This window comes from Pomacea canaliculata, linkage group LG1 (assembly GCF_003073045.1).
Source record: "Pomacea canaliculata isolate SZHN2017 linkage group LG1, ASM307304v1, whole genome shotgun sequence".
NCBI classification, from domain to species: Eukaryota; Metazoa; Mollusca; class Gastropoda; order Architaenioglossa; family Ampullariidae; genus Pomacea; species Pomacea canaliculata.
Genome location: NC_037590.1, coordinates 19683461 through 19805356, shown reverse-complemented (window position 1 = coordinate 19805356; position 121896 = coordinate 19683461). Strand labels below are relative to the sequence as shown.

General features: G+C 39.9%; 2 protein-coding genes across 2 annotated transcripts; both read left to right on the top strand.

Moving 5' to 3' along the window:
• The first annotated feature begins 2691 nt into the window (after positions 1 to 2691).
• LOC112562170 (DNA-dependent protein kinase catalytic subunit-like) lies at positions 2692 to 72005 on the top strand. Its single transcript, XM_025235242.1, has 88 exons — positions 2692 to 2840; positions 3845 to 3921; positions 4520 to 4612; positions 4825 to 4899; positions 5900 to 6008; positions 6244 to 6356; positions 6724 to 6823; positions 7127 to 7278; positions 9930 to 10022; positions 11062 to 11121; positions 11347 to 11442; positions 11759 to 11841; positions 12071 to 12155; positions 12550 to 12718; positions 12874 to 13034; positions 13325 to 13453; positions 13708 to 13832; positions 13969 to 14052; positions 14746 to 14821; positions 15014 to 15133; positions 15568 to 15687; positions 16029 to 16185; positions 17265 to 17383; positions 18151 to 18343; positions 18723 to 18934; positions 19373 to 20059; positions 20621 to 20849; positions 21826 to 21973; positions 23353 to 23431; positions 23629 to 23751; positions 24412 to 24506; positions 24770 to 24947; positions 27345 to 27452; positions 27726 to 27970; positions 28097 to 28229; positions 28681 to 28773; positions 29079 to 29134; positions 29377 to 29479; positions 31851 to 31981; positions 32134 to 32341; positions 32587 to 32765; positions 33061 to 33229; positions 33479 to 33544; positions 34807 to 34980; positions 35371 to 35439; positions 35881 to 36006; positions 36289 to 36414; positions 36528 to 36671; positions 37583 to 37734; positions 38217 to 38348; positions 39246 to 39470; positions 40491 to 40640; positions 41166 to 41339; positions 41927 to 42016; positions 42859 to 43069; positions 43417 to 43579; positions 43886 to 44125; positions 46255 to 46370; positions 46991 to 47122; positions 47740 to 47919; positions 48101 to 48188; positions 48511 to 48634; positions 48926 to 49064; positions 54399 to 54584; positions 55089 to 55217; positions 55894 to 55992; positions 57800 to 57908; positions 58158 to 58269; positions 58754 to 58931; positions 59367 to 59511; positions 59770 to 59957; positions 60172 to 60328; positions 60958 to 61124; positions 61472 to 61594; positions 63021 to 63109; positions 63498 to 63591; positions 64035 to 64220; positions 64481 to 64549; positions 64687 to 64831; positions 65226 to 65293; positions 66218 to 66438; positions 66859 to 66954; positions 67407 to 67565; positions 68684 to 68885; positions 69070 to 69258; positions 69575 to 69617; positions 69785 to 69875; positions 70626 to 72005. The coding sequence occupies exons 1-88, from the start codon at positions 2708 to 2710 to the stop codon at positions 70828 to 70830; spliced, it is 12369 nt and encodes a 4122-aa protein (XP_025091027.1). The 5' UTR covers positions 2692 to 2707; the 3' UTR covers positions 70831 to 72005.
• An 865-nt stretch (positions 72006 to 72870) lies between these two features.
• On the top strand, positions 72871 to 82976 carry LOC112562176 (zinc transporter ZIP11-like). The gene is made up of 9 exons (XM_025235256.1): positions 72871 to 73053; positions 73769 to 73807; positions 74791 to 74958; positions 75179 to 75278; positions 76272 to 76484; positions 77097 to 77166; positions 77417 to 77515; positions 77970 to 78128; positions 82396 to 82976. Exons 1-9 carry the CDS (start codon positions 72946 to 72948, stop codon positions 82472 to 82474), a joined length of 1035 nt encoding a protein of 344 aa, XP_025091041.1. The 5' UTR covers positions 72871 to 72945; the 3' UTR covers positions 82475 to 82976.
• Positions 82977 to 121896: the final 38920 nt, after the last annotated feature.

The following is a 121896-nucleotide window of genomic DNA, read 5'->3' as shown; positions in this document are numbered from 1 at the left end:
ACTGGACTTAATGTTTTCTGATGTGACAGACGAGACGTCCATCTCACTATTCGCCGAGGATATCCAGAAATGACACCTAAGCCCAGGCCAGTTTAGCAAACAGTGTCCTATATTCATTTGTCTGTTCGAATTCGTTTACTAGAATCAGCTGAATAAATTAAACAGTAATGGAATTCTCTTCTTCCGTCGAAAGGTTATCAGACTGACCAGTGGCTTCATTTTCTAGTGCCCTTCACCGTATGATACATGGGAAGGTCGAACCAGGAGATAGGAGAAAGCTGCTAATCAAACCCAAGATCGTCAGAAGACTGCTTTTTTTCTGGTTCATTTTACTTCGATTGGGCTATTATATGCGAGCGCGTGCATGTATTTGAGGAGAGGGAGTAAGGGACAGACGACCGACTGACCAACAACAGCTCGTGAGAATGAAGAGAATTAAAGAGAAAACATGCGTGGCTCAGTATATTTCCTGATACGCATGTACATACACTTCAGCGAACGTGTGCATTCATTATTTTAATTCCCATCACCCAGGAGACATTGAGTCCAGATTCAGCTGCTAGATCGCACCTTCTCGCATGTACACTTTCCGCTGTCAGCATGTTTGGTACATTCTAGAACAACGGCTTACAAACCATCCCCGCGCCTTCCTTGCATCCTGGCCGCCCGCGTGCCGTCGAGAAGACACGCTTAAGACACAAGCAATATGCGTGCTGCATATCGAGGTGGATCTGTAGACTCACTATAGCGAAACTAAAGCTGAGCAGCAGGAAGCAAGACGACAGTACTCTGGGATGGACTTAGTGTCTCTATGACAACGTCTCATTTCATATTACTTCCGTCTGTCCACGTCTATGACCTCCATGGCGGTGGCACTGATCTTTTAATCATTAAGGTGGTGTGGTGGTAAAACACTCATGTCTCCACGGCCGTTAGAATCTGAAGGTCTGAAGGTCCTGGGTTAAGATCTCCTGTCTCATGGTGTATGACACCTGTTCACACAGGGCTGCCGCAGGTTTTCTGCGAGCATTCCATATTTCCTCTCCTTTTCCTCTCCACGAAGTCACCATTCGATAGGAGCATTTTCATATCAAATAGACCAATTTCTTCTCCATTGGCTGATTGAGAAAGTCTAGTAAAGCATTCAGTCGCTGTTACTGAAAGAATCTTTGATTCATATCCCTGCACACCCACACTTCTTTCTGGACGTCAGGGTTAGCGTTCACTCCTTCTCATCCTGGTATCTCCATATAGTGTGATATCGCCAGTAGGTAGGAAAGTGTACTTAATTACCGTTAAATAAGCCATGCAATCATCTCTTTATTACTAATTTGATGATGCTGTTCTCACAGGCTTTCCGATATAAACATTAAGATTCATAGCACGCAAATAAACATCTTTTAAAGAGTCTATACCTGGCCAAGCGCAAAAATACCCCTGGAGGACCATTGGACTACTGCTGCATTCGGGCATGGCTTTATTCCCAGATGAATGTTAATTATGGGTTGAGGTATATGCTACGATACGTATAAAAGGAAATATATAGTTATATATATTGCATAAGATTGCTTCTCTAAATTATAGCGATCCTACTCGTGTCCATTCTGAATGTAAAATACGCACGATCGGTCGTTTGTACAATAGTATCGATCGATCGAGTGCCACGCATATTTTAATTTGATACGCTTGACTTGACTTAAGATACTCGAATGTCAGAATGTGGAACGTACATCTAAAGCTGCAGCAGGAGTGTTTCTGCTCGTGCGTCTTCTGATCATTTTTTTTTTCAAAAGGCGCTACGATGATCATGTCATTCTTCGTGTCGATAATCGCATTTATTCATAGAATAGACCCTTTCAAATAAAATCTGGAATACTTCAATCAGGGTCGAGTGTGCTGTGGAATAGCAGATCGATCCCTCTCCAATCAAGCAATTATACAACCTCCCTCAACTGCTTTCAAAGCCAATTGCTAAAATACATATGTAGAAGTCAGGATAAATATAATATATTTAAGTGACTATACATCCCACCGCGCTATACTCGGGTACCTATGCCATCTACCGTTCCTCTTTCTCACGGTCAGCCACATCAACCTCTGACTGCCGCGACACTCAGTTTAATTCTCTCATTCAGCCGGTGTCCCGGCCGTTGGTGGCAAAGCAAACAAAACAAACTGTGTTCGCACGGCCGAGTGTACCGGTCTTTCGATTAACCCCTCACCTGTGAGGTGGTGACTGCGGTACCTAACTTCGCCCACGACCCCGGGGCCGTGACCGTGTCCATCGATCAAGGCGGCCTGTCGTCAGTTTTCCCTCCCGATCGGCGATCACTCGTCACCCACCTATTGTTTTAACTTGCTCCCACGCCGTCCGTCATAGTTTCACTGAAACGGCCAGCGACCACCCTCCCATCGCCGGCCCTCACCCTCCCTGGATGCCTGTGTCTGCGTGCCATCCTCCGTCCCACCTCCATCCGATGTCCCACACCAACCACACTACCATATAATTAGTACTTAATTACATAGCTTATTCTTCCCCCGAAAACTGCGAGGGCTAATTGAAAAAGCGTAAATTTGTTCACTTTATCCCTCGTTAACAAAGAATTTTCATTCTCTCTCTCGCACACCAACATGTACGTCAACGCGCGTGACTCGGAAAATAGCTTGCAGAGTTGCCGTTCCTCGCAAGTGTTATTTTGAGGAGGAGATGGCGGCAACATTGGAGGAGACGTTGCGCTCTCTTCATGATCAGTCAGGAGCGTCTGCATATAATCTGGCAAATGGGCTAATTGCAGATATCAGACAGATATGTTTACATGAAATATCAGAGAAAGACAGAGGCAAGAGTTGATTCAGCACCTAATTATTTCTTTTACGTACTTTCAATTTCGTTAGGACTGGTCATGGACAATAATAATAGTGGATGGGGCAGTCGTTGGACCTATACCAGCAAGTAGTTATAAACTAAGGTTTTCTAGCAGTATCGTTTATAGATAAACAAGGGGTGGTTTGTTATTTTTTTTGGGGGGGTTTCGCTTGTTCCTTGTGTGTGAGGAACTGGATGTAGGCATGTATATGTGTGTGTGTTTTGCTTTGTGTTTTCCATGCTTGGTGGGTGTATCACATTTGTTTAGCCTGTATGGTAATAGCGCGATATAAAATTTTTATTCAGTAATAAATATTATTATTTAGAATGACAAGGTGTAAACTTATTTAGATGACAGCTTAAAGTGCATTCATACACACACCCACAAAAGTTCATATGTAAGCACACATAACTGGAATACTTACACTTTCATTCTTTTGTGAATATGTACTTTCCTACTCATGCATAGATGCAGACGTTTTCACAGTATTGAATGTACATGTAAAATATGGTTAATTGGGATTTTTTTTAGTCAATATATGACAAAAGCTGTAACCAGTGTCCACACACTTAATCATTAAATTAATGCCTTTTATTGAGTGTTCTAGTGTATAGCTTGCTGTGCATGAAACTTGAGAATCATATAAAATAGGTAGAGGCAATTACATGAGTGATGCAAGCATATGCAGAAAATGATAGTGATGAAATGAAATCATATGTATGAGTAGATATATGTGTACTTTCTTGTGCACACTATGATGCTGAGTCCATGTAAAAGGAGTTTTTGTACAGTAATTTGATCAACTGAAGAATTTGTAGAACAATAGTTGTTGTAACAGACTAGACCTGGTGCTAAGATGATAGATTTATCTAATGTGTTATTAGTTGATAACTAAGATTTGCATTTTGTGGTTGTTTTTATAACTTCCCCCTTTTAATAATAAAAGACTATAAAAATGATATTCTTTAAAATTTCAGATTATTGTTGCTCAGCTTTGTTTGACAAAGATATAGGCATAATTGCCTTTTTGCAGAAAGTTGCTGCAAAAGATGAGGTAATCTTTTATAAAAATGGTTTAATTAAAACTGTTGTTGTTATCTACAGGCTTTTGGCATGTGAAGATGGCACTTGTATTTATTATTTCTTTAGTAAGAGTGAGATTAGAATTTTAATTACTTTTTGATTTTGACATGTGACTATCGCTTGAACAAAGATTTGTATATTTGGAACATTTAGTCTTATTAAATAAAAACTATTCAAAGCTGAATAGTAGAGAAACTGAAGACAAAATATATTTGTACATAATTTATGAATCATTTGAATAATTTGTTGCATATTACTACTTTTTAAAAAAGTAAAGGTGACCATACTGTTGTTGGAGTGTGAGGTGTTAGAGATCCCAGTTATCTCAAGGCGAAGGTTTTGTAATGGTAATGCTTTTCTCCTCTCCCTCATTGCCTCACCTTGCCAACTTTCAAGGAGTCAGTAATTATTTCAAATAGGGGGCAGTACTCATCACATTAATCGAACTACCTACTCCTCACACTTTAAGATTCAGACATCATTGTTCTTACCTCTAGGCTATCTACTTCCTCAAATTACTTCTTAAAAGGTATGCCAAGAGAATAAAGAAATAAAGTTTTCTGTTTCAGTTTCAAAGCACCAAAACAAATCTACTTGACTTCATTGGTGACTTTTTGCAGAAAGTTGGGAAAAAACTCTTACCATATGCAATAGACATCAAGGTAAGCTTGTTAACGCTCGGCTGTAGCAGAATACTTTTTCTATATGTGTGTATATATATATTTAGCATCTGTTGGTCTCTCTGCATATATTAAGAAATGTGAATTAAAAGGAATTTTTTTTTTTCAGTTTTTGGTATATACTCTTAAGGGAAACAAGTGGATTATAAAAATAAACATTTTCTCACTAGGATGGAGGTTGTTTAATGTTACAGGAAGCATGTGTATCAGCATTCAGCAGAGACAAATATGCCAAGGTGAAGAATTCTGCTCTTGGTGTTTTGGTAAAAGTGAGTATAATTTTGAACTTTGTCATAGTTTCAGGCCATAAAATATTGTGTTGCTAATTGTGTATGATGTCATTTTTTGTGTACATTATTTTGTAAGGATGCTAAAACCATTTTCCTATTGGGGATCAGTCTGTGTATTCTTGTCCAATATTTATATACTCCCTTTGGATCAGTTTAGAGGTGTGTAATGCCTGTGATTATACTAGACCTATTCATTCATTCTGTAAATATGGACTGTTTGATCTTTACTAGTTGTCAGGAAAGAGTGGGAAGAACACAGCAGCTGACAAGGCTTGCCACAGAGGCCTTTCTTGAGTGGATGTTATGTTTTTATACAGTATTTGCATTCTAGTAACCCAAGCATGTAAAGTTAAAAAAAATCGCCCACAAAGCTTGAAATGTAAAAAAAGACCATTTACATCAAAAAGTATATAAAAAATATAATTCAATATGTTTATTAGAAAAAAGAGGAAGAATTCAAGTAGTACTGATGTTCATGTTGTCATTTTAGCTTTTTATCATGGACATCGATGCAAAATTCAGCATCTGATAATTATCTTTAACATGAAACACGGGGGTGAGCAGTCTAATTTTCTAATATTTTCAAATAAGCATGTGACAAGGTGTTTAATATAGCTGTTACGGGAAAAGTTTGTAGCAAAGTAATCCCTGAAGAGTATGAAGGATTCTTACCTTATTCTCTTATTCAATCTTGCGCAGTAGTGGTGAGCGTTCGTGGCTGCATCTAGCCAGGTACCTTTGATGGTGATGGTAGGCCAGCTTAATTGATGGTCAGCTAATACCAGTGAAAGGGTGAATGATGATGATAGCAATAGCTGCATTCTAGCAAGCCAGACACTCCATGCAAATATGAAAAGGCTTGACATACACAGTTGATAATGAATATTATGCAGCTGTTTGACCAACGTAGTTGATGATGATAACGTTCAACATTGTTGCTATGAAATATCTCAGAACTGAAGGTGAGAATAATTGGCAGGTTTTGGAGCTGACAGTTGGCTCACCAATACGAGAAGAAATGAAGATTGACAATCTGGTTGAAAAGTTATTTAGGGAGCTCACTAAAACCTCCAAGCTTGTCCCAACAGGTATGCATAAACTTAGTTGAACTTTACTTTTTCCACCACTTTGCTAGCATAGTCTAATAATAATAACCATTGCTGCTTTTAACATGAACTTCCTGATCTGGGTGCAAAGTTTTCATAACAAAATCGTACGATGCCTACAAGCTCAAACATTTGATAAAACCTGACTTTTGAAACTGCACTTTGTTGTGATATTTATACCATAGTCCATCAGTTGGTGCTGATGCTTGTTTTCCAGTGAAAGGAAACATTTATTTTCTGCTGGGTGTCATTGCTGAAGTATACCCAGAAGACATTACCCAAGATTCAGATCGTCTTGTTGGCTTGTATGTCAGTGCACTGAAGGCAGAGGTATGGTCATAACTGTAATGTTCCACCATGTTACAGTCCTGAGTCCTATAGATATATCCCCAAGCAGTCATTCCTGCGGGAATCACCTAAATTCATCCCCCTTTTCCTATAAATCTACACTGAAATATATTCAGACGTTAAACCTGTTGTACTTTATTTGTCACCACAAGTACCATGATTTCTGCTTACCTTGTATATTTTAAGTTAGTTTTGTCCTATCTCCTTTATTTAAAAAATAATGTTGACCATAGGATTTTTTTCTTTCATTTAAAGATGAATCACACCATCGCATCCTTTTGTTTCAAATGACAATTTAAAGTCATTGACTTTGAGAACTGGTTTTATGTGTTGTGTGCTTGCTTTACAGATGACATCAAAGACAAAGAAACCTGAGTTTCCTGTCATAGTAGGCTGCTTGCAAGGTTTGACAGCCTACCTAGTAAACTTCACTCAGTCATCAGATGAAGGTAAAAATCAAACAGATGGTAAGAGTGCCTTATGCTCTGATTAATGCCCTTTTATAATATTAGGAGAGAGTTTATTATTTCATATTATCTTCCTATTGCTCTATTCTAGAAATGTCCGCCTGTTTACCTGTGATGTTTGTCCTACAGATCATCAATTCGTAGTATCGCATAATGCAGTCATCCTGACCACTCATGCAGTGTTCATGTCTGTTAACATGAAACATGTTTATTTCACTTGTAGTAAACATGCATTTTTTCCCCTTATACTCATTAATTTTTATTTTATTACTTATTAACTTGCAGGGTCTTCACATTCTTATGAAATCTTCAACTATGCAAGAATGGCGATAGATCATAAAGTAGAGTTTTCCAAATACGATGTTCCAAAGGCAGGACTCCAACTGTTTGCTCGGCATGCAGGCCAGTTCAGCCAGTTTTTGGTGGATGACTATGAAGTAAGCCAGTTTATTAATATGATCTTTCTGAATATATGAATTGGAATAATTTCTTCTGCCATCATTGCTTAAAAATTGTCTATTTTAAATTCCTTTTTTTTTTTAAATTGAGGCCCAAATGATGGAGCAACTTAGTGGACAATGCCCTTGGTAACTTTACAACCTGTAAAAGAAATTTGCATGAATAAACCTGGTCTACTTTAAAATGAGGTTGTAGTTGTGTAGATACTTTATTGTTTTAAAAAAATAAAAAAATTTAACAGTGCAGATTGTTGAAGTTCAGTTCTGAGTGCAGTAAAACCTCTTTATTAAGACATTCCCAATTATGACTCCTCTTTGTTATGACCCAATCATTTTTCATGGACATATTTTGCTATATAAACGTCTGTTACGACTTCTTCCCCAACCTGATTTACAACTTACAGTTTATGTACTGTTATGAATTTTTTTTGGAAACGTTGCATGTTGGAAACAAGTACATTTTAAAATGTGTTGCTTCTGGCAGGCCACTTACTCTGTATGATGATTTTCTGCAGAAATCATGTAAAACAAGTAAATTTTGAAAGGGACTGCTTGTTTTGAGGGTCACCTGTCATTTTGACCCAAACCATATTTGTCCAGTCATAGCTACCATATTATCACAGCACTGAAAGTTGAGTCCATCCAGACTCAAGAGACAAATTGATCTCCAATGACAGGAGTAGCTACTATTGTCAAATATTATAAACAGAGCCATACATTGTTTGAACAAGTTCTGCTGCTATCATACTCAGTAAAAATGGCCGCTTTGCAGTACACATGTAAACAAAGACAAATCACACAATGGTGCATAACGTGATTTTTTTTTAAATTTTTTTTTTTGTTAAAAGTCTTTGTTGTCATTGTTCTTCAGTTCAGAGGTTTGTATTAAATATATCTACAAACAGTTGGTTTAAAATCTCACAATGGCACATTAATTCAATTTCCTCTTAAATAATTTTTTTTAAAAGCCTTTGTCGTCATTATTCTTTAGATGGAGGTTCTGTGTTTATGCAGAGGGGTTTATGTGAAACAAGTGTAACTCCTTGTGCAGTCATTAACGTTGGCCTAGTTGATTTGACTTTTGGTGTTGGTACGATGCGGTCTTATATGAGATGATATTGTAATGGTGACTCAGATGGGAGGTTGATATAGCTGGGATGTTATGGTTTTTGGTTGAAATGACCGCCCACATCTCTCTTTTTCTCGATCATTGTCGTTTTCTTACATATGTACATCAGTCGATTATCATCCCTCTTACCTAGTGACTTCCCTATAAATCTTTAGTACAGCCTAGCAGCAGCAGAATAAGTGATCAAGTGAAAATAACAAAAAAAAATTACGATATAGTTTTTAAAAGTATTATTCCAGTATTTCCTACTGCAACCTCTCTAAGTTATGACCCAATTTTAGTGGATTTTTGGCATCTTTGGAGTCTTAATAGGTAGTGTGCCCACTATTATGGAGTTCATGCAGTTATAGCCCCTGTTCATCCATCATGAGGGGAGATTGGTTTGCATTTTCTGGTCTGATTGGCATGTTGGCATACTCTGGAAAGATGAAAATGGTTAAAAAAAATACAGAGGCCACACTGTGTGAGTCAGAACAGTGGTGGCATGATTGTAGGTGGGAAGATTTCTCTTCCATTGATTTCCACCAGATCAGGCTGTGACAAATGTGTGGAAGGTGTGGGTAAGACTGGTGTTGAAGAAGTTTGTTTACACACAAAACAGTTGCTCTTGTTCTGCACACTTAACGGGAGGAAGTGGCCCCAAGAAGCCATAGATGACAGTACCTTCATTGTTTGCAGTCAAACAGTTGGTGGTAAGTATAATTCACTTAGCAATAAATGCTGCAGCTTAGCGCCCCACTGCTTCAACAAGATAATCACCACACCAGCAGGAAATCTCCCGACAGACCCCTCTCAGCCACCCTGCAGTCCAGCATAGATCTTGCCGGCATGGCACAGTTCCACCTGACTCAATGCCCCCAGGTGCCCCCTATAAATGTGCTCAGTAGCATGTGAAAATGTTTGAGAATGTTCCACCTCTTTGAACATAGGTACCGTGAGACTTGGTATGAATAGGGCAAACATTTGCAAGGCTGGGACATTTGCCCATTGCGCTATACCCCACATCCAACAAAGCATCCAAAGTCTCCACGGATGGCTATGGCGTGTCTGCAGGTTCAGAATTTGGGGGAGCTTTTCCACAGGAATCTTCCTCACCTGTTGACCATCAAACTTGACAGAAAAGATGCTCTCATGGTCTGTCCCCTATGCCAGCTGTCCATTGCATCTGACCTGTAATTAGGGCCCATCTAATATCCCTCATCCCACACTGGACACGGTTAGGGCTCAACACACTACCACCAGCTACCCACTACACACTGGACTTTAGTGTAGATGGTTGTGACATGTGACAGAGACAGAGATGAAGGTCACATGTGTGCATAATTCTTTGAACATAGTCATTTAAGTAATTAAGACGCAAATTCTTATTTGAAGAGAAGGAGAGAAGGGCATAGTTGTGCCACATTTTGAACAAAGTATGTGAGCATTTAATTTTCATGGTTGGTTTAATGTGGGTAGGGATGTTTCCTGTTTTTATGACTAGTCATGAAATGTATTTCAGAACATGTACACAAAGCTGCAAGCTTGGAGTAAACACCAAAACAGGGATGTGCTTCATCATGGTGTGGCAGCTATGGATGCTTTCCTTCGACAAGTACTGAAGCATTTTTTTCTCTTTCCATCTCTTTTTTTTTTTTTGGTTTGTTTTAGGGACCTAAAAGATGCTAATACAGTTGTGGTAGTAGACCATTTTTGAGTGGTTCATTTTTGGAGTTGTGACGTGCTGGGGGCAGCAGGCTCTGATATTGTTGTTAATACTTAAAAGTTGGTTATTTATGAGGGATGTTCCACTTCTGCCTGGACTTCAGTATTTTGCATGCTTTTAGTGAGTGCAGATCATGAAGACTTGATAGAGGCATTCTTCAGGGTGTTTTCACTTTTAAAAAATTTTTTTTCCTCTCCTAGTTTTCCCAGAATGGAGAGAAGTAAGTTGATGCACACTCCATCAAGTAATCCATCCATGCTGTCAGCATTTTGCATCACTTTCAGTGTGGCTTGTAGGCTGTTGACATTTTGCAGAAGTTGAAAGAAACTTTTGATGATGATCCATCTAAAAACACTGTCACAGACTGGTTTCAACGATTTGGCAGTGGTAATTTCAGCTGTGATAATGAACATCATTAGGAACTAATTGCTGGAAGGAGGGAACAGCTGAAGTTGATGTCAGAATCAGGATTTTGTTTTTTTTTTCAAAAATGAATCCATAGGGCCAAAAAATGTGCTGCAAAAAGTGGCAGCTATGTTGAAAAAGTTTAAAAAGAGTTAAAGAATAAGAGAAAAATATAAAAAAAATTCTCAGGATTCATTTTATTGCTAAGTCGGGGCATAAGTGGAGCATCACTCATATGCAAACCAAGAACTATTCATAAGGTGAAATTCATAAATTTCAGCTAATACATTGGACATTGTAATCTGGGCTTTTCTAACAAGATCAGTTTAGATGTATAGGAAAGACACCTATAATTTGATGTAGCAGGTTGATTCACTGGAAAGCATTTATAAATTACCAGGAAGAAAACTTTTAGAGAATTTTTTCTGCCACAGGTCTTGTCATTTGCAGGAATTCTTAACATGAACCATTTAACCTACAGCTCATTGTTGCATCATTTCAACAATAGAAAAATGTTTTGCAGATTGCTGAGGCTATAACTGAAAAAGCAAAAAGGGGGATAAAAGAAGGTGGAATTTTCAAAGTAAGAAACTTCTGTTTCGTTAGTATTACACAAACAAACGGCTTTAAACTGTTAGTTTCATTGCATATATGCACCCAGCTAACATGTTTTTATTAATCAGCAGACATTTGTATCATTTATCACATGAAATAAGTAATAGATCCGGTTGTAAAGTACATAAGAAATTACAGGAACACACCTTAACATGTACAACAAATTAATCTTGTCCATTATGACTGTTTCTAGTTCTTTGTGCAAGTGTTTCAAACTACAATGCAGAATTCTTCAGCCAGCTCCAAAGAAGTTTCCATGGCAGTGAGAGGATATGGTCTTTTTGCTGCTGTAGGTACACATGAAAAGATTTATAATATTCATGTGTGTGTACATGCATGGACATTTTATCATGTTTGTTTTTGAGATAAAGAGATGCAGATGCTTATCTGTTAGTGTATTTCATATGCATAATATGAAAAAAACCATAAGAATAGTAACAAGAACATCTGAAAATTATCTTGAATATTTTTCCATTTTAATTTAATCTTTTGTTGAAAATAAAATTCCTTAGTTGATTCACAAAGTAATACGTGAAAAATAATCAGTCAACTTAGGATGGATCATTCAGTGCAGTAATCATGAGCATGGAAATGTGTTTTCTTAGCCTTGCAGTATATTTTTGGAACCTGCAGATGTCACATTCATGTTCAGTGAGATGATCACAAAATGTGAACAAGAATTCCTCAGGTTTGTCATTCAAAAGAATGATAATTAATACTAGTAAAATTAAGCTTTTATTTTATTTGAAAAAGATTATTAACCCTTATTTTAAGAACCATTATTGATTTAATTTTCTTTGAAAGCCTTGATATAACTCTGATGAATTCCCTATAGAAACGATTTATAATTTTTGCATGCTGTTACTCATGTTACTGTCACTTATACCTTTATAGAAGTCGTGTTTAATGATGTTCAGAACAAATGAACCTGTACATGAAAAGCTGTCGTCACTTCCTGACTATCTCCATGCTCTGGCCAGCATCATCAAAGTGGTAACAAAGGTAAAATAAGACACATTCAGAAATTTTAGGATCAAAGTTGTAACTAAGGTAAACAAACTTTAATACCAAAAGTGGTAACTAAGATAAACAATAGAAATTTTAACGTCATCAAGGTAGTAACTAAGGTAAACAACAGAAAGCTTGACATGATTGATGTAGTAGATTTTAGATGTAGGTGATTGATTGTAGATGCAATGGTAACATAGTTGAAATATGCATCAAAATACAGTGGCTGCACTGTATATAGCTGCTATCACTGTCGTTTTTGTCATCTTTGTAACTGTTATTAAATAATTATGTACATAAACATGTGTGCATTAATATTTTATTTGTTATGATATTCAGTGGAATTTGTCTTTTATCATCTTTAATGTATTCTTTGGTCATGTGAAAGGTTTCGGAAGTGTATGCCTTGACTCTGGAACGCTTATTGGTCTTACTGTTGGAAAACATTCCTACCATCTACCGCGGATTTCACTTCACCTGTCTCAAAGGAATCTTGCATCTTCTTATTGTTCTGCAAAGCAAAGGCAGTACTTTTAACAAGGTTCTTTCGGGGTTTGGTTAGTACAGTTATCTGTCTTTACAAGGATTTTAAAATATAAGAGACCATCATTCTTTGATTGGACATTTCAAAAAGAATATATTTTGCCCATTTAAAATGTCTCAAACAATTCTTTTGTTATTGATTCTACTTGGGAAAATGTTTTCATTTCAGTATACCAGGGATTAATTCGTACATGCTCACATCCAGTTGTAATGGGTGCTGATGAAAACCAAGAGATTTCCACTGCAGAAACTGATCTAACAGTAAAACAGATTACTTACAAAGATTACTTGGAGGTGTGGTCTGGTCTTTTGGAAAGTGGGAAAATCAAGGTACTCTCAATATACTGCATCTTCATAATATTTTTTATATTCAATACTTTTTTCTTTTCTGCCTGTGGCATGCAGTTCCACTCTGTTCACTTATCCTTTTTAAATATTGTTGCAGCAGTCCTATTAGAATCACTGGATAATTTATTTTGGGAATACTATAATAAAAGTACTCGATGAATTCATAAGATGTTGATTTTGTCTCTGGCCTAAAGTTTTTGTAGTTTAAATGCAAGATATGACTTTGCTTGTCTATGTTGTTTAAGATCATAAAATAGATCTTATTATTATAGGACCTTATCCAAGATGGCATTGGATTTGCTGAGCGTGATCAACTGACACATGCTGTTTACAATGAACTGATGCAAGCCATCCTGAAAGTAATTTCAAAGCTGGACTTAACATCTACTACCCAAAGAGAGGTAAGATTTCTGATGGCAAAACCTAAAGTATTCTTAACTTACTGTCAGTAGCGAACCTTTTTTTCAGCTTGTGCTTCCAGTCAGCTTCAACAAATATTAGTGTTTCTTAGAAACATGTCAAAGTGCTTGGGATGGATTCTTTTTAATTCAGCTGCTGACAAAAATGAGTAATTTAAATGGCTTCACCTTAATAGCAGGAGAAATCAAACAGCAACAGTCAGTGAACTTTTTTGATTTGCAATTTTCTGTTTTAGAGTGAAACTTCTGGCACAGAGGAGGAAAAAAGTGACATCACTCAATCAGGTGACCCAGTTCATGAAATAGAAGCAAATCGACCAATGGACTTCCAGGTCCTTATCAACCTGGTGGACTTCAGCAGGTTAAAAAATGTTTTAATGTCTTTTCGCTCATTTTATGTTTATAAAACTGACCTTTTTTATTTCTTACTCATTTTAGCAGAAGTCTTACTGATCTTAATCTGTGGCCATTTTTTTGTGTGTGTTTTTTTTTTGCAGAGATTTGCTTGTGCCTAAACACTTCCAGTATTTTGAAAAGTGGGTGTTCACTTTTACTCACACAGTTGTTGTTCAGTCTACAGAGTAAGTCTTGTGCATATTTTTGCATCAACTTTTTCTCTGTACTTTATTGAAAATTTATGTTGATAGATACATTGAACTATAGAACTGCCACAAAGCTGTTATCTCTAAGCTAAGATACAACTTTATTATCCCAGTGACCAGTTATTAGCGCCTGTATAAGGAAACATAAATTAGAACCACACAGCACAACATCAACAATACCATCACACATTCATATCTGCCACACCAGACCCCAGTACAAATACAGTTCAGACCTGCATATGAAAGTTTGTTCACTCGTGGAAGCATTTAAAAGTCACAGGGCTGAAACAACAAAGAACAGCCTTAGTCCGTTGGTCATGCATTCAGGCACACAGAATCAGTGGTCTGGTGGAAGCTGATGGAATTCTAATAGGACATGGCTAGTTTATTTTATAAACATCATTTTATTATGTAATGTGTTAAAAGACATATTCAGAAAATTTTTATTGGAGATGTAGCAGAAACTGTTAAACATTTATTCATTCCTTCTTCTCGTGTATTGATTTATTATTTATTTATAGAGTTACCAGTTTAAGCAGATCTCCAAACACGAAAATTTAGCTTTCTTTCTATGAAAAAATAATAAAATATTAAAGGTATTTTTTTTTATTTTTTTTTTACTTCACCATGAGTGGGTTGTTCCTTTTTCTTAAGTTATCTGCTTTATTACAGGTTTCCCCTAGTGAGTGGATTTTACAAACTCTTAGCTGTAACCATGAAAATAGCAAACAAGTTGGAGTACTTCAAGGTATTGTTAAGGCTGTTGTTTCTGATATTTACTACAGCATGTGTGTGTGTGGATGCAATTGCAGACATACACCTATGTAACTCTCTGGGAGAGTAAGAGAGAGATGTCTTGTTTTTTAAAAAAAACTTCACATTTGATGTTAAACAGTCTTGCATCTGTGAAGAGGTAATTGATTTGACATTTCTCCAACAGGACATTGCTGTGGAGAATTCTTTTAAGAAAGAAGAGCAAATGGATGTGGATGAAACTGGGATAGATGGTCAGACCGAAAAACATCTCACATACATACTGATCAAGAAGTTCTCTGAGGAGGTAATTATAAAAAGTCCTAATCACTTTTATTGTTAAAAAATCTTACTTTTTAAATAAACTTTGCTAACTTTCATATCTAGAATGCATTGTTTGTGAAAAGATACACTGTAGATCTTTCAGTTAAAGGTAAGAGCACTGTTGAGCTTGCAGAATATTGCTGAAATGAGCTTTCTAGAAAATTACACTTTTGTTTTCTTATGTTTCAAAACATAAGATTCATTGATTTTCCTCATTTTCATGTTTTAAAGCCTTAAATTTATTTTCTTTAATTTTTCATGTTTTTGGCTTACTGCAGAGAATTTGAACTGAATCAGACTTGCTCACTTTTCATTGCAGGAGGTTTCGTAATGTTTCACTTGAGATATATTGTTTAGATAATGTGGGTGTAACTTTGATGAATGGCTTAACTAAACTTTACAAAATTTGTGCTGCAGGTGTTGGTGAGAATGAAGAAGTTTCATGATGACCTACTAGCATCCTGCCTAACGCTTATCCTAACTTTACCAAAAGAAATCATTGCCCAGCAGATGTCTAAAATAGTGCCTGCAATACAGGTATAAAACATGTATGATTATTTTAGAATACCTTTCAATGAGTGTAAAGGTTTTATTTATTTATGTATTAACCTATCCTCCAAGAATATGATCCATGTAAACTGATTTCATATATATAAATAAATAATGACTGAGTCCATATGGAAAGAAGCAGAGGAAATACACTCATCTAAATGCATGTTTTAAAAGGATTTATTGAATGTGCTTTTCATCTAATAACAGTTTAACACTTTCTATACATTTACACCCTCAAATGTGAACAAGATTTTGATGAAGATCATAGCTATAGCTCAATTGCGTGGATACACCTGTATTGCATAAGCTAACTTGTTTTTCTCCAGCTGACATTCTCTGTGGGCTTGAGCTACCTGCCTTTAGCAGAAGTGGGACTTGATTCTTTAGTGTGGTGGTCACAAGTGTTGCCTCCTGAAGTCCTGGCCCCACACTATGCCAACATCCTGCCTTGTTTGGATAGCTACTTAAAGACTGTAGACACAGGTACAGTACTTTGCTGAGTTTTTGATTACAGTAAGTCAAAATAAACAAGTGAGATTCAAAAAGAAGTCATTGCAACAAAATTTGCTGTGAAATTTGCTTTAATAGTGATTCATTGTTTGGTTCTTGGATTGTGTTTTAAAATTTTCGCAGATAGATGGCTAGCTTATACATTTTCCTTTGTAGAACAGCCATTTGACTGAATTTTTGCTGAATGGCTAGTTGATAGATTTATGAGTGTTTGTGTCTCTAAAATGTTGAATAGACAGTTTGATGACTGCTTCTTCAGTTGTTGGTTGTTTATGAATGCCCCTGTATGATGTATGTGTTTGTGCATTTTTACTAAATAATCTTTGCTAGAATGTTAAAGCCGTACCTTTTATATTTAATTTGGTTTCTTTATTTCTGAGTATTGATGTAGTTACCTCATTCATTCCATTTTGTACCATGTCTTTATGAGAATTAAGTTGTCATCACACTACTGGGTTTTTTAAGAAAGCATTTAGAAACTGAAGAACGTGTGTTTCAATTTCAGCAAACTGCTGATTGCAAAGCCATTCCTGACACAGCAGAGGGGATATTTGCTAGTTTATAATTATAAACTTTGACAGAAGAGATTTTTATTATCTGCATGTTTATTAAGGTTTAAATGACCCCCTTCTTGTGTATGTGTGTGAAAGATGAATATACATTCATAGATCTATCTGCACATATAAAAAAGTCAATCATACCAAATACTTATCACGCTGCTTTAAATAAGGTGACCAGACGTTTCGGGGGCGAAAGCGGGACACGTGCCGATGATGGTGTCGTCACTGTCAAAGAACGCCGAAAAAAGTGATTTTTAAAGACAACCGGGACATTTGATGGACTTGCCAGAAAGCCAGAAAGTGGGACATTGGGCGTCCAGCCCGATGAGCAGGCGGGACATGAGGTCAAAAGCGGGACTGTCCAGCCTAAAGCAGGACGTCTGGTCACCTTACTTTAAACAAAATTCTAAAACAAGAGTGCTAGATGTTAAAAAAAAAGGACATAAAAGTGAAAGAATGATCGTTTATGAAAATATTGATGTGTAACTTTAGGAGCAGAAGATGTCAGTGTGGAAACACTGGTCACTGTGTCCTCATCTAAGTCAAAGTATCGAGGGAAAAAATTGCCAGTCCGCTTGGTTAAGGAACGCAAGCCTGTAGATTTAGACAAGGTTAGTGCTTTTTCCATTATCGGTACAATAGTCACTTTTGTCCAGCCTTGCCCGTAAAGATGCTTCTTCCATCGTCACAATCAAGTTTCTAAGCAGAGGTGGTATACTAAAAACACTAGAATTTGCATCATTAGTATGGAGTGTTTGCAGAAATATAGTTTAGGTTATGAGGTTTTTTAAAAAGTTCCTAGATGAAGTAGAACAGTCTGGATTTTTAAAATGAAATATTTTATAAGGGCTTTAAAAAGTAGAGTAGATCAGATTAAAATTTACATGTAGAGTAACATAATCAAGCTGCATACATTTTTAACATATATTGTACAATCTGTCAACAAAGAAGTCTTTACCTTAGGAACATATCCATTTAAACATTGCACACATGCACACTGGGGAGAGGGGAGAGAGAAAGTATAAATAAGCACTTAGAAGCTAGAAATGCAGTGGTCAGGTATTTTACATAGTTTCTCTGAAAATTCCAAAAATGCAGAAATATAACTAAGCATTAAGACCATGCTCCTTAAAAGTGTATGTGCTATATAAATTTACATTATTTATTATTATTGTAGCGTCGTCTTGTTTCTATTCACTCCCAGTGGAGCATTACTGTAACTGATAGTTGCTTAATTGTCTAAGCATGCCAAATCACTGAAAGTATAGTGATCATAGTTTCTAAATTTTTTTTCAAATACATTTTCCAGAGGGAAAAGTATTTATAAGAAGTTGTGTACAAGCAACTAGTAATCCAAGTTGTTTTATGGGATGTGCAGGGATACGAAAGTCAGCTTTCAGTAGTCAAGCAAAAAATTGTGACATACCTTGGGTCACTTGGTGGTAGCATGAACTTTGCCCTTCTTGCTAGAAGGGAGGAAGAAATTAGCAGGCGTGCCATTGCTTGGGACACAGAGCAGCATTTGCGTTTTGACATTCCTTTCTTTGACATGAAGCCTAGCATCTACTTTGGTAAGTTTGAAAATAGGCATCACCTATATTGAAAGCTAAATTTATGTTGACCTTATATGGAACATTCTGCTTTCAACCACTCGGCTGTTTCATGTTCATTATTTTCTTATCCATAAATCTTTAGCTTTCTTTTCAGTCCAGAATTTTATTTATAATAATGGCATTTCTTTGCTAATATTATCTTGAGCATTATCTATTTTGATTTCTGTTGCCATATTTTGTCCTGTTCCTTTTGTTACCTTACCTTCTTTTCCCAGTTTTGTCAACCATTCTGTGCATCATTATCAATCTTTCTTTTTCTTTTGCTAGAGTAGTTTATGTACTTAACAATCTGTTCACCTAGAATAAAAATAGTATTACCAAATTTTTTTTTATGTAGATCCCTTCTTACCTCATGTGGTTGAACTAGCCACTCAGTCCAGCAACCGTCAGACTAAAGTAAGTGCTTGTGAATTGCTGCACTCGCTAATCCTGTACACACTTGGGCGCAGTGCACAACAGCCAGGCGAGATACAGAAAAGAAACCCTATGGACAGCCTCTATCGTAAACTGTTTCCAGCCCTTTTGTCTCTTTCCTGTGATGTTGAACAGGTGAGGCAAAGAGAAAGAAGTTGTAATTTTCGGTTTCTCTGTGTGCATATTTTATGTATGTGTGTGTATGGGATATGACTGTGCATGTGTGTGCATGGAAAAGACCAGACATGCATGTGTGTGTGTGTTAATGTTATGTGCCTGGTCAAAGTTGTGCCTCTTTTTAAGACCATGGTGTTTGAAGACTAAATAAGACATGTGATCTTACCCATCAATGTTTTGGTTGCAGAATGCAGTTGTAAAATGAAATTATTTTGTTTTAAAGCTTTAAAAGCATTCATCCTTCTATCTTCGTTTTTGCAAATTTTGTCAGGGTAATTTTTTGCATTGGATGGTCAGTTTTAGGAAACACTTATTAGATGTGTAAAATGTTAAGCTGCTTCAAAATGCTTTTAACCCAGGTGTTGTTTCAACAAAACAAAAACTGTTGTGTTTCAGGTGTGTCGTCAGCTATTTGAACCTTTGGTGAAGCAGCTGATTCACTGGTTCACAGGAAACAAGATGGCAGAAAGCCCAGAGTCGATGGCTTTGTTAGATTCCATCTTTGATGGCCTTGTGCAGCAGGACAACACCATGCTTCGCGATTTTGCAGCTCAGTGTCTACGTGAATTTCTAATTTGGTCCATCAAACAAACTTCAAAAAAGGCTATGGAGACAAATCCCAGAAATGTGACATCTATTCTGAAAAGGATGCAGAGTTTCGCCCTTCATCCAAGTGCCTTTAAAAGACTGGGTGCTGCACTAGCTTTTAATAATATATACATGGTGTTTCGAGAAGAGCAGTCGTTGGTGGACCGCTTCACTTTCCAGATTCTGGTGTTGTTTGTAGAGAGCCTGGGCATTGCGCACCAAGATGAGGCTTCGCTTGGCACACAGGAGCAGTGCAAAAAGGCCCTGGAACATGTGGAAAAGATTGTTTGCAAGAGAGTAGATATCTTGAGGAAACCATCACCTCACAGAAAGGAACCTAGTGAGTGGAGCAAACAAACACTTGACATTGCCGTGCGGTGGCTGGTGCGGCAATGTGGACGTCCACAGACTGAGTGCCGACATGCCTGCATGCAGCTTATGTACAAGTTAGCTCCCTTGATCCCAGGCATCAGTTCACCATTTGATTATTTCAAGGTGTCGAGAATTGTCTGTATGAATTTTAAAATCAGAGCATTTTTCTAAATATTGGTGTTTTGGGTGTGTCTCTTTTATTCTAAAATGATATTTTAACAATGGAGTTGCAATGCTTAAGACGTTTCTTTAAACAAAAAATTTATAACTTTCAAAAAGTATATTTCTCGTCTGTTTTCGCAGTCTCACACCAGAGATCAGCCTCAAATGCTTCTATCAGATAGCTACGGTGTGAGGCTTAAAATGCTATAACATTTGAAAAAGACAAAAGCAGTAATCAGCTCAAAATTGATGCTGTAAATGGCAATGTATTTAGGAACAATGAGCAGTGATAGTACAATTATGTGTTACCACATTTGGTTACGGAGAAACATATATGAATTATCATTTCAACACAATTCAGCTGTGTTTAAAGCTGCTTAGTCTTAATTTACAAACTTGTAGCTGTGTGTGAAGGGGTGTGTGTGCGAGAGCATGTCTGCATGTGATCGTGTGTGCACATGTCTTTGTTAAGAATGTTAATTTTTTTTTTTTTTAGAACAGAACTGTTTTATATTTATGCAGGCTGCCCTGGACATTCAAAATGCTTCATACTTTGTGGTGAGATTTGAGGGTGGTGGCCAAGTAGGGGACAGAGGTGGCCTGTGTGGCCACCCTACACCAAGCAAGGTGGCTGAGAACTTTTCTCTAAAGGCAGTCCTATCATGGTTTGATATGCTGCTGGCTGTTTTGGACTGTTACTGCTGGGTATTTGGTGAAGGGCTTTTGTCACCAGCCAAAATGTTTGAAAGTTGTAAGATTTTTTTCTTTTCTTCTTTGATCTTTTTCCGCTCTCTCAAATATGCCATCTTATGATAATAAATAATACTAAATATTGTAGAATGGCATTGGTACATGATCTCTGTAAAATGTAACTCAAAAGAATATAAGAACAAATTAATCCATAACCAAATGTAAGATCAGATAACTCCTACGAGAACTGTGTTTAACAGGCAAATTTCTCAGTTATTTACTGTTCTAGAGCCTCTCATTGGTTTTTTTAATCTAATTTTGACTTTGGTGCAAGATATAGAAGTACAGAATAATAGGGAAAATTTTGAGCTTTTTTAAAAAGAAAGATTAGCTGAGATGTTGTAACAAATTCTGTTTAAATCAAAGCATTGGGTTTTTTTTTCTTCTTTCTTTCCTTTTCAACATTACTTATGACCGCAGGAGCTGCTCAGTATTCAAAATTGTACACTGTAGAGTCCCCTCCCTTGCAAAGAAGGACCTCAGAAGAAAGCAAGGTGATTTCCCTTGAATGTTAATGTAGTGTACCCCTCTATCAGCTGATATCCAGCGCTATACTATGGCTGCATGCACTTGGACCTGCTATTGCATTGCTGTTTTTAACTTACCCTGCCTCTAAAGTGTTTCAGTTGAGGGCGATTAATTGTATAGCTTGAGTCATGGATCTTTGTTTGCTTAGATTTCTGAATGATAATTTCCTCCCTTTCCTCCCTGTGTTCTCCTTGCTGCCTTGACTTTTCAGAATTAAACTTGTTATCAGCTAAAGGTACACTGGGTGAGTGCTCAAGGGAAGTCATCGGCCAAAGGGCATTTTCTCCATCTGCTTTTAGTGAGGGAGGGAATTCTATGGACATTTTTATTGGAGTAGAGCAACTCCCATGGCCATATCATCAGGTAAGTAAAAAAGAACAAGAATTTCCTTAAATTTGTTTGAAGAAGTGTGTGAACATCCAACAACATGTTACTATATCATTTTTCAGCTGGATTTAAGGGCACTCGTGTCTTTAGCAGCTTGCAGTATTTTGTGACAGAGATGGCATTGGGTGATTTGTCTGTGGCTGCAAAGCAATTCCAAAGGAAAGCAGAAGCTGTTTTCTTCACCCCAAAAGAAAAGGATGACTACAACAAGTTAATATACTTTAATATTCTATGTTTCATTTCATTTCTACTTTTTAGTAAAGGGTTGTTATGTAGGATGTATGCTTATCTCCCCTTCTGCAGTCCTCTAGAACAGTGGTTCTCAAAGTTTTCTGGACCACGGACCACTTTACTTAAGTAAAAGCTATGGCGGACCACCATGGCCTAAGTAAAAAATATGGCGGGCCACCAAGGCCTAAAAATCAGTCTGTACTATGAATTTCAAATTTAAATTGCCGCATTTGTTTCAAAACTAAATGTCCTTTTGTAAAAGTAGCATAGTAATAAGATGACATAAAACTACGTATACCTCGTTCTTTGTAATTAAAATGTTAATGCGAGGAATGCATAACTTTAAACATCACTTTGCTGACATCTGACGACTGTCAGCCGCGTACCACCTGACTTATGGTCCGCGGACCACACTTTGAGAACCACTGCTCTAGAAGGAAATGGGAAATTGGGCTAAAGTGATAGATTCTTAAGTTCTGAATCATTTGTGCTGAAATTGTTGCAAAACAATTGTTCATTTTCCGTTGAGTCTACAGCACACCTGTCATGCAGTATAAGTAGATCACCATGTTCCTTTGAGTGATGTCATGAAAGCCATCAGGCACAAGAGCATGTATTTAAGTTGTTGGGCCAATGGTCAGAGTGTGTCAAAGGAGAATCACATTGCAAAACTGAATAAATGTCCTGTTTCAATTTCACCAGAGGCAGAATTTTCACAGATTCTTACACTCAAATGATGTCAGTACTAACCCCCACTCACTTGTTGCTCTGAGATATGCAGCCAAGCTGTGACTTTCTGCAGATTGCAAGTTTTCTATACTCACAGATTGCAAGTTTTAAGCCAGAGTGATGCTGGCCAGTTGGAAAAACTGCTAACAGTGTTCCGACATCACTCTACATTTTCTTGTCAAATGTGGCCCCTTACCTCGTGCATTAGGTTTGGTTTTATTCATGAAAGGTAACATACATGGCAGTCTTCATGAATATGCCTGAAGCTGTGTCTCAGATGAAATTATAAGTTTATGATTTCTTTGCAGCTCAACATTTTAATCAGACATGACTTCAAGTGTCAGTCTCTATCATTTAAGCCCAACGATAGTTCCCTTTCCTGTCCCTTTAATCTTTGTTCCTTTGTTCATCATATGTGTGAATGATCTATTAATTGTGAAAAAAAAATAGATGTGGAAAATCATTCAGAGATTATTATATTGCCTAGAAAATATGATTGCAGTAAGAATGTAAGTTAAGACATATTATTTACTTTTTGATCGGGAATCTGCCTTAGGAATCTGAGAAAAGAAATCTGAATTAAAAAATCATCTGGAATGAATTTTTGCAGTAAAACATGTTGTTTACAGGGTCAAGTGCACTGTGCTCATCAGAATGTGGAACTTTTTGACTGTACTGATTGCCAGGTATCCTTCAGAAGCCTTCAAGGTTTGGTCAAATTCCATATTTTGATTCTGCTTTTTGTTTGCATAGCAAAAATATTTTGAAAGTTACAAATCAGAATAATCTTGTTAAGTTACATTGGGGTTCTTCATGCCGTCCGTTTGAGAGAGGTAGTAAATATTATAAGGATGAAGGATTCTTTTGCTGTTTTTCACTTTAAGATTATATGAGTGACTGTGCAGGTGATTCCTCAGACGCTGTTTTGTGACGACTTGTGGAGGCTTTGTATTCGCTGTGTGGTTCAACCTAGCAGTGTGGGCTTCAACATGGGTGACATTGAGATCATCACAAAGCTTCCACACGAGGTGTGTGTTCTGATGTGAAGAACAGTTTATAGAACATCTAATAGGTTCCTCATCTGCATAACACTTGCTTAGTTTTTGAGTTTCACCTAGATGCCATAATTTGATCCATCTGGGGCTGGCTGTTGTTGCTAGAAAGTGAGATGCCCGATGAAAGCAACCATCTTTCAGGTCTCTGCTCCTCTGCCCTAAAACCTACCTAAAATGTCATTGATACTGTGATGTAGACTATTAGGAGGTGTTTCATTGCTACAGTGTAATAAAGGTGAAAAAATTTCTCATAAAATGGTATCAGAATTGTAACATTTTAACATTAACTTAAAAGCTTAACATGACATTCATGCAGCAAACTGAACAATAGTTACAATCGCAATACCTCTCAGGTAAGGTACAGCTACTGCTGATTCCAACAAATACACAGCTTGGAATGCTATCATGGCTTGCTGGTGAGAAATGTTCCTGTAAAACATTTTCAGTTTTAAACCTTCCATATGCTAAAAATGACTTTTTACAGTTCAGCTTGGCCATTACAAGTAGCCAGTTCAATATTTTTACAAGTTTTACAAGACTCTTTTATGATATGACAAGGAGTTTTTTTCTTTTGACCGTACACATTATTACCAAAATATGCATTGAAGATAAGTTTGATATGAAACATTACAGATGATGCAGGTGTTAAAAGTGCTATCAAAACAACTGCCGTTGCCAGAAAGGAAAGAGCTGGTGAAAATTTTGGAGCAGGAGCTGAAGGGAAAGGGGTAAGCAGGATGAAGCATACACAGAAAACATGAGGTGATGAAGCACTTCTTCATGCAGTCTTTAAAAGGGCAAAAGATGTTCTTTGTTAAAAAAAAAAATCTGTGCAGGGAAATTTTGGCATAATATATTGCCAAGAAATATAATATCTTAATCTAAAGGCTGAAGAATCAAGCTTAGAAGATTGCGAAGCACTTTAGTTGTATCACAGTCAAATATCAGGCCTAAGTTCATAATTTAGGGCTTGCGGTAACTTTTGTTGCAGAGACTTGTTTGGCCAAATTCCAATTTCCCTGACTAGCAGCAGCATAGACTACACCAACCTCCAACAGACTGTTGAAGGATATTGTCAGCTGCATGATGTGAGAATATTACTGGAAGTTTTAGGTAAACACGGACAACCAGAGAAGCTTGCGGAACTGTTATTTGACAGTGTTTTGAAGGTAAGCTGTAGTGAATATATTATGACAGTCTCTGATTTCACTGGTCAGCAAATTTTTACAAATGTCATGCTACTGAAATAAAATTAGTAATTTCTTATAAATTATTACACGCTTAACAAAAATATGACAAAATGCAAAATTGGCTCTTTTTTGTTTTGGATTTTTTGTAATCGGCAATAATTATTGTGTATATCACGAAAGGCATGCTAATAATAATTGACCGATGGTTGATACCTGTGAAAAATCAAGTCATAGGCTACGTCTTAGATTTCTTTGCCTGTCTCCAGTACATCTGTTCAGGAGCATCTCTTTGGGAGTGTCCAGTAGTAGTCAGCCAGCATGGTAGTGGAAATGTTCCCTAGGATCTTTTTTCCATTGTTGCGATATCTTGGTGTAGATGTTCACCATGTTCATCACTAATCATACCACAGTTTTCAGGAAAGAAATCCAGATGGGAATGAAGGAAGTGGATCTTTAGAAACATATTGCAGCCAAGTTTCTTATACTGCTTCAGCATATCTTCTACTAGACCCTTGTAGTTTTCTGCCCTAACATTCTTGAGAAAGTTTGTACACACTAGGTGAAAAGCATTCAATTCTTGTTTTGCAGCACCCTGCAAACAAGTTGTTGAACCAGTCATCTTTGAAGAACTCCCAAATCTGAGGACCCACAAAAACTCTCTCTTTAATCTTTGCCTCACTGAGCCAAGGGAATTTTTCATGCAGATATCAGAAAGCTGCTGGTCTGGTCCATGGGTTTCACGAAGTTCTTCATCCAACCTAGTTTGATATGAAGGGGTGGTATAGCAGGATTTTGTGACCCTTGGCCAGAGCTGGGTGCTGGATATTGTTCTCTCCAACTGCTACATTTTGTCTGCTAGTCCATTCCTCCCACAAGTAATGTAATTTCCTTGCTCAGCTATCACACTTGCAAAAGAAACTCGTATTTTGTATATCCCTGATGCAGTCACGTTGAAAGGGCAACTATCTTAAAATCACCACAGAGATGCTAGATGTACTTATTATGCTCAGTCGAATTTAGTAGCTGCTTTAAGTTATTATATATCTCTTTCATGCGGACATCATGCACTAGTGGAATAGATGGAAGACAGTTTCTATTTTACAAAAGCACTGACTTAAGACTCAGTTTTGAAGAGTTTACAAATAGTCTTCATTCTTGTGGGTCATGAGTGATTTCTAAGGCATTCATGAGGTCTTCATTATAGGAACAGAATACCAGATTACCCCCATTTCTGAAGAAAGGCTCCAACTGCTGGTGGCATTTTTGATATGAAGTAATTGTGACATCTTCTTCTAGAAGATTCCATTGTTGGAATCTTGAACCTAACAATTCTGCCTTGTTCTTGGATAAGTCTAAATCACGAACCAGGTCATTTAGTTCTTCCTGTGTTATTCTGCATAGGATTGATAATACACCATAGCAAAAATCTGAATCACTGCATGCTGACTGACCAGGAGAAGAACAGGTCGGCTCACCCTTGTCGTCATCAGCTGAATCAAGACAATATTCTGCTGTAGGTTCTGGAATAAGAAGTCCCTCACCATGTGAAATAGGTCTCAATGCAGACAGAATATTGGGGTAGACTATTCTCGACTTCTTTTGCTTCATTATCCTGCTGGAAAGAGGAGGAACCAAACAGGAGTAAGTCATTTATTTAGGTGGCGGCTTGGCTCTCTCCACACCATGGAGACTATGAATAGCATTGATAAGTAAAGATGATATGCCTTCTTCACTTGAGAAATGATACTTTTCTTCTGGTTGGCAAATGTCTCATCCCCACAAATATAGCGGATATTGCCCACGGTATTAATGCACTTTTGAGGCGTTAATGTTCTGTATTGTAAATAGATGGATAAAATAATAACTGTTTTATGTAACAGTATCTTAAACTGTATCCCATGAAGTCTGAAATATTTTAAATGCTTAACCTTTCTGACTGGTCTTTATATAGTACACTGCTGACATCAGCTTATTTCAGCAGCCACCTGGCAGTAGCTCTGTATTGCATCAGAAGATAGTGCAATAAACTCTGGATGTTGTGTGCATGATGGTATTATGCAATGTGATGAAATACTACATTATTCTAGGCTTATTTAGGATGTTGTTACAGTTCTACTGGATAAATTTATACAGTGAAACATAGAAAATGAACTATATCAAATATCTTCAAAACAAGAGCAAATGAAAATGTTTCATGGTCATATTCATGTTCAGCACACCAAGATACTACAGATTAGGAACTTTTTAAATTAGTCATAATTTCAGTGTTGATCAGTGTTTTCTTATATCAACACATCTGGCTTTCTGTTTTTGTAATTTGAAATACCATTTTTACAGTTCTTTGATTAAGGAAAAAAATGCATTGTCTCTATGTAGGGTATCACGGAAAAAAAGGATGGCAAGGATAAAACGGTATCACTGAGTCCTGCAGCTCACAGATTCGCATCTCAGCTGCTTAAGCTTGCTTTTCAACTGGGTCTTCCGGTAAATAATTTTGTTTTAATGAGAATTATGTTGTAATAAGCATTTACTTGATGCAAATTTAGCTGTGATAAAATATGTGAACTATCTAACAGTTATCTCACTGATAAAATAATTAGTTTAAAATATTCAGAACTAATATTTAATTTTTCAAGAATATAAAATGTCCAATTGCTTACTTGCACTTACATGTGTTTGCTTATATGATGACTAGGTTAAAATACACTTCTTTTTGAAAAGTACATACATTTTCAAGTTAGCAAATGTTTTTCACAGGCAGAAAAACTTGTGGAGGGAATACTGGACATTCGCATAATTCAAGGACTCTCCTTGGGAATAGAGTACATGCTAGGAGACCATTTCTTCACCCTCTTCAAGACTCCTATCTCATCTCATGTTGCAGCAAGCAGTGATGTAGTTTCCCTGCTAATGAACAAAGCTACTGTAGACCCACACCGTGTTTGCAATGTCTTGGTAGCTATGTTGGAAAATGTTGCCCAAGATAGAAGAATTCGCAAAAGGTAAGAGACTACAGATAAATGCTGTCAGCTGCAATGGCTGTTAGGTTTATTGATACCTTCAGTTCAAGATAAAGCGTGTGTTGTGGGAAAGCAGCATGTTTGTGAGAATTGTGTCTGTTTTTTCAGCAATGGCCCCAGAATAGTAGATATGGTGGCTTCAAAATGGCACCACCTAGAGTCGTGGTGGCAAGCAGGTTCATCAGATTTGCAAGGACTGGCAGTGTTACTACTGACCAAACTCCTGCTTGTTGACAGCAAGGTTAGACTCGTTTTTCAATTATTACTGGTATATTGTGAATAGACAGCAATAAATAAAAGTACTGACGATGGATAAAAGAAGAGCAATAAAATACAAATATAGAAAACGCAAAGAGGAATCGTGTAACAAGAACTGAGGGTATCGTGATTCTGCAGAGGAAGATGAGTAGGGAAGTTTCAAGATGGACTAGCATTTTGTGGGCTATTGGTAGGAGTAATGCTTGAGGATTGAGGAGCAAGTGTTTAAGAGTGCATGATTAAAGAATTCAGTGGTGGGTAGGTGGCATATGTGGAAGGGGAGAGAGTTTCACTGTTTTTGCACAGTAACTAAAAATTTTGTGACCATATGTTGTTCTGGTGACAGGAATGGTTAGGATACACATAGTTGTTTGTGGAAACTCTTCTAGTTGCACTTCAGAATAAAATAAGCCAAATAATTTTTTTTCTTTCAGGCTGTCCTTAATGTAGAAAAAAGCCACTTTACTACTGTCTTTACCAGTTACTGCACTATACTGGCAGAGAAAAAGACAAATCTGGCTTTCAAGGTGAACTGCTTTTGTGCAGATTTTACTGACATCAGTAGATTTTTAAGTAAAAAAATTATCATGTTAACTGAGCCTTTTTAAAATTATACCGTTTTTAGAATTATTACATCATTGCTTGGTGTGTTTGAGAACATTGACATAAAAGAACATGACGCCTGCATTGTGTGGCTTGGAATCATTGTTTCCTGTGATTCAGCTATGATGAATCCACTGTTGTTATAAGTTGAATCAAGATGCAATTTAAATTTTTGCGCAGTTGCTTAGAATGTGCGTTGTTGAAAGAAGTCTTCACATTTTTGTTTCAGAATCGAGCATTAGATGTTCTGCCATTTTTTGCAGCAGTACCTGATGCTAAGTTAAAGTAAGGAGGAATACATTTTGATAAGATTGAAGGGTGTTTCTTTCAGCAATGGCATACAGTACATTCTTCAGCTAAAGGAGTTCATTTCACTGAGAACACATTTCCTTACATCTGTGCCACCGTGCATAGTTTCCCCCAATTTTGTTATTTGTTCATTAAATAATGACACAAATTGTTTATTCATCATTGATATTTGTACATTGCTTCTTTTATTGATTGTGTTTTATTGGTATGATTGTCAGAGATGTCTTAGACGGGCTTGTGGCAGACAACTTTCCACTAAGGAGCTCAGAACTTACAAAGGGGACTCCACGCTTTGTTGATTACATCAGTGCTATTGATAAGGTGAGCATATTATGAAGAAGAATCCTCATATTTAAAACTGAAGTGCAAGTTAAGTTATTCCTTTGGTGTAGTGAATGGGTGTTACTAAATTACACCCATTTGTACATCCTTTAAACAACAGCAAAACAATTTTTTTTTGGCTGTCCAGGTCATGACTGTAGTCTTGAATATTTAATTCAAAGAGAAGGAGCAATCTGTTCCCAAAATAAGCCCAAATTTAGGTAAGCTTAAACAGGAGCACGGGTAATAATAAAAATGTGAAAAATGTGAGCTTGATAGTATCCTATATGTGAGAGTGGGCCTACTATAGAATTACAGTAAATTAAAGACAAAAATCTTAAAATCAGTAGCATTATACGCATCTCAAGAGTGCAGTAAAATAAACATCATGCACAGAACACATCAAGTAATTTAGACTGGCAGCAAAGGAGCATGCAGTAATATGCATTGTCTGCTACTGCTGTCCACTTTTCTTGTGGATGTATTTTTTACAGAAGTACTGGCATGATATTTTTTCTTTTGAGTTGTAACATGTTTTTTTTTAAGTAAATCTCTCAGAAAAATAGTTATTTTGTGAAAGAAAGGTCACTTCTGGTGAAATTTCCATTTATTAATTGTTAAGTTGATCTAGCGGTTAAAATTGAGGGAGTGAATTATGGGAGAGGGGCAGACATTCCTTCGTCATATGAGGAAGTCACTTTTTTTCTTTTCGTATTTTTTTTTAAATAATACTGGTTAAAATTTGTTTAATTTCAATAGTTTTACAGTTGATAAAAGTGCACGCGTTATCTGAAATGTTATTACAACACTTATAAAAAATGATTCATTTTGTGCAATTTGTATCACATACATAAATGGTTCCAATTTTTTTTAACTTAAAACTTTATTTAGGGGTGCACCAGCAAATTTGTGAACATTTATCAAACAATATAGGAATAACTGTCACACACACTTAAAAATGACAGGTAAAAAAGAGCACTTTTAAAAACAAAACAAAAAAAATTACTTCTTTGATTGACTGTTATGGCGTTTGCATATGTTCTTCCTAGAAAATTCTCAAGGGACAAGGTTAGGCATTTGTTACCAACTAAAGTTAAATGCTTTTTTCTCAGAATATTTTGATGACAATTTATTTCCTAGTAGCCACAGATGTTGTTTAGATCTTGCACATTTAGTGACGAGCCAAAACAAAACCGAAAGAGGTCAAACCCATAATTTGGGAAGGATGTCACATGCATACATAATTATCCAAAATTGTCCATACATTACATTCAGACACCTTTGTTTTACTCTCTTGATCTATGATCACTGCAATATGAAAATAAAGGTCAGGTCTCTGGCCTGAGACCCAACACAAGACATAGCAGCAGCTGGGATGGGTGTCATGAATTGTGTTGAATCTTTCTGAAGCATGGGGGGGGGGTCGTCATCTACATGGACAGTGTGCAATCGTGCCTGGGGTAAGAACCTGTAACTCAGATATTACAATGTGGTGCAGTTCTGCTGTGCTTAAGTTACACTCAGCCCTCACTGAACATTTTGTTTCAGTGTGAGACTAATCTCACATATTTTCCATTATTTACTAATAACACACTTTTCTACAAAATTGGAATATGCTATTAAAAGTTAACAAATTTTCATCACATGAACCATGCATAATCATGATTCTCATTCATCTCTAGGCCTAAGTAACAACATAAAAATACATAAACCAAATATGATTCTTTTCATGGTCTTGGTTAGATGAGGTTACAGTAGGCATGATTTAGGCATGGTCAGAGGCGGCCTTTGGGAGTGGCAAATTGGGCAACATCCCCAGGCCCCGTGCCTGAGGGGGGGCCTTGCGATAGGGCATTCTTGTTGTATGGTATATAACCTACACTTTCGGCTCTTGGCCCTGCATATGACACTCGCCCAGGGCCTTGTGTGCTGCTAAGGATGCCTCTAATGGTGGTACACATCTCAAGCACAATGATTGACCTTTTAATTCTCACCCAGTGCAGAATTTTTCCCATTCTTGTGCTTAGTAAATACACTGGTCACTTGGGTTTGACATGGACTGATGGATGACATTTGACAATTAAACTGCGCAGATCTTCAGACATTTGCACTTCAAGCAGGGTTGAAACAATGAAACTTTGCATAACCTGGTCAGACCATATCCTTGTACTGGAAATCTGTTTTTTGTTTTGGGTGGAGCTTGTCCTAATAGCTAGTAGGACTGTCACAGATTTGCTTATTCCACAGTTTTTCTTAAGATTGTTCAGTAATTTAGTCATGAAATAATAAAATATATTTAGAGGTTTGGAAGAAATAGGAAATGATTTAATTAAATATTAAGTATAATGGATATTTGAAACATTCTCCCCAGTTGCTGTCTGCTTTGGAATTGTCATCGAGTTTAGTGCTTTTGGAACTGCTCATCAGCATCTTCTGCCGAGAGGAGGGTCGACATGTTCATGAAGATGCCATTCAGCAATCATTGAATACATTCACTGCAAGGTGAGAGAAAATGAAATCGAAATTTAAGGCATAATAAAAATATTCCTTACTCTCATTATCATCATTGTAGTGTTGTTTTCGTCATAATTTTATTTTTACTACTGCTGTTGTTCTTGAAGAGAAAAAGCATTTTTTGGTTATAACTGCTCCAGATTGCCGGCAGAGAAGCAAAAGGATGCATTGGATGTTCCTTACAAAATAGTCTTTTGTGAAAGTGGCTTTCAAGACATGATTCGACGGACAACACTGGAGCGGGTCTGCTTGCCAATACTGCGTTGTGTTCACAAGGCTGCCTTGATAGAATTTTTTTTGGACCACATCTTGGATCTCATGAGGATTGTTGAACAGAATCTGGCCAAAGTAAGTCTAAGCACTTCAAGCAAATTGAGCCAGTTATCGTTTAATGGGGTGTTATACAGAAGGAAGGTAATTGTGTAGACTGTCAAAGATAGGTTTAAACTGATACAGCACAGTAGGTCTGGTAACGCATATCATACAAGTCATATGGCTGTTCTTAGAGGATTTGTAACTTATGGTTTCTTCCCAGGCATTATATTAGTGTTTTGCATAATCTTCGAACGTTTTTTTCTCCTGCTGTGGTATAGGGTCCTGAGAGCATTCTAAAGACGCAGCTGACCAGCAAAGTATGCTGCTTTCAGCTGCTTGAAGTCATGTATAGCCGCCTTTCCAGGGAGGAAGTCAATTCACTCAGTTCTGAAATCAACAAGAAAGTTTGCTTTGGGAAACCTGAGACTGGCAAAGAGATGACACAGAAAATCATAAAGTACACTTGGCTGCTTTATGCTTTTGGGGATCAAACTGTGTTTTGACTGTTATCATGCAAACCTCATGCTTTTAAACATACATAAACAAGATACAAAGATACTTGTTAAATTAATGGACTTATGTGATAACAAATAATTAAGTTTTGACTCTTTACTATATCTTCATGTTGCATGCCCATGATATGAAAATAAAAGGCCTTGGAAAAAACATATAAAGAAGTAATTAACTATCCTTGTGATTTTGTAGCTAACTTTTTGATATTTTTCATAGAAGCCCGGTGTTTTTGTTCACAGGGCTGCAAATAACGCGAAGAGTGAAGATACTCGAGGGGATTTCATGGTGACAGAACTCCGCCGACAGTACCACTGCTATAGCTATAATTTGCTGATAGCAATCATTTGCTGTGTGCAGAATGAACACAAATTCTACAAAGGGTTTCTTTTTCAAGACAATACAAGCAAGGTACTTTTCATACTGAATAAAGTGTGTGTGAGGGTGGGTGGACTGGTGCATATATGTGTGAATTTGTATGTGCTTAATGTAAATTTTGTTCCTGTTTCTTTCCTAGTGAGATCATTAGAATTATACCCTGAGATGTATGCACATGGGTTTAAATGTGTGTCTTAATGCAGTACAGATATGTTCAGATCATCAGTTACTGCTAACATATAGTTAGTGCAAATCTCTCAGTCTTGTTTGTACATGTTTCAGGGTCAGTTTTTGTTGGAAAACATTGTTGATAGAGATCAGAAGTACGAATTCCCACTTGAACTGGAGGTAAAGTTATGAAATTAGCTTATTGAGCACATTCCTGTGGAAAAAATTTAAATGTTTAAGCACATTTCATGAAATATAGAAAACTGATGTATCTGGTTCATGTTATGATGAATTCTTATTAAACTTTATAAAAGGATTTACTGCCATGGTAAAAGAATGCTATAAAGGAATCATTGTCCATATTTTAGTAGCAGGAAAAAGATTAATTTGTAACAACTTTTTACTCATTAAAAGTATCAACAATCCCTAACAGTCTTGCCACTTGAATAAATCTCTTTGTTTAATGTGGAATACAGATTTAATTCATATTGTCAGGGTTGGCTCATCACAGACAAATGCCATGACCTACAGTTTTGACAGCCTGCCTGTGGTAGAGGCACAAAGACCTTATATAAACAAACTCATGAGCATGAATTGATGAACACGAATATCATTTGTATTGTCTGAATGTGTGCGAGTGACATAAATTAGGTTTTTGATGAAAAGGGGAAAAAACCCACAATACATCAGGGAAAAAAGAGAGAGGTAGAACAAAAACTTTGAGGTTCTTGGCTCTATGAGCATTTGCTCCATAAATGACATATGTTTAATATCAGTTGGTTAGAGCATGACCATCCCCAGTGATGATAAGTGTGTTAGATGTCAGTTAATTAGAAAACATCCATCCCTAATAATGACATTCAGTGTGTTTGATATCAGTTAATTGGAGTATGCCTGTTCTCATTGATGGCTCTTCATTGTGGATTTTAATCTTTTATGGACACTCAGGACACTAACAGCCTCTCTGACAGATGAAAATATCAGTAGACATATTGGGTATTACTTTCTTGGGTATTACTGGATTTGGGTTTAAAGTTTGTGCGTGTAGCTAAAGAAATAGTTGTTTTCAAATTTCTTTTAGTTTAAACAACATAGTAAAACCTCTTATGAGTCTGCTTATTCAAAACTTTTGAGGAGTTGGGATGGACAGAATACATAATGTCTGGCTGATTATGGTCATGATGCTTATCATGAATTATTTCTTCTCACAAGAAGTATATGTCTGCTTATCTGACTTATCTTAATACCTCTGTGTACAAAATGGTACCTGGTGTCATAAATATATTGTTAGTGTAGCAGTGAGATATATGGTGTTAATTGCAGATTACCAATAATTCTCAAACTTTTCTGTCAGAGCATATTTTTAATAGGTTAGATAACAGTGTTTACTTGATCTCGATATTAATTATTGTATTCTCTTGGTTTTTCATAAACCCTCATAGTCTCAGTTTGAAAGGAAGAAGAAGTTTGTGGCCATCAGGAGTGAAATGCAGGAAAAACAATCAGACAAAGATGGAGCTATCTCATCATATCATCTGGCCTCTCAGTATTTGACAGAGAGCAGCTTGAGTGAAGACCTGAGCAAATATGAGTTCACAGTTTCTGGATCTGCTCAAGTGAGTTTTATTTTCCTTGGTGTTTTATGAAGAACACTTGACGTTGGATTAAGTCTGAATTCTTAAAGTCAAGTTGTAACACAAATCACATTTGCTCCTGTAATTTTCAAATTGATGCAGCCAGGCTAAATACTCTTTGGTGTTTGACTTTATCAGATGACAGTGGTATATAAGAGAAGATGTAATTCTAAGTTCTTTTGATGTAAATTAAAAGAAATATTGGAAGAACTTTAGTGAAATGAATAAAAGTGGCTTATGGAAACTTGGATTTTAAGGCAAAACTTGATAAAATAGCGCTTAAATGAATGTCATAAAAGGTTTTTCTTCTATTAACATAACTGTAATTTTTTGGTTTAGTAATTTAATGATCTCTGTATTGTTTGTTCATAGAATACATCTGGCATTCCAAAAACAAAAGCAAGTCTTCGCAAAAACTCAAGTTATGGAGGGGATAATAAAGTGAGGTCTTTTCACTGATAGATTTATTTTAATCTGCTAGTTCTGTAGAGGGTATCAAGATCCAGGATATTGAGGCATTCCTAATTTTAATATTAGTATTTGAAGACAATGAATCCTTAACTCTTATTTAGAAAAGCAGATTTACTTGTTTTTTGCAGAGAAACATGGTTTTTGCATCATCAAGCTTTTATAAGAGCATATTCAGTAAAATGCTGATGTTTTCTCCAGAATTCATCTGTACAGAATGGTTACATGAAGACTAATTCTTACCATAATCTTTCTGTGATTTCTGTTGACTAGGAATCCAATGCATGTGCAGTGATCTCTGATACAAAATCTATACAGTCCAGGCAATCAGTCAGATTGGACAAAAAAGATGTTCTGATTTTTAATTATATGAACTGTTATAGCTGTAATGATTTTCTTGTACTTGAAACACAGGTGAGACTGGATGGTGATTATGTGGAGCTTGAAATGGATGCTCTGAATTCCCATGAGTGTATGGCTCCTCTTGTAGCTTTACTTAAACATATTCATAAAAACAACATATTCCCAGCTGCCCAGTCAGTAAGTTCACTTTCTTTGTAAACTGTATTTGTTTTGAAAACCTGAGTTGACTGACTGGCATTTGTTTAAAATTATTAGTCTTATTTCTTTGGTGTAATGTTCTTAATGTCAGCAAGGGGAGAGATGAGAAGGGGTTAGGGGTTATGTTGGAGTGTAGGAGGTTTACATGCATGCATAAAGATGTGATGTTTATTTTAAGGAAGAGTTGAGGCAGGTACATTTTATCAGTTTCACACTGAGCATTTATTGACAGTTTTAATTGTAAACTTTCTATAACTGCAGGATGCTTCAAGTCAAGACATGCCTCAGTGGATGGTATTTCTGCATGACAAGATGACAAAAAACACAGGCTCAGATACTCTGAACATCCGGTTATTCATTGCAAAACTGATCATCAACACATCTGAGGTATGTTTCAGTGACAAGTTCATTAAATTGTAGTTATTAAATTCATATTTCCTTGCATGTGTTCTCTGTAGAAATTGTTGTTTGCTAATTTTGTCACCATTATGTTGTTTCAGATTTTTCAGCCATTTGCCAGGCTTTGGTTGCGTCCTCTTTGTCAGTTGATTTTGTCAACTAGCCTTTGTGACAATGGAATCAACTACTTTATTATGGATCTTTTGGTCACCATGTTGTCATGGCACAGTACAGCCGTCCCGCAGGTGTCTTTCGCTTTAGCCATATTGAGTAGTTGATAACTAAACATTAATTGATGGAAGCATAACAGAAGTGACCCAGAGTATTTTAGATCCAGAGCAGGAAGAGTGAGTGAGAAAGTAACAGATATGTATCCAAGGTTAACAATTGTTTTATGCACATGTTATTTCTTCCTTGACCTTACCTGATGACATGACCATAAGAAGTAATAGACAATGTTTGCTCTCTAATCATTGATAGTTAGCAGCACCTAGTGTCAAGAGTGCTCCGCTGGTCAGGTGGACAGCAGCCCTCAAACAGCTATAAAAATGCGACAACACAGCCAATACACCAGTTTTTGTTTTTTTGATGGATACAGTGGTGTTCATCATATTTTTTGAAGTTTTCCTTTTAGCTATTTTTTATGCCAACTGCCTGTCTGTGCACTGTGTTCAGCCTCTATGATGCACGCTGCATTACTTTCCTGTCTGTTCACTGTGTTCATCCTGTGAGTCTTAACTCTTACCAAAGAAGAAACACATTTTTTAAAAATTCTTTTTCTTGGGGACTTACCAGATGACATAATATTGAGGCCCTCGTTGTTTGCTGTACATTTGCTGTGCTTTTGCCTTTATTGCTTTCTGAGGGCTGTTACATGCATGAGTAGTGGAACATGTCACCTCAGATACTTTAGATAGAGCGCAAATGCAGCCTATTATCTCCTGATTTGTCATGTCTCAAAGAAAGAGGATTTACAATAAAAAATTTTACTTAGGTATAGAAGGAAATTCATAAAAAATCATAAATCTGTCAGTGGAGAATCTGTGATAAGCTGATCTGTGTGGAGTAATATTTTTTATCAGAATCAAATCTTAATGTAATGAAATTAGTGAACTGAAACTAGTATTTATACTGTTTTTATGTTTTCATATGCCAGAATTCCTCCACTGAGAGAGCTATGGCATCACGCCTTGTGGAGTTTCTGGTACGCAATGTGCATCACGAGACCCGAGCCATTTTTAGAAACAACCTGGAGATGCTCAAAACACTTCTTGAATGTTGGAAAGACTGCATTGAAATCCCATATCAGTGAGTATTTGTTTTTTTACATGAGTGCTTTAAGCAACCTTTCTTTCAATTTTTTTTTTTAAACCACCTAGTGATAGCAGACTCATTCTGTCATTACAACATCTATAGACAAATGTATTTTCTCACAGATTAATTGCATTTTCCAGACTGAAGCATTTTGTGAAAAGAAAATTGTTTTAAATTCTTGCACAAATGAAACACTATTATATAGGTACTAACATGCAAAGTACTCAATAATACCTGGATGAACAATCACTAAAGCATGTATATCAGCCATGAACATGTGGAATATAGAATTTTGTGGCTGCGTTATTGATGGACAGCATATCTTACTAAAAGACAACAGTATAAACCTGAAACAGAATTTAAAACCAAATAAATTGATAGAATCTGCTAAAGAATGGAGGAACTCTTTCCCCCCCTTTTTTTTGCCTTAAAAGTATACCCTGTAATTAAGTAAAAGAGAACTGTTTTACTACCAGGGAAGTCTATAATCAGTTGAAGATGCCAGATCCATCATCCAAAAGCAGCCTAATTGGTATCCAGGTGCTGGGAGTCATCATGACCTGCAATTATGCTCCTTATGGACCATCTGCATCTGTTGATAGAAACAGGTATGTGATGTTACTGTACAGGATTTCAGGATCTGTTTAGCTTAACAACTGCATAGTATTCTCATTTCCCTTTACTGGGATAGTTATTACAGAAAGAAGATAATACTTGACACATCAATATGGCTGTGAAGACTTTTCATCTTTTTCAGAAATTTATTACCAGAGATATATTATACACAATATAACCACAAATCAGTATTCTGTAATGAGTTTACAGATTTAAAATTCAAGAGAGTCACCAATTTTTTTTTCAGTTGAGGTTGCTATATTTTCAGTTTCTATGATATTAGCTGCCATATCCTGAGTATTCAAAAAGTATTGTAAACATGGTTTCATACAGCATATGGTGCTGTATACTCTGCTTTTTCTTTGCTAAATGCTTTTTTGTATACTATGCTAACAGCAAGATAACTTAAACAAGCTGGTGATCCCCTCTCAAAAATTTCCTCCCAACATCCCTACTTTTAATTTGGGTTGAGTGTTTGTTTAAAAAAACACCTGCTTTATTGGCTTTTGCTGTTGACTTCATAGCTGTGTAGGGTCATTCTCTCTTACTGTTAGGAAGTCAGCTTTTGATGGTGAGAGAGCAGTTGTAGCCTAGTATCTTATATGGTCATGTCATCTGGTAAGTCTTAAAGAAAGAAAATTTAGAATTAATGTTCCATTTCCCTATGTGACAATCAGTTTGTTTTCTGTGGAAAGATTTCTTGAAATTTGAGTTGATAAAACTTTGTAGACTTAAGAAAACTGACGACAGTGATGGTCACTGAGTTAAGCTATGGATGACCTAGCATGATACTACTAGAAGATTATCAGGCTGTCACTAGATGAAGGTATAGATAGATGAATCAGAGTTTGTTGTTGCCTTTGAGGTCCATACATACTTTTGTCCCACAGATACTTTACCACACTGGCATCATCCATGACAAACAGTTCCAAGATGATCTTTGCTGCTGCTGCAGAGGTGGTGGGTATGGTGTTTGCATATTTGGCAGACAAAGAAAATGAGACAGATGGACAATTTCACAGTCATGTTGAGTCTGTACTTGGTAAAGTCGCTCCACATAACTTCCTTGTTTGTGTCCATTGCATACATCGGCACTACCCGCCTATGGCTGACAGGTGAGTCTGACTGTGATCCTTTCCTAATATTCAGATGATAACTGTGACTGGATAATGAAAAGATATATATTAACACTTGATGCTTAAAGGCTGAACATCTACCCTATGATTGGAATAAATGGTTTGACCCAAGGGAGGAAATGAGGACTGTTAGGGACACACCTTGATGCACACAAGCACACACAGTGTCCACATGGGTTCTTTCTCATTACAATTCACAAGACCTGTCATAGGCTTCATGTTTCTATTTTAGAGTTCAATTATTTTCGTCATTGAATGAAAGAGCTTCACATTCATACAAGATATTTGCATTCCTACAAGATATTTGCATAAAGTCAATCTCCAATAATCATATAAATTGTTAGCAAAATAGACACACTTAAACACATTAGTCCATGGAAATTTTTAATGCAACTCACTCCTTCAATAGATATTAGCTATAGTCTTTTGCTTATATATATATAGATCATCTGTCAATGTTAAATTTTCTAGACCTGTGTCCCAATACAAACAAGAGATCAAAATTAAGTACACCTATGTTTGAAGAGACTCCACTCCATGTCCATACACACATATATACACTTCCTTGAATTCTCTTCCTCGATGATATATTAAACCATGCACACTATAATCCTGTGGTAGATACACATCGTTATTACTTTTAGTACTCCTTTACTGCTGGTGGTGGTTGTACAGACATGACAGACAATGATAATACTCCTTTACTTCTGTGGCCAGTGCCATTCACATGGGCAAACACTTGGGTATCCTCAGTTGACAGGGCGATCTTCACTCTGTGATCACTTTACTTCCTCCTCTGTAATTCCTGAAACACTTATGCCTCAGTAATTATACCAGTCGGACACTAAAATGAATGTGAAGTCTACTGTTTGTTGAAATGAAAACAATTTTTCCAATTCCAAAAATTCTAACCAAAATTAAGGATTCCAAATTGAATAATTGAATAATAGTTGCCTTCTTGAAATGTGATTTGGATTTTTTTTCCCAATGCCTCCACAGGTTTTTGAATAAACTTCTGTTTATGTTGCCTGGTCTTCATGGAGAGTTCCGAGTGCAGTGTCTAGAAGTCATAATGGGTTGTATTGAGCAGCTGGACGATGCCTTTCGGGAGCTGCAAAGTAAAGGCCTACTTAACTTTCTCACTCAAAGGTGCGTATCTGATAATTTTAACTTGGCACGAATTAGGGAGATAAGACAACTAATATTTCTGTAGGCAACCCCATTGTAAGAGGATTTAGTAAAAGGCATTTAAAAGGGTTTTATCTTTTATCTAATTCAGTCGTATTCAGGAATTAACTTTGGAGATTATTGGAAAATGGTGACTTGTAGGCTTTAGTGGACTTAAAGCAAGTCACATGCTGACAGTTTATAAATAAATATCTTGCAGAAGCTGGAAAATTTATACCACATATTCAAAAAGAATGCTGATCTGTGGACAGGAACTACAATTTTCGTTATGAGTTATAGGGACAGTCATTTTGTTACATCCCCCAGCCAACCTTCGCCCAAAACAGATATAGCTTTTGTGTAAAATGGTGGAATATTGTTGTAGCAATATATATATAAAGCAGTTATGTGAGTATAACTCTTGCAGACTGATCTGTGCATAAGCCTCTGTGGGTTAAAATGAAGCTAGTTCATTAGAATTATAATCTCGTCCTTACTGTTGATCAGAGATGAAGACACCCAGATTGTGGCGCTGGGGATTGTGAATGCCATGGTGCCAAAGTTATCAGCCACAGAACTTCAGACATTTTTGCCAGCCATCACTGGGTTCAGCAATCACCCTAGTGTTACTTGCCGGCAGATAATGATGAAGATCTTGATGTGGACTTACGACAACTACAGGTATTGTGTACATGAAAACCAGTTTCTGTTGCACAAAACAAAATTCAGCTTGAGCAAAGAATGCTATGCCATGAACTCCACAAGTGAGCAGAATCTGTTCCACTTGTTTGTGTTATTTTAACCAAAAATAATTTTAAAGGATTTGTTAAGATGCAATTTTAAATCATAGTTATTATGTGTAAGGGTCTGTTCATGTTTGCTGTAGGACCAATGGCTTGGATGAGGGTTTAAAAAACTTGCATGCCTAAGGCCATGTTTGACTTATTTCTCAATAACACTTTTAATATCTTGAAATCTATTTGTGTATGTGGCAAAAGGCGTGCGAGTGAAATATGTGCATCCATACATGCAAGTATGAGTTTATATTTTCAAAAACTATAATGGCTCAGGCAAAAATGAGACCGCCCCACACCATAAAATAAACAGTAAAGAGACATCTGCAGTATTGAAAGTAGCAGAGATCATCACATCTTATATTTGATACAGTTAAGAATTTTCAGAGCTGAGGTCTTCTTTTTCCATGTAGAAGTGGGATACTTTTCGGTCCCTTTAATAAAGCCTATATGAGTAAGTACATCTGTTGACAGAGACAATGAAAGTAAAGAAGGACAAGAGATCATGAAAGTAACCCAGGAATCATTGCTTCAAGGTCTTTGTGATGATAACCTTCACTGCAGGTAAGTCTTTCATTACCTGCCACCCTATAATTCTTTAATCTTTTGTATTGGACTTATTATGTTCTGTACCCTCTGTTTTGTTTTGGCAGCAAACTCTGCTGATTAAGTTTGGAGGCTGATCGCCAGAACTTGATGTCTAGTTGGGGTGATGGTTATTTGGGGGCAAGATTTGTTCTATGCCAGTGGTTCTCAAAGTGTGGTCAACAAGCTTAAGTCAGGTGGTCTGTGGCTGACAGTAATTATATGTCAGCACTAAAGTAATGTTTAATTTACCAGATATGCTAATTATTCCAGTATTGATTTCACGCTAGTTTAATTTTATCGATGCTTGTTCGCATAAAATGCTCACTTACCAAGTCTTTATGTCACACCGTGAGCATTGTGTAATTTAACCGCATCATCCGTTACCCCTTAGTAATGCAGTGCATTTATTTTAAATTTGTGTGTGTTCCTTGCAAAGTATGTAATTTTATGTAAACTTATTACTATACTACTGTCACAAAAATACATTTAGTTTTGAATTGTAATGAAACAAATGCGGCAACTTAAATTTGAAATTCATGGTACAGTGATTTTGGTGGTCTGCCATATTTTTTACTTTAGTAAAGTGGTCTGTGGTCCGAAATACTTAGGGGACAGGACTGTAGAAAGTGTTGTGTTGGTCTTCATGGGCACAGAGCTGAAGTTTTATGCCAGTCCTCTAGAAGGGGCTAGTCTTCAGCATCTGTTCATGGAGGTTGCTGGAGGTTATCTGTGTGTGGACTGCTTCTGGAATTTTTAATATAGAACTGTGTACTTATATAGCCATATAAATTTTGTTTTCTTTTTCTTTTTTGGCCCAGACTTACAATGCAGAATTTTTGGAGCAGTGAGTCCCGACTACCTGATGGTACAGTTGATCGCATGATTTCTATTTTGGAGGCCATGTATACTCCAGGAAGTGAATGCAACTATCTGAGTTATGCCACAAACCTTCTGCTAGAGATGACATCAAAAAGTCCCGACTATGATCGTCAGATTTTTGAACACCCTTTGTCAGAATGCACTTTTAGGGTCAGTGCAGCATAATTTTTCACTATTGACTGTGAAATAAGACTGCCTATAAACTCTTTTGTTTGGTTTTATAGGTGAAATTTTTTTCCATTACATGCTCATTTTCGCGTGTTAGTAGCTAGTCCTGTAAAGAAAAAAAAGACTGAATTTTCACATATTCCAACAGCAATTACAAGTACAAAGACTCATGCTTGTACACACAAACACACATGTTCATAAATGAGAAGATTTATACTTTTTAAAAAATACAATAATATGAGGGAGGGACAAGGTCTTAGTGAAGTGCATCTCAAACATCAGAAAAAACTGACTTTTCTGTCTGAAGGTTTATTTGTTTTTTTATCCAGGACTACTCTGTACAGTCATCATGGAGGCAGAGGCATGCAGTAATGACTCCACTATTTGCTGTCACCCAAGGCAGTGAGACCATGGAGGATGTGGAGGATAGTCTGAGGGGAGGAGTACGTGCCACGGTGGATGTTGAACAGTTTACAGCCACCATGGAAACAGGTTTACTTTTGTTTTGTTTTTTTTTGTTTTTTTTTTTAATGACAAATATTTTACTCATCCAACGTATCTATACATCCACTTGGTCATTTTGTCAGCATGTCATTCATGCAAGCATGAAAATAAAAAGAGTCAGTAGTAAGTGAAGAAGTTAAGAGAGAATTAAAAAATTGGAATCTTTGTTTGTTTAGTTCTTTCTCTTGATATTTTTTCAGATCTCTTTTTCCTCTGTTTTTTTTTTCACCTTAGCTTTCTTGGTAAGGATTGTTCTCAGGAGGCATTCCCATTAAATCTTTTTTTTTTCTTTAGGATCAAATGCTCCATTCAATTGGCTGACACAAAGCAGTCTGGATACATTTGCTGATGCCAGCCTGATGGAGACAAACTCTTTAAGCTCCCTGCTGTTCACAGTGGGCTCTTCCAGTAAGGGTGCAGATTCAAAGACTCGTGTTGCCACAAGACATCATCACACAGGAACAGGCAGTAACTTTGGAAAACAGATGGCCAGAACTGAACGCACAGGAAATTCTGCAGGGCCCAAGAATGACAGTTGGTCTTTTTTGGTTTTTATTTTGTAAATTCTAGCTTGTCATCCGTGGCGTTATCAGGTAATATTTTCTGTCAGTTATTAACTTTAGGAATGGAGCCTTGACATTTGCTATATTAGGTGGACATGCAATAAATTTACTGATTTCCAAAGTTAAAAAATCATTAAAAATGAGCTAAAACTGATATGAAAACAAACATAAACTAAAATTCAAAATGTGCAGAACCCAACTGTTCTTACCCACAATATGTGGCAAATATTGATGACTCAATTTTGAGATTCTACAATGACTACCAGATGACATGATCATAGAAAATACATAGCTACTTTTGCCTTTTAACCATGGGAAATTCTCTTCCCTGATTGCAAGAGCCCTTTGCCTGCTGGTGCCACTGCCTTGACACCTGGTATGAAAGCACTTGATATGTTAATACAAAACTTTAGTATTCCCACCAGTATGTTGACATGGTTACCTGTGGTGAAGACATCTAGTCTTTGGCTTAGTACCACTTGTTTCAGGCAGTTTGGATGCTCCTGAGTTTGAACCTGCTTTTTTTTGCTTGTGGTCATGGATTTTCCTAAAGGGAAGGCTGCTTTATCTTGACCTTGCTGGTTTGACATAAAACATTAATTTCTCTCCCCCCACCACCACCTCCATGGATTTTTCTTGTCCCAGCTGTGGTAAGGCCAAGTATCCAAAAACAGTCTCTGGTGTGCTTTCCATGCTTGTTGTAGCTCAGCTGTGCAGTTTGAGCTAGCTGTCTAATCAGGAATGGGATTGGTTTGTGAAGGTAAAACAATTTTTTCTTTCTTTAGCTTCTTTGCCTGAGCCTGTGCATGCACTTAAAATTTATCTGAAGCATATTTCTTAGATATTTAGGCCCAGTTGACTCCAGCTCTTCTTTCCTCTAAGGGAAGATGCTGAAAGAATTTGATCTAAGACTGTCTCTTCCTGAACAAAACATATGTTGAAAGAAACTTCTGAAGACTTATCCCTAAAATGTTCTCTCAGTCTAAAATCAAGCCTTTGATGTGCAAGCCATACATCTAGTCTGGGCTTTCAAAGGAATCTGGCCCTTGCCAATATTATGTCAGCTGTCTGGGGAAACTCAGATTCAACTTTTGGCAGGTTTTTTGTGTCTTCATATTAGGCTTCTCTTCATTTGGCCTACCCTATAGCTGGAGCCCATTATGCTGTAGTCAGAAGGAGCTCCACAGCTGGGTTGGATCCACCTCGTGATGGAGAATAAATATAAAGAAGCATAATTTGCAAGCGGCTCTATGCTCCTCAAGGAAAAACAAAGAATAAACAAAAGTATAATTTTTTAAAGTACATTTTGTTTCTTGGAGCCTGGTGACATGACAGATGACATGATGGGAATTCCCCCACTCCTGCCCGCTAGTCTTTACTATCAAATTGTGGGGAAAAGACTGGCAGAATACCTATCTTGTGCTTCTGTAGCAAGCGTCAAGGGAGATAAACTGCATTTCAACTTCCAGCCGGTAGGAAAGCTTTTGTAATCAGGGGAGATAGTTTACTGTCATGGTACTGTCATCCAGTAAGTCTTAAAGAAAAAGAATTTACTTCAGAAATTATATTATCTTGCTCAGGACTAATAAATTGTACAACAAAAGGAACTACTGCATTCAAGAGCCAAATCAGATTATTTTGTAGTTGTAGTTTTTGTACTTTTTTCTTTTGAAAGAAAACGATCTTAAAAAAAATAAGGAAATAATTCCTAGTTCTTAGTCCAAATGAATTTAAATTGCTTCCGAAAACTATAGTTTGAAAATAATGTTTTATATAAAGATGTTTAAAGTAAGTTTCATAAAAAAAGTAACAATCAGCTCAAAACAGATTCTGTAAATACTGAAGTGATCACATAAAGATAATGGTATGCTAAGATTGTTAATTGTACATGTCTTGGTGTAAACCTGTTGCTCCTTTCGCATCCCAACAGCCATTTCAGATTCCAAAGAAAACCTGTGTTCTGTTGCACATGGATGAACATTTAAAAAAGCATATGTTTTTAATGTGGTGTGTTTACGTGGATTTTTTTTATGGGCTTTTTGGATCAGATATATGTATTCATATAGCTGTAAAAAACTGACCATGTCTTTTCACCACCAGATAACACACCTGATGAAGATAATGTGTGGAAACTGCGGAGGCGTTTTTTGAAGGACAGATCTACAGCTAGTAAATACTTTGCTCGAAGAGAGATCAAAGAAAAGAGCAAGAGAGAGGTAAGTACCATCAAATAACCATTACAATATTGGCTTGTACAAAATAGGACATTTCATAGTATAGTAAACTCGTTTTTCTGCATGGAATGGATACTAGTTTCTCAGTATCTATTCGCATCAAGGAATAGTTCTTGTGTTACTTTGTTGTCATCTGAACTCTTGATTAGGATGCTTGTTACTGAATTGTAACAGAAGTAAGGATTATTTTTCTCTGCTTACTTACCAACAGAATTTAGTGAGAATTTGTATATCTCTGAAAAAGACATGTATTCCTGTCCACCTGTGACTGAAAAATGTATGTGGCAAGAGATATGTATCATTATTGCCTATGACTAAGTAATGTAATGTTGCAAGAGATGTTTATCCCTGTCATCTTTGACCAAGTAATGCTATGTGGTGACATAAGAGGAAGAAAGTAGGATGCAGCACACAAAGTGGAAACAGTCTGTGCATGTCTTGAAGTTAATAACATAATATGACTTCATTCCTTTCAGTTTCTTTGATAATAATGCATACTTTAAAGAGTTGTTTATCCATGCATCATTAAGTAATATTTTTAGAAATTAAAGAATTATAAATACTTGCATTCAAAATTCAGAAGTAGAATTCTCCTGTTCCAGGAAAGGCTGAAACAGCAGCGCTTGAGGCGAGAAAATCAGGTAACTCTCTACCGAAGGTATCGCATTGGTGATCTTCCAGACATCCAGATCAAATATTCGTACATCATTGCTCCACTGCAAGCTCTTGCACATGTAAGTTGAACCTGTTTTGTCTCAGGTCCTAGTCAGACCTGAAAGGACACAATCTGTCTGTCCAGTATAGAACTTTAGGCTGACATTTGTTTTCATTTGTTTTCATTTGTTGACACCATTTTCAATGTTTCCTTTTTAACTGAAAATGCCATGAAAAGCATGCAACAATTCATGTCAGATGAATAATAAAAAATAATAAGTTGCTAGAATCAGGAAAGTACTTCTGTCACTTAAATCTAGTTATCATAAGTTTATATTTTGCGTAGTTTCATACGAAAATCTGATGGCACCTAACACTTTGTCACCTTTATATTCTATGATGGGAGGTGTTATTTGACAGTTGCATTCTTTTCAATATAAAACGACCTCCTATACATCATGATGCTTGAACTAGTTTTCATTTTCGTTGCTGAAAAAAGGAGAGATTACTATGCCTAAATGTTTTATAAAAAATTTGCCTGACCAGAAGATTATATTTTTTAGACTCTAGATTTTGTGCAGGGTAAGAATGTTTGGACTTGGGAACCTGGTTAGGGGATGTACTGTTGGGATGAATATGTGTTAGACAACAAAGGTTTACTCCTTGCTTTTTTTTTTTTTTTTTTCACTTTTGCCAGCGAGACAACACAATAGCCAAGTTGCTGTTTGGAGCTGTTTTCAAAGCCATTTATCAGGAGATGGATAAAGTAAAGACTGACCAAGAGATGGAAGAGACAAAGGAGAAGATCAGTGACAGTTTGGGGCGAATGTTATCAACATCCATTCACTACTTTACACCCTTCATGGGCTGTGTTATGGTATGCAGTGGAAGCTAGGAAAGTCTCTGACATAATTCATATTTTTAAAACTATGATTTGTAAACTTGTTTTTAAGTAGTGTACAAGATACATGTTGTGAATGTTGATGATGTATGATTTAGTCTTGTGTAGTTACTATGATGAGTTTTTTCCCCTTCCCTGATCTTGTGCTGTTACTCAGGATATTCTTCACACCCTGCGGTCAAGTCTGAAAGTTGAAGTTAGTGAGCTGAGCATAGCAGCCAAGATCAGCAATCTGCAACCCCTTGGTAATTTCTTACTCTTTCTACTTTTCTGCTGCACACTGCTAGAGATATCAACTTAGTGAAGGTAGTAGAGCCTGCTGAACCCTGAAAGCATCTAGTTGACATATCATGGCAGGGCATAAATAAGAGGAAAAAAAATGAAAGAATGAACTCAAGTGACAATTCAGCCAACATAAATAAATAAGAAGAAAATTTTACAAAAATCCAAAGATAATATAGATGATGCTGCATAGCTTTGAGTAAAGAATAATAAGTAGGTCCCTTTCTGCCAGTAAAGCTTTTTCTGCGTAAACATCATTGCTTCACTTTCTTATGGCAATTGCAGGCATTGAAGTCATTGAGGAGCGGCTTATTACAGAAGATTCAGGTGGTGCACGCCCATCGAAGCGCAGTCGATATGATGTGACACCTGTCACCAAAGATGATATGCAATGGATAGAATTAGCAAAGTGAGATTGTCAAAAATGTACATTGATTTCACTACCCCATATTTTATTATGACATCAATGACAGTAATATATTTGTAACAAAATTTATAAAGTGACTTATAACTTACTGGATGTTTAAACACTTTCTTCCCATCATAGTTAACTTCTTCCTATCACAAGGGTAAGGTGAAAACAGCCTGTAATTCATTGTTGAAGGACAGCACAAAGGTAAAGATAAAAGATGTAGCTGATTGTGTTGGTGAGACAAAGAGGATTGGCTGGTTAATAATGAGCATTGCTTTCCATTGACAGGCTGTACAAGTCTTTGGGAGAGTTTGATGTGCTGCATGGTATTTTTAGTGGCATGCTCAAGACCAAGGAAGTCACCCAGCTTGCCTTAATAGAAGAATCTCATAGTGAATACAAAGCAGCCATAGCTCTCTATAATAAGGTTTGTTGTTTCATTTGAAATTTGTAAACAAAGATAGTTGCATGAAAATTTTGGTGTCTGTGTCTTCTAATTAATTTAACAGGAAGCCATTCCTGTCTAGTAGGTTTTTGGATTTTGGATAGTAGATTGCCACCTTAATAAACCTGCCTTTTTTGCAGATTTGAAGAATGGGTAGGAATCATAGAAGAATAAATTTGTTGTAGAAAATTTTACACTTTTTTCAGAAGTACAGTACCACCTCACTAAGACCTTCCTTTAATCATTCCCTCTAAAATTTGACCCAAAGCATTTTAACAACTAAGTCACATATTATGCCAAATCACTGTGGTCCTCGTCTATGTGCCCGGCCCAGACTTCAACCTTGCAGCTGAGCACATTGCAGACACATATAATCGAGCGACAACAAGATCAGTTGATCAGCCTGTGTTTTTGCTCGGTGACTTCAACCGCTGTGATGTCTGTAAGCTGCTTCCCTGTCTCCATCAATACGTCACGTGTCCCACCCGCCTCGACAGAACGCTAGACAGGTGTTTCGGTAATGTGCCGGCCGCTTATGTTTCCAAGTGCCGGCCGCCGCTGGGCAGATCGGACCACAACATTGTTCATCTGCTACCCACATACAGACAGCTCCTTAAACGTGAAAAGCCGACAACACTATGTATTAGGACCTGGACAAATGAAGCAACTGAGCTGCTCAGAGACTGCCTAGAGGTCACTGACTGGGATCTGTTCTTCACTACCTGTGGAGACGACCTGGACTGTCTGGCAGACACAATCACCTCTTACATCACCTTCTGTGAAGAGTCTGTCATCCCTACCAAGCAGATCTGCAGCTATCCAAATAACAAACCATGGCTAGGTAAAGGACTGAAGCACTGTCTCAATGAAAAGAAGATAGCTTTTATGCAAGGAGACAAACAGAAAGTGAAAGAAAAGGAGAAGGAGTTCAGGGCAAAGGCAAGAACGGCTAGAGTGGAATACAGAAAGAAGGTAGAAAAGCTATTAATTGAGGGCAACGCAAGAGATGCTTGGAAGGGCCTGGACACCATGATGGGTAGAGAACGCAAGACACAGAGAGTAAAGTGTGATGACCCAGTGTCATTTGTTAATGAGCTCAACACTTTCTACGCGCGGTTTGATGTGAGAGACTTCAGCAATGAAGCAGAAAATATCTGTTCTTCACTGTCGGCAGCCACTGTCACCATCTGTGAGGGAGATGTTGTCAGAATTCTCTCTCATGTGAACCCACGTAAAGCTCCTGGACCTGACCACGTGAGAGGCAAAGTACTCAAAGAGTGTGCTAGTCAGCTGAGTGGTGTTTTTACCAGACTTTTTCAGCTCTCCCTTGACTCTCATAGTGTCCCCCGCGTGTGGAGAACATCCACAATAATACCAGTGCCAAAGAAGCCTCATGCTACCAACTTGAAAGACTTTCGACCTGTGGCTCTCACGTCTGTTGTGGCCAAGTGTTTGGAGAGAGTTGTGGGAAGATTGTTAATCCCCACCATGGCTGATCGCCTGGATCCTTTGCAGTTTGCCTACAAGCCACGCAGGGGGGTGTCTGATGCAACTCTCACGCTTTTAAATACTATCCTACAACACTTGGACACTTCTGGCACCTATGTTCGGGTCCTGTTCATGGACTTTTCCAGCGCCTTCAACACGGTCCAGCCACACCTTCTTGTACAGCGCCTACTAGACCTGGATGTCAACACTGGCCTAGTTCTATGGATCAGATCATTCCTGAAGGACCGACCACAGAGGGTGGGTTTCAGAGTTCCACCGACAGGTACTATAGGGTCCAGCAGCTCGTCTGACGGAGTTTATTTGTCAGTGGATGGAATGATTCTGTCAGATGAGCAGATCCTCAACACGGGTACCCCTCAGGGATGTGTGCTTTCCCCCATCCTGTTCTCTGTATATACAAATGGGATTAGTATTAACAGTGCTATTCTCAAACTTGTTAAATATGCAGATGACATGGCCCTTGTGGGCTGCCTGAAAGACGAGCAGTCCCTGTCACAGTACCTGGCCTGTGTGGGGGAGCTGGAGGAGTGGTTTGACCGCAGCTTTCTGGATCTGAACGTTGACAAAACGGAGGAGATGGCCTTTGGAAGAGCCTACGAAGGAAGAGATGGCACAACCCCTCTCTCCCCACCACTCCAAATCAAGGGACAGCAGGTTCAGAGGGCTGCTGTGTTTAGGTACCTTGGTACAGTGATCGACGGGAGGCTCTCATTTAGTGATCACGTGAACCAAGTGTACAAAAAGGCCCAGCAACGGCTGTACCTTCTGAGGAGACTTCGCAGCTTCGACGTCAGCTCTGGGGTGCTGGAGACTGTGTACAGGTCTCTTGTTGAGAGCATCCTCTCATTCAACATTGCTGCCTGGTATGGTCACCTACTAGTCAAAGACAAGGCAAGGCTGGCCAGAATCATCCACCAGGCAAATAAAATTATTGGTCAAGCACAGCTGCCACTTTCTGACTTGTACCTTCATGCAGTCAGAAGGATGGCACATAACATCATTTCGGACCTGAAACACCCTCTCCACACCAGCTTCCAGCTGTTGCCCTCAGGCAGGCGCTATAAGGTACCACGCATAAGGAAAGCTGCCTACCAGAGGTCCTTCGTGCCAGCAGCCATCACCATCCTAAATAAAGGCACAAGGACTCAGGAGGAATCAAACAGAGACTGAAGAAGAGTGAGTGCTGACATCTGTTGTCAGCCATCACCTCGTGTGTCATTCTTGTCAATGACATTTTCTGGACGCAGCCGCGGTAAAGTTGAAGAAAAATGAACAATTAGTAAAATAAACAACTGATCAATGCTTACGTGTCATCTACGGTGTCACCGATCACCGCAACTAAAAAATATATCCATGGTATTCATATTGCCATGGCATAGCGTCGCACGAACTGTTTCATCCTACACTTTGTGCGAGTTTGCTGCCTGTCTCGCGGTAAGTCGCTGCGATCTGCACGGTTCGGACACGATAGGGACTGTCATTTCTGGTACTGTCATCTGACACCACAGACACTGTTACTTCTGGCACCACAGGCATTGTCACAAGAGTTCTGTGGTGATGGTTTGGAAGAGTAGCATACCACCCTGGCGTTTCCTCTTCACTGTCGTCATCCTGAAGGTATGGCGCCTCCCGCAGTTGAATGTCCTTTATCTTGGAGTATACCAAATGATCGTCTAGGTACACAAGAAGGACTGAAATTAAAAAGTTCGGCATGGTGGTCTGCATTAACCTCTGGAAAGTGGCTGGTGTGGACGTCAGACCCATTGGCATCCTGGAACGGGCGTGTTGCCAGCGGCCCTAGCCAGTCCTTTTGTTGACAATGTCTTCTCAAGATGAGCTTCATGCACGGCTGCCTGTACTGCCTGCGCCACATCTGCGGTAGAGTCCATTATCCGATCAAGAACGTTCTTCCTAGTAGAAGCGACACGCGCCTCCTGCGCTCACTTGTGACCACATCGACCAGGTCCTTGACACCAGGATAGAAACGTCCTCAGACGCTGGCCGTAAACATGTCCACCACCACTCCTGAGTTTGTTTTAGCTGTAAGTCCTGTATGTGCCCTCGTGCCCACTCGTCAGTGACCGTCGTTACCTCACTGCCGGTGTCGAGCAACGCCATCACTCTAATGCCATAAATGACAACCTCCGCCGTCGGACACTTTCCAGTCAGGCCAGCTACACTTTATTTCCCTGTCATCCTGTTACGGAAAACGGGGGCAGTCACTTTCCCTGACCGGTCGGGCTGCAGTCCTCCGAGATGGTGTCAATCGCCGCCACTTCGACGCTCTGCGCCGCCTTCTACCTCGCCTGCTTAAATTCTGGAGCTTCGCGGCGTATTCGTCAACCACCTCATCACGTTGCTGTGGCACTGAATTTTTTTCTTTCCGTTCGCCGTACGCCTCCACTAGGACACCCAAGATCTTTCTCGGCGTATCTCTTGCGTCATGCGGAAGCATCATAACTCGACGTCTGGCAGGTCCCTCCAGCGAGCTCAAGATGTAACCACGAGCCGCATTCTGACACATCGGGTTTAGGGCGAGAGCTAACTCGACCTCTGTTTCAATCTCGTCGACACTCGTTGGTCCACCGGCAAACTACTGAAAGCGGACTAACTAGTATGCTCGTAGAGCCTCTGCCCACCCAACGGATAGCATCATGGTCCTCTCTATGTACTAATCTTCTGTCGTGGGCTTCTGCCCGTGATGAACAAATGTTTTTTTTTTTGTTAAGCAGTGCTTTTAGGCCCTTGGTCACCCAAGGTTTGTTGTTAGGATAAACATACACTGCTTTGATGGACTGGTGCAATCAACACTATTTTACTCCTCACTTTTACTTCTAACTGTGTGTTAAATGTCTGTATGGGTATGTGAGCAAAGACAAATTTCTGTCCTCCTGGGCAGACAATAAAGTCTGTTTTGATTTGATTTTGATTTTGATATATTTGAATTATCAGCACGTTTTCTTGCATAAGCCTGAAGCCTGTTTCTTGCTTCACAGCAATAATTTTGGCAGCTTCAGCCACCCATCAACATCAATTATTGGAGTCTTTTTTTTATAGTTTTTGTCGCTTATATTTTACTACAGAAAACCATTCTTTGTGCTGCTTTTAGTGGGTTTTTTTTAATTTGACATCTTTTATTGCAGAACAAATAACAATTATTAGTAAAAGCATTTAGCATAGATGTAGCACTCTAGTAGTGTACTAAGTTATGTCTTTGTTTGTAGAGGGTAGGGGTTGAACAGCTCCCAGGACTGTCCCTTTCTCATGCTGGTTGCATTCGTAATAGCCAGCCTTGAACTGCCCCTCATGTGGCTGCTGGCAACTGGACCTGTTGTTACACCAGAAGTTATGAAGTTGCCTGAGACACTTGGGGAGACCATAACCAGACAGGGTGACCAGGGGAGCTGGGAAAGGTCATGACGAGACCATGGGAAAAGGGGTGGATGGTTCTGGAATGTTCGACAGAAAATAGAATAAGTAGCGTAGCTTGAGGGTTGAAGGGGACTTTTTGATTTGGAAGTGAGAGTGGAGAGACGGCAGGCCAGGCTCCAAGTGAAACTGAAAAAAATCTACAGTTGTGCGCAATTTCGATCTTTGTTGTGTTCTTTTATGACTAGCCCACCCCTACATAGCCATCAGGGACTGATGTGTTGGTTACATAGATATTCAGTTTTTAAATACAACATTTTAGAGGTTTATTTTCATGATTTAATTTTCCTGCTAAGACCCTCTCAGTTACAACAAGAACTTGGTAGATTTTCGCAAGTCATAATAAGGAGGTTCAACACTATCAAAAATCGTTTTCAGGCATTAGAAAGTGCAGACCATGACCCAAGACCTTTGGAAGCAGAGATTGACCTGTGGGATGAAAGCCGCATGGAGTGTCTGAACCGCTTGACTGAATGGACAAAGTTAGAGATGGTGACCACAGATGCACTGAGTCAGGAAGGAGAAATATCACTTGCATCTGTCTGGGATGACACATATTACATGGTAAACATGACTTTCTTAAAAACACCATCATTTAAAAAAATAAATAAATAAAAGACTAGAGAAGTTTCGTACTGTGTTTTCATACCCAAGGAGACAAGTAGTCTGACCTGTTCTGTCACTAAAATAACATGTGATGTTAACGTATATATGCAGGTGGTAATACAAGAGGAGATACAGAGTATTTTATGATATCTCACTTCAACAGTAGCAGCAATTTAATTTAATTAATTTAAGTAATATTTGTACAGGACTAATGATGTATTGAAATTAAATACTGAATATTCAAACTAGAGTTTACATTGTAAAATTTTCCAATTTTCTGAAACATTGTTTATCTGTTCATCATATGTCCCAAGAAAACATCTAGGCATAGTAATCTCTTTTTTTCAGCAACCAAAATGATATAAAATGTTCCCTTGTTAATATGGTTTTATGTATGAGGTTTATATATTGTGCTGAAGCATGATGGCTTTGTTCATGACTGTAAGTGTGATGTGTGTGTAGGAAACATATTTGCCATACCTGATACGCAGTAAACTGAAATTACTCCTCCATGGAGATGAGAAGCAGCAGTCATTGCTATCCTTTATTGATGACTCCATGAAGAACCCACAACACAGAGCACATCTTGAGGTTTGAACTGTCTTCAGGATTTATTATAACTTCTAAATTTTGTTATAAACTGATACTTATGTTTGCAGCATTTCATCCAAGTCTCCAACATTGTGTGCTGCAAAGAAAGTCAGAAACCCTAAAGTTTCAAGAAGGCATTGTTGAAAGTGTATCATTAGGTTTGCATAAAGAGTCCACCTCAGTGTTCAGGAGAAATGTTTCAGTTTTGGGTCCTTAACTCTGAAGCAGTCATACTTGTTGTCATTACTAACTTCAACTTTCAGCCATCAGCAGCTGACATCGTACCAAAGAAATGAAAGTTAATGTTCCAAGAATCTGGCACAGACATTCCAATGGATCAAACAATTGTGCTTGTTTTGTAAAAGAGCTAAATCTCAAAGAGATTTTGCATGAATAATAAAAAAAATCTTGCTTGATTTTTAAGGGAATTTCTTTTCTCTTAAACTCTATTTACAATGAATAAATAATTAGTCTTACTATGACAAATCAAAAATCCTTTTTTGATAAAAAGTACTGGAAGTATATTCACTGTGCTGATGCCTTTTTGACATGTAAGCAGCTGTGTGTGTGAGATAGAGCGAGAGTGAGAAGAGAGAGATTGAGAACAGAATACTACCTAGTTAGCTGAGCCAAAAATGTACATGTGGGGATGATATATTCATGCTGTTGCCAACAGAGTCGATATTGTGAGGACCTAGCACTTATGTATGTGTGGCAGAAGAACTTTGACCTCGCTCGACACTATGCGAGACTTGCTGTGCAGAGCTTTTTCCAGGTACCTAGTGTGCTTGCTGGTGTGTTTTTGGGGGATATGTTTTATGGGTCATGGTGAACTTGTGGGCTGTGCATATGTATCTATGTAAGCAGTTGGTAGATTTTTCTGCTTAAAAATGCTTTTAACATTTACAATTTTTTGAACACTTAATCTTCATATCAAATTAGCTAGTGTTCATCAAGTGTGTTAATTTCACTGTCACCTCTCTCAACATATTCATTCAGGACAATTCCCCATTCTTTTGACAAAGAACAGAATGATTGCCTTAGGCTGCCCAGGTCATGTATATTAGCTGAGACAGGATAAAATCAAATGCCATTAGATATGAACAATTTCTTCCTACAGTCAAGTGACACTAGAAATTCACTATTTATCTTACTGCATTAATCCTTTAGCAAGGCATCAAACACTCTGCATCAAACTTATATGACCAAAATTGTTAACGCATCAAATAATTCAAGTAACTAATATCACCTACATGAGAAAGCAATTTTCAAACAACAAAATATGTTATTCAGTCACTCATGGTTATTTTTGATATCTTTTCACTATTCTTACTAAATAAAGTTCCATCAAAGTCCTATGAGCTTCAGTCCAAATGTAACTGGGGGAACACTGTGTACAGATTACAAATACTAATGGTTTGATTGAGTTCAACATGTGTTGTGATGCACCAATGAATATTTGACATGGAGGCACCAAAAGACAGTCACAAGGTAATCCGCATCCCAGTATACGAAGATCAGGGATGCATATATCCCATGGGACACAAAACATCCCACACTAATTGATAGAGATGAAGAGCCCTAGCACAAATTCATCAGATGTAAAGATAAGTGTCCTGGGGTGGTAACACTTGGTAAGGTAAAATGCAGGGTATGGATATGCAATCCCTCCCTCATCAGCTCTGCAGATGCCAGAAAGGTCATACAAAGATCATGGGATCCACTGGTTGACATGGGGGTGCCCAACATGCATCGCCAAGGTCATAAGTGAGTGATTAGTGCGTTGCAGGTGAAACTGTCAAGTACTGTACACGCCATGAAGATTGTATCAAGAGCAAAATGTGTTCCCCAGGGTAAATCTGTAACTCATAGATAAAAGTGCCTGTCTTTTCCTCCTACTAACTCACTCATCACTCTCTCATTACGTAATTACTTCAAATGAAAAAGAATTACCTTGTTCATCCCTCACATTTTCAGGGGAAAAAAAATTACAGTGTCTTTATTTGCATCATAGCCCCAAACAATCAACAGCCTTACAGAAGGCCAATATCAAACTGCTTTACACGATATGAGCACTAAAATTTCACATAATATAGAAACCAACAGTTTTACCTCATCTGGGTGAGGGTACCGATATGTATTTAACAGAGCCTGCAGTGGAAATTTTCTTCTTTCTCAATGACTGGAACTTCAAGCCATCAGTTAGTGAACAGTTCACCCGGTCTCGCAGGTGAACATTATGCTGACACATTCTGGTACATTCTTTAACCTTCAATCTACTAACATACTGTATTCAGTGTCTAGCTTGCATTCACCTCTTAGGGGTTAAAATTACTTGTGTCATGGCCGCACAGACTGGTCTGTGACATTCACCAAATAACAGAAAATGAGAAAGTTGCCATAAGTTGGTCATTCTTATTTAAAACTCTGTTGGTTCATTAACTTTTTTCACACAGTTCGCACCTGCTAATATGAATATCTTCATAGCTACAGCTCAATTGTATCAATATATCCAAAATGAACAGGTGGAGCTTGATGTGACTCTCATATATTTTTGTTTTCTTTGCTCTGGACTTTGCCAGGACTGGAGCAGCACAGACAGTCTCATGACAGCCAGCAGAACACACTGTCTACAGCGCCTGCAGCCTCTTTTGGAGCTACAAGAGTTTCTTGATTTCGTGGCAGATAAAAGTGTGTACATGTTTGTTTGTGTACTCGTTATTTATGTTCTTGACTATAAACCTGTTGAGGACCTTTTATCTCATTTCATCATAATTGATGATTTGCTTTAGTTTGTTTGTTCATGAGAGACAGCCCCTACTCTGGTCTGTGCTTTCAGTGCATGTAGAGTAAAACAGGTCTTGCTAGAGGTTTACTTAGCCGTCACATGAGTAACACTCTGTTTCCCGCTGCAATTTATGGATATATTAATGTCTTCAGATAACTTCACCTCCTTTGAGCCCAGTCACCAGCTGATTGCAAGATGGGAGCAGCGCTATCCTCATGTACAGCTGGACTTGGTGGACATCTGGGATGATGTTGTGACCAACAGGTTTGTTGTCATGTTGAAGGCAGGACTTCTTGGTTATTCATTTTGTCTTTGTCTACATTTCCAAACTTAAGACCACCCATTCAACCCACATTCACAGAGTTTGTCGTTGGTTGAGCATTGTAATATCCATTCATTTGCCATTCTTCTACAAAACAGTTAATTATTGACTTTAAATCTAAGCAATCAGTTAGATCTTAGATTGATTTATGTATTTTGTATTCTCCTAATGCAGTGGTTCTTAACCTTGTTTGAGGTACCGAACCCACAAGTTTCATATGCACATTCACCAAACCCTTCTTTAGTGTCATCACGAATTGTGGGTGTGTCTTGACCTCCGTGGCGGAGGCTCCGCCGAACCCCTGAGACCGACTCACCGAACCCCTAGGGTTCGATTGAACCCCGGTTAAGAACCACTGTCCTAATGTATCCTATGTGTATTCTCTTTCAAACTGAACTGTATCTCTTATATTTTATTTGCCTGCAGGAATGTTTATATGGACAAGATCAGAGATCAGATGTTGTCCTCAAACTTGATGGAAGAGGATCATGACAGCAGTATTTTTGAGGACATCAAGCTTAGGCAGCAACTGAAGCTAGCACACAGCTGCCAGGAGCAAAATAACTTCAACCTCACCCTGCGTATACTTAAGGAAACATATTCTGTAAGAGTTCATTAAATAACAGGGGTTTTTTTTGCAATTTAATACAAGAAAGGAATTTTTAAAACAAAATTTAAAAAACAGAAATTTGGTTTATGTGGAAAATACAGTCAAAGAAACACTGGACAGGTTTGACAGTCTTGTAAAACAAATGCTAAGAATTGTGTAGGTTTCTCTTGTAAAAGTATGAAGATTCTGTGTAAATCTTATTTTTGCAAGGGCTGCAAAGCTTTATGTAAAGGGTATGATGACTTGTTAAATTGTACAGAAGTCCATACAGTATAAGGCATTTTTTGTGGTTGCAGGGTGGCAATAGCATAATAGAAAGTGCTTAATGGATGAAATAGTTTGAAAAGAGTTGAAAAAGTCAAATTAATTTTTTAAGACATTTGTTAATAATTTTTTTGGGGGGGATGTGGGTATTTTTAATGGTTGAAGAAATGCAAGCGAGAAAAGAGCGAACTCCTTGTAGTGGAGTGGAGTCATCTTTATGCTACTACACACCAGAAGAAAGCACTCAGCTGCAGTGGCATTTGGAGTAAAGACATGCTTTACAATGTCCTCAGCACGTTGGATCCACTCTGTGAGTATGTGCATGTGATTGTGTGTTTGACAGTGAGTGTGCATGATGTGGGGAGGGGGAGAGCATGCAGGTATGGAGTTGCATGCACCTGTTTCTTTTTTTCCAGATTTTTTTAAGCTTGACTTGTCTTTTCTTAACTAACATCAATGGCAAGTGAACTTTATGAACTATATTATTTTGATAGTTTATACTTTGTAAACACTACATTCTTTTATTTATTTATTTTGCAAGATGATCATTTTTGCCTTTAAATGACAGCAAAAGTGGCAGAAAGCAAAATGTTGAGAGAGAAACCAGCACTAGGCATGCGGCACATGATTCTAGAGAGCCGGACATTTGATGCTGTTGTGACCGGTCTTATGAGCGTGGGAAATCTGGAAGAACTGGGTGACAAAACCTGTGAAAAACTACAGCAATATACAAAATCACCTCTCAACAAAGGAGATGTGTGTGGTTTTCTTATTTTTCTCTGGTTTTTTTGTGTGTAGTGCAGCATACATGCGTGGAGTGTTTATTAGTATTAATATAGTTTATTAGTATACAGTTATACATCAGTTTTGGTCTACAAGTATCTTACAAGGGCAAACAAAACATGGCAATTTTTTTCACCACCTCTTTTTAGTTGGCTGTTAATTGGTGGTCTATACTTTTTTGCTTCAGCTTATTAAAGAACTTATTCATCATGGTTATGAGTCCTTGCGAAAAGTCATCTCAGAAGTACCCGAAGACAGCTCCCGAGATGCAGTGTGTTTACAACAGGATGTACAGTTGGCTTTGGCCAAATATTGTGATAAATATCTGCGACTGGCAGAGGAAAGTGAGTACTATTCAAGAGTCAAGTTCCTGAACTTTGCACCTAGTTTAACATAATCACATTCACCATTTTCCATTTTTGTCTTTCTGCAATTTCCTCTTCATTATACTCCATGCTCATATCAAAACCTACTTTAATCAGAATCCTTGGTATCTTTGCACGTATCCACCACCTAGTAGTACTGTTGTTTGTTTTTTCTTAGTTCATGTGTTATTTGTTTTCCTGTCCCTTGTATGCTGTCCATGTATGTATTTTACAAATTTTGCATTTATTATTATTTATTATAAAGTACTTGTTATCAGAATTTAGTCTTTAGAAAAATAAGTTTTGCTATGTTTTTTTTTCTTTTTTGTTGTTCATCTGTTTACTGCTGAATTCTGAAGTCCAGATTGTGACAGTTAGCTGATTATAGATACTATTTTGTTTATTATTTATGTTTTTATGTTGGCTGGAAGGCATGATATTTTATCTTTTTATGGAATAATTTTCTATCAATATGCAATTTTCACTTTACTGTATATAAATACATGCTTTTCAATCCTCTGTAACAGGTCGATGTCCTGAACACTACGGGTTAGTATTTTATGTGGTAGTAATTGCAGAAGCTAATTAGTTTGTTGCTGTATTAACAGATGATGGCCTCGTAGCTTCAGAAAGCATGGAGGTATTTCCAGCTACTGCAGTGAAGTGTTTGCTGGATGCGATGCGAGCTGGTTCAGCTGAGGCCCTGGAGCGTTTCCCCAGACTGCTACATATAATTGAGCACTATCCTGACACCACAGATATGTTCTTGAAGAAGGTAGTGTATTGTGACTGTCTCGAGAACTGCTGTTTTGGGTGTTTTTTTAATTGTTTGTTTGTTTTCATAAATCTGAAGCATCCATCAGGCCAAGTCATCCAACATTTTGACACAGAGTCTGATTTTTAACTTTTCTGATGAAGCAAGACTTGTGCCCTGTGACATAGATTCCATTTGTATGTAACATCTCACTTCTATATTTTAATTTTTTATAGTATATAATTTGTTTTTTGTTGTTTTTTTATGTCTACAAAAAGAAAATTTTCCAAAATACTTACTTGAAAACTAGAAAAGGAGGAATGCAAGAAGAGTGGATATTGAAAATTAAGATGATTTATTTCATTCAGTCTGAGACTATACCTAGCTGGATGTTCATCCTGTGGATCAGTCAGATGATGGCACTGTTGGACAAACACCAAGCACACGCTGTACGACCAATCATACTGCGTATTGCCACTGAATACCCACAAGTAAGTGGCAGTTGTTCAGTCTGGTGGTCTGTGGTCTTAGCCATAATCATGATCTTGACAGAAGACAGAATAATAGAAAAGTACTGCAGTGAACATCACATATGTTCATATATAAACATAGGAGAAACATATTCACCTGTTTTGAGTAAAGGATTCTTTCTTGTTGTAAAAGGTGGCAGACATTATCATCAATCTTAAGTTGTTTTTTGAAATGTTAATAATTTAATATTATTGTTTTTAGAAAAGGGGAATTCTTAGCAGTAAATTAAAAGTGGCTATATGGAAGTATACAAATGAATGTGGTTAATACATATTAGTATCTAGGCCTTCTTTTCTCCATTAGGCTAAGTTTTTCCTGTGCATCCGAAGACCTAACTGCCAAGGTCAAGAAGCCAGTATTTTGCATTATTGATACATTATGATAACAAGATAGGCAATCTTTCTGTGAATGTGTTTACCCAGTTATTTGATGTGCAAGTCAGACCAATCTTATGTTATGGAGCAGAAGTGTGGGGCTTCAGTGGAAATGTTTGTATAGAAATTGAAAAGTGCACACATATGCTATGAAAAGAATTTTTGGGTATGGGTACGTAAAATCCTAACATGATGATATACGGTGATTTTGGAAGATACCCACTTTTCATTAACATATACATAACTTGTGTAAGATATTGGATAAAAATAACAAAGATGGAGAAGCATAGACTTCTATGGAGAGCTTACAAAGTGTTAGAATGACTAGACAATAATGGGAAGCAAAACTGGGTATCTGAGATCAGGCTGATTCTTTTCAGGTATAGTTTTGGACATGTTTGTCTAAATCAAGGTTTGGAAGCAGTTATCAATTTTATTTAATGTTTTAAACAAAGGATAATTGATTGTCACTGGCAAGAATGGAATTATATCATCAATAGCAGTGACAGATTTTGTGTTTTGTAAGTCAGTTAAATCTGTGACACACAGGGAAATGTATTTCAATTTAGATATTAATAGATTCACTAGAAATGGACTGGTGTGACTTCAATTTAGAATTTCAGACATTATGTCACATGCCTTAAGATATTCTGACAATAAGTAATAAGTAAGACATGCCCTATTTGTCACATCAATGAAGAGATTGAGTTTCATTTTATATTATGTTTTCTATGTGTGATAGATGTCAGAAAAGTTTCATTCCAAAAATGTATGACATTAGACTGAATAACTTTCAACTACTGATGCTGATGTCAACAAAAAAATGAAATAATACTTCCTAACCTTGCCAAGTTTTTATATTTAGCGACAAAGAAAAGAAATGCTACTCTGTGCTAAAGATATTTTTCATCTATTGTATATTATATATATTTTTCCCATAGTATGTTGTTATGTGCTAATGTTTTTGAATGGGTCCAAAGGCCTAAATCTTCATTTTTATCTTTGCCATTAGGCCATAGTCTACCCATTCCACATTAGTCAAGAAAGCTTCACTTTTGGGTCTACTGCTGAAGACAGAAGGAACAAACAAGGCATTGAAGAGTGAGGCATCAGTTTTGTTTGGTTTTACCTCTTAACCCTTAATATTTCAGCATTAAGAAGGAGCTAAATTTTTGTGTGTGTTAAGGGAGAGTCATTTTAAAATGTTGTCCTTATAAACATTCAGAATTTCACATAATGATGGTCAAAGTGTATTTTCAATAAATAGTTCATAAATTTTATGCAACAGTATTTTCTTCATTTTTTTTAAAATGTTAATCTATTGGAATAAAAAACAGCTTAAGCAGTAAGAGAGTCTTTCAGTGCCAAAATCTCTTTGCTGCTACTCTGGGTTATGACCGTTACTTCCACTCTTTTTGTTCACAAAATCAGAATTCAGGGAAATTAATTTCTTCTGTTAGAGTCTAGTCTTTTTTTCTAATGTCTGTAGGTTGGATGCCTTGTTGTCAGAAGAAAGAGTACCTCTTGTCAGGACATTTATATCAGCTCTGGAGCAGTTTAGCCAGCCGGTTCAGATGTTTCAGGTAATTTACTATCAAAAAATTTTTTTTTAGGAGCAAAGTAAGAGTCTGTAGTGATTGTAGAGCCTGCATATTGTTAAGTCTTTTAGTCATGGCGGGCTGAATTTATAATATTAGTATGGTTGTGTGGGTGTCATAGTATTCTGGATGTGCCATTCCCAGCGTCTGTATGGAGTTTATAAGTCTGAAAAAGCAAAGAACCGTTTTCCAGATCTGGACATTTTGCTAAAAAAGTGTGAAAAGTTAAAGAGTGTTTTTTAGAAAGAAGTACAGTGCACTTGAAAGGTTTCTACAAATGAAAAATTATAATTCATCAAGCCCACAAAAAAAAAAAAAAATTTCAATCAAAATGAACTCAATGGTAGCATCAGCCTAATTTACATACAGACGACTCTGATAGGGCAACATTGTTTACTCCACCAATGACCAATATATTATTATTTCAGGACTGGTCAAGAGACATAACAAAGATACTTGAGAAAAGGCCAGCAGCTGAGATCAAGAAGAAGTATAAAGAGATATACGATATGTTGTTGGAAATGCCACACAAAGGAGAGCAGAGTGGAACTCAGGCACAGCAGACATCATTTGGTGCTGTGAGCATGGGAGAATTCCATCGCAGGTTTGCAGAGGTAGGTAAATGTAACAGTTTGATTTACAGATCCTTGTCTTTGTACATAAATTTGCTTGGAGTTATTCTTCTTGGTCACAGCCATAGCTAAAATATCCTGTTTCTAGATGTATCTCACTCTTGACTAACATTAGGAATCATACTAATATTTTTAGTTGATTCAGCTAGTGGCAGATATGAAGTATAGAAGAACTACATGTGGGACAAATCCAGAAGCATATCATCGTGACAGTGGCTAGACTTCCACTTTCTCTTTTGCAGGTTTTCAAGAATGAGTTTGACAATCACTTTGGAGTAGATGGCTCAAAGCTTGTAACCATGACAGCAAAGGTAAGCTTTTATTTTCAGTTGTTTTTTGGGTTGTTTTTTTTTGTTATTTTTTAACCCTCTAATCTGGATGAAGATACTTTGCATTATTTGGTAAAAAAATTTCTTGCATCATTAAGATCTATCTGAATGTTTATTAGGAATTCAGTGGCATTTTGAGGAACCTTCAAGCTCAGTTTGAAAAACACAAGGCAGATCTGACACCTCCTACCAACATTGGCAAATACTGTTCATGGATGGCTAACTTTAATCCTAACCATGAGAGTCGAGAGCTTGAGATACCAGGTATGTGCATGCTGACTGTGCGTAATGAAGGTATATGCTTACATGTGCAGAAGATGGTGGATAAAGTGAGACACCATTATTGAGTGTTCAGTCCTGCATGATAAACGAGACACAGAAGTGACTGAATCTTATTTAGACCTGTCCTTTTCATTCATATGGCTTGTAGAAAAAAAGATAGAGGTGGAGTACCATACTGGCACTTGTTGTCATCATGTGATCTTTAGTTGCTGCCTGTTGATGCAGGTCAAAATTATACAGCAAAGGCCTCAGGTGCATTGTGTTAAAGTGTGTTGAGATTTTAAATTAGGAGGACAAGAAAACGTTTGAAAGTTTTTACCCTTCATTGATATGATTTATAGAGACTTGTTTGTAAATTGTAACAAATGTTTTTCAGGGCAGTATGATGGTCTGAGGAAACCTATGCCAGAGTATCATGTGAAAGTTGCAGGTTTTGATGAAAGGGTAGGATTTTATCTTATTTTTTTTGTCCTGATCAGTGCTACAAAGGACTCAACAAGCTAGTCTCTGTCAGTCTCTCGGAACAATGTTTCAACTATGAAACTATATTTTGGCATACCGTTACTAAGAACAGAAAATAATCTGTGAGCTTTAGGATGGCACTCACTATCTTATCCAAATTCAATTACATGTACCTGATACCTTGGATATTGTTAGCTTTTTAGAGGAATGAGTCTAGAGATTTCAGCCAACTGATCCACAATGTAACTTTTGTTTCCTTTGTAAATGGTAATGTGTCCCATAACCTAGGGGCATTGAATGCGAATGGTCCACTGTATCTATTCTGTGGCATATGGATGGCGGAAACCCAATGTTTCCTTCTCCCTCATTCACCTGCATTAATATAATCTGCAGGCTGAAAAGTTTTAAAAGTCTTGAAAAGTTTGGGGAAAAAACAGGAAACTGTTTCTTATACCAGGAAAAGTTGTGGAATTTTGACATTTAAGTCTGGAAAAACTTAATGAGTGCAGTGTAATGCATATGGGCAGTTTCCACATATGAACAAAAACAATTCATTATCCAATTATCACAGAACTTTAGGTAAAATTACCAAATCCACTTATTGGGAAAACAGCATATACTCTGGGGTACTCTGAGCTTTGTTGCACAGCATGCCTTTTCCATTTGACCAAACTGTTGAGTATCCAGTGCCTTAAAAAAGGATTGTGAAAGGTCAAGCAGCAAGGGAGAAAAGAGGGGCATTTCCAGCACAAAAGCTGGCCCCGAGATAACTCTGGTCTGTAACACCTCACTTCCCAGTGACTAAAAGATTATGGGATGATCTTTATAGAGATGTATATATAAACACCAACTCATTGTGTTGGTATTTTTCATCTCTTGCCATTTCCTTGTCTTTAATTTCTGAAGGTTTTAGTGATGTCATCACTTCGCAGACCTAAGCGTATCACAATACGTGGCAATGATGAAAAAGATTACCACTACCTCGTAAAAGGTGGCGAAGACTTGAGACAGGATCAGCGCATTGAACAACTGTTTGTTCTTATGAATAAAGTCTTGGAGAAGGACCCAGTCTGCAAAGCTCGCAGGCTAGTTTTGAAGACATACCAGGTTATTCCCATGAATACAAGGTATTTATTATTTGTCGTTTGTTGTGTGCATGAATTTAGATATTAAACGTATCCTGATATTTGTCATATCATCATGTAAACCCCAGTGGGAAATAACTGCAAGTCAAGGGGATAAAAAGTAGGCCTGGAATAGCTTACTCTTTTATTTGCAAACTGTCTCGGAAATACCCTTGTGTTTTAAGGAACTCTTACACTTCATACGTTTAAGAGATAGTTCGTAGATGGTCACATGCATCATGATGTGGCTAGCTGTCTTTGCAGACAGACAGGTGTGGGCTGTGAACTTTAATAAAACTGTTTAAGATAAACATAATTTTTTATAGACAAGGCTCAGTGTTGATGAGTGATTATCCTCCACCTTGAATTTTCAGACTTAAGAATGTGAACTGAAAGTATGTTGGTTACTTTTTGCCTTTCTAGGGTAGGCCTGATAGAATGGATGAGCAACACCATCCCACTGAAGGAGTTTCTATTGAATGCTATGACTGAGAAAGAGAGAACTGCATATTTTGGAGAGTGAGAATCACTTTTTTAATCTAGTTTGTGGGCATTCTTTGCTGAAGAGCTTAAAAATGATTTGTGAGTTTCCAAGAATCTTTCCATGACATTAAGAGAAAACCTACTAAATGCTTTTGTTGAAGACATTGCTTAAATGTGTTGATGGTGTCCTCTTTGTGATGGATGACAGTTACTGGAAGGTGAAGAATTCTGACAGAAATTAAAGACAATCGCTTCTGTTGTAATCTCATGTAAGAAATTGTCATCGCACAAGGAAATTTCATCCCGGGCTGTGCCATAGGTATCTACTTGCATGTAGGACCAACATATTTGTTAGTTTGGCCATATAGCTTCTAAACACTACTGTATGAATGAACTGTGATTATATGAATTATGAGTTACCAATACTAAGAGAAAGTATCAAGTTGACTTGAGTGTGTGGAGTGCTTCCTTTGTTGCATGTTTTTCAGGAATGGCCCATCTCAACTCCATTACAAGTGGTTGCCAAAGTTACCAAAGAAGACTGATTGGGGACTAATTTATGGCCAAGTTTATCAGAATTATAGCAAGACTGAAACAATGAAGGAGTTTAGAATTAAAGAAAGCAAAGTTCCTTGGGATCTCTCCAGGTGAGGATTATTTCTTGTTACTTTTTTTTTGTCTGCTTTTAAAGACTGTAATTTGTAAGTGCAGACAATTTTTTAACCATCTATAAAATGCTTGGGGTTTTCAGACCACCAGTTAAGAAATTTTGGTACTTTTCAGACCATTAGTTAAACTTGGGTTTTGGTTTTTTTTTTTTTTGAAGACCATCCCCCATCTTCCATTGTAAACACATTGGGAGTTTTATCAACAGTTTCAGAAAAAATACACAGCATACGCTCATCTTGATTTCTGTTGTCTAGAAACTGCTTTATTAGTGTCATGCTTTATGCATATAAATCTGTGTTGCTAACATTAGATAACCATAATAAAGATTTTATCAGTTTTCATGTGGCTGGCTTATTATTAACTGTCTTGTGTGATGAGACCTCTGAACTAAACTCTATTCCTTTTTCAGACACCTGAGACATCACAGATCACTTATGTTTTCAAAACCCTTTTTCTTATTTTCTTGATGTGGTTTGTAGCTCTCATATAAGAACTATGTAGCAGAACCTATAACTTTGGGTTTTAGACTTTTTAATACTAGTTTTGAGACACAATAGTTACAATATGTAGACAGTTTGGTTCTAGACCAAACTATCTGAAGCTTGACATGCTTCTGTCTTCATTTCCTTGTGGGTATGGAGGTGCTAGCAATGTTGAATCGATGGCTCTGTGCATACTCTAGGAGTCTTAAGCCTCTGTTATTGCTTTACTCTAGGCCATCTTTTCCTGCTATTCTTGCCTATGTTGGTAAGCATCTGAGTCAGTCTTTGCATTCCAGTCACTAAGCACCACTAGAATGCTTTCTACTTGACAATAGTATTTTTGAACCACTTCGTTTTCATTCCTTGAAGTTGGAGCATAAACCTCAGTGATGGCAATATTGTGAGACCTGGAAGAGATAGAGATGAAAATAAGCCTGCTTTATGACCCAGGCATGACATTATGCCATCGTGGGCAGAAGTGAAGGGTGCACACAATTTATACATTTGTGATTTTGAGTTTGAATAATACATTGAAGTAAAAAAAAAATGACAGTTTATCTTCATTTTTTCTCCTTTGGGGTTCTTTACATTCACCCTGCACATTTTCGTTTCAGGCGAGCATTACAGCACTTGAGCACATCACCTGAGGCATTCCATTTCTTGCGATGTGAAATGCTGACATCACATGCTGTACTGTGTATTTGTCATTATCTCCTGGGTATTGGTGACCGCCATCTCTCAAACTTCATGGTCAATGGTAGGACTGGGCATATGGTTGGCATTGACTTTGGTCATGCTTTTGGATCTGCTACACAGGTTTGTGCAAATTATTTACTTTTTCAACTTAACTTTGGTTCTGATTTTTATGAGTTTTGAGTTGTTTTTTCATTAAAGCTACAATAGTTCTTAACTTTTAGGCTGCTTGTTCTTCCCATCCTAATATTTTCCACAGCTAGAACTATCAAAAGAGTTTCTAATTGTTACTTGTTTTTTGCTGCAGTTTATTCCAGTACCAGAACTGATGGTCTTTAGACTGACACGTCAGATAGTCAATCTGGGTCTGCCCTTCAAGGTGAAAGGACTTCTGGAAAATACGATGATTCATGTGCTTCATGCACTGAGGCAGAACCATGACCTCCTGCTTTCCACAATGGATGTCTTTGTCAAGGAGGTGTCTCTTGACTGGCTGGTATGTGCACTTCTTAGAATGCTTAAATTATGTTTTTAAAAGTAACTTTGTAAGTAAAAGAATGTTCACAGCTGGGGTTATCTTTAGGATAAAATAGCATATTAAAATATTCTTTTTCGTTTATTTCAAAGTCTGTAGAAACACTTTCAATATATTTATATCATCTGCTAAATCATTATTATGTGTGTATTTTTTGCTTAATAAAGGACAAAAAAGAAATTTCTTCCATGTTTGAAATAGCTATTTTTCATAGCTGTCATATAGTTCTTTTATGTTCGTCATACAAACTTTTAACATGAAAACCATTCTTTGCCAGCAATTTGCAGAAAGGCAGATGAGAGGAGGAATGGGACCGAAAGGTATTTAAATTTAAAATCTTCATTCCAAAACTATTACTCTGTATATTTTACATACAACCATAGACTTGTAACTTTTTTGGGATGACTGATAGATGGACACACAGAGTTGAAATGTGTATGCCTTGGTGACAGACAAACATAGAATGACATTGTGTATGCCTTGGCAGATGCAGATGAAGACATGAGGTGGTATCCAAAACAAAAAATTGAAACAGCTGCCCGCAAGCTTAAGGGGGATAACCCATCCTACATCACTAGGTAATGGTTTTTTTTTTTAAATTTATTTTGAATGAAACTTTACTTCTTTTTATATCGTTGGCAAACAATTGTCCACAAAAATAAAACATGAATAAGCAGCAAACTGATTGCAAAATGTATCTGTGAAGGTTTATACCTAATATATCATTCATAATACTATATAGAACACTTCACCTTACAGACCAGAAGTTTAAAATTTATAAATGTCAGCTGGCAGAATATGTAACATATCAGAACTATGACTTAAGTTAAAGATAAAGTATCTTGTGTTTTATTTCATAATTTCAGATGAAGCATTTAGCACTACTTAGTTTTGAGGCATTTGTCATTTTAATTTAGTTCATTAGTCAGCAAAGTGCTTCTTCTTTAAAATTCTGAAGCATTTTTAATCTTGCAACATCTTTCTGCAGTTAGGGGGAAAAGTCATAAGCTTGACAAAAGTGTTATAAATATTACTTCTACTGGTTGAGATTTATGCAATGGAATGCAAAGTTATTTACATGTGAATTGTTACAAATTTTCGCCTGTCTGAAGGCTTTGTCATACAGTTTTTGTATATTTATGAAGACAATCAATGTATAATTTGTTTTATCCTTTACCCATTTTTCATTGAATAGAATTTGAATTTTTAAGAAATGAGTGTTACAACACTATCTCAATACATGCACTATTGTCTTGTGGAATTTGCATTTTATGGCCTTTTTACGTTGCTCTGGTAGTTAAGATTAATAAAAGTCTTTTGTCCAACAGAGATGAACTGAGAATTGGCCACTTGAGGAATCAAGCACTGAAAGATTTTGAGAAGGTTGCTCTTGGCGATGTACAGGACAACATCCGGGCTCGTTTGAAAGAGAAAGGACTGACGGAAGAACAACAAGTGGCAGCACTTATTGACCAAGCAACTGACCCTAACATTCTTGGCCGTGCATGGGGGGGCTGGGAACCTTGGCTTTAGGAAATGGACATTGAATAGCTTTGGAAACAATATCAACAGAAGAGTGGTCTCACAAATATGCCAGCAACCTGTATATGCTTAAGTTTATCTGGCTTTGAGTGTTCACAAAGGACAAAAAGAAGAAATTATTGGTAATAAATGTCATTGATAAGCTGGCGATCTCAGATTAGATTATTGCTAGGACTTAACAAAGATGTGAAGATCGCTGTTTTTACAGTTCATTTGCAAAAACTGTCTTACAAAAGTAAGCATTCTGGCTGTAATATCTTAGGTTCACAAATATTTTTCATCTTTACTTCTTTTGAACATTAAGTAAATCTGTGCTTGGCAGGTGTATGTTCTGTCTATTGTTTAGTTCAGGGAACAGTAGGAATAATACTGTATCAAAAATAGCTTTTACAGCACATAATGAAAGAAAAAAATTACAATTTTATTTTTCCATATAACTTGCTTTAATGGACTTGAATTGTGCAAGCCCATTACAGGGATATGCTGAAAATCAGCTTCTGATTATTCCAGATAAATGACATCCATTAACTGATGTACGTCAAATTGTGATGCAAGTTGTGATTAACCATTTCATATATGCTTAGAAACAGTATTTCTCAGTTTTTTTGTGATGTTGAAGTTATGTACATTTGCAGTAGAATGCTTGAAGACTTAACTTCTGTGTAATTTATGCTTATAAATCTTAATTTTAGCACATGAATACATCACTTGCTTATTTGTTGGGTTTTTAAAATGTTTTGCATCCTTGATTATGAATTTCCTCCAGAGCTGTGCCTAGTGAGGCAAGCTTTGTTCACTGAGGACATTATTTCCCAATAAAAATATTCCAGAAGTATTTTGGATAAAAGTACTACAAGACCATTTTATTTGGGCTGTTATGGAGTGTTCAGAAGTATTTTTGAAGTTTCTTTATAAGTATTGATGCATATAATCTTAAAGAATATTTTAAAAACTGCACACACTGACACACAGGCTTCACTGATGGCCTTTATCTTCATATACAATTTTTAACACCTGAAGGTGGTACGTGCATGAATCAATAATGACAAATGCAAAGGATGTGCCCTTTTAAGAAATAGTAAAACTTAATGTGCAAAAAAGAATGTGACTGGTGTGTCATCTGTTATTGTGCTGTTGGTAATGGTTAATATATACTTGGAGAGAAATTTCCTGTTGTCGTTAATAGCTTTTAACATGTGAACAAAAAATCGTCTGCATTCGAAAGGTGGAGGATGAGTGAATTCGGTCTCTTAAACATCTGTTTCATTATTTTGTCAAATCGTACTTTAATTTCAAAACTTCATATCTCACGGGTAACGTTATTCGTACATTGATCACCATGAACTTAATTAAAAGAACCCCATGGTGAAGTGGTTCGCGCAGAGTAAGGAGCAGTTTAGATGAAAATGCAGATCGTCATCTTCCGCCTGCATACTGGGCACATATGTACCGTCTGAAGCTATCTCTGAAAACTGCCCATGCGAGACGGATGCACTGACCCCAGACCCAACATATATCTTGTAGCTCTGCCCACTACACGTCCAGATCGAGCTGTGGCCTCGAGGGAGAGGGGGAATTGGTGTTTTACGCCGAGCCAGCAGCTGTAAGGCTATACCTAGGAAGCCTGCCCTGTAAACAGATGCCACATGCAGAGAAAGAACAGCGTGTCCTAGACGAGAGCTAAACCCAAGACTAACCTTCACTGTATTGGTGCAGAGACTTTAAATAAAAATTATACATACATAATTTATAGTCTTTGATCAAGGACGTGTATTAATTTATAGTTCGTGCTCTGACTGGTGACAGCTGGCGCTAACCGTTGTGCCACTTGACCTCCCGCGCGGCAGCGGGGAGTTACACTGGGAGAAAAAACATGTTTGTGATAAATAATATATAAAGGTGCATAACTTGTTGTTTTCTGGATAAATCCCACAAAAGTTATGCAAGTGAAAATTCTTTACTGACGCTGCTTTAGAACTTTTGTCATCACCTCGAGATAAACGTTGTTACGGGGTTAGTGTTAGAGACTACCACTGATAAGGTTTGATTACCCCTAGTTTAGGAAGGGATAACCAAGACAATCAGAAAGTTGTTGACTTACGAAAGATGATTGAAAATGCAGGTCCCGTTATGCAAACGATTTTGGGAACTTTATTCACATGGGGAATGACAGCGCTTGGGGCAGGTCTTGTATTTGTCTTCAGAAGTGGCCAGGTAAGTTTGCAGGAAGAAATGTTCCGGCACCTGAAGTAAGTCAGGGTTCAAAGACACGTAGCATACTTCTGGTGCTGGCAGACTTAACCTCACGCTACAACAGTATAAGAACTCAGACTGGCATGTAATGTACGTCAGCCGTTTGTTATCATGAAGTATTTTCTATCTTACGCCGCTTTTTACTGTGGCATCTGTTTACAGGGCTGGCTGTCTTGCCGTGAAACAGCATTAGTTGCTGGCTCGGCGTGAAACACCAATAATTCCCCCCTTCCCACTTCTTACCTCCACTCTCACGATAGCAGCATGGACGTGTATTGATTTGTTGTATTTTATTGTAGTTCGTGATAGTAGTGCGTGTGTGAATGAGCCCGAGTTGTGTGCACATTTATTTGTGTCTGCTTTTTGGTGTCACATACCTTGGTGAGCGTGCTGTATCTTCCTCTTCTCTATCACTCACCCCTGTCAACAACAACTTGATCTTAATCTGTACTGACCCGTGACTTGACTGTCATAACTGTTTTGTCCAAAATGAAGTGTTAGTTATAGTCTTCCGTTGTTTATACAGCTGAGACCCTATGGTGAACTCTCCATCTATAAATGACTATAAATCTATAAATGGGTGAAATCTTATCAACAAGAGATATAATGCTTTGGTCACAGTGACATGTCAGAAATTAAAGTCTTCAGGAGTATATATGTCTTATTTTGTCAACAGAGGAAACTTCTTGATGGCAGCCTTGGTTTTGCAGCTGGGGTATGTTTTCAAGTAGAAAATACATTAAAATAAGAATTTAATCATGATGTGTGTATATTAGGTATGACCAATGAATGTGGGTATATGGTGCATACAAAATGCATTGTCACAAGCAGATCACATATCAGATAGAACATAGGGTGTATTGTTCATTGTCATCTTCATTGTTAATGTCTTTTGTTAATATTATCTGTCAGTTAGAAAAGTTCTCAAGGAAAAAGGCAGAGGTTTTCATTATGAGTATGTACAGAATGCTAATACTAGTCAGAATCAAAATCCTCATTGATACAATTTGTCATGATACCATTATAAAAATCTGTTCAGATTTGTTTTATTTTAATTAAAATCTGTAAGAACTCTATCACTATAAAATGAGCACTTTAAAATGTAATGTGAATACTGGAGTAATTTTAGTTTTACAGTGATTATGTAAAAATCAAGAGTATCCAAATGGTGCAGATAAACAGGCATTTTAAAACCAAAGTGGTGTCTAGAGTATTGTTCTTTACTAAGATGAAAGAATGCATCAAGGAGTTTTAGAAACGAACTCTGAGGCAGACTGAAAAAGGTAACTGGGAAAAATAGAGTATGGGTAGGTCAAAGAACCCCTATGCATTTAGTTTAGTTTATTTCTTGTTGCTTCTTTGAGGAGCATAGGGCTGCAACACCACCTTGCCAGCGGACCTGGTTTTGGGCTGCCCCCTTCAGTTGGGCCCATGTGGTTACCCCTATGTGTAGGCAGAGGCAAAAAAGAGCTGTCTCCTGATTCAGTTTATTTCAAATTTTCCAATTCACATTTGCTTATTTAATTAACATTTTGACTTTTACTGAGATTGTTGTGGGGCAAATGTGTATAAGCTTCTGTGTGTTTGTGTGTGGGTAAGGGAGAGAGAGAGAGGAGCATGTGTGCATATGTATAAATGTGGATGGGGTACATTCATTGATAGTATCTGATGGTTTTATTCACGTGGATCCTCTAACAGGTTATGACTGCAGCCTCCTATTGGTCCTTATTAGCACCAGCAATAGAGATGGCAGAAAGTTCAGGGCTTTATGGTGCCAGAGGAGAATGGGCTTTTCTACCAGTTGCTTTTGGATTCGCATTAGGTGCAGCATTTGTATATGGTGCTGATCTTCTGCTTCCACATCTGGTTTGTAATTTAATGTGAAATTATACATGCATTAGAAATACATGTACTTTATTTACCTTTTATTTCATTTTATCGTTTTATTCCATGATGTCCATAAACGTTTTTAATATAATGAGTTGTTTTAACTGAAATAATCTGAAATAATTAAAACTGAAGATTTGCATAATTTTAGAAGCAAAACCATACAAAGCAAAATTTGAACATATGATATTTTTGACAGGGAGGAAGTGCAATGAATCTAGCCCTTAGTCTAGAAGCAGGACTCAAAGAAGAGGATGAGAGCATTCATGTTGACCTGTCAGTGGATGGAGATCACTTAGGTATGTTAATTTCCTTATGGAATCAGGGTCTTTTTTGTTTTCCTTTTTTTTAAAATCTATGCAAGGACAAAGTTTCTGTCACAAAGTTATTACAGATTTGTCAGAGACTAAGATTGACAACTGGTCATTTCTTTCTTCAAAGTGCCTTCCTTTGTCTGGTGATTTGATTACATCATGAAATGAAAAAAACAAGACTACACTGGGTAAAGTTTGAAGGAGAAAAAATTTTGCAGAGTATTAACTATTGAGCATCACAAAATCCATGTTTCATAAATAGCTGTTGCAGGTCAGAGCTCGTTACTGCATTCTTATTCTGCATACTCATCTCTGTTTCTAAGATCTGCAATTTGCATATTTTGTGCTGTATAAGATCAGTGCAATTCCTCAGTATTTTTCCATTCAAACTATTGTCATCCTCGTCTCTGCTTTTGTTTTATCATAGCTGTGTTAATACTCTCTTGTCCAGCTGTCCTGTCTTATCAGCAAACTCATCCAACTCAAAAACGCTGCAGCCCTGGAGTTTTAGAGCATGTTTCCATATTATCTGTAGCTTTTACTGTGTTTATCATTTATATTGCTCATGTAATTAATTAGCACTCAGAGAATAATCCTTTTGTGGTAGAATGCCATACAAGTGGGCATTTAGTAAGTCTTGCTAGAATTCATGGTGATGATAAAGGTGGCTGCATTTTGCGTTAGAAAGCTATCCAGCTTATTTCCACACTAAGTCTGATATTGATACACAACTTATTGACTTCAATTTTCTATAGAAAACTACAAAGGACTTTGAATTGTGTCTGATAGTTTATTTGAGTGTTAAGTTTACTGCACAGTGCAAAGATTGGTACTTAAGATTGTATGTTTATTAAAAAAAAAACTTCAAAAAGTAAAGGATATCTTTTATGCTGGAAAGGACTTTTTAAAATGATATCTTTAAATTCTTTCTGTTTTTTTGATGTTGTCTCTTGACTGGTTTTCACTGCTGTACACTAGATGGCGTAAACAGTCGCAGCACTGGAGAAAGAGAAATAGGCCTCAAAAGGCGGGGTGTTTCCAGTATAGCACCTAACAGTCAGTCTACTCATCAGTCTTCTCAGCCATCATTTTCATCCTCTCCGTCAAAGTCACACACAGAAACTAGCAAGCAGGCCAGCTGGCGACGAATTCTCCTGTTGATAATTGCAATTACTATTCACAACATTCCAGGTAGTACAGTAACAGCATGTTCATGTATTTATGCTTGTACAGTTGTGTAATGTGAAGTTGTGGGATGGGGGGGAATGAAATTCCATATTTCTGACAAATGCTGATCAGTATTTTAAAAGCTTTTGCAAAAAAGTATGATCAAGTCACAGATTTTACGATTACCTGTTTGGTAAAAATGCAGGATATTTAGAATTAAGAGTTTGTGGAAAACTGAAAAACTGTAATTCTCTAATTTGGGATAGGTGTAGGAGGCTGGCTGTTCGTTTTCTGTAGAACAATGAGATCTTTATCTAACATTTTAATTCATAGAATTCTGTAATGTTTCTGTCAAATTTGCACATATTTTGACTTTGTTGCCTTGGTGAAAAGTGGAGAACTGTTGTCAATTCGCCCCATTTGCCTTCCACTGCAAACTCTTCTCCTTTCAAGCACATACCTTTTTCCCCCTATTGTTTCCTGTCTTGTGATTTTGGTTGTGTATCCAATGTTTTCCTATATGTGATGAGCATCTTCATGATGGAGATCTGCATCATTAATGATGTAGATCTGTTTGCATATGTACATGCATGTATGTGTTGTTTTTGACTATCCATCAGGTTTGTCTGTTTTCAGAAGGATTAGCAGTAGGGGTAGGCTTTGGGGCCATTGGAAAAACAAAGGCAGCCACATTTGAATCAGCCAGGTAATTCTTTGTCATGACTGACATTAAGTAATGACTGATTTCATCCTGCAGCATTCATTCCAATCTGAATGGTAAAGAATCATGGTCAGTATTTGAGAGAGATATCGCTGAGTTTTTCTTTGATCATGTTGTACATGTACACAAAATACTGTTTATAAAGTACATTCCCTTTGCTAATTTTTTAAAAATCAATCATTTTTGTTGTTTAAGTGTTGCACTGCTGTTTATATGTTTTTGTTGACGTTTCCAGAAATTTAGCAATTGGCATTGGAATCCAAAATTTTCCTGAAGGTTTGGCTGTTAGTCTTCCACTGTGTGGTTCTGGCATGTCAATATTAAAAAGTTTTTGGTAAGTTAATCCATGTACTGTTGAGAAACAGTCACATTATTTGACAATGACACAAGGTCAATAGTTAACATTTGAAAAGACAATACTGCGGGAGAAAGTTTAATGGTTTTTACTGTTAACACAATGTCAATAGTTAACATTTGAAAAGACAATATTGCGGGAGAAAGTGTAATGGCTTTGACTGTTAACACAATGTCAATAGTTAACATTTGAAAAGACAATATTGCGGGAGAAAGTGTAATGGCTTTGACTGTTATGGGTTATTGTGTTTTGCGCTCATATCAGATAGTTTTTTTGTTTGTGTGCTTTTTATTTAAGAAGCATGCAACAGATCACCAACAGTACTGAATATGCAAATTGTACTTTTGGTTGTGCAGATCATTCTTCTAACCAGTTTAGTTTTAGAGGTTGTAACTGTTCATATGAGACTGAGATTGTTGTCATTATTCAACAGGTACGGTCAGCTCAGTGGAATGGTGGAACCAATTGCTGGACTTCTTGGTGCTGTCGCAGTAGTAATTGCTGAGCCGCTTTTACCATATGCCCTGGCTTTTGCAGCGGGTGCTATGATCTATGTTGTTGTTGATGATATCATTCCAGAGGCACAGATGTGGTCAGTACTTGCAATGAGCTGTTGTTGTGTAGTGTTTGAGATGATTGTTGGAGCCAAGTTGAGGTTTATAATTGACCATGATTATGTAATATCAGGAGTCAGAAACATTTCCTGGGTCCATGCCGAGCGAACCCATCTCAGTGAAAGCATCGCTCTAGTCTCTATTTTTATTTATTTTTTTAAAGTTGCAACAATTGTCAGTAAAAATAATCTAAGGGGCATAAGCATGATATTTAGGCATTGGTTCTGCAGTTCTGTCCCCTTACCAGTTTTGCATTTGTTCAACGCTTAAAATAAATTAGTTTAAGAACATAAATTATGAGGGTACAATTGAGAATATAATAGAGTTTTGTTAACGGCATTAGAAGGACAAAATAGATGAATTCAATTATAAAAAAACAAAACACGCACGTAACACCTGTCACAAGACCGCCTTTGACCGGCGTATATTTCATGATTTATCTTCCTTTTCCCAACCCTCACAATATCATGCACGGTGAGGAAAGGGTTTGATCATGAGACTGAATGGAGGTGAAGAGAAGTTAAAGGTTTGGGGTGCTTAAATATAGTTCTTTATCTCGCGTTTATATTCATTATCGCCTTTTTTTTTTTTTTTTGTTACTCTTCTCAGCCGCCTTTTTGACACCTCCCCTTTCCCCTCTCCGGTGTCGAAAATTGTGCAAGTTAGTTTGCATAAATATGTGTGCGTGCGTGCGTGCATGACAGATTATAGAGCTTTTTAGGTTTCTCAAGGCATGATATGTGTAGCTTTTTAGTTTTATCAAGGCATGATATGTGTAAAAGTTTATACTTGCAAGCAAGCACGCGCGCGCATGCCAACACATAACCTTTGCAAGGTGTGAACCCTCGTTTTTTTCTGATCACCACTCTTTTACTTTACCTGTCCACCCACCTTTGATGTACAGCTGTAACAGAAACCTTAAGACCTAAATGATGTAGGATTAGAGGGCACAAGACGAGATAGTAGGAGCAAAGGGCTTCAGAAGGAAGCGCGCTAGGGATTATTTAGGGTAGAAAATGAGTTTGCCTTTTGGTTGGCGTTCAGGTTAAAGGTGACATGAAACTGTCAGATGTTTGATATGTCGGATACAAATGTATATATAGATTTTGAATGTTTAATACCGTTTGTGGGGAAGTTTTTTTTACAATAGTAATATCACTTGAAATTTAAGCCTTCGTCAACAACTTTCACCATTTAGTATCCCTGCTGCCATCTGTCAATTTGTTAGAGTTGACATTTGTTAAGAGCTGGACATTGGTCTCTGTTTCTAGCTTGGCGTTTGAGTAATGTGTAGAGATAAGCAAGCTAAATAAATTCCTACTTACAGATTAAAGGTTTTAGAGGACAAGCGCGCGTAAGACTCAAGGTTAGGCATATCACCGTAGCGTCGCCACTTGTATGTCTGCAGTGGATGCATCAGACTCCAGTTAGGAAGTAGGCTGTATTTTACACTTGCACTGAGCATAAATTACTGATAATGCGCCCCAAATCGCTTGTAGTTTACAGGAGCACTTCTCATATTTTTTACATCCCGAATAAATGTACATATTATTAATAATAAGAGGTATCCAGAACACGAATAATTATAAACAGCGAAAGTGAATTTCTGTTGTCTAGATGTTCTTTCACTCTTACAGGATTCATAGTTCTGTTCTGTGGCGTTCTAGACAAATGAACTGGAAGTTTGTGTATTGCTGATCAAAGCGGACTAATATTTTTCTGTCCCAAGTCATGTAGCAGCAAAACTGCATTCAGTGTATTGAAATAATGCTGTGTTTGACAAGTAGGGTGTTTCGTGGGCCGTAAGACTTATCTTGAACTGGCACAAACAACAGACACTCGACTTTCAATTAACGAAGTGTACTAGTTGAACTTAAGGCAATACGACAGGCTTTCTTTTTTTGTAATTTATCGGATTGCTATCGGTTTCAAATGAGCATTGATCAAAGGCTTGTGACACAAGTAGGGCTTCGTCTGTAAGGGAGAACACTTTGGTGTCACGAAGGTGGCGACAGGGCGCATCGAGTGGAGACGTTGTGAGACATTTTCTTTTAAACATTTTCTTTTAAACATTAATGTTATTCATTCTACTCTGGAGGGGTATGGAGAAATTAATGTTATACACAAATAGCTGCTGGGGGCTGCTCGGTCGGGGCATCTGCCGATCAGGTGCAACCCTCAGCCGCTACAGACATACGTCTTGGCTGTGACAGAATCAGGTAGACAGTTTGTCATATTCAGGTAGATGTATTTTCGGAGTTTGTAGGATTCAGTTGCCTATCCTTCCGTCCAAAGGCTTCTAGAGCAGGCGGTTCTAGAGGAATGACGTTTGCGATCTTTTCTTAGCAAGTGCCTTGAGATTTGTTCCTGGTCTTTCTCTTGTTTTCGTTTTGTTTCGCGTGTTTGTGCTTTCGTTATTTATTTGTTGTTCGTTCGGAATATAAAGAAAATGTGTCACTTAAAAAAATATTTTAAATACATCTGTGGGTTGTATTTTACACTGTTATTTGGACTAGTGTATGCATTGCCGCCATTGTGTTCAACAGTATGTTTACGCTGTTAATGGCTTAATGCAGGAGACATCACCAGTGTTTACTATCGCTGTCTGTTTTCTGTTCTCATCATTTTTATTTCTTGTTTGTTTATTTGAGAACCGAGCTTGTGCCAATGACATTGTAGAACCACCTTCCCTCTCCGTAGAATCAGGAGCAATGGTGCTAATTGAATGCTGATACACTGTTAATATAAAATTTTCTAGGAACCTTTGTAGTCGTTAGCACCCAACTGACTTTGTACCCAGACAGCGAAAGGCCACGATTGCACTAGGACACACCTTGAAAGGCTATGTGGCACAATGCAGTGGTAATGTGTTTAATAAATGTGAAAGTTTAGAAGGAAAGGGGAGGAAACGTGCAGGCGGGAATTTCACTGGGGATGACGTTGAAACTCATCTCTTTGTCCCTAGCGTTTGTGAGAACCAACAGCACGTGACACCCGCCCGTCTTTCAACAGTAAGCCGTTTTACCTTTGGCTGTAAAACGCCGGTGTAAAAAAAAATATATCAAGGCAAATATCAACCTACTTTAGATCAAAACAATATGTCACTTTCCTAGCTACCTTCTTTTAGAATCGCCTTTTTTTTTTTCTTGGCTGCGTTTACATTCACTGGGAGGGCTGTTAGCGTTTTCCTATCTTCCTCCCCTTTCATTCCCTCCACGGCTCCACCCCCACTTTCCCTAGCGATCGTCCGTCTTCATGCGTGCGGATGGTTGCGCGACTCGTGTGTCGCTGAGGGCAAGAAGTTTTCTGCCAGGAGGCTGCGTCCTGTGTGGTCACTACGTGGGGAAACTGATGACAGAGGTCAAAGATACATGGGTCGTGCCCTCTCCTTTCTTCATGGCTGACTACATACAGGGGGTGGGGTGTTGTATACCTTAAGAAATGATCGATTAGTTTTCTAAAGTTAGGGGGATGGAAGCGAGAGAAAGGTGAAGGAATTTTTTTTTTAAAGGGAGAGAAGTGGATAGGGGGGATAAGTAAGTAAAAACACACACGGAGGGTCTGGCGGCATAAGATTCCACGTCCGCATGTTTGACAAAACTCTTATTCCTTTCTCCTGACAGACATCCACTTTAGATTGTTACCTCACTGGCTGACATCCACTTTAGGTTGTGACCTCACTGGCTGACATCCACTTTATAATGTTCCATCACACTTTCTCTCGGGGGCGGTCGGCATGATGACAACACCGTGAAGATATATCTAAAGTTTAGAGCCATGAGAAACGTCGGGGAATCTGCTCTTTTCTATCCCTCCCTCCTCGAAGTGTGTAACAGATCAGCCACATAGAAGGCATGCATACACACATTCAGGTACAAATGACATGTAAGGGAGTACGCACATATTCTCTCTCTTTCTCTCTTCCTACATCCAAGAAAACCGTTTTCTTTAACTGTTCTGTTTTAATCCTGTATTTAAATTGTAGAAATTACTGATGACAAAAGCAATGCCCATATTAAAGAACAAACAAAGAAACAGGAATTCAAGTTTATACAGTAAATATGTCTGACACAATTTATATTTCAACCATGCAGTGCTAAATCCTGATTGTGATGGTGAACCACTGCTCCTTACGTTTAAACGTTAGATATTAAATATTTGTTTAACAGGAATCCTTTTAGTGCTTCCCTTCTACAATGAAATTGTATTTCGTTAAGACTGTGTGTCTTCTTGTTATGTTCTCAGCGGAAACGGGAAGCTGGCCTCGTGGGGAGCAGTCCTGGGGTTCGTCGTCATGATGTCCCTGGATGTAGGTCTGGGATAGCCACACGGCACCGGCACCAGTTACTAACAGCAGCTCTAGCTCAAAGATCAGGGACCAGTAATGGAATATTTACTTGTATAATCCTGCTGTGTTTGTGTGATTGAAAATGATTAATGTTTCTGCGGGGTGGTCCCTTGAGCACAACAGAGACCAAACTGTTTTTAGTGGGTTACATGAGAGGGAGCGTGTAGCTTATTTTCTTGTATGGGTTTCATATTAATTTTAATTAACAGTGGGTGCCTGTGCGATCTTTTACAAAATTACGATGGCGTTATTGCTTACATAGCGCCAAGAAATCTTATTTGAAGAGAGAGATTAGACTTGCTCAGGGCAGCATTTGCAGCTTTGTGATGTCCCCCCCCCCCGCTCTTTTTTCACGATTTCAAGACCAAGTGTAGCCTTCTCGTAGAGTGGCCAAGTGCTGTTTGTGCAAATTTAATTCATTCCGTATGCATGATTTCGAAAGAAGAAAAAGAACTCCACACAAGTGCTGAAATACACATTGAATTATTCATTTGTTATTTAAGACTGGTTTGGTATCATTTTCTGGGCGATTCCAGAACCGTCGAACTGTGTTATGAATGTAAAACTTTCTATATTTACACGATTATAGAAGACAGTGGCAGTTTCTTGCAATGAGACTTTTCTCAGCCTGGACTCCTTTATCTTCAACATGACTTGGGAAAGTTTTGTTATTTAAATTGTAAGCACACATATTTTTTATTGATTGTTGGTGGAAGAATTTTTACTGGTTGTATATGTCATGTACCCCATTTTTCCCTTCATAAAGATGACTTCATATTTTCGATTTAGAACATTCTAGAATCTCGAAGTATTTTATTTTTTCATTTCTTACAACGACAATACCAACAGAAACAGTAAATATTTATATGTAATTATCTCTCGAACTAGGCTTACGGCACTTTTGCATGAATATACACATAACAGCGTGGAACATACACAAGATGGAGGAAACCAAAGTATTACTATCAGCACAGCCACTACCTGCTGCAGGAGCTAACTTTATGAAGTTTTAAAAAAATAGTAAGATGCTAGATGACAAAGGTACGATTAGTTGCAGCTTCTAGTGATACTTTACTCGTCACAGGAAATGGTTCATTGCAGGAAGACTGGCTGAGGCAAACTAGAACAATTAAATTTCTAGTGTATTGGTGAATACGAATTATATTTTAAATTAACTTTTCTGCTGCTGGCGTGGAATCTTCAGGCCGAGATTGCGAACTGAATGTGGATACAGTGGACAATCATCAGTGTTCAGCATTTTACCATCCCTCCCGCTCTACCTCTTCTCTCCCTCTCCCTCCGGAGTTTAGATTGATTGTGGCTGCTTGCATGCTACAGCCTGCAACTCACATTGACAGCCCTGATCATGTGTGGGCGTTTTCTCATTCCCGTCCCCTCCCCACCCTTCTGTCCTCCATCCACCGTTTCTTTCTCCTTTTCCTTCTCCTTCTCTTCTTCCTGCGGAGCTGTGTTTATTTAGGCACGTGAGTGCTATATGGCTTTCATTTCCTCAAGGTCCGAGCTGTAAACACCTCGTCTTATTTCGTGGGATTCGTTAAAGTCTGTTTACCTGTTTGCCGTCACTCTCAAGTACCTGTGTTCCTCTCTGACGAAACTGTTTGGAATACCCATTTCTGGCTGTCGGTGCAACGCGTCTTCGCAGTCCGTTTGTTATTAACTTATCCCACCTGCCCACTTCTACTATCGAACCCTTTTCTCTTCCAATGCTTCATCATAATTAGTGAGATTTGCAGGAGCCGCCTAGAGCTGAGTAATTTCAACCAACTGCAAATGGCGATCAGGAAAATTGCAAGAATAAACTGCTCTGTGCTTGGAAGACTTGCGGAATTCGTCACGGTATTTCTGATCATAGAAGCTTCAAATATTTGAAGCCCTGCACACTGTGTTACAGTGTCGTCGTCATAGACACAGTTGAAGCAGACGAAGAACCGGCAACTCGACTGGAGATGGCAGCTGGACTAAAAGAATCTGTAGAGACGAGCACAACGCTTTGCTACCATGGAAACGAGTGAATGCTTGGCAGTAGCATGTTCTTACACAGTCACATCTTGGGACAGCTCATGCAACCCTGTAAGGGCTATTTTATATACTGACGAATATGAGACAGTCTTTCCCCCCACCCTCCTATGATGATAGTGTAAAAATTTGCCAAACATGATGTTGGTACTGACATAATGATAACACATAGTACATGTCTCCGCTTGGCAGTGAGCTCATCCGACAAGTTTGAACAAAAGAGTAGTACCAAAAACTTATATAGTAGATTTGCTCATAAAAGGACATCCGGCTGAAGGGTAAATGTCTAAGGTTTGAGTAAGCTTGACAAAGTTGAGAGGTGAACATACGGGATATTGTAACTTTGTTGAAAATGTTGAGAAAGTCTCAAATGTGGTTGTTAAGTCATTGCCAATACAATGGGACGTTGGGGCAATACGGTGCTTCATCACTTTTCCCGGTTAAAAACGATGATGAGAATTTATTTCCTTTGATTGATATAAACGGCAAGAGGAAAGACAAAGGTCAATAGGAGTGTCAGGACAGTAAAGCAGAATTCTTCACATCCAACGGAAAGATGAAAGAACCGAACCCTATTTGCAATCGACGACAATGTCAAAAGATAAAAGTGGATTTAGTTCATGGGTTCTTGTCGAAGTTGAAGAATAATGCCCGATGCTCAGTTTTAATTTAGCTCATCTTCATCCGAGATGCAAGCGAATTAAATTGTTACACTCGGTGGCTAAAAGATTTCATCAGTGATGAGCTGTTCTCCACTGCGCAGGCGTCACAGGAGGTCACGTGCACCTTGGAACAGTCACCGCGAACAAAGGGAGGTCAATGGTTGTGTGATGATCTTAGGTCTAGACAATTTCCTGGCAGAGTTATTCGTCATTTTAAAAGCTCCGCGTCGCTGCTCCGTTTTGTCCCTGACATGATTACTTAGACATGTGACATTTTTTACGCTTTACTCACACTGACACTACTCTTTGTCTCTCACTTTCTCTCTTTCCCCCGTGTGCATGTGTGTGTGAGAGAGAGAAAAAAAATCACAATCCTTAACATCATCGACCATTAGGTGTCGGGCCATGAGTTCGTATGGTACAAATACGTTTTCGGTCTTGCGTCGCTTAATTTATTGTGTTTTACCGAGTACAAGCATTAAAAGGACCAGCTGTATAGGGCTAATTATCGGCAGCCCGTACGCAGCGAGAGACAAACCTATTTTAGTGAGATTTACTGGCGTGCTACTCGAACAGCCTCTCCTCTTGTGAATTGTTTCCCCTGTATCACTAATTTAAACGATTTACTTCAACGAGGTAGGTCGTAACGAAAAACTTCACAAAGTCTCCGTTCTCAGAAAAATTCTACATCAATCTACAATTTGTTTGAACAGTGCGTGATTCCTAAGTCGCTCTAAAGTCACAGTATTGAGGCCACTGTAATTTGTTGTAATTAAATACTCTTCCTGAATACTATATTCCTTCTTTCCTCCCTCCATCTTTTTCCTGCTCTTCATCGTCCTGAAACCACAACCATGCACGTCCTTCCTAATCCTCTTATGCTAGAAGATGTCATCGATCATCATCCACGGAGCCACGTTTCCTTCGGACTTCGAGCACCAGGTGCGAAAATATTTAAAATAAAGGTGCTGCAGCATTCCCAGTTTGTTGTTTAGTGAAAATTCACTTGGCTTATCTATAGAATGTTGTTCTCGTCTCGAACTTCGTCACTCACCACGAGCAACTCTGGTTGACCGGTCCATCCACAGGGGAGAAAACTTGTTTGGTAGAATACGAGGCGGTCGCTGCTTTGTCTGCTTTTCATCATCTTAAGCAATCATATGTCAACTTCCGTCCTCAGCCTCCCGAGCTCACCGGAGCTGAGCCGGCAGTCAAGAGGTAGAGTGATGCTAGCCTTCTAATCACGCGTCTGTTAGCGGCACAGACACACACCGGCCAGGCTTTGGGAAGCGAACTTCACCCTCCGACACAGAGCTCCCTTGTGCAGGACCATTTCAGTCTGCACATCCACGAGAGGCCACCCAGTGTTGAGGCCAAACATTCGGTGCTTTTGATCGTGGTTTGATTTATAGGCGTTCACACACTGGTTCCTGCGCCTCAGAGCTACGGAAGCATTGTTTTTAGGACGAAATTAGCAGGTAATGACTCCACCGCCGCTACGCCGGATCAGCTGCCAACATCAACAGCACCAAGCTAGACCTGTGGTTGAGGCTTTGGGGTTTGGCAGTAGGAGGAGGTGGTGGTAATAGTAGTGGGGGAGGAGGATGGGTGAAGACTCAAAGGTGTTGTCTTTTTGGAAAGGGATTTAGATCGTCGTCCATATCGCAATTTTGACCTCGTTGGGTAAGAAGCAACAATTAAAATAAGCAGCTCATGCAGAGATGCTAGAACCTCGAAATTTCCCCAGATTACTCTACATTCAGCTGAAACAGTTTCTAAACTATGTATGAAGTCACTATGAAAGGAAAAAAAAAATCCCGACATTATAACAACTGACTTGCCAAGCGAAATGATTTTTTAAAAATCCAAAATTTTACGTTAAAGATTGCAAACAGGTTCTGCGGTTTATTTTATTATTATTATTAGAGTACATCGCCCTCCTTCCTGGCTAAATACAGCGTTATTTTCCCTCCTAATACAGCATCGTCTGTCTCAAAATACAGCTAGCTAGGAGTAGTACCAGGGGTCTACACAGACAAGATATACAGATCCTTTTGTACATCTTGATCTCTTCTGGGCATGACTAGGAACAGGCTGGTTGGCTGTCCACCGAGCGGCTCCGCAAAGGTCGTTTGATTAAAAACAGAACTGTTTGTAACCAGAGGTTACCACCCCGGAGTTACGCAGGGGAAGCAGAGGAAGATAACCCTTATCATAGAAATAAAGCAGTTCTTGCCTTCCGTCTGGTCCATAGTTGCGGCACTTGAGAACTCTCTCGAACTTTGTGTAGCTAGAAAACAGAAGCCAAGCAGCTGTGTGTCTCTCAGCCCCGGAGAGCATGACTACATCGGGGGTAAGTGTCCCTTTGGTCCATAACAACAGCCAAAGAAAACGTAAGCCTAGGATTTCAGGATTATCTGATGACGTCAGAGGGTGAGGGTTATACTTCACTTCCGGTCTGTTGCTGCCTACGAGTCCATTTAGTTTACATTCCAGGTATATGCTCACCTGAAGTTGATTTAGTGGGAAGTCTTATTTCAAACTTGACTTTAAGCCCAAGTGTTCGGCTTTATTTAGAAAGTCTCCTTTGGCTTGTGTGCACGGAGGCCTTGGGAAAAAAAGTCTGGAATCGCTGCTGTCGAAAGGCTAGTCAGTTATTTAGAACACAGATTAAGTCGACTTGCACTTGAGACCGGCGATTTAAGACTTATTTTAAGACCTCACATACAACCTATCTCTGAAGGTTCTAAAGAGGGGTGCCGGGTGGCTACAGCGGCCTGTCACAGAAGGATGATATGAAGTTAACGAGTCAGCACAGCGCTGGTGGCCGAGCCTCACCTGTTAAATGAGTAATAGCTTCTTTTTTTTTTAAGATAGCTGAAGAGAAAAGGGGAAGACAATATAATTAACTGTCACCGACCAGGGCTTCACTAAGTGGGGGGGGGGGGAGGGGAGGGAAAAATGCGTCTTTCTAGAAAGGTGCGGTATTCATCTTTTTTGTGTATCTCGGATTTTTGGTATAAGTTAGGTTTTTCCTTTATTCTTTATATATGTATAAGTAATTTTGTTTTCTTTGTAACTGTCAATAGTTGGAGTTTTTGACATGGTAGTATATTTGCAGGGTTGTCCATGGGACATATTTTTCTATCCCGTCCCATCCCGTCCCATGGCAATTTATGCCTGTCCCATCCCGTCCCATCCCACGGAATGTTTCCCATGGGATTCCCATGGTATTAACAATCCTATGGACAACACTGAAAACCACTTTTCGGCTTTTGTTCTATAATTCCTGCTACTTCACATACAATAGATGATTCAGAGGAAAGATTTAAATCCTTGATGAATGAAATAACAGTAAATTTATTTTGCAATATCAAGTATCGACTACCATGGGAAATACAAATGTGTGCTGTCCCATCCCATCCCGTCCCATGGGACGTTTCCCATGGGATTCCCATTCCTATGGACAACACTGTATATTTGCCTTGGAGTATTTGGCCCTGGTAAACGGCTAGGAGCCACTTACCTCAGAAGGAACTTGCTAACCAAGATTAGCCAGACAGGAAGAAGGTGTGGTCTCTCGTCTCCAAGATGCAGCGCCGGTTTGTTTTAACGTCTGTCCCCTAGTGGAGGCCTCAGTGACTTTTCAGATACTAGTGGAATATATTTTCTTGAATCAGTAAAACACCTGGCTCTAGTGACTGTAATGAATAGTGTTGCTGAAAAAACAGTGTCAACTGTGAACAGTATAAAAGTGATTTTGCGCTGAACTATAAAGGATAGTATTCGTCTGTTGACAATGAAAGAGAGTAAAAGAAACTTTCCATTGGAATATCTGATATTTAGAGTTGTTAAATAATTAGTAACTTTTAAAATCTTCATTTAGAATTAGTTTTTTTCACAAATTTTTGTTAAATATTGTACCATATTTTTATTAATATAATTAAATGCATACAGGGTCTGCAAAGAAGCAGATTTTGTTGTTCTGTTTACACCTGAAGAGAAGAATGCGCAAATATCCAGGTGACTGCGTGAGTATGAGCGTCTGTGACAAGGCCACACCTAAGAATTGGGAGGGTAGGGATGGGGTGATGGAACTGCTTGGAAACAAACAGGCGCAGAGCTCGGTGACAACTTGTAGCTTCGAATCTGTCGGTTGGAAAGAAACTCTGGGAGCGTTCTCCTTTCTATGCCTTCAGCTCCAACTAGCCAAATATCTGAACTGCTATTCTTCCTAAAAACAACCACAATGGGTAGAGAAAACTACCACACAGGGAAACACTTTCCTTCCTGAGATTTTGCTAACCCTACCCCTCACTCCTACCCCACACTGGAGTAGGATGGGTAATGGAAAATCTGCCGGAACTAGACTATCTATTCGGCATTTGATAACATAGTACTGCTGGAACTAGACTGTCTACTCGGCATCTGATAACATAATGCCACCATTGTACCGAGTGCGACTCTTAGCGATGACGTGTGTTTCTGTACATTTGTGCTTGCTAGAAGAACTTCCTGTAAGACAGGGTCCATGAGGAGACCGCAGCTGACTTCGCCTTTTGTTCATTAAAACCTAATTTTTATGAAATTTGTTGGCAGTGGGGTTTCCCCTGCTTTTTATACACTCCAAATCATCTGTCAATGCATGAATGAAAATAATTTATCATACTCTTTTCTTTTTCTCAGGTGATCGCGGTGCAGCTCCCGGTATATTGAAAGAGATGAAAAGCCACCATATTCTTATTATATTTTTATGTTGCTGGTAGTCAATGTTGTTCTAAGAAAAGGTTTTGATTATTTTGAGAAATATAATTACAGATTGACCTTAATTCTAACTGATCACGAACAGCCGCAGCCACTGCTAGGACTATTAGCATATGTTAATTAAGTTTGCCCAATCGACGAGCGTGTAACTGTGACGTCGCGGGAATCGAGGTCTCGGTAAAAGTAAAGGTCAAAATATTTTTAGGTGAGACCTCACTTTTCTTGAGGACAGCATACTATCCTCAACCCCCTATGCCTCTATGGAGTCAGGTACCCGTTCCCGACAGCTGGGTTAATTGGGGAGAGTTTGTGGCGCCACACTGGTGTCAACCTGCGCGCCCCTCGGTTCGGATGCGATGCAGTACTTGAACCACTCGGGTGTCCGCTTCCCGTTGGTCTTTCCAAGATCCAGAGGAGAAGCATTCAAAGGCTTGTAACTACAACTCAGTTTTTTTTCACTCAGATTCATTCAGAATCTTTTAATGAATTAAATATTCATTTGAAAATATTTGTGCACTCTAATGAGTCTTTAACACAAGACTATTTTTCGAGCGCACCGCAACATCTGCGAAATTTACGGGTGTCCAAAAAAGTTAATTTTAAGATTAAATGCCGCGAGCCATGTTGATCAAAACGTAAATCGTTTGAAAACGTAAATAAACACATAAAATCACCGGATAAATATATTGATTGTGCTTATGGCACATTTTGTTGAAATAGAAGACACACATTTACAAGCACTTGAAATCGTTTGCTTTCTCAGCAGTTCTGCTGCTCAATAATAGAGAAAATGTTGAATGCGAGTGCGTTCGTGTGTGTGTGTGGGATTTCAAGGTTTGTCTTAAAACTGGTTTTACATGTAATTGCTTTTAAAAAAATCTAGCTAATGTTTTGTTAAGATATGCGTGATTGCGTATGTGTGTCTTGAGAATGGTTTTAAATTTAAAATTGTTTTTGTTTATCCATCTCGCGGTTTGTTATGATGCATCACTTCCTTATCTTGTAACTAGCGCTTGCTTTGTTTTGTTTTTGCTTTGTAGCCGAACACGCTTTCCTAACTTATATAACTGTCCATTGGGATTAGTAAAGTCGGTCATTTGTCATTTGAGGGTGATTCCCCTGAAGATCACGAACACCTTCCTGGTCGCACCCTAGCGCCACAGCATGTCAGACGACTCTCCGGGCCTCTTGTAATTGTAATCGTAATATATTTGCCCAGTGTATAATAATAGGTTTATAATTCGATTGTCAATATCTACATTTTATTCAGTAACGTAATATAGACTGTACACACTAGGACAAGTACACTAGGATTTACATCACTAATTGAACAATAGAGTTGTTTACACTTGAGTGGTTAGTAAATAAGGAAAATGACATTAAAAGATCAAACTTGAAGAAAACTCTACAGAAAAAAAGTCCTTAAAGTGAGGAATTTATGTCAACAGCGATGTTCAAACCTCGACAGTTTAGAAACGGCCAGAGGGTAAAGACAATGTAATGTCCACTTCTTGCCGCATCGTTCAGACTCCGGTTGTGTGACCAGCCTGCCTGACCTCGGTGCTTCATCGTCTCTTCATTGCTTCAGTTGTCTCGTTTCTCATATCGATGTTTTCTCATATCACTGTGGAGGGCCGCAGCCGCCTTGCAATTCGCCATCTTGTTTGACTCTGCGTGTGCATCATGGCAGCGGAGCACGTGGACCTGATGTCATCAACTCGCGAGCGCCTCGACGCTACATCAACTCCTGGCTTTGAGAAAGTCGCACACGAATCCAACTCTGTACAAGACCGTACACGAGATTCATGTTTATAATCGCCATCAGCCCTGTTCACTTCAGCTCCGAGCTGTAAAAAGAACTCTTTGACGTCTTCCCTCTACACTCTACACAGTCCGACAGACTCCTCCTTTTCTTACTTTCAGCCAACCTTGGAAAGTGAACAGGACCATGTCTGGGGCTGGATGGTAGGCTGTGTCGAGCGACAGTTTTCCTCTGTGTCAACAGTTTGGACAAAGTGAATCTGTTTGAATTTGCTTACAAGAAAGTTTTAATGCAAAATTAATTCTTTATTAACGAGAGGTAAAATAAGCAAGAAAATGCTTTTTTTCCATTTAGCCCTCGCCCTTTAGGGGAAAAAATAAACTGAAGTAATGAAGTAATTAAGGAGTATGAGAATAATTAGTAGTAAACATAAGGTAAGGTATCAAAGGAGAGTGGAAGGTGAATATGTACAAAACAAGGTTTCCTGGAGTTGGGAGGGATCTCTAGAGGCGATGTAGTAGCTGTAGACATAGTTACGAAGACGCTGAGCTCCTTAACCAGTCGAATACTTAAATAATAAACGGAACCGAGTAGCGATAACATGATGCAGTGAGCATCGGTCTGCCCACCCACCTCGCAAACCATGTATAAGGAGGGGCAAAGTGCAGGGGAGGCCGTCAATGAAGCGTAACGAGTGGGTGTGTTCGTCTCGCTCGATTGCGCCACAGACACGTGCGGCGGCGTCACGCTCGCCTGGTGAAGACAGCTCGCCAAGCGCTCGTCTGCGGGCCGCCGGCATCGTGTGTGTTTTCAAGGGGCGTGGCTACTCCTTGGACCACGTCCAGCCACGTGCACACCTCAACAAAACTGACCCCCTCCCTTTTGCATGTTCCCCTCCCACCCCTACTCCGGCCCATGTGTTTACTAGTCTTCACAGTTTCGTGTGACAGGTACACGTGTGTTCGTTCATTCATTGGCCTTTTTACGAGCACCAGACCGAAGGAGGATGTATTCACGATGAAAAAATTTTTTTATTGTTTTGTTTAGAAAATGACTGTAATGTGATTGATAGACACCCTCATTCAAAACAACCGGCGTGTTAGCAGAGTGTAATGTCGATACCGCTCGGACACCAAGAAAATAGCGCCGCCGCCACTATCAATCGTCCGTGTGCGCCTGGCATGTCTGGCATGCGGGCAATGCCACGAGCTACAGGCAGTAGCCAATCGCGTCTCGCTGCCGCTGCGGTAGACAGGGCGGGTGGGCGTGGCCAGGCGCTGTCAGTTGTAAATTCCCGGGCAAACAAAGGCCGCACGCCAGTGCAAGCGAGACAGCTGCAGGTCACAGGTCAGGGAGCGTGTTTTGTCAGGAATTCTGGGCAGGGGGGAGTCCTGGGCCGGAAGAAATGAGGGCTATGTCTTTGACTTACGTTTTCTTTTGCTCTTCCAGGAGGGTGTTAGAAGACGGGTAGAGAGGAAAGCTTTCCGCCTGCCCACTGCACCGCTCCCTCCGCGCCCTCCCAGTGGTCCGTTTGGCGAACTTCCGAGGTTAGGCCTCCTCCATCCGCGATATGGCCGTCTAGGTGGAGCGCACTGACTCACGGACAGCAGAGACACACAGACATGCTACCCAGTGACACCGTGTGTCGGGGTGGAGCGTGGCCGAATGCGTGCACTGCAAGATTTAGCTCTGTTGCACGCAACATCCGCTTGGGGTGGGGGTGAACGACTTACCGACCAACGGATAGAGCGCGCATTACCCCTCCTCTCTCCTTCCTCTCCCGGGGGCTGCCAGACTTTAAGGTTAAATTCGCTTCTCCCATACCCACCCTTACCCTACCCGCGCACACACACGCACACAACTTTCATCTGTCCCAGCTTCGGTGTGAGGAGGACAGTGGGACAGAAGATTGAGTAATCTTGCCTCCGCAACGGTCACAGCGGCCATGGCTGCGCAAGAGCAAGAAAAAGTCCCAGGCGCGTCACTTTGGCAAGTCGGAGTGCGCAGTTGGCTGAACGACGGAGTCAAACCAAGGATTTTTTTGGGAGTGAAACCCCCCGCACGCCTGCTTCGAGGAGATGGGAAGTGGGAAGAAGGTGGTGGTGGTGTGTGTGTAGGGGGGAGAGCTGTCCTGTAGCGCTCGCGCTTCGCTCGGTCACTGGGCGACGGTGGCGGGCTCGTAGCGCTCGCGGAGGTCACGCGCGCCAACGCCGACAGTTTGTATACGCCAGGCTGCATAGCAGCTGTGTGCTGCTGCTGCTGCACAGCTAGCACGCATCATCCGGTGACTGGAGCTCTCCGTGTTGGCTGCTCCCTCCAGCCGCTGGGAGGAGAAAGATTCCACCGGAAAATCACGGATCTAGAGATTGAGAATTTGCGCCACTTGCAGACGCGGGCAACTCCACCAGCCACCACCACCACCGCGGCGTCACCAGCTACCTGTTGCCTTGCCAACTTCTCTTCCAGTATGCACAGTCTGGCACCGTGCCCTAGTCAGCTGAGGCGCCTAATATTTGGAGGGTAAGTGCTGAGATTATTTTTTTTTCTCCTCCCTTAAGTTTACCCCCTAACCTGGGAAGTTGCAAAGTTTTGTGGCCCAGTTTGGACGGGTGCTTTAAAATGTTCGTGTCTGTAAGAGTTACCCCAGGACAGCCCCCGATGTCGTGACAGCAGGAGGGATGTGGATGAGGAGGAGGAGGCGGGGTGCATCGCATGAAATGATTGACGGTTCTGTGTGGACCTAGGACTAGAGGTCACAACATTCAACTGTTACAGAGACCCAACACGATGTTGTAAAAGTAGGGTTAGGGGAAAAAAAAAAAACGACTGGAGGTGAGGAAGGTGTAATTTTTTTTGTGGTGGGTGGGTTTGTGGGGAGGTGGCTACATGGTGGCCGACGTCGTTGGCGCAGTTTGAGCAGCAGATAGTGTAATGGCCGATTACAGGTGATAATATCTGGTTCGGGAAGACAACTCGTGGAATTATTATCTAGGACGAGTCCACAGTATTTGCATTTGCTGTTTTAAAGGTAATGGGGTCGCCAGGTATCTTGCTTTTCACTGATGAAACAACGATGTGTGCTGAACTGTTTAGAACGGTGTTTAAAATACAATTAAAAATATTAGTGGTGTCAGCCCGACACTTGAGCAGCAGTCGCGCCAAACTATTCTAAATACACCTTATTGTGATTCTCTTTGTTGTTTTATCTTTGAACTTTTGTTTGTGTCCCGTGGAAGATATTTTAAAATGTTCAGTTTCCAGTGAGTCAGTTGCTGAAGCAACTCGTTTGACTTTTGAGTTGGTTGTATTTTTAATCACAATTCACTTTGGTTTTTCACCTTCACACGTTTTCCCCCCGTCCAGATTTCATCATGCTTTAAAAAGTAATATAATAAAATGATTCTGTTTTTTTTTCTTATATCATTTGTAGTGCTGCTTTTGTGAACTTCATGCACTTACAACGCCTTGTCTAAGAATTTGTGCAATACTTTGTCTTCGATTTCAGTACAAAATTTGGATGTGGGAAACCCCCACCGTTCTCCAGATGTAGGTCTACTAACATCACTAAGCGCAGCTAGAGGTTACTGTAAAGTAGGGGTTGGGGGAGAAAAACATGACTGGAAGTGAGGGAGGAAGGTGTGATCTCTACATTAATAATCTACTTCGACACCCTTGTCGTTGTTAAAGCTACTGCCAATGGGAGAGCTGAGACTATAAATATTCGTGGACATCCGTGACGTCACAGATTTGACTGCTTTCTGTGCACGGTAGGGGTTATCTCGAAAACAGGGTGAAGGTGCGAGTGTAAGGTTATTCACTCATACTTTGGGAAGTATAGTGTCTTCTGCTGAACACGCAATCCAGTGACCTGAAGAAAGTCCACCATTCTTATCCACCTTGCGCGTTTTTGTACGCCTATATATTTGATTATAATAGAATCGAGAGCATTAACAATGGCGGGTGATCAACTGGTTCTGACAAAGTTCCTGCTATATCTCATGAAACACTTCTACTCTTTTCCTAACCTCTACCCCCCAAACCCCACCGTTTCTGATCGCCTTTTTTTGTGCGGGTTGGGTGTGGATGGAGGGGATGAGATGTGGGGGGCAGGGTTACCATCAAGCCGTGCGTGCACCTCTGCACAAATTACTGGCCTGCGTGCACGGGTGTGTGTCTGGGTCTGTCGCCAGCACCTCCAGCACTGCGGCGTGCATGGCGCTCCGTAAACCCACTTCGTGGCTTGACACGCTGACCTTCAGGATGTACTTTTGGGGGAAAGTGTGCGACTGCCGTGGCCCGCTGCCAGATACCTCCGCGCCACACAAGAAACGGTTTCGAGAAAAAGGTGGTGAAGATCAGTGGGTACATTAATCAGTACACGCGGTAACTAGTGAACGTGGGCACGTGTACGTGTGTGTACATAGAGGTTTATAGGCGCATCTGTCAGTTAGTAACAGTTAACAGTATGGATCTGGAAAAAGTTGAGTCACGTGCGGCACGTGCGCACTTGCTTGCATACGCACACCCACTTTCTTTTTTTTTCTCTCTCTCTTACTCTCACACACCTACAATCTTCTATGACAGTCGCAGACTTCTACCAAGACATAGATACTAACAACACAGACCTACATCTCCTATTACACCCTCAAACTGGTGAGCACTGATTGGTGGCTTAAATGTGAAGGCAATGAAACTACACCCCATATCATTTAACCTGCACATACACATGTATATTCGTGTTCGAACATAACCGCACAGATCGCCTGGATGTGTTTGTTCTCTGGGGCAGAAGTAATATTGGGCGAAAAAACACTGTTCTCATTTTCCGCATGTCAGCACCCACTACTCACTCCCCCTTCGTTTGAAACACAAGCCATGGCGGTAATTTGTGAGTGGAAGTCGTGGACTGTCGCACTTTCGTCAGAAACATGACTTATTTTCTGTTTCCGTCTCCCCTCATCCCGAAATAGACAGATTAGCCACCTCGGGTAATGGAGTGATTACAGCAGTTGCCATAAAAAAAAACAACCGTTATATATATATACATACACACTTTTTAATGTGGAGATAGCATGCGCGACATTAAATATATTTCTTATAGCTTCAGACATCATGCAGTCGAAAGTAGCAGCCCCGCACCTTTCAGAACCCGCAGCCGATTACATCCATAATGGAGTCACGTGACTTCGGCACAAGCTGCATTACAAGACAAAGTAGGAGCCGGTGGTGATGGTGGTGCCTTCCACTCTAGGTAGGTGGGCGAGGCCGTCGCTAGCAGCTGGTAGAGGCTTCTGGGAAACACCAGCGACGAAGCTGATGTCGTGCCTTCTAAACTTTGCATTCAGACTTATTTTCCTCTTCTAAACGTTTATTTGTTGTTTATCTTCTAAAACTATGACTTGTCTTCTTTTCACCTTCTGAGCTTATTTCGCCAGGTAATTTCACTATCCCCAGGTGATGAAATGTACTTGTTGCTGACTTGTTAGCATAGCTATTGTTGGAGTCAGTGGGGTGGAAAGCTTCGGGGTAGCTGCTAGGAGTGAGAAAAGTCACCTTTCTGCCGATTTCCTGTAGGACGGACCCGCGGGCATTTTATTTTTTTTTCGGGCGAAGTGGGCTTAAAAGTTCCCAGTTTGAAACAGGTGAAGCCCGTCCGTGTGTAAATCGCCATTATCCAATAACACCCGCGCATAACAAAGAGTCCAGATTCATGACGTCACGTCCGAACCTGATTATGGCTAATTAGTTCAGCTGTTTCATTGGCCGTCGCCTTGGCGACGTAAGCACACCGTCGATCCAATTTGACCTCACGAATCTGACCTCCTTACATGCACCTGGAGCAGGTTTCGTGTATTACTACACCGTAGCTGCAAATCGCCTCACCTTTCGCGGAGGAATTTTTCCGCTCTGGATGAAATTAGGTCGCTTATTATCCCTGTCCGTTCACAACATCTAGAACGTTCACAGGCAGGGTGGATGTTCGATCCGGGTACAGGTACCCGTGACATCTGTAGGAGAGGTACTTGGCAGTGGAGATCTTGCCGTTGTCGAGAAACACCAGATGGCGAGGGGCGTGAAGCTGTCGTGTTGAATGGCTGTAAACGTACGCCTCAGAAAGTAGTTCAGGATGATTTACTGCTTCAGCGGTCAGTCACGACACCTAGTTGTACTACACGGGGAACAACTCTCTTTAGTCTGTTGTATGAGTGGGTGGAGTAGGCAGGCCTTAGACACGAAACGACAGGAATAACCCTAGAACTGTCAAGTTGTTCATCACCAGGTTTCCCGTACAACAAAAACGACTTTTTAAAAAAAATGCCAATATATTGAGACTCAAATACATCAGTATTGTTTCACATTTATATAGTTTATGCATGTTGCTGTTGTATACCCTCAAATCGATCCCCCTTCCAACCACAAATACCACACACACAGTAAAAGTAAAACAAACAGCAGAAGTCGTTTCCCGACTACATACGTTGTTGACGCTCGTATGGAATGCAGCTTCAGCGAGTTGCTGAACAATGTATTTCGTGAGTGCAATGACCGCTTAATTGATACAAATAACTTAATAATCTCTGCCAGCTAATGATGTAGCTCGTGAGAGTCGGCACATGCACGCACACGCTCGCACACACACACACATACCCTCCTCCCCTCAACACACACAGAGCTGTGCACAGACGCCAACTGCCATGAAATCAGTTTTCTCTCGGCGTTACTGAAAAACCACGCGGTTAATGATTATAATACATTGTTTCAATTCAGAAATCTGTTGTCGAGGTACATGCCCATAAATATCGCCATGCACAGGTCAAGTTGAACAACGCAGAGGTCATGACTGCACGTGGACATGTTTATGTTGTCAATTCTTCGGCCAGTGGAAGAGCTTGGACCACGTGTTGATGAGACGTATCTGTATTTAAAGATGGCGTGATGAGTTCGACTCTTTCGCAGATTTTGGGAAACAGTTTCTTGCACTGAGCTTTATTCAGTCATTAAAAAAAAAAAAAAAACCCGTACACCACTACATCCTTAAGAGATATAAAGAACGAGGTTATGTATTAAAGTATTTTTACATTGCGTTAATCACGTAACTCTATAGACAATTTATTTCACTTTTGAATGCAAAAGATTTTTCGCTAAAACAGTATATAATTCTTGAACAGAAAGGTTTTGAATAAATTTGTCCATTTGCTGATCAACAGCAAGCGCTGAGAGCCTGTAGAAATTAACTTTTCATTAAGACAATTTGTTAGAACCAGGTTACTGTCTGTTATCATGCCGTGTACTTGTCCCAGAACATTTGTTGCATGCTTCTATGCAGGACGAACTGGCCTTGGTGTAGAAGGTAGGTGGAAAAGTCGAATAAAGCACTTGTAGGTCCATCTTCGGATGAGTCAAACGAGTGACCTTTGCCTTCCAGCGAAATGACGAGGTCACGCGAAGAGTCCAGGGGTCGACGACTTGTCACTACGGTTGTAGTCGGTGACAGTACAAGTGGAAACTAAACAGGCTTCTACTTAACACGATTTTACATGGCAAAATCCACGTTCATTCTCGCCTTCCTTCCGATGACGCGATCGTAGAAAGAAAGACATGAAGGAAGAAAGAGGCGCACATAACTTCAATATAATTTCTTTTATAAGTGCTCTGATTTCTAATTGATGGGCAGGAATAAAAATAACTGTATGACTTCCTTCACTTAAATTTTTGTAATGGACTCCCTACGATGCGATTTACGATGAAGCTGAGAGAGATCACGTGACCTGACCATGCAAATCAAAGGACCAGATTGCTCTCAAAATGCTGCCGGTAAAACTCTGTACATCCGGCAGCGGTATGTAAATGCAGATGCTGAGCTGCTGGTAGTAACTAGAGCTGTAGCTGACAGCGCGAGACCGCGGCAATCACGTCACGTGACATCATGCTACTCGGACCACCCCGCCCGTCCCCCTCCCGAATATTCAGTTGTCACAATTAGCATTTTGTCAGGGACGGCATGCAAAGCGGGTGACGTGGCTGGGCGGACAGTTAGTACTCCGGACGATTGAGCATCAGATGAAATGCATTCGTGGAGAACGTATCAGAGACATGAGTCAGCCATACTGAATATATTAGAAATGGATTTTTGGTAGAACTCCTCCAACTGTGTGAAAAAAACTGCCGATGGACCATGTCACGTGCGATATGGGATGTGTGGCTAAAGTCTTGTAATTGTTGCTATCGAGGAATCCACAGCTGGGGATAGCTTGTAATATTGAGGAATCCAATCAACTACAACTTCCTGTGACCTGAAGCATCTCAGAAATTAAAACTAATTGTTAGAAATTCTTGTCTGTTAACCAGGCACCCAAGAATCTAGAGCTCTATGCACTATTGTTATTGAAACATCTCAAAAGCTAGAACTTCTTCAGTATGTATTTTAGGCATCGTATGAAATCGATCTTCGAGCATAGTTTGTTACTGATGAATCCAAAAATAAGGACTTAATCTTTCTGTAGTTATTTAGGATTCCAACAATCTGTCCGGATCTTCATCCATTACACATCCCAGAAACTGTATTGAACTCAGGTTCCAACAGTCATAGGGTCTGCTTCTCACGCAGCTTCTGATCCTGCTGAAACCTGTATAAAACTTAGTTTATGTCCTTTCTCGTGTGCTGTTGAGTTGTGCCGGTTGCTTTTATGTAATTCTGTTCTTTTTCTGATCTTTTGTGGATGTCTGCAAACTAAACAGAACGTTCAGGACAGAAGTTGCTTCATGCTGTTACGTATGCCAGAAAGCATTTCCCAGAATAAGTGAAATTAATCGGAGCGATTTCACAGGCTTCCATTGTCGTTCCAACCGAGGAACAACCCTCATCGAATACTGTTTTTCGGATGAATTTATATCTTCCTCAGAAATCACCTTTTGCGAAAATTCCAGGGCGGGCGGGGTGAGCACGAGCTGAAATTTTCGTCGTCCCGAGTTCAGCGTCTTGCCGTTGGTGATGGTGACATGACATTCCCACTTAACGGCAATGGTTTTTATGGTGCCATTTGTTCAAGAAAACGTTTACAATTAAATGTGGTTCTAATCTCTAATTTATAGAACGTGTTTTTCTCTCTCCCTCACTCACACATGTATGGCTGACTACGACTGGCATTTTATGTAAATCATATGATCCATTTTTTTTTCTTCTCAATTAGTCTAATTGGGTCTCATGTACCAAGAGACAACATATTTTAAATTGGACTAAGCGGTACGGCTGGTTCGCCGGAAACCACTCCCCACTTCATCCGTCTTACCACATTGCATTTTCCATTTTTTTCGTTCTCTCGAGGGTCTTTTTGTGGTTACTGCCACCACTTTAGCGACTTTCATCATAAATTTCATCTGTGAAATACTGGAGTTGCCGAAACGACATAAAAGGGAATTTAAAAAAATTTAAAAAAAAATTCACATGCACGTTTTTCTCTCTACGTGTCGAGGCATGACTTCTCACCCATTGACCTTTGTTCCTGCCCTACTTCCATGACTTGCTCTGCACACTGTAGTCACTCAAACCATTCAGCGGCTGTCATTGCTGAGTTATGTCACAACCTCGCTGCTTCCTCCATCGTAATCTGTGGTCTAGTGACAGCACCAGATCTGCATCTCGGTCCAGTCTCTTTCTGTGTCCCCCCAACCAGTCCTTAAAATACCCTCCGCTTGTGCTCTTATCTCGATCTGCCCCACCGGAAGTGGCAAATTTGTTCGAGGACGATTACCGGAAGCGGACGTGACGCCATCGTTCTCAATCAAGACGCCTGTCACATGCCTACGACAATCAACTCAGCTGACGACTATCGCGAAAACCAAATGGTGGTAGCCTCGAACTAAGGACCTCACACAAAGAGGATTGTTCGTGGACAAAGTTTCCACGTGAACATCGAGAACGAGGCGTTGGGAATGAACTTATGGTTTCCTTATCAATAAAAAGAAGAGCAGACGACGCAAGCTCTCGTGTTGATGGAGGCACTAAAGCGCGAGCTTTATGGTCTGTTGTGTTTTTGATTTATTGGCTCTGAGCCGGAGGATGGGTTGGGAGTGGCGGTTAACCCCACCGTCCAAAAGAAAAAAAAAGTGACTAAGTAGCAAACTCGTGATAAGTACAGTGTTGACATTAGGGATTTCAACGCACTTCGTCCTCGATTTCCTGTGGTTCTTGATGCTGCCTTTCAAAGGCCTCTGATTTCGCGAAGGCTAAATGTTTGTTGCGACAGACCACCGGGTGTCCACTTTATTTGTGGTTCTTTGCTCAAACAGTCCTGCAGCCTGCCCAAGGTGCGACAGTCACGTTATTGAAGTCACGATCAATATCCAAGATTTGAAAGAAAAAAATTGTCAGCAAATGTGCAGCTGCCAAGAACCATGCCGTGAATGCCAGAGCCATCTGGCAGCTATGTTTTCTGCATGTCTTTATGTCTCTACACATTCCTTTACTCTTCCCTCGCCAACTTGAAAGAAATACTAATGCATATATTCATACACGGAAGGGGGGAGGGAGTCAGAGAGGAAGAAAAAGTCTAAATATATGTCGATTAGCACGACCTTGTGCTTGCGGAAGAATGCAATCAAGAAGGCCGATACACAGAAAGGTGTGAGTGTGTGATTGTGAGGGGGAAGGAGGAAGGAGGTAGAAGGAAGGAAAAAGCGTACAAAGAAGGTAGGGGGCGGGGAGCGTGAAAAAGAAATAAAGAGGAAACCAAGATGGGTGTTTTCTTGGAAGGTCAATGGGTCAAGAAAATAGGCCAAGATGGCTTCCGCTCTCTTGACGACACGAGTGCTCTCCCCTCGCCTCCCCCCACCCCTTGCTGGTGACTGCGCGCCACGAGCACGCTCTTCACAAAGATGGAGGCCGATAGTCGCGACTTCCGACACTTGTAACGGCTGAAGCTGTAGCGCACATTATCTCGTGCTCAGTCTCACAGAGATCTCCGTCAGCAGCCAGCTACTCCGGGGTGGAAGTATAACAAGCGCGAGCATGTGTGTATGTGCGCGTGCTGTGTGAAGGTCCGGAGACCAAGAAAGCTCATAAGATGCATGAAGAGCGATTTACGGATGACCGGGGGTCCGGTGTTTAGTGTCGGTAGTTGAATGTAGTTTATTAGAATTTTAGCTAATACTTAGCATCCTGCTTGCCAGACCATGCACCTGGCCCCCGGGATAAGTTTTGGTGGAGATGTCCGCCCTGCTACCACCAGCAGCCTCAGTAGGTAGCACATAGCTTGCTACACTAACATGTGCGGCCCACGAGAGAAATGTCGCACAAAAACTAAGCAAAATGTGTGTGAGAGAGACATTGGAGAATAGGTTAAAGCATGTGGGTATCTTACATCCTGAGAAAAATTCCAGACCACCAAAATCCTATTCGTTGTTGTTTCCTGGATCTGAACTTTGACCTAGCGACGGTGTCAAGTCTGTTTACATTTTTGTCGGAAACTAAACCTCCCGAGTGCTGAGGATAAATTGCGACGATTTGTGTCCCAGTTCTCCGTGCTCCATTTCCAGGGATCATGATGACTTGCAGGACTCGAGTTGAATGCCCGTTCACCTGCAGGACTGCACAGGTGATCCCATGAGCCTTGGATCCTCTTCCGCCATTTGACAGAGAGACTTCACGCCTGCTGTCATCAGAGATGTCAGCGATGACATGCGTGGTAGAGTCAGAGTAACGATGATTATACAGAAGAGACTTCCACAGCTTAGGAGCCGCATAACAACATGATTTTCGCCTTGTATAGTGACTATTTTAATTGTGGACGAGTTTCTTAAAATTAATGAAACGTGAACCATTACAGACACGAATATTACCTTCTCATGTAGGTGTCAGGCGAAGTAGAGAAGTTTACATGGCGAGGAGCTGTGTGTCGGGTACAGGACTGTATACATACACAAGCATCCAAGAATGTATATTCAAAATGTATACTTAACTCAAGTTTTTGATCGATAACCCCCTCCTCTTCCTACCTCCACAGTTATGGAGGGAGGCCCATTGACAGACATGAAGCAGACTTCACGCCACCTAGCGGCGGGTTCTCACGCCCTGTAGATCGAGGGTTTGTTTCCCTTTTCTTTCTCTCCCACCCTCGCGCCGACTTTATCTTTTATAAGTTTTAATGGGATGCTACATCCTCTAAACCTAGGCAAGTCGCCCCAATGTGCGCAAGACAGACACGTGACTCGAAGACACGCGACACAGACACGTGGCTCCAAGACACGACACAGACACGTGACTCCAAGACACAGACACGTGACTCCAAGGCACACGATACATACACGTTGCTCCAAGACACAGACACGTGACTCCAAGACACAGACACGTGGCTCCAAGCCACACAAGACCTAGACAAGAGGCTTCACGCCACGGAAGCGGTGCGTCTGTATTTTTTTTTCTTTTGTGGTGTAAAGGCGTGTCTGCCACAAGCCACTGGCTCTCGTCTGCTGCTGTCAAGTGGCTTCGGAAGTCGAGGGCTGGATGGTGGCAGCCACTGTGCCGATGCGGAGCATGTCTTCCTGAAATAACGCGCAGGTCTGGCTGCATACCAACATAGTCAGCATGTCTACACTCCAAGACATCACTAGCATCGTTACACTGAAGTAACACTCGTGTCTACCTACACGTAACCCGCACGAGGTAACGCGCGTGAGGTTACACTGAAGTAACAACGTGCACAAAATGAGAGAATCTTGTAATCTTGCTTTAAACACTCAAAAAAAAAAAAAAAAAAAAAAAAATCTTGACGGCTCGTTAACATATAATGAAATCTTGCTAACATGTATACTGCCTGTTGCAGTAAAAACAACATAAAGTATGTGCATTACATGTGTTGAGATGTTGAGATGTGGCAGCAACAGAACTACGGTTGTCGTGTAAACACTCAACAGTTTTATATTCGTCTCTCAACTTCTATTCATTTCATCTGTTACTTTCTTTTTATACATATTTTATTTATTGCCGGTGAAAAAGGCATGGGTAAGGAGGATTGTAAAAGTTCCCATGTTTGCGAGCATGAGCAATCGAGGTAAGTTAAAAAAAAGAAAAGAAAAGAAAAGGAAACCAACAGAAAATTTAGGACTCACAACACTGGATCCACCCAACCCAAACTAAACGCTGAACCTCCCGTAGACTGTTCAGTAAGGTAACACCTGACGAGTCGCTGTGTTGTGCTGACGTCACAGGGCACGGAGGTGAGTTACTGCCAGCAGGTGTAAATTGTGAACTCATCACAACCGCTTCGGAAGATGAGATCTCTAACAGTATTATCACCTGTCGCACTAATCTTAGACGGCTGATTTAACGACTGCATTAGTTTGTCAGTACTTCGTCGTCGTCGTCTGATAATCTCTCCGTAGCCTGATGAGCAATGTTCTCCCTGAGGCCTGTTCTGGGGGAAAGTTCTGGAAGTGTTTGGTCTGTCCATCGCCAACTCCGCTTACTTCCAGACTCGGTAGCAAGTCTTCTCGCCTCGCAGTCAGTATTCAAAGACTTCAGAATGCTGGAGGACACTTTTCACAGTGTTTTTTTTTTAAACTGTGGGTGGAATATCTTTTCTTTTCGCTCACGGGGATTGTTATGACCACTAAAAATCCCCGCCGTGTAATAAACTTGGTCACGTGCTGTTCAAGCGACCCACCGACACCTGGAGGCTAGTGGGAGACATCTCGTATCTCTACGATTGTAGAGCATTTTTTTGAAACAGTTTTTTAAAATGTGTCTGACTGCTTCCAACGCCGCCCTCGGATTTGCCAAGTCGGGTACCTCCAGCAGAGGCAGCCGCGTGCAAGTTGTCAGCGTCGCTCGAACATGGACGTTGAGGTAAGATAGTTTACACCTGTGTCTCTGGTCCGTCGTGGATAGAAGCCAATGTAAATCAATCTCGGGATCACTAGTATGCTACTTCTCGGCGCACTTAGTATTCGATGCTCATGCTGGACTTATCCAGCAATGAATGAAATTTTCCATTGGTTTTATTCTCTCTCGTTTCGCATTGCCTTGATGATATACTTTCGAAGAACAAACAGCCAAAGTAAAGCAATATGGTGATACACAGGGTTGTCCATGGGACATATTTTTCTATCCCGTCCCATCCCGTCCCATGGCAATTTATGCCTGTCCCATCCCGTCCATCCCACGGGACGTTTCCCATGGGATTCCATGGTATTAACAATCCTATGGACAACACTGAGACTTTTCGGCTTTTGTTCTAAATTCCTGCTACTTCACAATAGATGATTCAGAGGAAAGATTTAAATCTTTATGAATGAAATAACAGTAGCAATATAGTTGGGAAATACAAGTGTGTGCTGTCCCGTCCCATCCCATCCATGGCGTTTCCCATGGGATTCCCATGGATTCCCATTCCTATGGACAACACTGGTGATACAACTGTATTAGACAATTTTTTTAAATAGGAAGGATAAATTCGGGTGGTTACAAAGATAGGAAGAAAAGATGGAAGAAAGGGAAAATGAGGACTCAAAGACAAACGTGAGTGAAAAATTGTTGTGAACTAAATGGTTTATCAAAAGATACATTCTCCCAAAGTTCCTATCCCATCCACGATATGCAAGCCTTTGAACACTCTAACCGTCACACGGGTTTTGGAAAGAGGTTAACCCTTATTTTTTATGATGCCACGAATGTCGTCTCGGAGTATGTTTCGTTAACATGGAGCTTGTTCCACGTGGGATTCAGGTCAGTCTTTAAATTGTAGCACCATTAGAAATAGAAGAATGCAGAATACAGCCAGCATTACATACGGTTTACCTGTCTTCCGCTCCTTGTACACCTGTGTAACCATACCTGATAGGTCAGCGACGCTTCATGCGTGTGACGTCATGCAGCGCTCACGTAACAGCGCGCCATCCTGTTCGCTCGCCAACACCGCCTCGGTCTTTGTGGGTTATCTCGCCTTTGATGTCGTCTACGAGCTGCGCTGAGTGTCAGGTTATCACAAACCCAAACCACTCAGCACCAGATAGGGAGCCCAGTGTCCTACTTCAAAGACAGATTACCTCTCTGTAGGCTACAAATATCATTAAATTTTAGTTCCACAGGCCTGATTATGAATGCGAGAAAATATTGTTAGACTAAATTAAAGGTGGCGAATAATCAAGCTATGTTAACTATAAACTATAATTATATAGAAGCGTGATCCAGTATGTCCTACTTGTTCGAAGACTTTGCTTCGCTAGGTTTTGCTTATTTGCGGAGTTAGGACAGTACTAAGACCTACTTCGGTGTACTTCACTTCATTTTATTTATTTGCGACATTAGAAAAGTACTAAGGCCGTACTTTAGTGTCCTCCACTTTAGTGTCGTTTTGCAGTCGCCAGTGAACCGAAGCTGTGTTGGATTCGGGAGTGGGTCTGTGGAATGCAGAAAGCAAGGGGAGAGAAACTCGGTCACAGACACTACCAGGTCTTATCCGTCCTACCACTTTGGCAGCGCATTCCATCCGCCACCCTGCTGAAGATAGTTTATCCCGGGTTGAAAAAAAAAAATGGGAGCAAGTGCGAATGGCATTCAGAAAAAAGGGAGATAAGCATGCGAGAAAGGCTTGATGTCGGAGGGTTGGGGGTGAGGCTGTGTTGGTGAGCGCGGGGATTCCTGCGGTGGGCTGCCGCCATGACACCGGAAGTGCTTATGTTTATTAACGACGGGGGAGCATTGATAATGTCTCGTTTTCATTGGTGATGGTTTACGGAGGTAATCGTAAAATCATTATTTTTAAATGTCAGCAGAGTGTTGATAATAGTACTACAACTGTTAAAGTAGATATATGGACATACACATGGGGAGAAGGGGATAAGTATTTAAAGTTTACACACACACACACGTATAAACCCTCCCGATAAAAGACATTTGATTTGGATGGAAAAAAAGAGAGAATATTTTTTTTAGATGAAATAGGTTTATAATAATAATGTAAGCAATTGAATGAGTGAGCGAGTGCTTGAGAGTGAGTGAGTGCGACGGTCAGTCAGTCAGTCAACCACAGAGGAAGGGAGGTGAGGCTGCACAAGGGGCGAGCAGCGAGAAACACGACTGTGACGTACAGACCGGCGCCAGTTCTTGCGCGCGTCAGAGTCTTCTCTGAGGTCACGTGACCGATCAGCTGCCATCGATCACACTGCCCAGCTCTTGACTGGCGACGACGTGGAGCCGCTCAGGCCCTGCGCCCTCATTCATGTCAATTTAGCGACTGTTTTCCACCCGGCGCCCGCGTTCTCTCCTGCTGTCGGCTGCAAACAAGTTACAGGTCCCACCCCGGCCCTTGGGAGGGACTCGTGGCTGGCGCTGTTCTGCCAGACTTGTGCTCGCTAACGTGTGCTCGGGAGAAGATACCTTTCGTGCAACAAGGGGGCTCCACCTGCATGCACCCATGGGCCGAGAGCACATGTAAACGGACGGGTGGGTCTGAGAGGAAACTATACGCGAGTGTTGTGCCTTTTATTGAGGTGGGTGGGTGGAACCAAGTCTCTCCCTCTTGTCAACCTGTGTGTTGATGCTGATGGGATGTAACTGTGATTCCTTGATATTTTGTTTTTTCCCTGATATGTTTTCGAAAATTGATCAGTAGTAACTATCACTCGTCCACTCACGAGACATCTCGAGACACGGATCCAAGCGACCATATACTGTCGAACAGTGTCAAATAGGTGGCCATAGAAAAATGTGTACATGATTATAAACAAATATACACAGACAATAGACATGGTTTACAAGAGGGAGGGGGCAGAGAGAGGAAAAAAAAAAAACCAACAGGAGAGAGAGAGAAGTCGGCTGGAATTGCCATCACATCTTTCCGTCTGCCATTGCAGGAAGAAGCAGATTTATAATGACGGTCTCATTCAAAGGTTTGACCTATTCACCTGTGTGTGTGTGTGTGTTGGTTCAACTGTTAAAGGTTCATGTGACCAAGTTTCTAATTTCAACCTGAAAATAACAGAAAAACCATTAGGGACAAAAGTTATGGGAGTATACCTCTTGTAAACATGCTAAGAAATTCAAACTTGTTTACTAAACACAATCCCAACACATTAGGCAGTACAATAAGGCACTCCGGAAAGTTGACATTTCAGCAGTTTGTCCGGATAATAACGGCCGTAAGTAAGGGCTGGACAGAGGGTTGGAAGTGGTTACATATTTCTTGGCGACAGCATGCCCTCCGGGACTGAAGAGTTAAAGAGAATCACTTTACCCTCGGATGGAGAGAAGGAAAGGAGGATAAACGCCTCCTCGCGGGGGAAACGACCTACCCTGGCGTGCCTGCCCGTCGTTTACAATGGTCCTTTCCTAAAATCCCCTTCGCAAGGATTGATAACAAGGAGATGGAAAGCTTCGTAATTCCTCGTGATTCCGGCAACTTTAATGCTGCATTCATACGAACTAATTCAAGAACAGTCTTCACAGGCTTTTTGTTTGTTATTTCGTTTGGCCGTCGAGCAAAGTGTTCTCACATCTCAGCGACAGCTGGCGAGGATGAAAAGAGACTGTATTAACTGAGTATTAATACATCGTATCTCAGTCGGGCCGGCAAGCCAAGCCAGAGAGATGCATGTGATCAGAATCGGTCTTTGTGTGGTTCTGATGGTGTTGCTGGGCACTGGGTCAGTCACACAAGAAGTAAACAATGCAGTCATTGTCGCTGGGGGTGAGCTTGGCTTCACATTTTTTTCCACTCCTGCTTTCAAAGCCTGTACCGCTGATTATTTTCCTTCTTTCGTTCTTTCTTTCACACACATTCGCATGCACCCCTCTTCCCCCGTCACACAAATTCGCACACATCCGCACGCGCGCTCACATACACACAAACAAAATCTCACATTGAGAGACAAATACGGAGCACTAGTTGACCAGCTTTTAATTGTAAGAGAAGTCAAATGCACAATTTCGAGTGAACTAATTCAAAGAGAGTTTCAATTTCAGGAATTTGCTTTGATTGGTGTGTTCGTGAAACGCCACATTCAGAGCTCCTTCTCCTTCTTTCCCTCTTTTTCCTTTTTTTTTCTGTCTTCATGACTCACATTCACACATAGTTGTTTGCACAAACTAACGTGAGATCCATGATCCTAATGATATGAATCTTCCTTTCGGTTGGAGGTCTACAACAAGCTGGGACTAGCTCCATCTTGATAAGTGAGCTGGCCAACATATTGCTTAGTTGGTAACCGCATCGGGTGCGACATAATGCACAATAGCAAACGGGTGCATTACGGGTGATTTATGGTGCCAGTTGCTCTGCCTGCCGGGTATAGCGCGATCACTGAGCTGTTTACACAGGTCGTCTTCATGGTGTTTTAACTGTGTGATATCCCATACGGTAAGTACCACCCCACCCCATCTTTAGGGTCATTTTACCAGACGATGAGTAGTTTTCGCCGGAAGTGAATGGGACGGGGATGGAGGAGGTCGCGACTCTTTGACCGAAGCCGGCGAAGTCATATTTCGTGTTATCAGACTTGCTACAGGTCGATGCTGTGTGTCTAGCTCCGAAAAAAGCCCTTGAGCGACAGAAAGCGATATGCATCCCTTTTGTGCTGATCGACATCCGGGTTTGAGTGCCGCAAGGTGTGTCACGTGATTTTTTAAAAAAAATTATGATGGCGTCGGTATCAAACGCGAGGTGTTGTCGGAGCGAAACCCGTTAAGTGTTTCGCTTTGTGTGGATATGGAATGTCATTCACAGCGTTGAGAGGACTGAAAATTCAAAAGAAAGTAGGACAGAGCCTTTGACAGTTAAGCCAAGGTCGGAACCACCGAGAATTCGAGAGAGAAAGAGAAAGACGAAGAGATTATTGAGTTCGCCCGTTGTCTGGGTCACAGGCATTATTGCACACAATGAAACAAGTTATTGCATATGTCATAAAATTGTTGTCTTAGCTTGGAGGTGAAAGAATGCTATGAAACTGTACTCGTGACTGTTAGTATTCCTATAACACAGCTACACAACCTAGCAGGAAGACGAATCATCAACTGTCGGATTGTCTTGTAACGCCACAACTCCTGAAGAATCAGTTCTTTTCTCGTTGATGCCCTCGCCGTGACACGTCCCTTCCCTCACCTCGTGTCTCTCCGTCACCTCTAGGTCGTAACTGCTGTCTAGATGTGGGACCCAACACTTATCCCCAGCCTGGAACTTTTCGGTTTGGAACCAAACAGCTACAGGTGTGATGAAGCGTGGAGCACTCTGTTACAGGACTGGTCTGTGAACTTCAAAGTAAGGTCTTGCTGGAGTAGCCACGATTCCAAGACTATCTCTCAGTAGAGGATCTTTTATCAGCCACCTTGATCTTCGACAACCTTCCTTCTCTAGAGGGATTGGCAGGTTTGGTTAAGAAGTGTGAGTATCCATCGTGTTCTTTAATAAATTTTCGTCGAAGGTGGGCATGCGCACTCGTCCTGCACTTGGTGGTGCCTGGAGGAACGCAGGTGTCCTCCCGAGGAAGGTAAACCATCGGTGCGTGAAGTGGTCCTTGAGCAACAGGTTTACGAGGGTCATAAGAAGGAAGCCATGTTGGAGTAGCAGTGTCAAACACTTGTTAGTCTCCACGTGTAAAGACGGACAACAGTCGAGGACCACGTAAAGCTGATCTGGCAAGAAACTGCTGTTGACAGGTAACAAAATGTTAGGCCTCTGGATTTGTTTTATATAATATTTTTTAAATTCTTGTTTTTTGAACTTTTTATTTTACTTTTTCGGATTATTTTGCATATTTTTTCCTATTTTGTATCCTCTTTTTCGCTTCTTGCTTTTTTACGATTTTTTTTACGAGTTTTGTTGAGATTGACATTCACTGTCTGCAGTTAGAGAATTCGTGAATTTTTCGGTCCACTGTCTTCTAACTAGGCTCGTTTTCTAAATGTTCTGTTTCGGTTTCGATGAAACGTCTCTGGCTGTGCTGTAGGTTTACAAACTTTCAAAAGATGATTCATGAAACGTCAAACGTGTTGACAAACAATGTTTCCTTGTTGACGGAAGAGTTGCCTGGTCGTAAGCGATTTAATATTTGGAAACCACTGGTGCTGAGTATAATCTTTGGTCTTCAGAAAGTCAAGTGCGATCACTTAGAAAGTCAAACGGTCGTCGTAAACTGAGACTGAATGCAGCTGAATTGAATATACTTTTATGGCCATAGAGTAAACAGTTTCTAGCAGTTCCTAACCAGTCAAAATATGGAGGAACAATTATCCAGGTTTGACAAAGCTTTTAAGTAGCCGCCATGTAAAAGCTTTGTGCCAGGACTGGAAGAGAAGGACACGCACGCAACCCAGACTAAAGTCATTCTTCACACTGTTCACAGCTTCGTGCAGAAGCCTGGATGGCCGGGGTCTCCTGGGGTCGTGTTTCAAGTCGTTCCTGTACCAGGCTATTAAGCTATTGAACGGGAGGGTTCGCCACGCCTCTCTTGTACCGGAAAAAAGGCCGACCTCGGGGGGAAAGAACCATGTTAAGAGGACAGTTTGTGTGCTGGGAAATACATCCACCTCCCGTGGGATGATTCTTGTAATCTTAGTGGCTTGCATTGTCTGATTTCTCAGTTGTATCCATGAGCGGTAGCTACAGAGTGCCAGCTTCTAATACCCCGGAGGTAACAACACTGGGTATCAGGACCGTATACACTAACCACACTTTTACCCATCCTTCGCCCATCTTTGTTTGAAACCCAGGCTCCATCGGAGGTCGGCAGACATCCTCTAGTCGCCTTCCTTGCAGAAGTCCTGAGTTTCACTTTAATAAAAAAATGGGTGGGGTTAACCGTGAAGACGCAATAGACCCCGAAAGGGTTAACAGGAGAGCGGTAGTGTAGTTCGTAGGCTGGGTTTTATTTTCTCCGTGTATACGGCTATGATGTAACCGTCTTATCTCCGTTGCAAACAGTTCTAGTAGGTTCCTCCGCCGATGCGCACTGTCTCTTCTTGCGTTTATGTCTGAGGGCACCTCCCGCATTCCTCCCTCTTCCCTCGGTCACCTACCCCATCACTGGGGTGCCTGCCATACCCAATCACAACGCCGTGGTGTTTAGGGCATGAGATACGGTTTTGGGTGTGTCTGTCTGTCTGTCTGTCTGTCTTATGATCAGAGCAGGAACCTGGTGATAAGCCATCGCATGTACAAACTGCCAACGTGTAATCCGTAGCGGCCACATCCTGTCCACAGAAAAAAATCCTTCTGGAACAGGTGTTGAAGCCGAGGGAGGATGTATTGATTGAGAGAGAAAGAGAAGGATGAGTAACGCACTCTTCCGAAGAAGTGTGAATTCGGCACAAACACGATGGTTGATGTTCATGTGGGCTCACTGCAGATTAACAGGGAATTTTATTGACTGCTTGAATTTCAAAAAAAGTATCCATGATTTACCTTTCACAGTACAAAAAACCCAAAATAAAAACAAAACAACAAACAAATAAACAAACCGATACCACCCGAGTCTGTCTTAGCAATTCATATTTTTGTCGGAGATATAAGGAGAGGCGACTGTGGGGACCAGGTGAGTGCGGGTGTGCAGTACGGATTGCACGTGTTGTGCTGTAAACATGCTGCACACACCTCGCCACCGCTGCAAGATGGCGCCGGCGCATACCTGTGACCAAACAGGTGAGAGTCGTGTCCCGACAAAGGGCGGGGCTGTACGTGGATCCAGTCGGGCGACAGGTAGAAACTTGTCAGGCGGGAGGAATTCGCGCAATATTTTGATAGGGTCTTCTCGGAATGTTGGCGATGTTGATGCTGAAGATGTTGACCAGGCAATGGCCGCACTGCTGCTGATACTGTTGTTGGTGCTGCGGTGCTGAACGGTAATCTGTGGACGTTCCTGGCAGGACGAGATACTAGTGTTCTGGTGACAGGCTGTGACATGAAGTATGCCTGACTTGTGACATAGAGTATTCTAGGTTTGTGACTAGCTGTGACATGAAGTAGTATCTGAGATGTGACGTGAACTCTGTATGTTCATTGTTCAGTGCTTCTATTCTGATGAGCAGAAGCCTTCCGTCCATCGGAAGCATCTGGCAAGTTCTTTCCTCAGTCTCAAGAAGCTTAGAGAGACGTGAGAGTGAGAGAGCCAGTGACATGATATGCCATGACATGATATTTCAATGCCAATGACTCATGGTCATTATGGCATAGGGGAGATTAAAGCATATTTACAATACAAATTAGGCAAATATAGAGTTTCAGACATGAGAGAGATGTTAGGGAGTGGGTAGAGAAGATGGGAGGAGCATAGAGGTGGGGGGTGCCCACCTAATGTCTCGACATTCACTCGTGGTGGTCTCCCGCTGCACATGCACTCAACAACTCTTGTCCTCCGCCGTGAAGTTATCACCTGCACTACAACACTAATCACCGTGACGAACAGCGAACCTGGCTATTTGTTCTCCTCCCACGACAGCTGACCCGTCAGGAACCTGGGGAGCCAGAACATATTAGCATGAGGTCAGCATAAAATGTCGCTCGCACTGGTGCTTCGTGGAGGAGAAAGGGTGACAAGGGGCTGGAGGCACCTGTGATCATCCACCGACAGGTAAGTGCTGCAAGATGTCACTCAGCCCAAGCAGAAGTCATCAGGAGAGGTCGTCACCACTCGTCGCTTCTCAAACGACAACAGAAACTGGAAGACTTTTTGTTTGGACCAGTGTCGGCTCAAACTGACAAAGCTTCAGAAAATAGCCGTTGCTGCGCTGTTTTCATTTTTAAAAATGTATCTTCTGACTTACAAGACCTTCCTAACCAGGTGAGTTTGTAACTGGCTTTTTGAAGAAGATTAGTTTCAAGGACTGATGTGTCTGAAACATCTATATACATGATGTTAAGACATCTGTATGCCGCGCAAAACATCTATCCACTGCGCAAAACGTTCACATTATTATTTTTTTGTTGGGGAAGGGTAGTCCAAAATCAGTATCATGTCATACTAGACATTTCACGATTTAGAAGACTTTTTCGGTGGAAAAAAAATCTTGGCTGAGGTGAGGATGTTGGAGAAAGGAATATTGTTTCTGAAGATTTCTGTGAACGAGATTAATATATGATAGGTGGAAACACCAAGGGACTTCGAAGTTTTTCATCGGATAGGGTCATAAAATATATTCTTGTTCGCTATCTCTCCTTTATCTTACTTCTCTTCCTTGTCGAAGCTGTTGACAAGCTCATTACAATGGCAAAATGCGTACCTGTCACCGACAGCTGCTCCAAACATTGCAACACAAATTCTCGAGCTAGCGTGAGTTGTCACCCCCGCCCCTAGCAGGTACCCGGGCAGACGTGAGACTAATGGTACAGTCTTCCTGTGGAGGGCATTTGTTGAGACTGTTAGCAGGCGTGGCGAGCGATTTATAGATGTACCTCGACTTGTAGACACTCCTAGGTGTAAAAGTACACCTAAGTTTAAAGTAATATACCTCGCTGTTACTCCCTTTCGATCGGAGAAAATGGGAATCCCGAAATGCACCGCGCGAAGCACAGAGGCAAACCATGGACGTGTTTAGGTGGACTGCTGTCTGTCTGCCGAGACCAACGCTTGCGAAGTGATCCGCTGTTAGTCTCGGCGAGCCTAAACAAAGAATGTGACTAAACCGGAAGCTTTGTAGTCTCATGCCTCGTTTTAGTAGTTAACTGGGAAAATAATCGTCTGCTAGCAGTTCAGTAATACAAGTTCTTGGGTAAACACAAAGATTACCGAGGGCGAAATTCACGGGCTGGACAAGCGCCGACTGCTTTCGTAATATATTTATTGACACTGAAAAAGATATATTTGTAAAAAAAAAATTTACAGCCAAAGGAGTATACATTATGGTCTGTTTACTGATAGCGAGATATTTTTGTTTTCTGCTTCTGCTCTAAAATGATTGTTAAATACGAAGAAAACTGTATTGATATTCAATTTCACTAATGAGTCTCACGCTCAAGCATCCCATCCACCATGACCTCTCACCCGTTCACCTTGACTTTCCCACTTTTCTCAATGACAGCACACATCGGATTTGTAAAGGGTGGGACGGGCATGGATGGTTGTTGGCGGAAGAATATAGCTTTGTGGCCGGTAACCGGAGGTAGGGAAGAACCTCGGTGTTAGTGATGCCCTGCCCCCGTTCTGCAGGTGGCGGCGGCGAAGAGTCACATTCCGCACAATCAGCGGCCGTGCGTACCACTCATTGTTCATTGTGAACGCAGGAAAGACCCTCTTGTGACCTACGACAGGTTAAAACCTGATCTTTTCTCACCTGACGATGCCGAGAAAAGGCTGAATCTGTTAAACATAAAGTTGTGGAACTTCCAGCAAGAAGTAACACCACACCATCTTCCCTATTTCCTTTCCCAGCTCCCCCCGCAATTCAGGAGACATTACCTTCATTATCTGACTATAGACAAAACATAAGTATGTACAGGGGGGAATATTTTGATATCGGTGTTTTCCTTCAAAAACAAACGTGAAGCATGATGGGTTCACGATGTAGGTTTTTTGGTGGGTGTAGGTTTTGGGGGTGGGCGGCGGTGCAAGTCTTCTAAGACAGGTGAGAAGAACATGTCGCTTCCCACACTGACAAAATTATGGATCGCTTATGTACATAGTATTTCCCTTCACCTCTATCCCACGTGAACATCTGTGCGACTGAACATACATGTCTGAACGCATGGGCCACAACAGACTCTCTCTCTAATCATCTCAACACCTGCCTTTCGTGGCTCAGGTTGTGAGACCAGAGAGAGGGGCGTTGAAGAAGACGAGAGAGAGAGATGGGGGAAGGGGTAGAGAGGTGAAGAAGGGCAGGGGGAGGGTATCAGCAGTGCGAGTGTCGTGGAGTGGTGTGACAGGAGGGCTGGAAGGCTGATAGGAGTTCGGTTACAAAGGGGGAGAGTTAGGGGAGTAAGGGGGCGGGTCGAAGGTTTGGGGTTGTTTTCTCGCTTTCTGCCATTGTTCTCGTAAACACGCGATCTTTGTCTCCCTCCCTTCCCCCCCCTCCTCACATCAAAACCACTTTTCTTGCAAGAGAACTTGGCCTCAAACCCTCCGAGTTCTCAACGAAGGGACGCCAGCCTGCCACAGATGGGGTTACGTCTCTTGACTCCTGTGAAGATGCTGCTGATTACGGTGCTAATTCATGTGAGATTATTCTCCTTACAAGTCTGACCACAGACATTAATTAACAAGAATTTGAGCCCCAAACTGAGGTCAGTGAGGTCACATTCTAGTGGCTGGAATCTCAGTTCTGAGAGCATTTTCATTCTGTAAAATGGTTTCTTGGTGAAAACGTTTCATTCGTCTTTTTCATTGGCCTTCAAATTGTTCCCGTGGACAAGCAAAAGAGATCACATGACTTTAATTTACAGTGGTCTTAGTGGAAAGATAAACACAATAATCCTGATGCAGATTTGGCATTAATGTGATGTTTTTTCTGCGATTGAGTCGCTGATGACAGTTTTACAACGAAAGACAACTGTCAGGTTTAAAAATCTCGTTTTAAAAGTGATAAAGAAGTCAAGACATTTTAACTAAAACTGATCAGTGAGTGTTTTGTGGAGAGGAAGTGAGCGATAGATAACGCTGTAGCTGTTGTGCAGACCAAGATGCCTCGAGGACCGTTTTCCACTACCACTCGTTCATGACCTCGAGGTCAGGGGTCAGCAAGGACCGAGGGGGTCACTCGATGGCGGCACGCCTCGTCTTACCGATGACCCCGCCTTACCGCTTGCGTGCGTGTGTAACCTACCTGTGTCATGCATTGAAAGAACAGCTCTCATCGAGGTCGATTTGAAAGAAATAATATTTATTACTCTGTGTTTGCAGAAGGTCGGCTTGTGTGCCGAGAGCTCCATAGGAAAATGCAGGTGTTGAGAAAAGTATGTGCGTGCGTGGACGTGCGAGGACAGAGTTCTTTGCTAAATGTTAGGAGATCCATACCACATTTTTAAATTTAAATTTAAATTTTTTTTAGTGCGACTTATAGATCAGACGAAAAGAAGCACACTTTCACTATCGTTTTTGGAGCGGGAAGACTCATCAAATGATTAAATGATTGTGTATTTATCATTTCCTCATCTTGACCAGTTTGATGACTTTGCTGGAGAGAGTTTGAATCCCCCTCGGCCACCTTTACCTCGACTCTTACGTCGACCAAACCGTACCTGTATAGCACGTGCTGATGGACCCCCACGAACCTCGATTACTAGACACGGTGAACCCCTCGGAGCTGCAATCTCCGGTGCTGACTTCTCTATTCTATAGTCCTTTCGGCTCAAACCAGGGTTTGATTTTTCAATAAACGGCCTGGGTTTTTTTTTCTGTCGTACTGAGGAAACCGGAGTTTACATCTCAACATTTTTTCGCTGGTTGTTAGAACATTTCATCGCTGACAATAACAATTGATTGTCGATGGCCGTCAGACAAAGCGAGAAGCTGTAATGAGAGGCGAGGTGCGGTGCTGGCGAGGGGGAGAGTGGGTTTTGAAGTCCGCTCCAGTTGCAGTCTGTTTTCTGTATTTATGAGCAGCGTGTACAAAAATCAGGCATTGTTACACTCCCCACCCCTTCTAAAACGCATGGCCTCCCATTGTGAACCGCGATTGCTTTTGTGTGTTTTATGAGATTGTGTGAAACCATCCGGCGTGCGGCCAGAAACAAGATAGGATGGGAGTCTTTTGCACAAAAGAGAGTTGATGCCACTTTTCACGATGTGTGCGAGGGACAATGTTTATTAGGGACAGAAGCCAGCTGTACATCTCCGGTGGGTGAAAGTGGGTGGGTGGGATGTAAGGGTGAGGATAAAGAAGAATCTCCAAGCTATAGTCCTGTTGTTGCTCATTTGCTTGCAATCCTTCGGTCGCTGATTTGAGCTGGAGTCATTGGATTACAACTTTATTACTGTCTGGGTGTGACACAACTTGGCACTGTTACTTACCAATGCACAGATGACATTCACACGTGTAAAGAAAGCTTGTGTTCTTGGCAGTTAGCATGCTTATCAGCAATTCTTTATCTGGTACCTCCATTTTTGGGAACACTCATTCCAAAAGTAAGGTCGGTAAAGTTTTAAAAAAAAAAATTGCGAGAAAAGTGGGGTATCCAAAAATAGAGATGGCTTACTTTATTTAAACAATAATTTTACTTCTTTGCTAGGAAAGAAAAAATAGGGAAGGTAAAAATCTGAATATATTAGGCTTGGGCTTATAGAAGAGGGAGCCATTGCGAGGGCAAGGCGCTTGATGTTGTGTTGTCAGTGAATGCAAAGAATTATCAAACAAGAGACCTTTGTTCTGTATTTCTTGCTGTCTGGAGTAGGCTCTTCCACGAGAGTACAATATCGGCCTTTGGTTGAACAGATAAACGCTACCAACATCCCGGGACTCGGGACAGAGAGGATTCAACCCTGAGGAAGAACAAACTGTGCGAACATTGCATAATAGTCGCCGACTGTACTTGAGTTTGTCTGTTCGGGCAGTAATGAGTTCAAGCATTAAAATCTCATGCCAATCTTTAGAAAAGACCTTCTCTCTCTCTCTTCACTTTTTTAGGATTTGCATTTCTCTTTGTTGAAATCCGGGGGTCTAGAGGAGGAGTTCCTACTACTTAGCTGGTGTTCTATACCGTTGTAAATGTTGTAACATAAAGGGTTTGCTGTGTATCGTTATCTTTCTTTTTTGTTGTTCTTGAAGAGAGCCTATTAATTGCGCTGATCATTTTGCTTATCCACGGCCCAGAAGTATTTGCTCAGCTTTTCCTGAGGTTAGCAGATGAACCTCGAGAACAGACTGCCGTTGAACAGATGCCAGATGTTTCTCGTGGTGCTACGTTGCCTGCCATTGCCTTACATTGCCTTACGTTGCCTTACGTTTCCGCCATTGCCTTACGTTGCCTTCAGCCCGAAGTGCTAGGACTGCCAGTCCGTGAAACACTTGATGGTCTTGAAACACTGCAATTGTTATAGGAACTTTAAAAAAAAACGATCAAGCCTCAAACCTTTGAGAGGGACCATCCAACATGACCGTCTACTCACTATTCCACAAAGGTTGGAAAGAATCCGCCTTTCAGGTACCACCTAATCATAGCTTGTTCACAAGCTAAGTCCATGGAATTGTGGAACAAAGACGCGTGACAGCGGGAAAGCAACAAATTAGGACTAAACATTCTTGGAAGCTATGTTTGGGAGAAGGGAGGGGCTGTGGCGTAATTGAGGAGAAATTGCCGCCAAATTGGCGCACGCAATCAGGCCCTCGTGTGCCCGATGTTTATGCTCACCCAGCAGTCGCGAACGTTGGAGTGTAGGGACGAGTCGGAGGCAGCAGCTGAGAGTTATGCCCCCCTCGAGTTTTCCAGAACGGCAGGAGGAGAAACGGGAGTGAAATTGACGGAGGAAAAGGAAGCTAAAAGAGACAGAAACACTTGATTGGCCTTCTGTTTGCGTGACCACGCTTCCTAAAGAATTTTCAGTCTCCAAAAAAATTAAAAGTGTGTCTTTCCCTCCCCTTGTTCAACTTCTTTGTTCTTTTTTTTTTTCTCTCTCTCTCTCTTCCTTCTCTACATGCCTTCCAGATGCCAGAGTAACGTCCGTGGTTTTCTCCTGGTGCTCCGGATTCCTCCTCCCTTCTGTCTTTATCTCTGTCATAATTTGAATGATGGTGAATGAATTTGTAAGAAACATCTGATGACTATTGATTGATGAGTGTGTGCTTGTTCGACATTACTGGTGGGACAAGGCGCTATATAAAGAAACACTATTATTATTATTGCTCCATCAGTTTAGCATAGTCTGATAGCGAGGTGAACAAATTAAAAAAAATTACACCGGTGTATCCTATCCCTCCTCTGAAAGAAAGTATTGTCACCACGTGTATTGGAAGTGACAAGGAATGAAGGTACAGAGAGATTGCTGTCTGAAAAATACGTTTGTGAGCTAAAGGTAGCGCAGTGAGGTTTATTGTCAGAGTTCATAGTTCACTCATGTCTACCGCCCTCCTTAAGAACATTGGATGCGCTTAGAACACTATCGAGTTTTGACCACCGTTACCCAAACAGGCACAAAGGACGAGTTCATCCCGGCACTGAGAATAATGTTAAACAATTTATTCTGGAGGAAAAGCCCGTCTCTGACTTTGTCGAAGAACGTTGCGTCGTCTGCTCAGAGGCGGAGGTGCAACCCATCTCTCGGCGCAGCCTCCAGCCACGTGACAAGGGCTCCCTCCACCCCGTTTTCCCCGAGCCCCCTTTCCTAGAGGGCGAGACTTCAGTGCAGTTACAGCCCTTGCAAATGATGGAGAGTAACAGGGCAACGACGAGTACTTGCGATGAGCAGACAACGTCTGCGCCATGTCCAGGTCCTTCTTTTCCTGCGTAGTTTTCCTCACATGCGGGGGACGAGAAAAGATTTCATTTTTGTGATCATATTCTGCAATGTACTTTTTCCTTCTGTTTATTCAGTCTCTTATTTTCCAGAGGCCGCTTACGAAAATAGAGTAGACCTTTAAAAGGTGACAGTACAACACTTTTGTAACGGAAGATTTAGTAAATGTAGTTGATGAGATCTGTTCCAGCGCCAAACCTCCAACCGTAATTGCTCTCGTGATTTGTGAGGGATTTGTAATATATTGTTACATCGCGGAAGTCGTCGTCTGTCCCGTAGAGCTGAGAGGCCACATGTGTGGAGGTGGGAGTACCACTCTAACGAACCTCCACCTCACATCTCTTATCGTCTTCCGTTTTCTGGGGACCTGGCTGTAAGGGAGGTAATCCATTCTGGGACTGGATGTTGTCTGCCCATGATGTCGTTTGTAGTTTGCATCTTGCGCTAAAGAGTTTGTCTAGTCATACAGAACCAAACATATCTGCCATCCATCACTTATTTTGGTGCGTTCTCTGAGTTCGGCAGTGTCACATGACCTACACGTCACGCTAGCGACATCCGATACATCTACTTGAAATCTCAGAAAAGTGCATCCTGCATTAAAAAATCATGTTGAGCTCCTAACAGGTCATTAAAGGATAAGCTGGTTAGTATAAAATCTCCGCCCAATCCTCTTCCATCTTTGTATTCGCAGCAACAATTAGTGACTAAATAGTTACCTCCCTCGGGAGAGAGAGAAGAAAAAAAAAAAAAACCCACATCACACACGCGATTCATTTCGTCTCTTTCCTGTGTATTTTCAG

What these genes read in the sequence shown, in the direction of transcription:
- LOC112562170 (XM_025235242.1), top strand. Translation starts at nt 2,708, where the DNA reads ATGGCGGCAACATTGGAGGAGACGTTGCGCTCTCTTCATGATCAGTCA. An exon ending in CACCATTTGATTATTTCAAG is followed by an intron (nt 20,060 to 20,620) that starts GTGTCGAGAATT and finishes ATATTTATGCAG; the next exon opens with GCTGCCCTGGACATTCAAAA. An exon ending in TCCTGCTTGTTGACAGCAAG is followed by an intron (nt 28,230 to 28,680) that starts GTTAGACTCGTT and finishes TTTTTCTTTCAG; the next exon opens with GCTGTCCTTAATGTAGAAAA.
- LOC112562176 (XM_025235256.1), top strand. Translation starts at nt 72,946, where the DNA reads ATGATTGAAAATGCAGGTCCCGTTATGCAAACGATTTTGGGAACTTTA. An exon ending in GCCACATTTGAATCAGCCAG is followed by an intron (nt 77,167 to 77,416) that starts GTAATTCTTTGT and finishes TGACGTTTCCAG; the next exon opens with AAATTTAGCAATTGGCATTG. An exon ending in TCAATATTAAAAAGTTTTTG is followed by an intron (nt 77,516 to 77,969) that starts GTAAGTTAATCC and finishes ATTATTCAACAG; the next exon opens with GTACGGTCAGCTCAGTGGAA.